The sequence below is a fragment of the Platichthys flesus genome, chromosome 7, assembly GCF_949316205.1.
Source record: "Platichthys flesus chromosome 7, fPlaFle2.1, whole genome shotgun sequence".
Classification (NCBI taxonomy): domain Eukaryota; kingdom Metazoa; phylum Chordata; class Actinopteri; order Pleuronectiformes; family Pleuronectidae; genus Platichthys; species Platichthys flesus.
The window spans coordinates 7,000,699-7,107,603 of NC_084951.1; the positions used below are offsets into that span (position 1 = coordinate 7,000,699).

Sequence of the window (106,905 nt, forward strand, 5' to 3'; positions counted from 1 at the left end):
GAGATCTATGTGTACTTATCCTCTTTTTAACATCTTCCACGTGACCACTCACTTGCAGTAAATCCTGCTGTGCTCTCACATTTCACCGGTGTATTTACGCAATCTCTCCTGTGACAGTTTATGCACGAGGAGTACGGAGCAGCCACATGAGCAGTCCACATGTGAAAGCACAAGACAGTGAATAGAGACAAGCCTCATTGTGGAGGTTTCCTCTGCAGCCTCTGAAGAAAAGTGATGTGTGATGAGTCAAACCGGCTCAGCGCAGGGGGGAGTTGCAGGACACAGAGCTCCATCAGTTATAAAAGAGGAAAGTCACTTGCTGTGAAAGAGTCAAATGCTCTTTGGCCTCTCCAGGCCCCCTCCCTGGTTTCTTAAACTATGGGTTGAGACCCCAAATATGTTGCAGGCCTTCTTCTAGCAGGTCCAAGCCACCTATATGTAATCCTGGTGTGCCACAGTAATACACTATATTCTCATTTAAAACTCTGGGAGGAAATATTCTCACAAGAAACCTTCAGTTTGAGGCAAGAGGTCAGCTGTGCAGACGTTTCCACTGATTCATGGTAATGCAGCCTGATGAGGCGGCTGGCTCTCTACAGGTTGTTTATCAGAGTCATTCCACACATCTGAGTCTCATTTTGGCCAAAGAAAACAAAAAGCTATGCATCAATGTCAAATGCATGGCAAACATATGGAGTGTGGGTGCACGTGCTAGTGTGAGAATATGTCTGTGTGTGTGTTACTGTGTGTTGAAAAGCATGCAAATGTGTTTGTCATTAAAATTACGGAATACAAGGGCGAGGTCCCTCTGGAGGGGTGGGTAGCTACATATCTGCAACCACACTACACACACAGACATACACAGACACAGATACACACACGCACACAATGTTTGTGCGTGCCCTCATCTACCTTTGGCAATGTGATTATTGGGAATCAAACCAGCGACTCCTCCAACTTCTCCAACCAAAGGCAGACATACAAATTCCTGTCCGAGCCACACATGCGCAAGCCATCATGTACCTTTTCTTTCATTCTATCTGACGACCGACTAAACTCGTTCACACCCTCCGTCTCTCACTCACACACAGGGGAGGGAAGATGCACTGTTGTGTGTGTGTTTCCACCTCCCCTCCTCTGTTTTGGTTACCAGCCTTGTCTGCTAAGCCTCAATAATCAGTCCTTCTGTCAGGAGAAGAAACACAAGATGGAGGCCTAGACGTTCATAATAATTCACAGACAATGTGCTGGCCTGTCAGTCTCAGAAGTCCCCACACACCACAGTCATCTTCACACACTAGACTTACACCCATTTAGATAATCCTTCCCCCGATTCATTTTCACAGTTGAGTTACTTTTCCTCTCTGTACAGAAGCAACGAGAGTCCAGAATGTGTAAATAAGACAGTAATAAATGAAGGTTTACACTTGGCAGGTGAAGATATTCATGAATAAGCTCCTACATAACAAGAAACAGTTGATCATTCATGTTGAGTTGCTCGGGGGCTCACACACACTGACGTGTTTAATAATTTGCAGGTGGAAATGAATTAAATCTAATTTGGCACACTGATGAAAAGTGGGATGGAATGACAAAGTCATCCGAGGTCAGGGCTTCATTTTGACACAAATCAATGACTTTATTAAACGAAAGCATGTGACGTCTCAAGTTCAAATTTCTTGTTTATTTCTGAAAAAAAAAAAGGTTGTAGTTTGACTAAGAAGCTAAAATAAAGAATCAATATAGATCGAATAAACATATGAAGCATAAAGTGTGTAAACTACTAGAGATGAACTCACTGATAGGGGATCTTTGGTGACCTGTACACAGCAAACAGCCTGTCTCATTGAAGAGATGCTGCCCAATTCATTTTTTTTGTTTTTTTAGCTTTAAACTAAATTATATAGCTGTTCTTTGATGAAACACATTAATGCTGTTTTCATATCACATATATTATCAAATTTACAAAATAATCTACATTTATGGGATATATATTAGATAAGTATGAAAAGGTGAACACCCACCAGCGACCGCTAGTGGGTGAGAATCTGGACTGCTGCACTCATTTGGTAGACATATTTTAGCCCTGCCTCTTAGCATTGCATTTCTAGAGGAGTTTTTTTTATTTCCAGGGACACTCCAGCCAAAACTTGAGTAAAAGATTCTAAAGCTCATCATAATCTACCGTTTTTGACAGCTGTAGCAACGTTTTCATTTCAGGCCTGAAAACATCAAAAAGAAGATCAAATGTTCCCAGACATTCTTTCAATGACTTAAAATAAGACTCATTGGTAAAGAGACAATCATTTACTATTGTTAAGTTTGACTCTTTTACCAACATCTCTGTCATCTGCCCTGTTTCCAGCTGCAGCTGTTTTCAGTAAAAAGTTAGCAGCCAGCCAGTGAGTGATGCAATTTGAAAGCTAATCTGCAGTTGGTGGGGCCCAAAACAGAGCTAAAAGAAGTGGTATTAGTGGTTTTACGACTACGGACAGTTTCTGGTTTACATCTTTGATTGTCTGTCTGTAGCTATGTGAGTGCATTTATCAGGTATGAGGACATGGTTGGTTGGTTCCCCGGTTGATGGTGATGATGAAGCAGGGGCACAGATGTGAGCAGTCCTCAGCCACTTAGGGTTTATGCCATTGTTATATAGGAGGGTGGACTGTCTTTTTTGTTGTCTGCCTTCTCCTGTTAGGTTAATATAGTTATGGAAGGTAAGCTATTGTTTTTTGGTTTTCTGTAAGATTAGCAGACAATTTCCAAACAGTTTTGTTGTCTTCGTTACGCTGGCCTGTGCAACCCTAAAGTCTGAGTGATTATTCATTTTGAGCTTATTCCTATTTAATCTGTTGTTGGCCATTTTTGATCAATCAGTGTTCCTGTGGCGGCTTGGGACTTGAGGAAAGGGGAATCTGTTTTTATGTGGTACCCTAACCCCTACATGGGGCATAACACACAACGCAATGCTGACATCTCCTTGATGCATGTCCAGGTGATTTTTTTCATGACATTGGGTTTTCCTCCTGTTCTACTACATCTGTTAATAGAGATGACAACTGCACCCATCTGTTGCCTGCTGCAGCTACATCTGGTCTTGAGACCTTAAACCAGTGACTCAGACCATTGATCAAATAAAGGGACAGGAGCTTTCATAACAAGCCACTGCATTGAATTGGGTTCTAATTGTATAAAACTATAACACAAGATTTTATGAACATCATTAGTGGTAATAAACTTCCACCAATGCAGTCCAACAGAGTCTAATAACAGATTTGAGTCATGAGCAAATCATTGTTTGTTTGCAAGTGTAGACAGGGAAGTCGCTGTTGTCATGGTAAAAGTTATGTTATTTTAAGGCAACTCTAAGTTTGGATAAGGTTCGGATCAAGCGGATACTGCGTTGACAGTAAGACCGGCAAAGAATGATGTAATTATGCGGTTGAACTGAAGCTGCATAAAAGCAAGTCTAACAGAAGAAATGCAAAGAAGAAGAGAGAAAAAGGAAATGAAAGAAAAAAGGAGCAGGAGGACAAAGAGGAGGAAGGAGAGGATAAGACGGGGTCCAGACCCCTGATCCCAGCAGCTGCTGTTGTTTGTGGGTTAGCATTACATCAGTAGGTTTATGGAAGAGGCTGGGAATCACTTCTCTGCCTGACCTACTTAAAGAATGTTTGTATTAGATGACACGCAAAACTCCCCGGCCTCCCAGGACTCACTCATTCACCTCCTACCCAGCACGACGCACCACACACTGTTTTGTCATCTTGTTTTATTAGCAGTTGCTGAAAGGCCGCACAATTTAGGAAGCAGGGCCGAATTTTTTTTTGGGAGAATCTGGATTCCTGCCCGAAAAACTTTGGCTTCATCAGTTTATGACTACATTTATTATACTAATATTTTTTTTTATGCAGTCCTGCAAAGCACTTCTGCACAGGTCAGTTTTTTCATTATTTGTAAAGAATGAAATGCAACAACACGATCATTCATAAAAATAGGATTTTATAAAAGGCTTATTTGACCTCTTAAAACCTAGCATGAAACCTCTTCTTATCAGAGAATGCAACAGAGCTGTAGAGAGAGACCTCTGGAGTCAGAGTGTGCAGCCCGTTAATATGGTGGTCGGTTCAACATGCCAGCTGTCCTTTGTGAATTATGGTTTTAACTTCACATAAAAACCCAAAGGAGTCAGAACAATTCTGTAGAAAAACTGAAACATGTTGCACAAGAATTTAAAGGTCTTTCTGAATTTATAGCCTCCATATGGTGGGGGGGCGGGGGGGGGGGGGGGGATTTCACAGTAAAGTGTGTGTGCATGTGTGTATGTGTTTATGTCCTATACTGGGAATGTAGAAAAATACATGACCTGTGTTGGAGGGCTGCCGCCTGAGAGGCCAGAACCATACGCCACTTAGCCTCTGCATTTTTACACACACACATACAAAGCTCTTTAGATCTTAATAAACACAACTCTTAATTAGGAGCTGCTGCATTAACAGTGACTGACAGGTGAGGTCTGGTGATCTGTAGCAACAAAGCTGCCACACACTCCTTCATACACTTCTCATGAGCTGCACCTAAGATTAATTTCATGATGACGGGGCTGAGATTCAGGAGAGATCGGTGATATCTTCAAATCTAGATTCACATGTGTCACACACCAGGACAGATAGTCTATACACTTGAAGCAAGATTTGCGGTTGTGTAACAGTGTGATGACCTCACAGCCCGCCATCTGAAACAGATATGCATCAGCCCCGTGACAGCAGCACGTCATTAGAAGTGCACAGATTGCATCAACAGTCATATTTCAGTGTGTTTAACAGCTTGTTGTTACAGTCTCACTCGAATGTAAATAAACCCTGGTGTCCTGTAAACATCATTGTGTACATGATGCTGCCAGTGATGTTTACAGCACAGACAATTCATCCTGTCCAGCAAATTATACACTGTTTATAACAGCCACAAAGTCAATGTCACACGTTACTGAATTAGAATTAAAAAAAATCTGTAACTCTTAGTATTCACTATATTTACGGGAACAGGAAGCTTGTTCATCACACATAGGGCATGAATAGCATCTGAGTAAACATGACCATGACAACCTATTTAGGACCTGTCAATGATCTCAACATGCATATACATATACCAAAGTGTCAAAAAGCCGGAAATTCCATTGATGACAAAAGTGTGTGTGTTTGTGTGTGTGTGTGTGTGTGTGTGCCTGCACGCGTGCGTGCATGTGTGTTTCTAGTTCTACATGATGATGTTTTCAATATGTAGAAATCTATTTGATACAGTATATTTAAATTACATTTAGAGCCTGGCATTCAGTGTATAGTAGTTTTTACCAACAGAGAACAATGGGGAGAACATCTTTATTATTATTGAATTATTACTATTTTTCCAAGGGGCATTTCATCCTGGTCACAAAGGTTTTTAAGTTAGAGGACAGATTAAAAGAATATGGTCAAAATTCAGATCTCCAAACGCAGAGACATCCTGACCTTTAGATCCGTGTCCACCTGGTGTTATCATGCAGTGTGTATCTGTCGTTAATGTCTGGGGGATGAAATCTGATCATTGTTCTCATCTGGTATTCATACACATTCTCCTTATGTCCCCAGTCTGATGGTATCAATAAGTGAATTAGGCGATTGTAAGCTGACTCTCAGGTAAATAGGGAAAAATAAAGTTCTTGTAAACTGCATTTAGACACACATGTACTTTATCAGGATGTTCTCTTAGGACATGACTGATATGAAATCTGTCCAAAACACAGCAGTTGAATATCTGATTTATATTTGGACATTATTCGCACACTGCCAACTCTCCTGATGACTTTCATATAGAGCCAGATGTGGCTGATGGATTTGTGATATCCCAATGCAGATCCCTGAGGATGTGGAGATGGATGGACGGAGGAAGGAGGTGAAGAGGGAACACAATGGGTCGGGGGAGAAAGGGAAGACGGACAATCTCTCAGGGGGGAAATTGTAGGGGAATTTTTCTTCCTCCTCTCCATCTCCCATCCTCTCATTCACATCCCAGCCAAACTCTTTCTGTTGCTCCTCTTCCATTCAGAATCTATCTTTTCCTATCTCTTACACACACACACACACACCAAACACATGCACACACACACACACACACACACACACACACACACACACACACACACACACACACACACACACACACACAGAAAGAGTGTGGTGGCTGGAAGAGACAGCAGTGTGAGTTACAACAACAGCTGCAGGGATTACAGACAAGGGAGGGAAAAGAATGTGTGTGTGTATGTGTTTGCGTGTGTGTATGTTTGCGTGTGTGGGCGGGTGTGTAAGTGCTGGGGTAGTTAAACGTAAATCGAAAGTGTATTTATGTTTCTGAAAAGAAAAGACAGAAAGACAAGTTGTAGGTGAGAGAGACAAACATGTCAAGTGATGGAGAGAAAACAAATAAACATGTCTGTTCATTCAAGTGTGTGTATGTGTGTGTAGATTGACACATGCGGACAAGGAGAACATTCAGCAGCAGTAACGCCAAACACCCCACAGCTCTGTGTTTATGTTGGTTTGTTGCCGTAGTGGGCCGTAGTGTGTGTGTGTGTGTGTGTGTGTGTGTGTTGTTGGAAACACCTGTAACCTCACTCAGTCGTCAGTATCACAGTGTTGAGATGTAATCAGCACTCGTCTGCAGCGGCTCACTCCTCAGGAGTTAATGTTTTCTTTGGTTTGTCAGCAGAATGTGAGAGACGCTGTGAGTGATCTGGACCGAGAGCAGCACGAACTTTCCAAAAGCCCTGATTAAACATCTGGACCTGGGATTTCTGCCATTGAATGATTATCTGATTTGAATCATGACTATGGAACGAATGGAGATGAAGACCGTATGTCAAATCTTATACAAAAGGACGATTGCATAGTAAATAGATCTGACGGTTCTGGACCCTGCGGCTGTACCTGCAACCCTGAGAACTGTTTGATACCCTACCATTTTGTTTGTTGTGGACTTTATTGTTGCCCTAAACAAACCGTAAAATACACTAGAAGGCCACTCAAGCACATATCTTCACCAAAACCCAACAGTCCCCTTTTGAAACCACACTTAAATTCACTTGACAGTTGGATCTGCACTAATTCGTACAAACTCATAAATATACGTCCCCTTGAGATTCGTGATTATTCTGACAAACACCAAAAATGTAAAAAAAAGTACTCGTAATGTCTCGTAATGTTACGGATATTGAAAAAAAAAACAATCAAGCCAACTGACAAACCACCTAGAAATACACTTGGAGTCTCCATACATCTGCTACGGCGCATTGGGCGGTGTGGCCAAGGGGGTAGAGCGTGCATTCTCCAACATTAGGTTGCCGGTTCAAACCCCACTCTTCCCCATCTGCATGCCGAAGTGTCCTTGGCAAGATACTGAACCCCTAAGTGGCCCCTCATAAATGTTGAGTGTACTAATAATGTAAGTCGCTTTGGACAAAAGTGTCAGCTAAATGACATGTAATGTAATTTCCTATCTCGCTATGTAATGGAGGTGAATAAAAAAATCCTGGCAACGCCCTTTGATCCAGATCTGCTCCAAAATGTAATGGTTCATTCTTTGTGCAATGCCCCACCAATACACACAATTTCATGGCACTTGGTTCAGCAGTTTTTGCGTACAGCTTGCTTTATCAAAACAACCCCGCCACTATCCAACCTGCGGCCATATTGTATTTCTACAAGTGGAAGTTAGTAACCCTACACGCACATTAACCAGGAAATAGGCTATCAGCGAGTCGTTGTGTGTTTGGTCAGGAGAGGCTGCTTCGGAAATCTGATGGGGACAGGAAGAGCTGGAGGGTCCGCTGCAGTGACGGAAAGCAACCCTGTGTCCCCTCATGGCTCCTGGCAGCACACTGTAGCGGGGCTTTCATGTTGGAGCCAGGAGGATGGTGGTATTACCTCATTCCTTCACCTAATGACTCACTGATGGACACGAGAAGTATAGCAAACAGCCATCGTTGGGGGTGGGGCAGAACCTAGAAGGATACTGGGAGTGTCATCTCTTGCTCCAGACTCTTTACTCTTCTCTGGCAGAAAAAGGAAAAATGCTGTAGCTGTTATTGTTTTTTGTAACTACGTGGCTCCGAGGTCAAGAATGAGCTTCATCGTGGCCGTCTGATCACTATTGTTGTTTTCATGTCTTCCTATCTTTCCATAGCAATAACAACTTGATCATTGGCCCTGATTCACATCTGTACTGAGAGATCCAAGTGCACAGCCTTAGGTCTTGGTCTTTACACCTGGTGTTACAAATGTGTCTCCTGTGACCACTTGTGTTCAGATTTCACTTCCTCGCTCTATATGCAGTGAAACATGTCCGCCATTTGTGTTTGCAAAGATCAAATTGTGTTGTTTTTAGCCACAATGTGTGTGAGTGTGCGTCTGTGTCTTTGTGTCTGAGAGAGAGAAAGAAAACGAGCAGGCAGATTCAGGAGTGACTGAATGAATGAATGAGCAAAGTTCTAAAGAAATATTGGACCAATTGGAGAAAAGTATCAATGATCATATCTATATTGATGTTGTTGCTTCAAACACATCAAAGTATGGAAACTGAGAAGTGCAAAAGATTCCATGTGAAACTCCAAGTTGTCAGAGGTGTCTACTATGTAACGTGGCAACATGGGTCACAGACCACCTCAGAATGTGGTTTGAGTGATCAGGTCTTTAAATGCTTCTGGGAGCATTCAGCCCTGAACTGAGATCGGACCACATTCAATCGATTCAGAGGTGTATTCATTCACTGCTTGGAGCTGCCATCCTCTCTACAGCAGGTAGAGCTTCTCAAACCTCCATGTCCTTCAAATAACCCACACAACTGTGAGGAGTTGTTTCATTTCATCTTCACAGTTACTTCACGCAGCCTTAGGAAGGAGTCTAACATAAAACTACAACATTTAGAAGAAGGAGGTGGCTAGATCAGAACCCATAAAATGTTGGTGTGGATCCAGATCTCGAGGCAGACACAATAACACATTTTTACTTTCTTTAACATAACATTTTTTGTCATTGATTTAATAATTAGTCATTGAGAATAATTAATGGGTCTTGTCTGATATTTGTGTGGGCAATGTGGTGCGGATCCAAATAAGAAGTCCACTGGAAGGAAGGATGGATGGATGGATGGATGGATGTGTAGGATGAAGCAATGTTGGTGTCACTAAAAGTCAGGATATCTCAGCCTCTGCTGCTGCAATTTTTTATCGTTCTTTAAAAAAAGCTGTTCCCAAACTTTATGTAAGAACAAACCAAATCACTGTTTTACATGCCGTCGATGGATGATGAGCATAATAAACAAAGATGTGAATTGATGTGGCAGGATGTGTCACTGTCAGTGGAGCATCTTTGTGACATTTCCTCTGCACATAAGCACGTTAGCTACAGCAATATGAGCTTATTGAAGTGCCAGGTGTGTATACGTGTATGTGTACGTGTATGTGTATGTGTGTGTGTGTGTGTGTGTGTGTGTGTGTGTGTGTGTGTGTGTGTGTGTGTGTGTGTGTGTTTGTGTGGTTGTGTGCATGTGTGTAAAATGGTCTAAGTTAAAATATTTTTCTGTGTACAGACCACAGCTCATATATTAGACCACAGTGTTTTGCCTGATATATTCTGTGCAGTTTATTTTGATAGCATCCATAGCGGCACATCTCTGATCACTGGCTTGGTGTTATTATATTGACTAAAGAGGCCCACTATGATGCCCACCATTAGTCTGACCTGTGGCCCAGTTGTGGGTCTTGAGCAGTGGTTTGAGTTGAAAATATGTTGTGGTTGAAATATAATGTTCCAAAATTTATTTTAAGAGTATCTTTAGTGGAAATAAGAGTCCAGTATCATAGTATCTGTATTGAGGTACAATTCCTAACACTCAGACACACACACACACGCAGGAATACACGCACACATACGAGAGCAAGCAGACAAGTATCCATGCAACACACACATTACAACAGGAACGTCCACCACTGCGCACACTAGCAAACAGAATGGTGGGGAAAATGTGCAATAACACATACATGACCAGCACAGCCATGCGTGAATGTACACAGTTTATTTAGACCCAAACACACACGCTTCCTCTGTGTGACGGACTGTCATTACGTGGTGCTGTGGGACTATTTAGCTGAGGGAACGGCTCGGTGAGGGAGTCGTCAAAACAGGAAGTGTGTTACGTAGCTGAAACATTCCATTTTTAACTCTGGCACAGGCCAGCGAAAATAAATAACATACTCAGCACCCGACATGAGAGGTGACGGGCCAGAGTGAATGTATTTACAGAACCTATACGCGTGTTTCTGCAATGTGTGCATGTGTGGGTCTGCTTGGGTCTATGTGTGCATTAGCATAAGGCAGCGTACGGTTTATATTCATCCATTCTTGCGTGCAATTTAATGTGTGTGTGTGAACTTATTTTGTAACCTCTTTAGGAACTTTTACAGTATAAACAATGACCTTGTCAAACCAGTGGACTATATGGGGACCATAACCTGGTTCTAATGAGGCAAGACATCATTTCTGAGGTGCTGGTTGGGATTCAATTTAAAGGTAAAATGCAGATTTCATTGATGTTGAGGTTAGAGTTAGACATGTATATGGTTTGTGTTCAGATGTCCAAAATGAAGTGAATGCAAAGTCCTATGAAATATAGCTGAGCAAAACTGTGTTTGTGTGTGTCTGTGTGTGTGTGTACCAGCCTTCCCTCTGGGCGCTGCAGAGGCCCCTGAGTCTCGTGAAGTCATTTCCTCTCTGATGGGGGACATCAGTCTGTGACTTCACATTACAGTCCTCTATAGACAAGAACTCACTGTGAGACCTGGGTCATTTTAGACTCATATAGACCAGTTGGTCCCAAAGTCACATTTGATTAATTTTGTGTCTTCACCCCTGTAACGATGCCGGTTACATCAACAATAAAGTGAGTGACAATCCTCTCCCGCTCTAACAAGAAAAACAGGTCAACCATACTATGTAAGATATCCTGCCTCAAAAAGAGAAACCACTAAATCTGTCCAGTTATTGTTCTGACCAGAACACTCGGTATCTGAGGTGACAAGGCTCTTCTAGAAACACATTCATCTTGGGACCAGGTCAGAGGGCAGAGACCTCGTCCTGACCTACAGAGGAGGAACTCCAAGAATGCACTCTGCTCTGTTGTGGGAACTAGGAGGTAAAAGTCAGCTACAGATGATCACAACAGCCACACAAATAGTTACCTTACCAAGGATGTTCTGTTTTCAACCCTGTCCATTTGTTTGTTTGTTGGTTTGTATGTTTGTTCGGAAGCAAGATTATGCAAAAACTACTGAACGTATTGTCACTGATCTCAGTGAAAGGAGGTGATATGAGTCAGGAAAGAATCCATTATATTTTGGTGTGAATACAGAATTTCTTTCCTCACCTTCTTTAATAGACATGAAATTACTTAATTACTACTTTGCCTCAAATTCATTTTGAGACAACGTAGTAGTTTGTGTGTGTGGACATTTGTGTGGGGGTCTATAAAACACTATGTGAGATAATCTCATTTGATTTCTAAGACTAGTGATTCAAGCATGAAGTTTTGTTTTTGATTAAAAGTCTAAATGAGTTGTAGTACGGACGTGTGGGTGTTACTAAACAGTTTTTTCTTATCGTTATACTATTCAAGCCATCCAACCATCATGACTTGAAAAGGTCTTAATCCCATGCGCACAGCAGAACTTCTCCACCGTAGACTCTTTGACATGTCATAGTAAGACAAACACAGGTGTCACATTAACATGAACAATGAGTCCCAGTCTGTCATGACAGTGGTGGTATATGGACAATATCAGGTTCCCTCACAATGAAGCCACCAGTAGGGTTGGGAACAAAAATCTGGAGCCAATCAGGCCCTGGTTCCTACACGGCTGGGACCTACCAGACCGAATCATTTTCACTTTGGTAGTAACACACTCAACACAGGGCGTCAGCAGCATCAAACGTTAGGCTACAGTTAGCTATAGCAGCTAGCTCAAACTCGAGTTGACACAACAAAGCACCTGAAGGCTACAGACCAAAGTGTGGCTGTATTTTACGAGAACATTTTCCATCACCAGAACGAGCAGCAAATATTTGAAAATGATCTAAAGGGAGGAACACAACAAACATATTGAAACCCCCTGGTGATGCACTGGCGATATATGAAAGCAAAGCACTGCCCAGTGTTTCCTTGTGTGACGAGTACATCAGCTGACAGTGTGTGTGTCCCTGGTCCCAGCGGAGGGGACACGTTTGGACACTATCCCTACTAGTCCATTCATGTGGAGGATGGGGTGCCATTGATGGAAGTCCTTGGTATGATCTCATACCTGCATGTAGGTTGACTGCAGGTTAAAATCGCAGGAGCATAAAAAACATATGCATCAAGTTAAAATGTAGAAAAACAATTACAAACCTATATTGGAACAGAGACACGAGAAATTACTTTAACGTCAGATTGAGAAAATACTGGAAATCACCTCAATTGGGAGGGAGAGTTTATTTTACCAAATAAATACATCACAACTTCTATCTCTTCATTTTAATGTACAATGATCATGCAGAGAGAAAGTCTCTGTTGACCCGCGAATCAGGTCCAGACATTTTTGGGAGTTGCTCTTTCACACATGATGTCAGGAGGCGGAGACTGTCCGAGGGAAAGAGGTTTCACCGGCTTCATGAACAGCACTTCAAGACTTTAATGCGTTCTGTTAGTTTTGTGTCTTTATCCTGAGTGTTTTGATTCTGTGGGTTCTGTGGGTTTCTGGTTCCAATCACCGCCACAGCCTTCACACAACCACTTTGTATAACAAACACAATCCAAACATTGTTTTGAATATGACTTTCTCCAGCTAACACTGTACAGCCTCCCCTCTAAGGAGTTACATACCAACATGAGCGAATCGACTATAAAATAGTACATGAGTTTATATGTATTTATGTACATGCATATGATTTGTATTAGTCAGTGACAGCAGCCTGCTGAGACCCGGACACACCCAGGTGACCGGCTGGTTGGTCAGTGCTGACGTGGACATAAAGCTGCTCACTGACAACTTACTGGACAGAAGTATAAGCAGGAGCAGTGATGATAGATTGCTGGGGTTTCAACAAAAAATGACCCACACTTCTCTCTTTGCTTTGCATCATAATAATATCTAGTTTACCGCAGACATCCCCTTTCTGTTTCCAGCTAAATTTCTCTTCACAGTGACGAATCCGCCAAGGCAGTTATGAGCAGAAACTCCAGGATGAGTAAATGTCCTCAAGTCCACGAGTCAACACATCTTCCCCTCCGAAGACTAAAAACACATTTCTTCCGACCACACCTAGGATAAAATAAAATGCAAAATTTTGCTGCAGTTGTATGGCACTTACATGTAGCACTTTGTTATTTGGATATTGTGAATCAAATTGTACTTACTGCAACCCAGCAGCAGGACAGGTATCTGCTCCTTTGTGCCATTGACTGTCCTTCACGTTCCCCTGACCTAAATCCACTTGAGGGCATCACTGGACAGTGATCCAGGTCTGGGAAGAGATCCCCCAGGACACCATCCACCAACTCATCAGGAGCAGGCCCAGATTGGCGGGAGTGCATACGGGCAGGCAGAGGCCATACCCAGTACTGACTCACATTATGAGTTGCCATTAGGAAAGTCATGCAAGTTCGATCAGCCAGTAATTTACATTTTTTGCTTTGATTTTCTGCGTGGTTTTGATTCCAAGCCTCTATGGTTTGATGATTTTGGTTCCCATTGACCGTTGTTAAATCTTTTTGCTCTCAACAAATTATACAATGCACCTCAGTCATGATTTAAGTTTTCCCTAAATTCTTTGGAGCAGTGGGTATGTATGTGTTTGTGTGTTTGTGTGTGTGTGTGTTAGTGTGTGTGTGTACAAGATGAGGATGTGATTTGAGGATTTTTATGTTGGAAATTGTTCAGTGTTTAGCTGCAGGATTTAACAGACACTAAAACTCTCCAGTGTGTTGACAGTTTCCTGACGAGGAGGCGAGTGTCCCTCCTTCTTGCCTGGTTGGACACCTCACATCACTGTCTTCAAATAAAGAATGAATTATCAAACCTTTTTGCAGGGAGGAACCTGCACCATGGAGGCCACATCAGCAGAGTGAGATATCATAAAGGCTTCGGTAGTAAAAATCTGGGGGAACTCAGCAAATTTATTCGCCCATCTTCTCCCTTGATGCAATGGGAGCAGGTCGCCCACCCCGCACATGAATGATTTCCATGACTGCAGCAGCAGCAGCAGCAGTAGTAGTAGATTACCAAAGCAGACAGCATGTTAAACACAGGTCAAACTGAGAAGTCAGAGCGGAGGAGGTTTTTTCCGATCCCAGGATTCCTCCCAACCCACACACACGTCCGACAATGACAGCCGTCGAGCTCAGCTGGAGGAAAAAATAAAAGGCAGAGGGAGAAAGTTCAGGAGGGTTATTGAGAGGGATGACAGAGATTGATTCTCTGCTTGATTTGCATACAGATGCAGAAGAAAAGTGGAGAAGAGACGTTTGTTTCACCCGTTGAAGTAATCATGCCTAAAGTTATTGTGTTGTTTTTTTTTGGTGCTAATTGATCTTGCAAATTATAGTGATATTATGGTGAACAACTGTTGTGGTGATTTTCTCTTGTGTCTGAAACACAACCCAAATAGTTGTTTTCACATGCTCTGCAGACTGGAAGGAGAGGAATAAAGCACCGACACATACACACAGACAAATAAACAAAGGAAAAATGAGTGATGATCTCTCTTTGCGAGAGCGGGACCCTCGGGAGGCGCTCACCAATCCTTAATTCCATATACCAAAAAAGACTTTCCTATTTTTACCCTGAGCCGAGATGATCCCCAGAGGGAAAGCACCCGCTCCGGGCTGTTTGGTTTTCCCGCAGATTTGTCGTCCCTCAAGAAAACCCAAAATAAACATGCGGAAAACCACAAGGATAAATTTGGCTGCTTGTGCGGAAAAGCTTGGAGTCGCCATGATTGTGCTCTCACATAGTTCTTAAAAACCAGAAGAGAGCTGCGAGAGAGGCATCGAGTCGGAAACGAGGGGAACAAACAGAGGAATCAGGGAAAGCTGGGAACAGATGGAATATGGGGACAAGAAAACTAAAATTGGGGCTGATGGGGGGAATGTGAGAACATTTAGAACATGTAAACAAACGGTAGTACACTGGAAAGTACATTTAGGACTGCAATATAAGTGATGGGGTCAATGGGAGGGCAGTCAATGTTAATACTAGAGCTGTGAAAAATAACGCGTTAACGCGTCATGATTAAATTACAGGATTAATTCGTTTTTTTTTTAAACGCATTTAACGCATGCGCAGAAGGACCTTCCAATATCCCCACAATTCCGCCCACTCTGCACTAGTCGCCGCTCTAATGCAGTCAGACGGCAGCTGCCATTCAAACAAACAAACAACATTGATAATTCTGATGAACCTGAGAACCTTCTGGATGGGAAGATTCTGTTCCAAAAAAACAAAGATCGAACATTCAACTAAACCAAGGTGATATGTACACCCTGTGGGAAGACGTTATCGTTTCACAGTACTAATACTCGCCTAAAGTACCACCGCGGTCGGTGAAGGGCGTTCAAGTGCAATGCGCCAAACCAGCTTCACTCGCAGGACACATTGGGCAAAAGAAGCGGTCAGCTTTACTGTCAGAGAATGAGAACAAGTTGGTTTGCCTCACCAACTGGCTAAAGAACGACTAGCTAAGAGGACCTTGAGAGGCATTAGATTGTGTCATGGTGTGGTTAATGGGTGTTTGACAAAAAATATAAAAAAATTCAACCATCCTATAAAAAGAATTGCTAAGAAGCTCAAATAATTTCTGTTTGATTTAAAAAGAAAAGAAAAAAGTTTTATTCAACCATACAATGGCTAAGAAGCCCGAATTCTGTTTAGGATGAAGATTATATTAATGTTCCATATGGAATAGCAAATAGATCTGCTAAAGAACTGCTGAGTTGCAGCACCATTGTTTTGTTTATTTATGATTATTAAAAGAAAACATATTAAATATATATATCCGTCTTTTGTCATAAATTGTTTGTTTTCACAAAAATATGAAGAGAAATCAGTAATGTGATTAATCATGATTAATCCATAGAAACCTGTGATTAATTTGTTTAAAAATTTGAATCATTTCACAGCCCTAGTTAATACTAAGACTTTTCTAAGGATGACAGTCAGTCTGAACATCACATTCAAAAACGCTTTAAATGTCTATAATGTTAAAAAATATGTAGAAATAAGTTATTGAAAGAGTTCAATTACCTATGTGTAGAAAACAGAAAGAATCACATTAAAGTAAAAATAGGCCGCACTGCTGTATATTTCTGGATTCCTGTTTATATGATCTGATCTGCTGTTTATCATATCTCTCCTGGCTGCAGATAAACCACGGGACTGAACCTGTGATACAAACTGAAGATGCAAGCACAGCGACAGAACATTTCTGGAAACTTAGGCGGTGTGAGAGGTCGAGGATGGAACTGCTCCGCGGAGGGAAAGAGAAATATCAAGTTCTGCATTTGGTTTAAAAAAAAAACTAAAAACTAAACAAAAAGAGGTTTACTGTATGGTATGAATCGCTCGCATCTGTCAGCTCCACCCAAAACTTGAACTTCTCTTCCGTGACAACAGAGCGTAGTGCAGCTCCGTGCCAGACGAGTCAAGCTGCACTCAAAGGAATGAAGCGAGGCAGCAGGGTGAAAAAAAAGTGAGGACGAATTGGCTCTGTGGTTTACAAAGCCTCTCAAGTGTTTAAAAATTCTGCAGCCCTTAAATATGGTCTGTAAATAAGCCAAAGTCAATAATATGTTGACTCTAACGAGGACGATTCTTTGTGCGTGTGGTGAGATTTGACTTCCGTCTGCAGACATACTGTAAAAATCAATGGGGTGAAAAGAACTAAATCACTTGTGCTCATTTTCAGGCAAAGATTATCTCTTATTGCTATTATTGAGCTGACGTGAACTTCTGGGAAACTGCTAAAGACCCCTCTGGTTCCCTGAGCTCATGTTTGGGACACGGAGACTGGAAACAAAGAGGGAAGATGACGATCCTCTCAGCTGCAGAGAGACGAGCTAATTTAACAAATGGGTTGGTTATCTGATGATCGACGGTGGAGACCGGGGAGGATCAGATAAACACTCAAGCTGCTTACTCCGGTCAGCACTGTGAAAACGGCCCTCGCTCTTCTCCTCTCTCACTTCTCCCATTTCGTTTTTTTCCCGACTGGACCAACACATCATTACACCATCTGGCATCCTCAGCACACTCACACCCACTGTGATTCACAGGACCCCAGGTACAGGAGCATCATGTGATTAGAATTAGGGAGGAAAAGATTAGAAGATAGAAGGTTTGTTTAAAAAATCCATAAGAATCGATAAGAAGCTTCTCAAATCAGCCCTAATGAAACCTATGTAACCTCATGTAGCTACACTGCTCAATGTTTATAGGTCAGTTATTTTCTTTTCGTAAAAAATAAATGGTAGCCTGAATAAAAACAAGACTAAGTGTAGACTCATATTAAGAACCTAGTTTCATTATAAAACAGCTAGATCATTAAAAAAAATGAATAATAGAAAAAAATATTTGCAGTGGTGACCTCAGAGAAAAAGACAATGGCTGCATTATTGAGAAAGAACCAGAACAGCACAACCCTGTTCCAGCCAATCAGCAACAGGGGGTGTGGGAGCAAGACAGAGGTGAATATCAGAGCTCAGCGAATCTTAACAGTTCGCCGATCCTCCGTCTTTGAGCAATTTTGAATAAACCATAGGAAATTGAAACATCACCTGTTACATCTCAAATGAGATAGAATGATCATTCGTCTGCCTTGATAGAACGGAATAGCCCCAAAAAGTCCCAACACGGTTATCTCACATGACGTTATATCCACAACCATTATCACAGTATCGCTAAAAAATGAAGCACCACAGACGACAGCTCACGAAAAGAAGAGAAGGAAATAATGAAACAGTGAAGACCTGCCTGAGCATCGACGTGGTGCATCAGCAGTGGAGAGGTTACCAGGAGCTGCCTCTCGACTGTGGTGACCACACAAGATATGTAGCGCCATCCTAGTGGGAAGCACCCAGTCACTGACACCAGTATGTCGGGGTAACATACATAGTGTGTGTAGGTTGTTTAACTACATAGTTTGTATTTTGTCTACAGTTAATGCTAATGTTTGTGGTGGCTAGTTCCCTTTTGTTGAGTGAGTGGTTCACCTTGGCAACTTGAAGGTAAAGGTGAAGGGGGGGGGGGGGGGGGTTGTTTTCAAACATCAACAGTCGTTCCCCAGAATCATTAACTCCATCTTTAACAGTATGGAGAGTTCAAAGCCTGATAAAACGGTGCTGCAGGGACGGTTGTTCTTTTGGCTTTGGGGTCTCAAAGTCATTGAGGCTGAAAACATTTAAATGATCACTCTGCATTTTTTCACTCATGCCCACGTTGAAAGGTTTGAAAGTGTTTTGTTTCACAACACACATTATCTCAAGGCACTCTACATAGTAAGATGGAGACCATACAATATAATAGAGCAATCCAACTGTTCCCACAACGAGCAAACACTGGGGACTGCGGTTAGCTGCCTGGAATAAGGTTGGTGGTAAAAACAAGCTCAAGATATTTTATCCGACAAAATAAAATACCTCAGTAAATACGCCTACGCCAGACATGATTGTTTAAGCGTATGTGTTTATAAAAATGGGGGTTGCTAAAAAAGTGGCATAAGTAGACTACAGTGGTTTTTAAGGACATTAAGAGATCAACAAAATAAAAAATGATCTGTTCTCTACTCCACATTAACAGCCTCACACTCTTGGTCTTGCAAACTAGTTCTATAGACTTTGCAGAACAGGTAATTGGCCTAAATTAAATTACAAGCTGGTATCATAATGAGCGTGACATTGAAATGTTGATTTGTTTAGAGCCTAACTTAAGCTTCTTGTCTCTGGGAATTTTAATGAGTTAAAGTGTCATAAAGCTTGTTGCAGAATTGATTTACTAAAATATTCCAAAAGCCAATTTCATTTAAATCCAATTAGCTTTTTGTCAAGGGAGCAGTTGACTTCTGCAGTGATCCACAAAAACACACAATTCCTGCAGCGCTCCGTGGAAACACATCAGTTCTGTGAAAGACGTTAAGTCACAGTCCTCCAAACCCACCTGGGATCAGAGGAGAGAACCTGGGAAACAAATGTTCATCACCTTTGAATTTGTCAGGAAAATTGTCATTAATTTGGAGTCATGCTACTGGGGACGTGGCTTATTTCAACAGCCACCTACTAACTCCACAAACATCTGTCCGTCTACTGTATAAGTAGAGTGCACGTCTGGTATGTGTATTCTTAATGACCCAGAGCAGGGCAGTGTAGAATTTGGTACCGTTTGGACATGTAATACATTCAACATTAATACAAATTGAATAAGCAGGGGACCTGCGCTCTGTAGCCGTCAGTCAAATGACTCTGGGTATAACGATCAGTGAGCAGATCGAGTTTTGGATAATCAACAGCAGTGGTCTGCAGCTGGGTCAAACTACAGGTCAAAAATCACAGATCATGTTGAGAACTAGTTTTTTCTGTATTTTTATATCTGACTGACAAACATTCACAGGTGCTGATCTCCGTCATGGCAGCAACATTCATAGAATCACACTATCTTTTGCAATTTGTTTGCAAAGTAAAAGCACCACAATGCTGCATTGCTTCACATATCGAGCTGAATAACTTTTATTTTGGAAAGTTGTTAACTTGGGTCAAACACACCTCTGAAATAATGGCTTGCAATCTATGAAAAAAAATTACAGCAGTTAAGTAAACCATTCGAATTCATATATAAGCCACACACATGAACTGAAATAAAGCAAATTCATTTTCTTTTAATGAAACTAATGATTGTAAAAATCTTCCCTGCAGATTAACCAGGGAGGATGAACCCACAGTTTATTAACTTCACTTTGCACCACAGTCAGTTTATAAAAAGCTCTGCACTCTAACAATAAAGGTAGAACTGTGTGAGAAGGACTAATGACAAGGTATCATTCTGAATTAGCTGAGGAGCATCAACACAGGACACAAGAGCAGACCATTACAAACAGAAACTGCAGTAGTTCAATTAGAGCATGAGTCTCCTGCAATGTTTCCCTGTGAGAGAATTTACCTGCTGTTCATCATTCTCCTTCCAGTGTCTCCACCTGCTGCTGCGTGTGTGTCTTACTGAGCTGCTCCACATTCCTGTGCTGCCCTGGTTATTTTAACTTTTTACCCCTGCCAGAGTTTGGTTCTGACTTTGTTTGTTTGGCCTATTCCTTAAGTGTCAGATTTATTTAAACCAACTGCAGAGCCTTTTTTCTTTCATTGTTATTTGAGGGGGAGGGCTGGGGGGGGCTATAAAGAGACGGAGAGAGAAGGATGACGAGGAGGAGCAGAGGGGGCGTGTCTGGGGTTTGGTCGTGGTCCCTTGTGGTAATATTTAATAACAAACATTAAAAATACCACAGAAATCCTTCACCACATTCCCACGCTCTGACTGGCCAGAACACACATGCTCACATGAGCATGCAACCGCACACACATACTGAACATACATACCCTGTTTACATATCCATGAGATCTCACGTGCAAACACACACTCACACACACAAGCCTTTAATCACACATGCAAATACTCGTAAGCATGCACTCATATAAACATACATTTGAACCTCACAAATGTGTGTGTGCATGCTTTGGAGAATTCACATTCAACATGAAACAGTCTCTTTGGTGTGTGTGACTGTGTGTGTTACATTTTACATTACATTTAATTTATTTGACGCTTTTATCCAAAGCAACTTCCAGTAAGTGCATCAACCAGGAGGGTACAAACCCAGAACAACAAGAGTCAAGGAAGTACATTAGATTCAAACAAACCAAACTACAAAGTGCTTCACGCAGGTGCAACAAACTTTGTTTGTTTCAATAGACCAGAGTTAACGATGGTTATTAGACCATCATCTTCTTAACCTGCAGCGGAAGATCTGTAGACTTTCTGCGTGTATGTTTTATTAAAATTAAAAGCTGCACAATATAAGTGCTCAGCAAAACTGTTAAACTACAGCCAAAACCAACCATCCAACAGAAAATATATGCACACACACAAACACATGCACACACACACAAGCTTTTCCTATTCAAAGAAGTTCAAAAAGTATTGTGTTGAATTCTTTTTCTGGGACATCCCTCTGACACCACTACTGTGTGTGTGTGTGCGTGTGTATGTGTGTGTGTATGTGTGTGTGTGTGTGTGTGTGTGTTTGTGTGTGAGAAATAGAGAGAGATAGGGAGAGAGGGGAGTGGGGGTATGGTTTATCCTCTCCTTGTGGTTTTCACAATCCTTACCCAATAGATGATTATCACCTATTAAACTACTATTATTACTATTATCATTACTACCCCGACTTCAGTGTGTTTGTGTGTGTGTGTGTGTGTGTGTGTATGTGTGTGTGTGTATGTGTGTGTGTGTGTGCGTCATGTCGCCAGTGGCTTTCTGACCTCGTCTCGAGGTTTGGTCATCCCTGCCAGAGATTCCTTTCCATCCCTCCCTCCCTCCCCTCCCGTGTTTCACATGTGCGTCAGCAGAGTTACCGCAACCTCTCTTGTCCTCTCACTCTCTCCCTGTAATCCCATGATCCTCCTTGCTCAATGCACCCCACCCTTCTCTCCCTCTCTCTTTTTCTCTCCCTTGATGATCCCTCTATCCTTTTATTCCATCCATTTTGTTCTGTTTCTCTTCCTCTCCTCCTTTTAGTGTGCAATCCCTTATTCTCCTCTCCAGTTCCAAATAAAGTCAGCTGGGTCTAGAAAGATGTCCACCCTCAAACTTTCAGTTTCAGATTTGGAACATGCAGCTGTGGCTTCTATTCAAAGTCAGTTCAGAAGTGGAGATATTCTCTAAAAGAAAGTAAAACAAGGAACAAATATAGAACACAAATATGCATGAATTGAATCAGTAAATGAAGTAAAATATCTGGGCATCATCCTGGATCAGAATTTAAAATTTGTTACGCAAATTAAGTATGTTGCAAAAAAGGCAAAACGAAATCTAAACTGTTTCCGTTTCATAAGAAGGGACTTGTCATGTCAAACGGCCAAATTATTTATGCACGCTATGATATTTTCTCATTTGTCATACTGTATCACATCATGGTCACAAGCTTCTTCTACTGCATTAAAACCTATCTTCTCAATATACAAACAGACAATAAAAGTCATGGATCGGAAACCCATGAGATGGCATCACTGCGGCATTCTAAAAAAACACAACCTTTTCACCTTTGATAACTTTATTAATTTTAGTCATCTTCAATTGTTTTTCAAGTGTGTAAATAACCATGTGTCACCACTGTTGTCTGAATTGGCCATCAGACGTCAGAGCTCTCGTCGGGCAAATACACGAGCCTCCATCAATGGTGATTGTCTTGTTCCCATGCACAGGACATCTTTCGGTCAGTCTGTCTTCTCTGCAAAGGGGGCAAAACTATGGAACCTCTTGCCCATTAGTCTAAAACTAGAGACTAACAGCAACACTTTTAACAGAGAACTAAAACAACGGCTCAAATCAAATCAACAGTGCTCACACAAATAATTTACAACTGGTTATTGTTTGATCATGCTGCCTTTGTTCTCTACGTAGCCTATATATATATATTCAACTCTTTATAATGCTGCTCTGTACTCTACTGTATACTGCATTTTTACTCTTTTTAATTATCACTATCAGTTTTTTATCAGTATTTGATCTTGTTTCTGTCTGTTCAGTTTCTTTTGTTGTTTTCAAAAAGCCTCCTGTGGACAGGTGTTGTAAACTAGCATTTATGCTAATACACTGTAAACAATGCATCTGGTTCGTCCAATGACATTGTCCATGTCCAAATAAAATAAAATCAAAAAAATGAAAACATATTTATACATTATATGTGTGGATAGAAGGAAAATAATAAGAGTTATACAAAGAGACAAAGGCAACAAAGCTACAATTCACAATAAATGCAATTGTACAAATGGGGGAAATAGAGTAGTTACACTATTCGTGTGATACAGTTAAATCATCACACGCATTTGCAGATCTGCCATGACAGAAGTGTCATAAAAATCCCAAATCACTGTGAGGCCCATCAGAGTTGTACACAGCACAGTGAGGGGCTGTTGGCTTTTAGTTGTTTTGACATTTATCTGATGGTGAAATCTATCTATAATCTAATTCTATACTATATTCATGAATTGAAAACATTGAATGCCGTGAATGGAGCTAAAGGGAGCACCTCTCACATCTTGTTGTTGGGACCTGGTTAGACCTGTGTGTGTGTGTGTGTGTGTGTGTGTGTGTGTGTGTGTGTGTGTGTGTGTGTGTGAAGATGGCAGGCCATTTGAGCATGTGGCTGATTAACTGTGAGAAACAGGAGAAATAAATATAAATGCTGCGCTGAACAACCAACTCCGTCTCCATTTGTCTGCCGCAGCAGCTGCGGATGTCGGACTCTTGGCCGGAGGAACCAGAGTCTGTTCTACTGAAACATTTCTCCTGAGGGGGAAGTGCTCAAGTGAAAATGAGACACTAAGAAATACTGCAAGTGATTCCCCTTTCAGGAGAGAACCAACCATGGGGCCAATATTGTCTTTCATCTTATTTATTCCTTTGCTTTTAAGTGGAATGTAACATAAATAAAGTGTATCTATTTTTCAGTTTATCAAAAAACACATCTATGATTCAATGTATATGAATGCTACATTAGCAGCCAGCTAAAAAGTAAAATGGTGTGAATTCAACTGATGATTATCTCTATCTTTCACATGTTAAACCACATCCACAAAGTATTGTCTATGTATCTCAACTCTTTTATTTACTATAATAGTGAATATTAAATATATTTTAATTAAGTTATATAAGTATATCATATCACTCTGTGCCACAGAGTTCAGATACATTGACCAAAACAAACTAATGAGCCACATCATCTTTTAGTTTTTTCACTCCCCAAACGTGTAACAATCCGCAACAGAAAACAGTCCCCGATAAATGCACTATTTACTCCTGCTGGTTGGAGGCTGGTCGTCATGGTTGTATAGAAAATTAGCCTGAGCCTACATTTGAGACTTTTGAGCATCAATGTCTTCATTTGGAATGAATGTTGGGCCGAGTGGGACAGACAGGGTTGGGAGGTTTAAAAATAATGAAGACTAACACGTTGTTGTGCTGTGCTGTCTGCGAGGATTTGTTGAATAGGAAAAGTAAAGATGAACTCATCCTTCATATAATATGTACAATCATATAACAACTGAAGGAATATTTTGCATTTAATGAGGTCAGGATGAGATGCTCAGAAAAAAAACGTGTTTTTGTCATAAAACTGTCAAATAAAGATTCCAGATAAGAAATCAGTGACTTTATTCTGTTGGTACCTTCCTCCAAAAAGCAGCCGGGGTCCCTCCCTCGTCCAGGAGCATTCGGGAGCTGAACCTGGGATTGATTCAAGGAGCTCATGATCCTTACTTTACATCTCCAATGGTGATCAGCATTTGTCGTGTTGCGACGTACGTACTGAGCACGTCAGCATGAGCAGGATGTGACTGCACTGGCTGTTGGGGATATTTATCATGTTTAATTCATGTTAGTGTGTCTGTGTGTGTCCGAGCTGTTTCCAAACATGGCTGCTCTGAATTATCCAGCGATGTGACTGTAGAAACACTTGAGACGCCTGGTGCTCGCTGCTCATCTCGAGCTGGAACGACCTTCATATGAGCCGTGAAAGCCACTGATAAAATAGTCAATCAACACAGTGCAGCATGAGCCATTAGTGTCTGGTTGACGGCCGGAGGCAAACCTAATGTGGGAGAAGCAGTTTTCATGAAAACCACAATGAGTGCAACGTAGTGGAAGCTCTATTTCAAGCCTGAGAGCTCAGGCGCCCGACCACAAGGAGATGAGTCATTAGCACAAAGGACGATACTCAGTCAAAAACCTGTTGCAAGGTTTGTCATGTGACTGATTTAGTCAGTAATCACTAAATAATCCACTTTCCAGAACTCTACTTAGCCACCCAGACTGTTCTGCTCTATCTCTCTTTCTTCCTCCCTCCATCCCCTGCCCTGTCTCCCCATTCTTCCTTGTTTGTCGCTCTATCCAGGAAGTCCTCGGACCTGCATGCAAGGCTTCTCCTGCGGGGGTCACATGGAGGAGATTGTCCTGATGACGTTTGGATGACTCCCATCACAGACAGGCCCGGCTCTCTGTCCTCCCGCCTGCCTCCCTCCCAGACCTGGGTCATGTCGGGGTCTGCAGATAACTCTCTGTGCGTTTGTTTCGTCCTGGCAGAGTTTCGGTTGGGTGGGGTTAGTCATCACACAGACAAGTCGGAGAATCTTCGGAGAAGGATTGATCCTCAATCAAAGAGAGGGTTAAAGTGATCATGAGACGCGTGTTGAATGAATGTCTGTTGGGCTCCATCTCTCTTTGCACTGCACATGGTGTCAAACACACTGTTCTCTCACCTTTCATCATGTCACATTGACACAGAGACAAATGTCACAGCCTTCACTAACAAAGAACCATTTTGTCTGTTGTTTCAAACAACAACTTGTATTGTCCCCCAATTTTGAAATCCTGTGAAAGAAGAGTTTTTATTTATTTAATGTTAATTCAATCAAACGATCTCACTGAGAATAGGAGAAATTCACAAACAGCCAAAACAAATCCAACACAACAAAGAGTTGATGAATCAAATCAACACAACAAGGACGTCATTATAACAAGAATCACGAAAATATGATACCTGAACCCAGTTCAGCCGACATTAGTACAAGTGTAGGGGATGTTTATGGGATGTCGTTACTGGATCATGTTCAGTAGTGATGAGTTTGAAGTGAGAGAAGATCAGTCGAACTTTATTAATGAATAACATGACCAGGCTGTTTCTTCTCAGCTGTGAGGACAGACGCAGATACACCCTGTGATACACATGACAATCCAGAATGTCTCTGTGCTCCAGGACAAACATGAAGGTGGACAGCACAATGATTTGACTGTTTGCAGAAGACAAACATCCTTTAAATCTGCTCAATTCAAACAACAGCACAAGTAGATCATCACAGACACAACTCGATGCCAAGAGAACAGTCAGTTTAAAAAGGGCAAGAAAGCTGTATTTGATTTGAACGAAATTGCTCAGTAACGTCTTAATTAACAATTTAAACCTGAAGTTATGGGATGTTCATGTGAAAAACAATGAAATCATAGTTTGAACTGTATAAACAAAACAAAAGCAGTGGAATGCTTCCCAGTTAGGGTCTGTAATGAAAACACAATGAGCCATTAAATGTTAGCTAACGGGATTCTTGTCAAAACGTTCAGTGTAGTTGTATCATTTAGTTACAGGAAGCTCAACCAATGAGATTTAAACTGATGGTTTTAAATCGCCAGATGTGGCTAAACATGTTCAGATATTGACAAGAAAATTAGCTAAAATGTAAAAAAGGTGTAAATAAATCAAATAATTATAATAATTATAACACTCATAATAATACAATAAACTTATTGTCTCAGGATCCATGGGTGGTCCCGATCCATACTTTAGATACGACTGCTGTAATATGCTCATACAGTATTTGATGGACTGTAAATGTAAAAATTCCTCTACATTTCATCATGTTCTGCTAAACACTGTTAATTCTGTTCTGAAGAATGACTGAACCATGTCCAGAAATCTGACATTTCATCAGCTTGTACTTTTTATGAAATTGAATCTGGACTTAACAATTCAAAATCGTGACTGAAGCCATGAAATAAGCAGTTAAACAGAAAAATATGGGTCGAGCTTTTACCATATGTACATTCATATAAAACACAGAGACCCTCGATCAGCGGTTCATGGCTACCTCGTGTATCATAGTGCCCTCTAGTGGCCACAGGCGTGTATGTGCCGCATGTTCAACCACTTCAAATTGCACATCTGAGTGTGAATGACCACGATCAGCTGTGTGGTAAGAAGCATGCGCCTCTGGGATGAAAACACACAGGTCTTCTACACACACGAGTTAGAAGCGGTTTGTTGAATCTGATGTGTTCACTAAATTCTGAGTGTCAGGGTTAAAACATATAGAAGTATTGAAAGTCATGTACCAGTTGAAACTGAAGGTTCGGGCAGAGGAGGCTCACGTTTCTCAGGTATTAGCTTTAGTGCAGGTCTTTGGCTCCATCAGAGGAAATTCATTCATATTATTTTCAATTTTGTCATGAAAATGTCTACAATTAATGAAATAAAAAATAGAATTGAATTTAAATACAGTATATACAATAAGATAAATAACACTTAATGAAATTGAATAAAAATGAATGGAAACAAAGAAAATAAGGGGGGGGGGGGGCATAGGAAGCCACAGGAGAAACGTGATCTCTTCTCCGTGTTCTCGTCATGTGAGTGTGAGTCTCATGTTGACACATACACCTTTATCGACAAGTAAAACCCTGCATAGGTTGCACTTATCCACTAATTGATAAAAGTATATTTTTCTATAGCCTGTTTGTTATTTAGTGTCCTTCACAGGGACCAGGAAGTCATTCCAATAGTCCTTGTTAACGTTCACATAAAACACTCCAAACACCCGCATTAAATCATAAAACCTCCTTTAATTACAAAGACCTCCATGTCTCCAGCTTAACATACATCAGTAACATGTCCGTCCCTCTCACACCACATGTATCCTCTCTCTCTCTCTCTCTGGCTCTGCTGTGTGTTCTCTACAGGTCGGTCGGCCAGTTGTTGTAGACGGACGGACACATGAACTGTTGGAGCAGGAGGTTCACTCTCTCCACGTCTCCTCCGCTGTGGACAGAAACAAATGTGTGAGAAATGTTTCCTGCATTCATAGATTCACAAATAAACAATTAGAAGTTAAGAAGTTGGACTAGTGGCTATGGAAATGAATAGCAAAGTGATCTTTGATTTATCTGTTATTTGCAACTTTACTACACAACTGTGCTTTGGTGCATTATATTTTCAGGCGAATACTGTCAAATGATAAATGACAAATATAATAACATGATAAGTTAACCATTTAATGTCTGCAGGTAGTCACTCCATCAATGCTCACAATGCTGCTTGTGAATTGCAGTTGCTGAAATCAGCCCAGATATTATATCTACATCTGTGTCAACATCTCCTCTGTGGATCGTCTGCAGCTCGACAAAATGAAAATATACTTTAGAGAGATAAGTAAGTCGAACCAAAACACTGAGAGTGAGCTGAGGACATAGGGCTGGATGGTCATCAATCAGTCAATATTGATGACTGTCGTAATAAATATCAAATTATTTAAAAGACCCATTTTAGCTCCAGAGTGAGGCTTCTGGTTTCAAAATGAATCTCAGCGTAAGTTCAGTAAGGAAGACTTAACCTGCACTGTGATCAGCTGATCGTGGGCGTTCCTAATATCAGTTGTGCCCAATGGAGGACCTAACCTGCACAGTGATCAGATGATTGTGGGTGTACCTAAACATCCAATCAGGTCGGGCGTGGTCTCTGTCAGCCAGTCATTCAGCAGCTGTCAAACTTTAAAAATCCCTTCTCCTCTCTTCCTCAGTCAGCCATCATTCAGCGACTCGCGCAACCCCTCCTCCACCCCATTCTCCTCCAGTCTGAGGATATTCATCACCTCATCCGGATCCCGAGCTCAACTGATCATGGATCATGTCAACGGATCGAGGATTATAGCGGAACCCGATCAAGGTGGCAGCTGATCGCAGACTTAAAATCGACAAGACTGCCTGACAATATACTTATTACTCGTGGCAACCAGTGCACTTCAATCCATCCTGGACGAGGGATCCCTCGCATTTTTCCCTGTCAAGATTTGTTTTTGTAGTGTTCCCTCACCCTTGTGAGGGTTGAGGGCAGAGGACGTCACACTCAGCGAGTCCAATAGGACAACGAGCCTAAGATGTGCCTTCAGAACAAACGTTTGACTGATGAACCACCACCAGTGTCTAGACCCCGGGGGGGTATTCCTGTTCGATGCTCTGCTCCACCCCCTTCTAATCCTTATGACTTGTCACAGGGGTCTAAAATGTCAAAGACTGTAAAACATACACAATCTTCTGTGCGTTGTAAAAATAAATATTGGTAAATTGGAAATCAAGTCTTTCCTGATTGAACTCTCTTCTGTGATAAACAGCAAAACATTTTACAAATGTGAGGTCAATCATTATAACCAATTATGTGTTAGACCCACTCACTGTGCTTGTACAATACATCCGCAATACATCGACATATATTGAACTTTTGTTACGTTGCTATTGATGGAAATTATATTGTGACAAATAAAGTTATGGTTTTATCGCACAGCCCTTTAGGGAGACATTTTTGTTTCTCAGGTGTCTGGAGTCTCACACCTCTTCTTCACGCGGCGCAGGAAGGAGCAGATGGAGATGTGTTTGGCTTTAGATCGCAGAAACTCTGCGTATCTGTTGGAGAACTCGATGTCTCCCAGCTGCCTCCTGCGGTCCAGACCTACAGACAGCAGATGCCTGAAACACAGTGAAGTTGACAATCACATCAACACGGATCAATGGCCATTAATTAAATGATATTTGACCATCTTTGCATGGCTGTCTCAAAACAACAGTCAGGTTTTCTTTACAGATTCACATTGTTTGTTCAGATTCTTGAAAGTGAAAAAAAAAAGAGAGAAAAGGATCTAGTCGCTGTTTTAATCTGCATGCAATGTGTGTCAGTGGAGCGAGGAAGCCATGAAGAAACATGGAGTCTGTCACAATGTTTCACTCAATGGAAACTTCATAGCTTTCAGCAGCATGATTCAGAGTGTGTTGTAGGTCCGACAGAAAAGTTGAGTTTTCCCAAAGTTGTAAATATACAGAATCGGTAAGTCTATTTGACATTTATTAATAATAATTTCGAAAGTTGGACTACATCATTTTAAGATTAAGATACATTTATTTTTCCCAAACACATGCACAGACATGCACAGGCACACTCATGCAGGTGGGGAAATGTAATCTCTGCTTTTAACCCATCTGGTGCAGGACACACAGAGCAATGAGCAACCATGTACGGCGCCCGGGGAGCAGATGTTTGGGGAGTAAGGTGCCTTGCTCAGGGGCACTAGACAGGGTAGGGAGAATCCTCTTGGATTTTTGGACAGATCAATCCAGGTTCTTCTTTTTGTTGTTTCTCCGTGGAGTCCAACCAGAGACGAACCAGAGACCTTCTCTGCCCATAGTCCAAGTTTCTGCCACTAGTCCACCGCCTCACTGTCTCACTTTTCGCTCTGTCTCCACCTTCTACGCAGGGGAACATGCGGCTGTGTTTAATTCATGATCCGCTGGCCTCTTAATGTGTCCGTCTGGTGTTTGCTACTGAGCAGTACATGTGTGTGTGTGTGTGTGTGTGTGTGTGTGTGTGTGTGTGTATAAATTTACGTGAGTCTAGCCTTGAGCAGAGTGTCTGCAGAATTCATCCCAGATAGAGACCACGGTGCGTTCAGGTGTCTGATCTCAGTCAGGAAACTCTCCACTTCATCTTCAACCCTGACGTCACACAACAAGAAGATGAACAGCAGGTTTATTTGTTTCGCACATTTCATCCACCGAAGCAAATCTAAAGCGATTTACATCAAGTTGCATCAATAACATGTTGCTATTTGATAAAAAAATGTGTGAGCAGAGTGTGTTTTGATATACTGAAGAATAATGAGCCGATTTCTTTGGCGGAAGTTTGCAGTTTTTCCAGATCTATATTTCTTCTATATTTTTGACTTCTAAGCAGTGTGTGTGAGATTGAGGATATGTTTTACCTGACAGGAAGTGACGCGGTGAAATGGAGCATGGCCGTCAGCAGGAACACCTGAGTCAAACTGACGGAAGACATCATGAAGGTGGTACAGATCTGAGGATTTCCTGAAGAGAAAGTGCATTTTTTAATGGAATCTGGATTTCTCCGTGTTTAATTAAATCCTCTTGAATTCACTAAAGGTAAATCGCAGAGCAACAGCACGAACAAGGTATTTTAGAAAACAGTGTTCTTCCAACTTTGTGTTGATTCGTGATCTAAAATAAATCCACCTGAAAAATTATATTAAAATGAAATAAAGACTGTGTCTCCATCATGCCTTTTTAACAAGCTGTCTGCCTGTCTTAGATCAATAAAGCACCAAATCAAAATCACACTTTTCTCAGATTAAACCAAGGTTCAAATGAAGAACCAGACTCCAGACTCACCTGGACAGATGTTGCTCAGAGATCAAACTGCAGACTCAGTGTCAGGTACCACGTCGCCTCCTTTTCTACTCCCTCAGGTATCGACCCTGCTTGTGATTTTACTGCTTTGAGTATTTACAGTGTCAACATGCCCAGTTTGGAATCAGACTTTCCAGCCGCTCCATCGGTTTGCTCACTTCCTGAAACCTTAATGAAGTTACTGCGTGTGACGTCCCTAATGAGCTCTAATCGCCTGTGAGGGCGTCGGGCTGTTTGTGCTTCAGGAATCAACCTCACATCAGTGCAGAGCATCGATCCTGATAATCACATTTATATTGTTTTGTTACTGTGATTCTGTTTGCTCCCTCATTGATCTCACATATTTATTACAAGCTTCCGTCTTGCGTTAATGAACAGGGGGGTGGTTCTGGACACCTGCACCAGATCTGTGTGGAGTGAATCAAGAATAAGTAGTTTTACTTTAAATGAAATAATAAATAAATCAAGTCAATACATGAAACAAACAGAAATGTCATATTTTCATCATGGTTTTAACATGTTTTGGGGGAACTCTCAAAATGTTCCAGAATGGTTTAAAGGCACAGACAACTCCAACCACTGTGTATCTAAATGACCAAACTCAAGCCTTTTCACAGAGGACGTTTGCGCTTTTAATTTCATATTCCTTGGCAGATCATTCTGACATTCATTTTTTCCTGGTTTGATATTTAGCTGTTTTGGATCAAATGTTTGAAAGAACAAAATAATTAAATGAGCTAAAAACCTCCTTTGCATTTTTATTTTTGCATTTTCACTGAATGAGACCATGAAGATTAAAGGTCAATTAAAGGGAAACACATTTCATAAGAAGGGCTTCAGTTGTAAAGCATCAGGAACCCGACACCTGGTGCTGGGGACAAACCAGTCACCCTGACCACTGAGACGTAATCAGTTATTCATTCAATTCCCTGATTCCCTGAAGGTGGACTTTGGATATTTTGTTCAAGTGGAGAAAAACATGTTTTGTGAGGCCACAGTGACCGTGACCATTGTCATCCAAAATCAAATCAGTTTAGTTTTTTTTTTTTAAATTCTACTGAATGTTTTTGCTACATGTAATGAAATTTGCTTTGGGTGTTTCTGAAATATCACAATGAACATGAGGTCACTGTGAACTTGACCTTTGCCCTACGACCACCGAAATCTTAACAGTTCAAATTTGAAGAGAATGTTCCTGAGATAATGTGTTCATAAAGCCCAACATGGGTTTGAGATTAGTCTGAAGGGAACTTATTACCAAATAAATAGTCCCCATGCTTTGTAGCATACCCAGTGGGTTACCACAGCTAAATTGTTTCATATCCACTCTGTTGACACGTGTACAACTGAGACGGGAAACTAGCTTCCATCATTGGGGTGAACCAGGCTACTAATCTTATACTTTGCAATCCAGGTGTCACAAAACAAGACGAAGCACAAACAAAGCAGGGAGGCCGGGGGCGTTTTGCATCATTATGTACAGCTGTTTTATTTGTGATTTCCCCAAAACATCATCAGTATTTTACTACATACAATGCATGTAATCAAAGTACAATGGATCAGCTTCAAAGAGAAGAGCAAAAAAAAGAAAAAAAGAGCAACACAAAGAACAGGCGGTGATTTTGAACCACAAAGAGAGATATCTGTTAAGGTACTGTATGTATAACACTATTTATTATGGTATGGGGCTATTGATGATGCCACCAACAGCGATGCCATGGCAACTGTATATGTTTAAAAGACAAGTTTCTGCTAGAAGCACTGAGGTCTGGTGGGTTTTACTGCAATGTGGTGTGCATGGGTGAGGGTAAAGGTATCTTATCTTGGGACTCTACTGAGATAAACTCGGATTTGAAGCATTTCTAATTTTGTTCTCCTAACGATGAGTAAGCCGTGCTGTGGGAGGACACAGTCTGCTGCTGGATGTTCTATAATTAATCAAAATCTTTCATTTTAAACTGTTGCATCAGCACGATGCAATCAAAACGAGTATATTTTTAGAAACCAGATGGGGTTTATATATTTCTGGGGAAAAAGAGGGAAACAATCAATGGGAATAAATAAAAGAACAACCAGCAGAGAATGACAACCCCTCCCACGAGCACGCTAATGCCGACTCCTACAACTGATACAACAATTTAAGAAATTAACAAATGTGTGGATATGAAGAGAGGAAAAAACAGCTACTAAAACTCAATGAAAATGTCACCAGTAATACGAGGGCGGATCGTCCTGTATTCTGCTTTAAAACCCCTGATATTGTCCCAAAATAAGGCTGTGGGTTCTAGGCACACCAAGGTACAACTGAGCTGAGCAATATGTGCATTTATGTTTTTTCTTTTTTTTCTTTTTTTAAGACATGAAACTTTCTGTATGTACTGAACTAATTAATGTTCAATTCATTTCTAACCACCTGGCTAGTCCAGGTCTTACTATAGAGATCAGAGTTAAAAAAAAGATGACGACAGATCATTATTTTTTGACATCACACGCTTTGCAGAGCATTTAGAGACAAATACACAAGTGCATCATTGGCAATAACTGCTGGTGAGGGAGAAAGAAGTGCACACAAGTGTGAGCCGTGTGTGGGTTGATCAGCGAGTGTTTGCTGTGTTCACTGTCCGACCTTTTCAGTCAGTCAGCAGAAGTGTGTGTTCATGTGTGAGTGCAGCTGTTTAAGTGCATGCGTGTGTGAGCAAGCGCATATTTAAAGAGGTAGCAGAGAAATGCAACCAGAGCGACAGATGACGGCGTATCCTCGACAGTATCTGCTCATCTGCTCTCGTCCGGTTCAACCAATCAGCAGGAGCCACAGCCCTTAAAGTGCCCACATTGTGTCATTTACAGATTCAGGTTAATCATTTGTATTTGGGGTCTCCTAGATCATCTATAAATGCTGTAGTATTCCAAATACACGTCAATAGTTCCAGACCCTCGGCTGCTGTAGCCCTGTCTGAAACAGCTCAGCGGACCAACTCTTTGGTGATTGGTCAACTGCTTAATGTTCCGTCTCTTACACAGATGCTTCCTAATCAGCTCTGTTGCTACAGCAACAGTGGCGATCGGGTGATACACTTGAACCACCATCGCAAACAAGTTGTACATGTCACATGGTGACGTAGTTGCAAAGTAACTACCAAGGGGTTGTCTTTAACTTTATAAAAAACAAAGAAAAGACATAACATGGGCACTTTAACTAAGGCCACTATCACTCCAAAATCTGTCAAACCATCTAAGAGTCAATTTTCTGTTATTCATTCGGTCTGTCATTTTTCTAGATACAGCTGATTTCATTATCAACATTAAACAACAAATAATCTTTCTTCTATATTGGCAGATTGGGTGTCACATCGTATTATTACATATTTTTTCACGACGTGCCATATCTTGACAATGACTACCTTGATTCCAAAAAAACATTTATCATTACATTTTGAAATATTTCTATGCACTGAATGAACTCTGTGATATTTGCATATCTGTCCGTCAACAGCAGCCGATCGTGTTAAATGAACCTTAGAGGAGCCGTGACGTCGTCATGCTGTGAGCTGAGAGGTGATCTCATCATTATAAAAAGAGTGATCGCTGAAGGCTCCGTGTGTCATTCACAGCATATGTGTTGAAGGCCTGGTGATGTGGAAGCCGAGTGAGAGGTTAAGAAGAAGGCAGAGTGCTGAGAAACGGGGGGGCGAGTGGGTGTGTGACTGTTATCTGGTTGCTGAGCTGAACAACACTACATTACACACTATTTGTATCAAGAACATCTAAAACAGGATCCCAATGTCACAAAGCCTTTCGGACCTTTAAAAGGAGAGAGCTACAGAGAAACGCACAGGAAGCCTGTGAGACGAGACTGACTGAAGGACATCAGGCTCGGTACTTTTTACTTTTCAGATGTTAGGACAGAGCAATTATCAAAGTTTAACTACCACTCCCTTTATTTAGTTTAAATCAGTACATATCGATGACTACATTTTCCATCAAGCTGAGCCTTCAGACTCTCCTGATGGAGGGTGTCGAACTGTGAGACATCGCTTTAGGTCTTAACAAAAACACCCAGAGATAAAAAAAAGGCGGCTCTGCGGAGTCCCATCAGACCAACAACAAACGAGTCCTCTGCCAATCAGGTGGCATTTGACTGCGACATAACATGTTAGTATAGTAGAAGTATTTTGAAGGCTCTGCTTGGCTGAGGCAGGACCGCCTGCCTCCCGTTTCCTCCACAGGTCTTTCAGTGCATCGTTGGTCTGGACACACGTTGTCACATTCACTGAGGTTTCATGCTGCGTTCACATAACAGCTTTCATCTCGGTCCCAGCGTGATCTTGATTTGGCAAAGACTTCCTCAACCCAACCCGTAATTAAATATTTAACCTTAGCTGCTCTTCTCTCTGACTTCTTCACGTCATTGTCTCACTACAAACTCAAGTGTATTAAACAAATTGATGGATTATACTATTACAGTATAGGAGTATATACTGATGACTAGTTAACTTCTCTATTGAAGGATGCATCACCTTGTTTTTATTGAGGTTGAATTGTGTCACATGAATTAAGAATCTGGGCCCTTTTAGCTGCTATGTGAACACAGCCATGCAGAGACTCTCAAATGTATTTATGCCACTCCAGTTGGATGGTGATGCCCAAGAGGCCTCTGATGAACTGACTTTAAGATTTGTAGGCTTGTAGTGAGATCCGAGGTAAAAATGATCCAGCATTTGAAAAGAGAAAATATGTATAAAAGGAATAAACTGTACATATACACAAATATAACTGTCTAAATTAGTGTTAAAATTCAAACGGATGCCTCAGAAGAATAAAAAAAAGAAAGTCACGCTTCGACAAAAAAATAAAACATATGCTTGTATGTATGTGCAGGAGGGAGAGGTAGTATGTTTGGTTATACGCAGAGCTTAGCGGCACGTCGCCCGTTTGTAGAGACGACAAAGACTGAAAGTACAGAATGAGGCAGAGACGAGGATCACGTGAGTAAAGCAGATAAACTGGAGAGTGATCGTTAACATTTAGAAACATTGGGATCCAACTTATGAACTGACTGGTCTACTGGCTATAGGATTCTGCTGGACAATCTTCTACATCATAAAACAACTGGCAACTTGTTTACTGTATGTGTGTTTGAGAGAGAGACGTCAACACCGCAAAGACTGAGGAGAGAGTTGTAGTGTGTCTGTGTTTGTGTGTGTGAGTTTATGTTTGGTTCCCTTAAAAGCTATGGTAAAAAGTCATTCTGTAAATCACTGAGGTATCTGTTCAATGTTTCCAGCTGAGTGAGGTTTCCGTTAGTAAGGCTACTGAGGTGGAGCTGCTGACCTGGGTTGAGGGGAGGACGGGTGAGAGAGGGTGTGGGGGAGGAGAGACGTCCACATTGCTTAGGTCCATTTTAACATCACCTCACATCGTCTACTGTCCTCGTGTTAACATTTAGTGTCAAACGCTAAAGCCAGACATGTCATGCAGGCGCAGCGTTCTCCATGAACAAGCTTAATATGACAGAAATGTAAGAAATGACCCACAGAGGAGAATCAGCAACATGTTCACAAGCAGCATAGCAAAGTTAGATCGTGAGGTTTCACTCTCGGAACCCTTGCAACAGAGCAGACTCTCCCCGCCATCACCCCCTCCTGCATTCCTTTTTCAAACAGATGATGTAGGTGTTGATGTTATATGTAAAAAGTCCACTTTTTTTTTATGTCATTCAACAACTATTTTGTAAAAATTTCAAGAGCTGCAATGCGAGAGAAACACACAAAGTAGTGAGAAAAGTAATGTCATACTTGGGGTTTTAGGAGGCGACGTCAGTCGCTGCGCCCTCTGCCTGTACACCGCGTCACTACGTCTGCATGTGGCGAAAATACTTTTAATACACAGTTCTTCTGGATGTCCACTCGCATTTTTTTTCTGGGAGGGACAGAAGCAGCCATTTCATGCATGTCTCCAAAAAACGTCAGATTCCCAAAGCAGCTTTCTCGACAAACTCCCATCAGCCCTTGGTGCGCCACGGTTTCCCAGAAAAAGCAGAGCCTGAATGGCTGTCAAGTTAAAGCTATGAAGAGTAATCCTGCTGTAATTGGCTATTGCAGAAGAAGAGGCGGTTAGATGGTTGGGTGATGAATGAAGAGGCACACCCATGCTGCTGCGATAATGTCCATTGGCTAGATCCTGTGTCAGTCAGTTGAGGCAGTGTTAGTTCACAATCACTCGATTGTGTTTGACACCGTGTTTCTGGAAAAGCAGATGTAGCTTTTTTCTTTACTCATTTTAAATACAGAGCTTGGGACCGCTTTTCCGCTAACAGAGACTCAGCTCGGCCGTGTTCCTTCCCCTCAGGTGACGGATCCAGGTGAACCATGGCCGCACTGACAAGTTATTCCAGTAGGAAAAAGGAAAGAGAACGTTTGCCAGTGTCCCTTCCCTGTCTGTGCATGAAGTTAAAGCCACGTCGTTACTTTGAAAATGGCTATTATGTTTTCACTCAGCTGAAATCAGGGGAACAAGGGGAGCTTGTTCATTTGCACTTGGAAAAGTCTCCAGGAGTCCACTTTGCTCAATCCTGCTTCATTTAAATGACGTCCCAGTGCAGCGAGCCAAGCACAAGCTAGAAAGCAAACTCTGAAACACATTGATCGACAATCTTGAACAGAAGAAAACAGAGGAAGGAAAAAAAAGAAGAGATTTTCACCAAAATAAAAACATTATGGATATACTGTATAATTGTCAAAAGCTTATCGATTGACTTTAGAAGAGAGAGAGAATAGAACATACATCCATAATCTTGGAACGGGCAGAGAGGGCACACTTCCTGTGGTGACGGACTGAGTTGTCAGGTTCCGGAGCGTTATGATTGAACACACTAATGTTGTGTGTGTTTGTGTGTGTGTGGAGCATGCATGAGACTCAGCCAGTTGGAATGGACAACACAACCACCGCTGGGAATGTTCGGTCACATGGGGCCTTTGCAGGTAGAACTCTTTAGGTTTCTGAGTCCGAGCATTGCACTAATGTTCATTTTAGCATCAAACCAAAGAGTTTGACTAAAATCTGCATCTTTTTGGAAAGGACATTGATCTTATTTGAATGTGTGACTTTGCTGTGAAAGGGTCAAACCTAATTCCTGTTTTCTTCAGTGCTCCTTGAAACAACTTAGCCACGTCACCAGGATTGCCACCTCTGCAGGTCCAATTAAATACAACCTAAGAGTCCTTCTCCTAATTGCATATAGTGCTGTATCTCCAGAGCATCTTTCCATCAAACAATTGAATTCTCTTAGTTTTTTGCCTACATTAATCTCTAACTATGTACAGACTTAGCAAGTGGTATTTACAAGGTTTGTCCACAAGGGGGCGATCCAGGCCTGCATGAGGGGAGAGCATGCACCGTGTCAACAGAAAAGGTGATATGATATGTAGTGATGTTGAAAAGTAACATCCTAAAACCCTTGCTTATGCGGCTGGTGTTGAAATGATAGGTTGTGACAAAACGGTATGAGGCTTGGTTTTTATAGTGAATACAAAAAGCATCTTTCTCATGTCTTTACATTTCTGTCCTGCTATTATGGCCATCTGAAGGATTTTCATTCAAAAACACTTGACTAAACATTGTTCTCCTACTCTATATTGCTACCATCTGTAGAATATTGAATTAGCCCTGAAGAAAGAAAAGAACCAAACTACACACGAGGTTCATATTAATCAAGCAATGTTTTAACACTGATGACTATTATTTAAATGTAGCCATTAAATGGATATGTACTTTTTAAGATCTATAATGCATTGTATGATAATGTAAATCATTTCATAAGGAGCTATAGTTTTTATGAACATAAGCTAGTGAATGAAAATCTTAGGGTAATCGTTTTAAAAAGTTTAACTTTTAGCTTACTTATGCTGTTTTTTAGTATGATTAGAAATCACAGTGAATCCTAGAGCTTCAAAAACAATCTCCGTCTCATGATTGTAAGCTTACGCCACACACACGCCTAAACACCACATACACAATATCATCAGACAAACTTTTCCCTGAGGCAACAGCCGATAGTTGTAACTATCTAGCTCTAACTGTCGTAGCAGCAATCTAACCAGCCGGACAAAGATTTATTTAGATTCTTATTTTTTGGGATAATCACTATCCATGAAACGTGACGTTGTGTCGGTCGACCAACTTCACAGGTCCAATAACGAGCAAAATCCAACAGAAAAGTGCTTCCCTGCACTGAACCCCCAGTCAGAGCCTGTACACACCCCCTCGTGGTCCATCAATATTCTCATACACTGTACACGCATCACAAAAATAGAAGGATTCCTCACACACTTCTCAGTGCTTTCTTGTGTGTGTGTGTAAATCTGTCTTTCCACAGAGAACACAGACACACAACTGAGGAGGGGCCTTCAAATCCTCTAATTATACAACAGTCAGAACAATTAGCTTCATGAAAGCAAACTTGTTTTGCTCTCATATATATATATATCTATATATATATTTATATAGATATATATATATAAGCTTATATGATCATTTATATTTATATAGCATTATACATACATTCTGTTTTTGATAATTTCCCTTTAGTCTGGTGAGCAGGAAATTTCAACTGTCGCATCACCATCCTCCATTTCTCCAATCTCCTTCACTCAATCCTCGAAATCTCACCCAAACCCTCCGACTTAAGACTTCCTTCCACCCCCTGAGATGTCTCCTACACACAGACACGGGGCCGGGCAGGAGAAGACACCTGCTGGACTTTCATCCTCACAAAGTTATTTTCAAACAGCGAACAAAGTATATCCATTACGCCAAGGGATGCACTGATATTGACCAACTAGATCGGGAATTGGTGACAATAGAGCCAATATATGGGAGTAATATATTCTGTTTAATTCGTTTTGCATCAGCAGCACGCCAGTAGAACATAGCATTGAGGGAGGCAAAATCAAAGGGTCAGTTTGGAGGTATTTAATGCTTCCTACACTAACAATTTCTTCAGCTAATAATTTGATTGATCACTTATTAATTTAACCCTGATATTTGATTGATACTCGTTATCAGCCACTAACCAAGGCCCGGGTATCAATATCTGTACCAGGAGTGGCAAAGTCAGATCAGTGCATCCCTAATTACATTATTTTAAGATCGCCCATCGCTCATCATGTTGATGTTGAATATATTTGGATGTATTGGCTGTCAACAAACTGTAGATCAATGATGGTTTATAACTAAGTAACACAAGTGTAGTCACTCTGCTAGAAATGTATCTGTCCCGCACAAGTGCCAGCGTGGGTAGCTGATGGAGCTGTTGATGTGAACCTGAAGTGATGTTATAAAGATGATGGTAAAATAAAAGGACGTGACAGTCACATCCATCAAGCTGTCTCCACTGTAAAAACGTGGCGGAGATCTAGAAGTGATGTCCGGAGAAAGGTGGTGATGAGAGAAGGCAAATCTGGAGTTTGTGGATGTTGAGAGGATCTGGATGTCAAATCTGTTCCAGATATCACAACAGCCACATGACGCGATGAAATGTGAGGCTGTACTGTGTTTTCAAAGCCTGTCTGGAGAGATCCACAGCCTCATCAGGTGTCATAAATCTAAAAATCCAGAGGTCCAGGCGTTTGAGTGTCGCTCCTAGAGGTCAGGAGGAAGAGGAGAAGAATGGGCCAAAGATGAAGAGGTGAATGTTACCATCTGTCTGATTATCCGTCTTTTCTCCCACATGTCCAGAGATGTATCAATGCCAGGTTTTCTTGGGGGAAATGGTGGAAAGGGTTGGTTAATCATCCTGTGTGTTATGAGGGAGTACAGGTGTAGGTGCGGGCCTCTTTCTCTGCTATGACACCTCACTGCCGAACACCTCCAGCACCAGCGGGGTTAGCTGCATGCTGTGCTCAGGCTGGAAGGAGAGCGAGCGGTACTGCTTGGAGTGCTCCTCGTTCAGGCTGCGCAGGTCGGCCAGTTTCTGGATCATCTTGGCGTAGAGGAGGCGTCCGCCCGAGTGGTTGATGCGGATGTAGGCCTGCAGCGCCTCCGACAGACGGTCTTGGAGCTGCTCGACGCGGGCATGGTCCTGGACACCTGGGCGATCTGCAATGGGAGAATGGAGAGGGTGGAAAATAGGAGAACGTACATCAGGAGAGAAGGTCAAAGAGAAGAGGGGGTTGAGGTTGGGGGTGGTGGTGGGGGGGGGGGGGTTGATGGATAGAGAGAGAACGAAAGTGTCGGTCACACACAAGTTAAGCTATTGAACTGAATAAATGACTTGTAATAAGGATTTATCTGTGGTTTTCAGACAGAGTGAAGGACGTTACATGAAGTCAACCTCTACAGACACTCTCCAAGGAGAAATCCATCACTCACAAAGCAGCACAAAGTTGCAAGAATGAATTTCGATGAATAGAACTCCAAGAAGTCCAATGAATGTTGGCAGCACATTCTTAAGTTGGAAGAAACCAAAATAAATGTGGTTGAATCAGATGGGATCCGTTCTGTTTAGTGTGGAGCTGGTTGGGTCTGTCATCAGCATAGGGTCGGTCTTAAAAGATGAAGGAAGTAGTGTGCTGATATGTAACTAGAAAACCCACAAATTACCTCAGAGGGATGCTATAATGACACTGCATGCAGTCTGAACTATTCAATATGTGCTACATTATTTAAATATTCAAATATTAGTGTTATTAATTATGGTATTAATAAAACTTGGTAATTAAAAAAGCAATGCAGGGCAGAAAAATAATGCAATGATAATGCCACTGTAAGATGAGAGGACCAGACCTAACCCACATTCATTGTGTGGGCATATGTGTGGTGTAGTTATTGTTAATGATGCTATAAAGAAACTTGGCCGAAAGCATCAATATGCAGCTTCTAACCCCTGTGTGCTCAACCGAGGGGAGCCGCTAATTCAACATAAATCAAATTAGTGAGCAGCAATGAGCTGGTTTCAGGCTAAATGTATTTCATCATGAATGCGCGAGTAGCATTCCAACGCAAAGTTCCATTATTTGTCCCCACTTGATCACGTGACGTAAACTCTGTGTCTATGTTCAGGAGACAGGACATGATGTCACCATTGAGTTCAATCAGAGCTTCTCAAAGGCATATGGATTTACCAAAGATGTGACAGGCCACGCCCACTTCCACCAATCAACATGGCACATCAGATTTGGGTTAATACTTGGCCCCGGAGCATATGCATCGCATTTGGTAAGGTTTAAGACTGGGTTTGTCATTCATGGTGTCCCCTGTGGACTAGGCTGTAAAAGCTTTGGTAGGTTGAAGAAATCCACCAAGCTATATAATGGTTGGATAAATCATTGGGAATAGTTATAGTAGTAGCCAGGATTTGCTGCCATGTTTTTGTTTGATCAGTAATAAAAGTAATGGTGAAATAATTTTACCTCCTGAAAATACACTTGTGAAACCTCTGACTATTTTACTAATTGCAATAGGTTAAGACCTTGATCCCTTACTGTGAACCTTGACTTCTTTGAAAACAAATCAATAGCCAAGGACCAGACCCTATCCCCTACCACATTACTAAATTTAATCAAAATTGGATTACAGCCTAGATGTTTGTGACGAGAGACAGAACATAAAATAACTTCTGCTCCAGAACCACAATATACAATTAACACACAAAACAATAGCACCACTATGTCGGAGTTGTTTATCATCTGTGTAGAACAGCAGAACATATGTTCTCTACACAGTTTTATTTCACACAAATTTGTTTGAGGATTCAAACTGTCTGAAAAGTATTTCAAAATATAAATGAATAGTCTGACTAATGAAGACTGTGCTGACAATTGTTGTGGTTGCTTCATATATATGGACCTTTCATCGTAGTGTCTGTTAATGTCTGTTGTAAAAGTTAATTGAGTTATTTCTTCTTTCCCTTTGGCTAAAGACGAATATAACAAATGTATTTGATAATTCAGTGATGTTGACCAGAATGAATTTGTATATACACTGACATAATGAAATTACTGTAAGAGCCTGCAAGCTGTGTATTCATCACTATCTATTTTATTAATTTAGAAAGGATTGGTGCTTGAGCCGCAGTGGAATAATGTTCGACAAGCCTTGAGGCAGAAGGACGCTCTCACTCAATGACTCACATTAGCGTTAGACGGTGAAAACAGTCGGTGAAATGTTTTCAGATAACTGCTGCTTGATGGCCTCATTAGGCAATTACGTTCATTCAATTGTCACTAAAGGTTAATCCAAATTTCATTTCTGATGCCATGTTATATATCTCTTTACTGTAAATCTTAACATGTTGTCTTTTCAGGAAAAGCTTTTCATGTGTAAATGGACACACACACACACAAACACACAAAAGCAGTACCTGGGGAGAGCAGGCAGATGGCCATGAGCAGCACGTGTTCCTCTTCGTGCATGTTGAGTTTCTTCAAGCCGACCTGGAACTTCACCAGCGGCTCTAAGAGCTCCAGAGTGTGGCCCGCTGGAGAGGACAACACGGAGAGAGTGCGTTACATCAGGGAAACATATTGTGCTTTCCTACTGACGTATGAATGAAAACACACTTAGAGCACAGGGGCTTCAGAGGAGAATCACTGTTCTCTCTTGCTCCGTTTATACATCCCTGACAGAGAACATAACTTCCTGTCCTGCATGTGTGAGTGAACAAGCACCGAGTGTTTGTTTTTGTGGCTGCTGTATTGCTTCTATGAAAATACCTGAAGTCGAAACCTCGCATTTATGTGCAAGTCAGTGTTAATTTTGGCAGCTATTTTTGATTTAGTCTTAGTCTTAGTCTTTTGACAAAAATGCATATTAGTTTTAGTCACATTTAGACATTTTTATCCTTCTTAGTTTTAGTCTAGTTTTAGTCTACGAAAACGAATTCCATTTTAGTCTAGTTTTAGTCAACGAAAAACGAATTCCATTGTAGTCTAGTTTTAGCCACATTTAATAGCCACATTAAACTCCTTTTCTATAAAAACATATTGCTGCAGCCTAATAGCTTAAAAATATATATTTAGTTTTAAATGTGAAAACAAAAAGTGAGGGCATGTCAGACTGGAGGCGAACACAGAAACTGCAGCTCGGTAGAAACCAACTGCAGCTTCTGCTCTGATCAAGAAGCTGAGGCGCTGATCTCTGATCAGCTGAGACCAGAGAAACTCTGTGTTTTCACTGTTTCCATAGTTAAGAAGCAGTCGGTCACTGAGAGGCTTCTTCACATGAACAAGCTGTGATCTTGTGTCTCTGAGCGAGTGAGCGGGCATGGGGGTGGAGCCTTGGGACCGGAGCGCTATCTGGGAGCGCACAGACACACACACACACACAGAGACACACAGACTCACTCGCCCGCTCCTGATACTTTATGACGGCCTGATACGATGATGTTAAAATAATTATTGTGACTTAGTCAACCACCAACATTTTCGTCTCGTCAACGAAAGTTAAAAATAAATAGTCATAGTTTTTATTTTCAAAGATCCGTTTTCGTTACGTCCTCGTCATGGAAAAAGGGTCGTTAACGAATATATTTCGTCATCGTTTTCGACAACTAAATTAACACTGGTGCAAGTGTGCATAGAAAAGCAGCGTGGGGGGATCCTTGCAAGAATCGGTTATATAGAGGGGGGAGGGGGGAAAAGAGATCACAGCTGTGTCATCAGCTGCAACAATGAACACTTTACATTTTATCAACGCTTGGTTGATGTTGCAGCCAACATGGACACTTGGAAAACAGTGTGTGTGTGTGTGTGTGTGAAGAGATGTGTGTTCAAAAGGAAGAGTCTCTGTCACATATCTATCAGTCAGAACATGATGTTCATTATATGTGATTTATGAAGTGCAGTTAGAACACATGAAACCAAGCAACTAGTCCCGTTTCACTACTATTACGTTGAGATGTAACCAACCCTTTGTGACATCATTGACGCAGTATTTGAAGTCGGGTCCTCCGCAGCTCCAGGACATGTCTTCCAGATTGAACGACTGGTTAGACCGCAGCATGATGATCTCAATGGCACTTGACTTCAACAGAGCGATCTGGTCCTCGGCTGTCAGATCTCTGGAATAAACACACAGACACAGTATGAGCAGAGGTGGCTAAATTACACACATTCTTTACTCAAGAAGAAGTACTAATACTTGTATTAAACCACAGTCAAGTAATACATCTGGTTTAACCTTTACCTTTTGTAAAACATAAGCTGTGAAATGTATTATATAAAAATAAAACGTTTCCCTCCCTCTACCGGCTGTATCTATGCGAAGTAAAGTGAGATTCAGTTCACATTAATATAATTTGACAACTATATAACTTAAACAACTCTGACTTCAAATAAAATATAAAAACAATAAAATAAATACAGGGGTTGATGCTAAAAGTATTTGTGAAAATGAAAAATTGTCCAGGATGAAATGTCCTAACTGTTTTGAAATAAGTATTCTTAAACTCTAAAAAAGGTCGCCTTCACTTGTACATGTGTGTGCAAGTAGAAGACTAACAATGACAGCATGCATTCAGAATTTATGAGATACTATAGTAACAGCGCTTCAACCCAAGGCTTTGGCAAACCCCTGCCTGAGGTCGTACATGTTTACTATATTTATGCGGTATGTGTCTCCACATGCTGACAGGTGCACATACAGCTTTAGGACCAAACACCATCACTACCTCCATGACCGGTAAAAGCAGAATTATTTTGTGGTGGTGTTAACTGTTAAATGTGCTTCATGCAGAGGTTGATACAGGGAACACCGTCACCTTGATTGATAGAAGTGTGCTTGAAAGAATTTCTGCTTCTTTTGTTGGATTTATTTGAAGCAGATGAACCTGAGTAGGCTGTACTTTGAATTACTGTAGTGTTGCTGTATGTGAAGCGTGGATAGATATAGGTGTCAAAATAATGTTCCAATACTAATGCCTATCAAATGCAAACAATTTGAGATTGATTAGAATTTTATATCCCTTAACGTTTATGAAATGAGAAAGGCTGAGGTCTAATCAGAGTTCATCGACTGCTCAAGGGTAAGAAAACAATCTTAAAACCCTTGGTTGGTTCCTAGCTGAAAACCGCTACTTGTCTTCATATATCTGGAGTACCCTCAAGGTACTTTATATTTCTACCCCTACCTACGGCCCAATAACACACACCTGATACTTGGCTTCAAATATATACCGTATACCAACGATGCACAGCAGCAATGTCAGCAGTTGAATAGTACATGGATATTCATACAAAGCCACGTGAACACCAACAATTATTGATCCATTTCCATTTCTTTCACTCGTGTATTCATCATGTGTACCCGTGTGGCAGACATGTTCTCCCCAATCTTTTGTTACATGGTCCTATGTACGTTCACATCTCTCCGTTCAGCATGTTTAGAAAGCTACAGCCTGTTCCAGCCGCTTTCTTGGAAGAGCTTGTTTGTTTGGGAGCGATAATAACATCTCGTCTTACCCTGGTAATAAGCTGCACACATGTGGGCAGTGAGTCAGTGTGCTCCGCGTGTGGGTGGGGGGGCTTGTTCAGGCTGCCAGCCTTTGTGTCTGTGCGTGCTACTGGTTAGATGCAGCAGGATTTTACCAGTCAACAAATTATTCAGAGTAGTGGTTCAAACAAGGTAGCAGCGGGGGTAGTACTGCTTAATCTTCTATTTGGCTACATTATGACCAAAGAAATATAAAATAGGCAGTGTATCAGTATCAGAGATTTCCCTTTCACTTGCCATTAAAACAATTAGTTGAATTAGGGTTACAGTTATTTTATTATTGATCAGCTAGGATTTTATTATATGAATCCCTTTGTCTATAAACAATAATATATTTATAGTCTGTTTTAATTGGTACCTGAAGCCTGGAATCATCTTGGCAAAACCAATGACCTTCTGGATGCTGTAGGAGACCAGGTCGGCCAGATGGGGGAGCATGGAGAGCTTAGTATCCTCCTCGCTGGAGTCTGGACTGCTGGCGCCATCCTGGTACATCATTAACAAGTTGCTGAAGTTCATCTTGGTGTCCACGGACTCTGTTTGAAGCAGGAGATAACGAGACAAGACAAAGGCAGAGGAAGGGGACGAGGAGAGGGGATAGGGAGAGTAAGGAAGTGATTAAAAGGAAACATTGTGAACACATTATAAATTCAGATTCCCTCACTTCCGACTGACTAATGGGGAGTCCCATGATGTCTGTGAGATGGCCACTGAGGCCAACGATGTTACTTGGTTAACAAGCCCTTTGAGTTCAAAACAATGCAAGGCCATGTGACCTTTTACCTTTTGACCACCAACAATTTAATCAGCTCATCTTCTAGTCAAATTGAATACCTCTTCAAAATTTGATGACATTCCCTCAAGCTGATCTAAAGATATCACTTTCAGGAAAAACATTTTTTGAGGCCGACATGACCTTGACCTTTGACCTCCAAAATTGAATGAAGTCATCCTTGAGTCCAAGTCAATATTGGTAAAAAATTTGAGAAAATATCCTTAAGGCAATCTAGTTATAGTTTGACCTACAGACAAACTGATTACTATATTAGTCCTGGAGGAATAAAAACTAAAAGGATATACGGCTATAGCCACAATAAGCAACATTAAATAGAAATAGAACATGATCAGATGATCTAGGCTGCTCCACCTCTGGCCTGAATAATGTGGAGGATTTGATGCTACTGTGAACGTGTGTGTCTGTGCAAAGAAACTCCTGTTGTGATGTACATGTGTGATAAGCAAACTACGGGTAAACCCCTAAGCCAATTATCCGGATTTTACCTGTAGGTCATGTCTGAAAAGTGCTTTAGAAATGCAGTGATTAATCTCCATTATGGCATTCTGGTGCAAGCAAATGCGAAAAGGTAGATAATAAAATCTTCCTGGGAAATTTTTAGGGACAAAAGGTCATTACTGTTAATTTATAAATGTGCATTCATCTTGTCATTGAATAGAGCTTGAAACACAGCGTAACCTTGCTGAGAAAATGAGTAGAGGTTGTTCCAACATATTTAGATGTTGAATGGCTTTTCAATGGCACAGTAAAACCCAGCATGAGACACAGAAAAACCGCCATGGTAGAGTTACTGCCATATTTGTGTTTTGAAAATCGACAGATCTCCTAGGGGACCTTGGTTAAGTTAACCCTGAATCAGCAAGGTAATCACACATAAGAGGAGAATGATGTGTCTTACCGGGGGAGTGGTTGAATGAGTCAGAGGAGGCATCGGACAGAGAGTGAAGGGACGCCGCTCTGCTGGCACTGCGTGTTACTGGGCCTTCACGCACTGGAGGCTGCAAACAGACACAGAGACACACAGATATTAATATCGTCACTGTAATACAGTCTCACACAACGGACTACTGGGCTCCTCATCCCTGCCACCAGGAGTCAGGAATCAAATTCGAATATTAACTCCATTATTCTAATTCAGGCTGTAGGAATCAGAACCTGTCTAAGTCTTTGGAAGGCCACCTTAAAACGAATGTTTGCCAGGTTTGTATAAAACCAGATGCTAAACTCAAAAATAATGTTTGACAGGTTTGTATAATGTTTGTCAGGTCTGTATAAAACCAGACGATAAACTCAAACACGCTGTTTGATATTGCTCTAAATTGAAGAAAGTAAGTTCTGTAATCAAAATGTGTGCTTTCTTTATGTTTACTCTTCAAAAAGCTACAAGTGTGTAAATAACAAGGTGTCTTGACCTTGACCAAGGACACTTTGGCATGCAGATGAGGAAGACCGGGATCCAACTGCCGACTTTCTGGTTAGACAAGAAAACCGACAACCGATCTATGCCCTCAGCCACAGCCTTTTGTATTAGAAATCTGATTAATATCATTGTAGTAGAGAGTGTGTTCCCATATACAAATAGTCATCTACCTTATCTTCCGTATCAGACCGACTTAAAATACACTGTTCTGTGGCAGCAGGCACTGATCCCTGCCATGGCAACAACCTTCAGAGAATCACAACTTCTTTTGCAACTTATCTACAAAGTAAAAGCACACGCTCGTTTTGTTGCAACGATGCTTCACACCGGGAGGATTACAGAACTTTTATTTTGAAACAATGTTATCTTGGGTCTGAAGATTGTGTGGATTGCTTAATTTATTATGCAATGTGTGAAACGGTAATAATGCTAACTTGTATATAACTCACACATGCTCTAGTTTATCATTGGTCTCTTTACAGTTTCAGAAAGCACCACAGGCCAAACAAACAGCCCAGTCCAAACAGCCAGGTTTAGAACAGACACTACACCAGTTTCACTGATCAATTTCAAACCACACTTTAGTTTTTATAGTCTTATCAGAGATTAATCTAGGTTTTAGTCTGGTATATTTGTAGGATTAGCTTCTTATAGAGGATCACCTGCAGTTCAAAGAGACGATCACAACGCAATATCTGAAGGGTCAGGTCAGTGTGGTTGTGGCTGTCTGCTGCAGTGTTTCACACAAACACACATAACACTAATAGATCACAGAAGTGTTCTGAGACTCTCTTTCTAGCCAATCTCATTTACTAGGGCAACCCAGTTGCTGTGGTCCACTGAGTGAATATCATCATATTGAGACGTGGAGACAGAGAATGCGATGCCAGTGTCAGGCGGTTAAAAGCCTTAGTGACATGTGTGACAGAATCTGAACCAGCAAGTGAAGCTGTAGATCAGTAAGAAAAACTTAGAGGTCATTAAAAACCAGTGGTTATTCACAATAGTCAGTGATTATACTTTTAGAATATCAATTGGTTCAGGAAGTCGGGGTAAAATCCAGTGTTCAGTTGTGTTTCAGTTTAGTTTCAGTCCGAGCTGCGTTCAACACATACAGCAATAAATCGCCCAACAGAATGATTCACTATGTCTGGCTGCAGATGGCGCTGTTGCTTAGTAAAAATTATATAGTCTAGCTTTAAAGCCGACTGATACAAAAAAATTCACACCGGAAAAACTTTTAAATGGTAAAAAATGCCCCGGTCTGAAGAGAGTAAACAAGGTCAGATTATAACCACAACCAATTCTTACCATTTAACCTTAAAAGTCTTCAAATGTATTCATGATGACAAGATGACAAAGCACTGAACTGTATGTAACTGCTTATAATTTTTTAACTGTAGTATTGTCTCAAGATGCCGTACTGCAGGAAACCCTATTTTTGTCGCATTACATTCTGACCTGCTCCCCCCACATTTAACGCTGGGGAACAAAGCATCTCGGGCTGTATCGATGATATTGTTAGTGCTGTTTTGGTAAAGTAAGAAACTTAGTTTTGGACACACCCTGAAGCGGGAGAAGTCAGAATAGGAGTCATCATAGGTCTTGTGGTGGGCTTCCACCAGAGAGGAAATCATCCGAGCTTGCTCCTCGTTCAGCCGCGGCCTCATCGCCTCCCGGGCCGCCTCATCCTCCTTCCTCTTCAATATCATTTCTTTCTTCCTCTGAACCTCCTCATCTGTCAGGATGACTGAAGATTGGGGAGAAGACATATTAAACATTTTTGTAATCAAGTAAAAATGTAATCAACAGAAACATAAACATGCAGCAAAAAAAGACAAAATGCAGCAAAAAAAGACAAAATGAAGGAAATAAACAAATGAAGTTCAACGTTCCACAGAATTAATCACATATTGCAATAACACTAAGCACTGAATTCCAAAAATCAATACAAACACTAAACATCTGCATTTTGAAATAACATTTTTGAATTCATCCCCCCCAAAAAAGTTACAAGCAAATGTATCTAAAATTAAGAGGAAACTCTTATCACATTGCAACCTATTGACTCGTATCGGTCCTACTTCAGCGAAAACAAATGGGTCTACATGGTGTTTAATGATACCACACTCTCCTTACACTGTTACAATGTTGTTAAGCATACAGACATGCTAAAGGTATAATTATAGACAAAGCATAGAATCCCACTGAAGGAGCTTTAACAGTGTAAATAGGTTGTTTGACCCACAAATAAATCAAAGATGGTGACAAGGTGTTTGTGCTTAAGTGACTAAAAATCTGGACATTATGAAACAATTCCTGTAGTTACATAATGTCTCAGGCTGATGTCATTTTCCAGTTCAGTTTGTGCTTGTTATCTGTAGAAAACTTTGCATGGAATCTCTAGGAGGTCACTTTACATCCTTTTTACCACAGCCAAGGAGTTTCCATCTGTATTTGTTTGTCTGACTGTCAGCAGGCTTACACAAAAACTGCAGAACCAATGTCAATGGAAGGCCTTACCCAAAAACAGAACGATTTGAACTTGTGGTGATTGTTGAATCGTTTAAATTGGCAGTTGCAGGATTTTTTCCCCGCACCTTTGTTAAATAGCGAGATAGGATATGGGCTCTCAAAGCACCTTGCTAGTTTTCATTAAAATGTGCAATTTTTTCCAATTGATCCAGGAACCTGAACATTTTGCCACCTTCTTGATTTGAGTTAACTTGAATTCTAGTCATAGAATTACCAGTTGTACGATGAATTTAAAGACAGAAAGAAAGGGGAATTTATCCACCACATTGAAAGGAAAGCAGTTCTCATAGTGTTCCTTAGCAACACTTTAGATGAAGTAAAGACATTACAGTATTATAATTGAGTGCTCCCTCACAGCATGTTATGGAAGATAAGTGCAACCATTGAGAAATAAAACTAAGTAAAATTTCTAAAATAGGTGAGGGAGATCTAATGGATACTGCAAATATTTCCATCTCAGGTTACATGGACCCTACATCTCTGCTAGCACGCAGAAAAGGTCTGTCATCTCCACTGCCTCTTTAATGCAGCTGCTGTTGTGGGTGTTGGACAATAAAGTGCTTCTTGCCTTATTCATGTTGCAGGAGTAAAGACCACAGGGGGAGTGGCACAGCAGTGCAGAACGGACACACTGTTCAAAGTCTGACAAGATAATCTGTTATTTCTATTTCTAGGTTTGCACGCCACTTTATCTTGTCTTCAAGCACAATATTATTTTGTAATATTACTTTCACAAGACTCATTTATTACAGACTGCAACACATTTACATCAGTTTCTGCACGATTTAAAATACAATTCAATTCAATTCAATTCACGCAGAATAAAAAAAAAGAGAGCTAGGCATTTACTTTATTTTGGAATAAGTGGGAGGAGGAAGCAGAGCTCTTTGGCCGTAATAAAACATATTTTGAGAAATGTCAGCGCCATCATAAAAATCATCTTTTTTGTCTTCGCTATGTTATAAATCTACTCACCGACAAACAATAAAAAATCCTGCTCCAGCTTTACACACTGAAATGTATTATGTATTAAAACATATTTCGGCAAATAAAATAACAAGGCAAAATGGAAAACAAAGACACCACTCAGCACATGTTTGTCAATTTTATTTGGAATAAGTATGGTGGAGTCTATGTAAGAGGTCTTTAAATCAACCTTAAACCATGCGGCTGCCCTCGCTCTGAGAAGCTTATTCCTGTAAATCATTTTGATAACACACGCGCGCACACCCGCACCGGTTCCTGCAGTGCAATATTTGTCTTCTTAAGACGACTACATCTGGATGTGTGCTGCAAAGTGGCCAGTGATGGTGTGAAACAGGAAACCTTGAATTACAAGCTGAGCCTGAAGATATTCTGCAAAATGAAAAACAGGTGGCTCGAACATTCAGTGTGTGAATGCGACATTTGTAATGAGGGGGTTTAAAAGAAATTCCTTCTGTGTTACATTTCTTGTTTGACTATAACTGCAAACAGAGCCTATCTATTCCTTGTATTGAAACACATTTTAACAGTATAGTTCTGTCACTGCTTTAATTGAGTTACGAGATCATATCATGTCATGTGCAGATGGGGCCTCAAGCAAATGCACCTCCAAACACTCGACTACTATCTATAAAAACCTCCATACTGTATTTTCCAGGTAAAGATCCACTGTGAGTTTGAGAACATGTCATTTCAGTTGAGCTTTGAAAGAGTGTTGCACAATCTGTGTTTTATGCTGATGATGACAATGAGAACAAGTTTCAAGGTTCCCAGAACACACAAGAAACTGAACCGAACATTCAGTGCTAAAACCACTCAAGGAGAAACTATTGGAGATATACTATTGGAGATATATATATATATATATCTATTATATTCATGCGATTAATTTCTCAATTCTGGATTATTGTTAGTCTCTTTTCATTTCTAAGAACAAGAATATACTGTTCCAACAAAGTCTACAGAAAGTACAGCTCGTCGAAGATGCAGCAGCCATAGTTCTCAATAAATCTGCTCAAAGAGAGCGCATTACTTCTCTTCATTGGATTCCAATAAAGGCCCATTCTGGAGTTGCACATAACCACATTTCAGATCTTTAGACACCATATGTGCACAGTCCTATCCTGAGGTCCTCAGTGAAGGCCCTGCTCTCCATTCAATAGTCCTGGCTAACTGCTCCAACTCTTTGGAAAAATCTCCCTGAGGAATTCCATCTCAGAACTCCTTAAATATCTCTTAAAGACAAATTCTTATAATTTAGCTTTCTCTTATTTTTCCCCTATTATTTTCTGTTGTTTTTACTCTTTTCCCATCTGTGAATGTTTTTATTTTGCATATATGCTCCATCGCTGTGTGATCTTTAAATTGCTTTTGACTGATTATTTTTGTATAGCACCTAATAAGTGTTTTGAAAGGTGATTATATATATATATATATATATATATATATTATAGTAGAAAAAAATGCTGTTAAATAACAGAACAGAAAATGTATTCCTTTTCTAAACCCTCCTACAGTTTTGCCATCCATCTGAGGCCTGGCTTTGTTGATAGTCGCTGCAGTCACTGGTGGAGTAATGCGCTGACCTCTGAATGCCTCTGCCTGTAATATCCCTTTGACTCTCTGCCACAGTGACCTACGATTATCCATGCAGAGCTCAACTGTACGGACAGACAGACAGATGGACTGCATTACTGCCAGACATGCCACGCCTGCCAAAGGGTCACCGGCACAGAGTCCTGAGGTCAAAATACACAGATACGACTGTGAGACTCACAATCTGGCAGCTACAAAGACTTTGTCTCGCCTATCATAATTGCAGGCATCTCATTCAGCACCATTACCTTAGGTAATTTGTTTAGGTTTACACTGACCTGCATAGCAACCTTATTCATGTAGGAATAAAGCTCCTTAAACCATTTTCATGACCTATTCTGAATAAAGTATACTCTATTGGCTGAACTGTTGTTTTGAATCTGTTAATGCAGCAATTTCTGTAATGTTTTTTTTAAATATTATTTTAGCCTTTACAATTTTAGGTGCATATTTGGCAAAAAGCAATAAATAAACCAACTGAATAAATGCTTCACAGTAACCGCAAATTTAAGAGATCTATGGGATGGCATGGATGACTCAAAATGTTATGGTTTTCAGATCACACTAGATGCTGGTTGTTTTCCTGGAAGCTGTAAACAACTATAGTTGAAGTGGATTTCCAGCGATTGCACCCTGGATTGCAACCACAGACACAGCATTACGTAAGCACATGATGTGCGTTGTGGCGATGCAAACAACAACAGTTTGGCAACACAGACTTAATAAAGGCAACTGAATGAGTCGGACTGCTTAACTAACCAAAGGGTTTACTTGGCTTTCATCTCTTTTAAACCACCATCATTAATTAGGCTTTGGCTCTGCTTCAGTGTCTGTCCGAGTCCAGGCCAGAACCACTCCTTGTGGTGAGGATATCCAAGCATGCAGCCTGAACATGAATAGGCACAGTTTGGTCGGAGTTTGGCACAGGTTGTCAAAGCAGCTATTCTAAGGCTGGAACATGATTGAACCAGCCGGGTTTTCAGCCAAGTTTGAGTCCTGGATGGCATCGTCAAGGCAGGAGTCCACAAAAAACAACTGACCATCAAAAGAACATTTGACCACCCCACAGTTCTTGGCAGACACACAGCACTTTACCAAAGAAAGTTTGCTGTTTGGGCAGGGACTGATTGGATGTGGTGATGCGGTGCCCTGAATGGCAGAGAGGAGCAAAGAAAGAAGGCTAGAGAGAAAAGGCAAACAGTGGGGCTGGTTAAGAAAAAAGAAAAGAGAAAAGTTTGGTAAACACAAGTAGTGCCACACTCACGGCGCGGGGAAAAGGGTTGAGGAGCGCCGTGGAGGCCTGAGGTTCACAGCGGGCTTACTCATTAACCAGCCAGTGGACCAGTTAAAGTACAATGGAGGCTGCAAACACTCAGATCTGGTGTGATATATGTCAGGCCGGATTTGGTGTGTGGCCAAGATTTTTCCACTACTGCTTTCGGCCTGTGACGCTGAAGGGGTAAATTCAGGTCAGTCAGGCATCAGTGCACTCACACATGCTGAGTATGACGCAAAATGGCTTATGGGTAGATAACAATGAAAGTGTGGATTGTAGGGCGGAGCGGGGCACAAAGACATTAGGGGACACTTGATTATGTCTACTTTGTAAGTTCTTGCATGATGATGCGATGTTACAACAGACATTACTGACGACTCATTCCCAACTGTGGTTTATTTATCTAATAATTCCAGAAATCTCTGTCTGTCAAATATCCTGAGAGCATTTAATCATATTGACTTCACATATGACCGAGTATTCTTAAGGCCCCAAACAATTTGGTGCAATTTGGACATGACGTTATACAATCGCTAATGATAAACTTTGAATAAAAAGGGGGACTAGCTCTCTGTAGCAGCTGGGGCCTTCTGTGACCTCGGACAATAGGACAACAGCAGGTCACTTTTATAATTTCATCAAGGAAGTTGTGACCAGCAATACCGAAGACCAAGAAAAAGGTCCATTCGGAAAGGGCATGGTGCTGCACTAGTGTCCTATACAGCATTTCTGCTATGTCCAACGCCCCTGCAAAATTATTCCCGCCGCTGCTTCGGGTTCAGGGTCGACACACATGATAGAAGGGGGATTCTTGTACTGTGCCATATCAGCCAATCACACATCCTCCCTCCACTGCTGATCTGCGCTCAATTTACACGCACCGAAAATGGAGAAGCTCTCACACCTCAATGTCTTGCCAAACTAGAATGTTCATCCGGGGGAGAAGTTTCCATCAGTGCCATAGGGGCCAAATAAAACCCGTATCTACTGCAGAATCATTTGAAACGGGAGTGAATGCGGATTAAATCAATTCAAAAGCCAAATGTAAAGTGTTTTATTTGATCAGTGGAAAAAGGGGCTCTGCGAATCAGAAATCCAAGGGGTTCAAAACATGTGTGTTTCAATCATCTTTGGAGTTCACATTACACAATGCTTCGTGACAGTTTATTAATAGTCTACGGGCTATAAAGTTTTGTTTGTTTGGATTTATTCATATGTATATTGAGATGTTTTTGTGTATCCGACTATAAATGGAGCATCTGGCACTTATCATAATGCAGATGTCAGTGACTTTGACCACCTGACAGAAAGGCTGTAGCAGGGACAGAATACAAAAAAGTCCGAGAGAGGATGAAGAATGTGAATGAGGGAGGACAGAAACCTCAGGAGAAGCTATGCTACTAAAAAACACTGACAACGTTTCAGAATCGCTGGTGTGATTCTAATCCTGTTACAAATACACACCCACGCAAACACACACAGCTGGCAAGAATGCGAATACATACACTCACACATTTGGGAATGTTTTTTCTTGGCATCTCTTTAACCTCTGTCAAACAACGACAGCGTAGGGGGGTTTACTAAATACACTTAGATGGCACAGCTCAAAGAGTGCACCACACAAAGTTCTAATCGGAATGCTGGTGACGCTTGGACCATACTGCCAATTTTAAGAAGGGATGGCGTAAAATCAGACAAACACATACAAACAGATCGTAACCGTACTTCAATGAAACCTCAGAAGATACATTCATGAATATAATGTAGAATCTTCCATTCAAAACGAAGGGTTACACTTTGGAAAACCTTATAACCTAGTCCTAACGTCAGTAGTATTTTAATTCAGCCTCATTAATTAGTTATTTAACAAAAGTTACCTTTACAAAGACCAATTTTTGTAGTTTATGAGATAGCAAAATTTTTAGTGCTGCAACATGTGTGTGAGGTACTGAACATATCCCCCGAGCTCATCATGTTCATCAGCGCTGTCACAAGATTCATGGTGAGACAAATTGATGAGACACAGCAGGAGTGGTCCCGCATATGAATAACATGAGACACTTACATCCCAGCCTCAGCCTTTAGCACAAATGCACACACGCACTCGTGCAAAGAACACAGACACAAAGTAGTCACAGGCTTTTTCCTGGCTCCAAATGAGGCAAAGATTCCCAACCATGACGTAATGATCCTGGATTTATTTATTCTAAATAGGAAAATAAACTGAGTGACTGTGGCTTAAACTTCCGGTCAGAAAATAACTGAGTTAACTACATCAACTGTTCCAAATCTGTTTTTTCCACTTTGTTGAGTTCATAAGGATGACCTCAATTGCAGCTAGAAATGCAAATGCATTAAGACATTGGGTATCATTTGGGTTTTTTACCTAATTTTGGTGCTAAATCAGTACTGGTGCCCAAACGGTACCAGAGCAGATATTGTTTTCTTAAAAAAAAAAAAAAAAAGATGGTCGATGTAACACAGCAGCCTTTAGGTTCTTAATGCAAAAATAAAATAACCTGAACTATACATGCACCGACCATATAGAGACAAGCTTAGAATTCATTCACTTTTAAGTCCCCAACGAAATATACAACCGAGCTCACATAAAAACACCCACACATACAGCCTGTTTGTGAATGAAATGTGGGAAAACCCATTGTGCATCCCTTTGAAGAAAAAGCCATTGTTGAGCAAGATTTGACCCCCCCCCCGGCTGCCCTTCCTTCATGTGCTCTCCTTTATTCTCCTCTTGCTGCGTTAGTATTCACACACACACTGACTTCCTCACTCGTTTACATTTAAATAAGCGAAACGCAGCGAGGACGCTGAAATGATTAGCGGCTGTAATGTGCTAATTTGTCAACATGCAGATTAATGATACGCTTCTATGTTGGTCATTATGAATGTGTTGAGACAAGGTGTCGTCTTGTGTTAACGTGGGGTGAACTGATGTCTCATTCTCCTTTCACAGCACGTTCTACTTGTGTTACACGCTGCTACTGTATGCATAACCAGCAGGGCAATGAGCGCAGCTGTGTCACACAGCCTTTTAAACATAAAAGGTAATTTATTCAAGATATATTACTGTGCTTTGATTAACACAATCGCGGCTGCAGTAATTATAGAAAGTCCATCTTGAAAGAAGCAGGATTAAATGTATTATTATTACTATACTCAGCTACTATCTGATCCTAGCCAGAATTTACCATATGGCACAGCACAGCCTTTGGCTTAGACAGTACATCTTGTAGCAAATCAGATCAGTTTACATTGACCGTGGATTCAATTGGTTGCTCTTCCTCCGGAATGTTTTTAGATATCAATTTAAGCCAGAGCAGCTAAACTTTTACTGACCATTAAATGGACTCTTCCATACACAGAGAGCACTAGAAATCAAAACACTATTAGTTACAGCTTTGATTACAATGATGATAGCATTTTAAATAGATAATGCACACTTAAATGTGTATTTTGAGCTGCAATTTAAATTATAGGACATTAATGAAGAACATTAATGCTGGTGTTAATACTACATGTATCATCAAATATATTTGAAATGCATGGTTTGTACATAACCCAGTATCTCAAACCATGTTGGAAATTGCAGGGCCCAAGCTCACTGAGAGTTTACCATTTACCATTTAGTTGGTATTAAATATTGATTTAAAAACTAAATTGATCTGAATCCAGTATTTTAGTGGAAGACCAAACCAACATGCCAACAATTGAGGAGGCAGATACAACACAATAATTAAATAGGCAACAGATAAATTAAAATACAAATCTCTGCCTCAACTGTAAGCTAGCATTATCTAACTGGCTTCATGTGTAACAAGTTGTGGAATGTGTTAAAATTTGGCAGTGGCTACAACACCATCTGGTAAACTGCAAAAAAATATATTTATAAAAAAAAATAATTATTAACTGTATTTCATGGTTGTGGTTCTCAAGCTATGCACTGATCCTGGTCAGTGCATCAGAGTCAGCTGCTCAACAGACGTCTACACCTCAGCTAGATAAATGAACATTACATTTGTTGAGCAGAGGTAACAATGCTTTAATATCAGATTCATACATATTCTTAATTACCCTATTCCTTTCATCTTACTTTTATTGCAACCCAGACTTTTTTAAGTTTATTAAATAGGACAGCTTTGGATTCTGATGCCTATGAGAGTAGGCATTTAGTTTAGTTTAAAAAAGGCGTAGAGGTAATGACGTCTGTTCTACTGAGCCAGCCACATGGCTCTCATAGCACTGCCATACCAGCCAGTAGCCAGGCAGATTACCTTTATCCTCCGAGTACCCTCAAGTTCAGCTTTTAATGATATTAAGATTAAAAGGCTGAACCATCTGATGGTACAAGGTACAACTGAAGATTATTATTATAATTTCCATGGTTGCACAACTCTTCCTTGCCTCTCTTCACATAGAGGAACTCTACAGGTCATATTTGTGTGACCATTTTTTAATACATAATACCTATTTGATCAATTTTATCATGAGGCTTAATTATACAACCGTTTAATGCTCGTATACCATAAAATTGGTTAATCATGTGTCATCAGTCAATGTTTTAGTTCATTTTGTGTTTAAAGCTAAAAGCACATTGCATCATTAAAATCAAGCTCTCTGTTTATGTTTAAAGTGAAATATTTGCAGCTTAAGGTGTAATTGCATCTCAATATTTGACTGAATCATATCAGCAGAACTGCTGGAATGCCAGCCATCGCAAAAAAAGGCAACTCACACTCTTTCATCATGCCGATGTCGACACAGCGCTTGAGTCGACAGGCCTGGCAGTGGCGCCGGTTGTCCTTGGTGATGGTGCAGCTTCCGTTGAATGGACAAGTGAAGGAGGCCTTGCGCTTCATGCTGCGCCTACCAGAGTTCAAAATGAAAACATTGTTCATTTGGACGCATTTATTCCCGGTGGTGGCTCAAAAATATTATGGATAGAATTTTCAAGGTTTAACGTTTCATGCAGCATTAAAACATGAAGAAATGGAAAAAATATATTTCTTCATACAACTTATTGAAAATAATAAAGCAATCAGGTTGTTACCCTACAAACCATAAAGAGATAAGTTGGACTGGACTTAACATTCATACATTTACATATGTTTTATATAAACAGTTGGTAGCAATTTCTATTTAAACTACCTTAACCAGCTTATTCCACTAAACTTTTAATTCCTATTTGAAGGGATGACGTCCTTCTTTTCTTCCTTCTGTTGCTGGGATGAAAATGTTAAAGTCAACATTTACATATACAGCTCCAGATAAAAGAGACCAGTCCAAATCTCCATCTCTCTTTGTATGGCAGACATTTCATTCCTGATAAATGTCAGATACATTGTGTCAGTACAAGTCTCAGTAATTATAAATAGAACAAAAACGATGATTTAAACTTAACACATACCGATAAATAGTAAAAAAAATATTGTAGTGGTCAGTAAATATTTCATGAAGAAAAAAAAACATCTGATTAATCAATGAATCCAACTCACAACAGAAAGAAATTAGAGATGCACTGCTTCAGTAACAGGCACGCATGATTAATCTCATTATTAATACATTAGATGCACACACACACACACACCCAACTTTTCATGCCATCATCTCCCTACAAATAAAACATTTTGTTAATAAACATACAGCATTAAGGGATGACACCAACCTGAAGAACCCCTTGCAGCCCTCGCAGGTCATGGCATTGAAGTGGAAGCCGGTGGCCTTGTCGCCGCACACGCCACAGATCCGCGGGGCGTTGCGGTCGAACTCGTCCGGCCCGACCATCGACGTTGTTACCGTCATGGGCTCCATCACTGAAGAGAAAGGGAGAGATGAAGTCAGCGCTTGTTTGGCACTGCAAACCTACAGTAGCTCCTTGTTGGAGGGAGACTCATGAACACAAAACGATAGTAGAGACCTAAATGTGTGTTCAATAAAATATTCTGTTCCTCCTGCTCCAATGTTGTGTGGGAGTGTTTGAGTGTGCGTGTGGGGAGGTGTGTGTGTTTCCTTCTTCTTATACAAACAGGTGTCGGGCTATTAGCATATTTAGTCAAAGTCATTGACAGCCACACTCTGCAACACACAGCCATTGGCTAAATGACTCAGCAGACACACACACACGCCACACACAGAAACATAGAAAATCAGAGGAATCATGAAATGACAATGTTAATGGTAAAGACAATTTAGGACAGAAAGACAGTGATTCACCAAGGGCTAAGAAATGATGGAAGTATATTATACTGCAAAGCTGAAATATTGTCTGCAGTGATCATATTTTTTAAACACATACACATACACACACACACACACACACGCACACGCACACGCACACACACACACACACACACACACACCATCTGGCCATCCCCTATGAAATAATCAGCAGTAGAGTAACAAACACCAACAGGGCTGCAAACTAATACATATCAATCTTTCCCTGAAAGCGACTCAGTCAAAGTCTAATGGAATCAACTATACGTAAAGTCAGAAAGAAGAAAAATAGCTTGAAATATGTTTTAGTTTGTTTTCGATTTGATTACTTAATGTTTTGTTTCACTCTATTAGCATCCTTGTAATCATAATTTATTATTTCTAAAAGAAATAAAGCTAATTCAACAATGGGGAAGCATGAAACAAAGGAGACAGAGGAATAGATTACAGCATGTGGCCTGCTACATTGTGTTACACAATGCAAAAAGGACAAACAACACAACATGCATTGGTCTGCATTTTTCAACAGTGTTCAGAGTACATTAGATTACATAGATTTAATATTAATTTAGTGGCTTTGTTATTTGCTAATATGATGTCAGATTTGGTGAAAGTAACATTTTGCAACGGACACAACAATGTGATAGTAGGAGTAAAGATATTTGTTTTGATGTTTCTAGACAAGTGAAACTGTTCAGTCTCCATTTTATTTAGAAACAATATTTTTGTTCAGATTTCCCTCCCTTTTAAAACCTGAAACTGTTCTGACTCAAACCACTGAGCAGCAAACCGCATGTTATAATAGAGCAGTTTATTCTCCTGCATTGGCTTCACGTAGGGCGGAACATTCAAATATCAATCAATAATTTGATAATTATATCAAGAAAATTGCAATATAATTTTCATAGAAATAGAAATAACAAAAGGGTTATATACGGTGCATATTTATATATGAAATGCTCATGTATTTTGTAAGCACTTTAAATAGATGCAACATATCTATCTATCTAGATTTCTAAAATGTTTTGCTGTTCATGTTCAACTGTTAGTTGCTCTTTGCCAAAAAGATGAGTTCAAAACAGAAAACTCACTGAGGAGCACAAATCTGACAAAAAGATATTTTAAAAGTTACAAAATAAAATAAATTAGTTTATTCTTAACGAAATAATTATCGATATTGACTGAAAAATATAACTAGATGTAATCTTTGGCCATATCAAGCAGCCTTTCTCTCATATCACACTAATGAATAGAAATGTTCATGGGTGAAAGAAAAACAAAAAGTCAAAAGAGAACGGATGTTGGGAATATATGTCAAGATATTTAAAAAAATATATGTTTTTCGTATAATTATGCTTAAATAGGCGATCTTGACCAGCAGAAAAATCCTATGTGTGGGGGAGGGAGAGGTCAGGTGAGGGGAAGATGACCAAATTAGGACCGTACAGTGACATGGCTGCAGAATATAGCCTGTGGGGAGCTGACGTGCATAGAAGTAGGACTCTGGTAATGTCACGCGAGGACAAAGAGATAGGAGTAATTGGTGCGGTGGAGCGATGGATAGCGGAACAGAAATAATGAAAGAGGGGAGCGTGTGTGTGGACAGCCAGGTGAGACCATAAGTGAAAGACAGAGACAAACATAGTCAGACTCCATTAGCTCTCATTACAACTTGCTGGAAGATTCATCATCGGTTCCCAGGAAAATACAAACACGAATACGCACATAGCAAGGAGCTTCTGGCTGTGAGGCCTCATTACTCAGAACACACCGCACCGGAATAGCAGGACAAGCGCAAACATACACAATGCTGATGGTGTACTACTTAATGTGTCTCAGAGGTTTGTGTGTACCTGTGGATGTTTGTGTGTCATTCAGATATACGCAAAGGCGGAGGTTCTCTCATTCACAAACATCTACTTACTAATTCCTCAAACATATTTCTGTAAGTCTCGCAAACCACCACTCCTTACGTCTTCACACTTGGCATGTGTATTCTTAATGGTCCAGGGAAGTACAGCTTCAAATGTGGTGCGTTTTGTACCCACAATAATAAACAGGAGACCAGCACTCTGTAATGGTTATTGGGGGCGGGACAAAGTGGTAACAGCCTGTGGACTGGTTTGATGTCTTTTTCTACATTCTGGCAAAAACATTTATAGAATCATTTCCTCTTTGGCAATGTGTTTTCGCAAAGTAGAAGGTCAATTTGTTGCCTACATTCTTTATATCAAGCTCAATTACAGAGCTTTTTATTTTATTTTTTAGATTGTATCACACCTGAACAGCAATAAAGAGTATTATTTAATGAAAAACTGAATTTATAATATTCATTGAAATCAAACCAGGTAGAATGAACACTAAGTTTTCTAATTGTGCTTGAGGAGCGAGGACTCACTAATGATGAGGAATTCGGAGGTAGCTCTGGAGCATTAACACAGGCCAAACAAACAGGCAGGTTTAGAACAGGCACTGTTATAGTATTGGTACTTCCAGGTTACGTGTGTGTTCAGGTGGGCGAGGGTACATTGACAGGACAGATGTGCACAAAAAACAAGACACACCATTAGTCATCATGTCACATAAACAGCTTTTTGTCCCCCTGATGCAGAAGCCACTGAATAATGAAATAGTTTGTGAGGTCAAACTGGAGAGACAGCAGTGTGTCAAACATCTCAGCACATTGACACAAACAACATATCAACCTGCAGTTTCATTAGCGGGGCTGATTAACAGCAATGCCAGTGGGCTCAATTTCCGTAATTAACAACTCTGCTGGTATTTCTCTTTTAATCACTTCTGTTATTCTTTCCTGCTCTTTTTCTATGTTTTTTTTTTTTTTTTGCTAACTTGTTTCTCATTTGTAATCCTGCTTAGTAAATATAATTTTTACTTATTCATGGTCAACATGCTAAATTGGTAGACAAGAGGGCACCCTTGTTAGCTGCCACACTGAGAGGTAGTTCCATCTCTCTCTTTAGGGTTTTTCCCCATGCATTCAGTTTTACTATGTATTTTTTCATCGACTTAAGTCATTATCATCTACTACTGTCCTTCTTTTTCTTTACCTCAATAGTTAACAGTCAGGTTTTCAGCAAATAATACGTTGTGAAAAATAAACAGATTAGTTTATCCCCGTTTTAAACTAATTCCAACTCACTAAACCAGTGTGGTTTTTTTTTGTATGAATTGAAACGTTTCCTTTTGTATGTGTGAAATTCGTGCCGACACAACAAAATAAATTGAGCTCGGGGAGACCAGAGCGAGAGGGACAGTGTCATTAGACATAAAAGGCCGTAGCTGTGGATGATGGATTTTTGCGGATACATTTTCCTGAAATAATGTGTGATGACACTGGTGAACTGAGTTATTAAGCGTGACACAGCTGAAGTCACATTTACATGAGGAGGAGGACATATGGTAGTGTTAACACATAAACATGTTTACAGAGCTGATATAGCTTGTTTCACGTGGCAAAAATCCAACCAAATTCAGTAAAAAGCTACTGTAATATATACATAATGAATGACTTATGGAAACTGTGCAAAGCTATTGAAAATCTATTATTTATGGTTATGTTATCATGCATGTTCTTTAACATCTCAGCCAACTTTTGAATCAACAAAAAGAAAAAATGAAGATGTCAGCTGGAATTGGCTCTAGCCCCCCATGATGTTCAATAATTCTAATATTATTTTAGTTGACAAAAATCACAACACTTGAAAATACACTCTCCCACCTTTCAAGTGCTTTGGTGTCTGTAGCACTGTAGCTGAGTTTAGGTGTGTACCACCTAAACTTGAGAAATATTGTGAATAAATAGTTTGGTAGTTGTTGGATCCTTAGATATATTGTTGATATCACTTTAAAGGCTGTTGTCACAGAAATGGTTCGGATTTCGGGCTAAAGGCTCCAAAGGGTTTTCCACTTACTTTAAGTCCGGGGTCCCATCGTCCTTTTACATGCTTAAAAAGACAATGGAATCCATTTAAAACCTACCATGTTTTTGATTATCTAACCTTCTTAGTCCTTCTGACTCTTTAGTTGTGAAATGTGAAGAGTTAGGAGAGTAAACACAAGGTTTGATCAACAGTACTTTTGATTTTGCAGACATTATTACCTGCTTGTGCTGAAAGGACAGGGTTGGTTTATGCTTCTCAAATGTTAAAGTGTGTCCTTTGATTACATCATCCTCGACTCTAAGAAGTTTTGATGTTGAAAAGCCCAAATAATCAAGAAAACCATCAGAAGATTAACTGCCAATGGAAATAATCATTAGCCACAGTCTTAGACTCTACATAATACAGAAGCATTAAGAGAGTTAACGCAGAGTCTGTCTTACACACATGCACAGCACAGCAGGATGTTCTCTGCACATGCGTGTTCAAAACAGCAACATGTCCTCCGCATAATTCAGGACAGAGGTGGAGCATCTGCGTGCAAAGGCGGAGGCAGGAAGTGTCATATTAACATATGCGTAGATCATGTGATTATTTTTACAGCACTCTGACGCCGTCGTCAGCTCTTACCACCACAAACTATTTAGACATCTTGTCGGTGTCTTCAACGTGTATGTCACAGGTTTTTCACCAGGAGATTTTGTGTTGTGTGTTTTCTTACAGACTTTACACTAGAAGGAGTAGTAACAGCCGAGCAGTGCTGTCTGAAGGTCACTGGGATTATTAGCGAGCCGCCTGCCCCAAGAGGGCCTATTTACACAGCCCACCCCTGTTCACCTCGTCTCCCCTGTTATACTTGTACCTTTCACTTACTGTGTCTAGAGCCCTTGCTCTTGCTGACATAATAACAAGATTCAATGCTATGTCAATAGTATTGCAAAATAACAAAACCTGATTTCTGCTTTCAGTTCTGCAAGCAATTCACAATATAAGTTACCACTTTGAAGTTGACACTAGAGGTAGATATTTGCGGACTATAAAAGTCTGCATGTTCATCAAACAACAGTCCTTGTCAGTTTGTTGTTGTTACTAGAACACCAGTCCAGACATTAACCACTTTACAGCAGGCAAAGCTCTGAAACACAGGTAATCAAATATCATAGCCTGCGAGAGAGTTGTTGCCTGTTGGCCTTTAATCCCACATCTCTCTTTTACATCCCCCCTTTCTCTCTCACCGTTTTGGGCTGTGCCTTCCTATTCATCTCTCCCTCCTTTTTCCCTAATGTCACTCTCCATCCTCAGCTGTAAACACATTTGTCCATGCTGCTTCAGAGAGCTATGCAGACTGACATATTATGTCAACAGCTGAAACATTTAGTGAGAGGGATAGACAGGCCGAACTAATGTTCTGTCTGATTTTACCGATGAGCCCGGCCATTAGGACCCCAACACCATGCAGTGTGTGCCAGAAACATGTATTACTGAATCACAATAGAGCACAGTTTGTGTTATTTTCACAGAAATTATCAAAGCATTAACTTCAGATATGCATGCATTTAATTCATAAATTGAAGCAGCTCAGCCACTCAAGCTCTCAAAAATAATGACAGTTATTTCAGGACCAGGCTTTGACCAGTGTGGTCTCTTTCTGTGGCTTTTCCACAGAGGCAATTAAAGGGGCGGGGGGGTAAACACGCTCACAATGGAGCGGCCATTACTTGGACCGACAGATGCTGTTTAACATTGCAAATATGCATAGTTTTCCATCAGTATTATTACCAATAACTGCCATATTGATGACCAATAAACACAACATAAACACAGCCCACCCAGGCCCCTTTCCAACATTGTGGAAATTGCTTTACCTCCTTCAAACACTGCATGTAGTCATCTTGTGACTTTCTGTCTGCTTCTATTCTCTCTTTTACCGCAGCCCCCTCTGTGCCCCTTGGAGGCCGGTCAAAGTACTGTGCTGTGTTTGTCTTAATGCTTCCCATCATAAATCTGATGTTCCAGTGTGCAAAACCTGCACAGCCTTGAGCTGCTAAAACAATAAGACCACCAGCCGGGAAGAGAAATGTGTCACATGTTCAATAATGATGATGAGTATGTACTGTCAGGGTGTGAGGCCATTAAATGGAGCATGAGGAGGGTTTGTCAATGTATTGATTAATCTGGGCCAGTGCCATCACATATCATCACCATGATTGAGGATTTTGTCACTACAATACCGAGACCAAAGGCTGGTGATTAATGAGGATCTGGTGGCGTTTGCCTGTTTTCAGCATCTCTGGAACTGCAGCTCGACACAGCTGATCACCATCCATTTTGTTGAGGAGAAAGGGGGTTGGAAGTCGCTGGATAACAAATTGGATCAAATCAGCAGGGTATGGGCCTCACTGCAGTGTATGAAGACCTTCTGACATTTTCCCCTTTGTTTCAGTAAAGGCTCCAATCGAGACATCTCTCAAAACTTGGCCATAATGTAGAAAGGGGGTTTAGGCACAGAACTATTATACCTTATGTCCCTTTCAAGAGATTCTACTGCTTATTTACTGTGATATATATTCCAGAGTGCTGAAAATAATATGTGAAACCAGTAGAGAAACCGCTGGCAAATATCATTAACAATCCAAAGGGGAGTTATTCCAGTCAATTGTGGCCGGTGTAGTGTTCAAGCACTCAAATATGATTTTAAATAAAACATGTGCTTGGTTAGGTTAGGTGTCACAGTTTCCTTTTTTAATTTAAAATCTATCAAAATGACAAAAAGTATCATTGATCAGTCATGGTCAGTCATGTCTGACATGACCAAGGGGCAAACGTTACCAGGTACATTCGACGATTTGAGATATAATGGTTACTGGCAGAGGCACAGATAACCAACAAACAAACAGTTGAGGGAATATAACCAATAATCAGTTGATCTAAGCATATTAATACGAGAGTCTAACAACAGCACGGCTGCCAGTGCTTCAATAGAAAATGGACTTAAAGAATTCTGACAACCCTAATGCATAGCATAGTGTAAAGAGTGCTCATGCGTCATGTATTCTAGTAGTAAGAAAAAGTTTGGCAGCCTTGTTTTGCAGGTGCCACATGTTTACAGAGTGGCCGAAGGCTATAGAAGTGGTTTGAACTTGGTAACAAAGAAGCATAAAGGTTAAAGTGATTGTCCCTAAACCGAGGACCCAAGTGTCCCTGATCTAATGCACCCATACCCCTCCAAGCCATGAGGCTGCTGCTCTGAGGCCGACCCCAACCTCTGACCTCCCAGCCAAGGTGGCAAGAGCAGAAACAATTTCCCCTCAGAGATCGATAGAGGATTAGAATTGTTTGAAAAGGGACATCTTTGAGTCAATTGGTGATCAGAAGAGAAGTGGTTGAATTTAGTCAATCCCTAACTGTCCATGGCAATTCAGATTTTGGAGTTTTGTTGATGCATAAGACATAGACGAGCTAAGCATGAATATATGTCAGGAGCAACTATACTTTTGTTGAAGATATGGTCCAAATGCAACCAACATAGCTGCAGTATGAATCATCAGGATCGTCCTGTTGATGAATCACCACCCACATCAATTGGGGACAGTTTGTTCTTATGCAAGTTCAAACTAGTAATAATAATGTAACTCAAAATGTATTCATTCATATCTTCAGACAAAATACAGCTCCACACTACAATACAGATATCTGTTAATTTTTTCAGACAATTTAGTCAACTACAATGTTCCATCACTTCGATTTTACAGATGTTTCTCATTTGTACTTAAATTTGTGATAAGTATGTTCCGTCTCTTGTCTAAATACGAATATCAGGTTGAGGAGCTGAATATACAGTTTTCAACCAATAATTCCTTCCAGTATCTCTCCCCTCACTCTCTCCTTTCACGTAGTTTCTCTTCAAAGCACAGCAGAAATCCAGTACTGGCCGGTCCTGTATAAGGCTCCGTATAGGACAAGTCCATAGGAAATGGAATCTCTTGCACTATAGGGTTCACTCTATAGGCGGCACAACAGGGAACATGGCCTACTTTTACCACCAGCTGCCTCACAGTGGGCCTCACCAACAGCTAACTGCCATAAACTCCAGTCCAGTACAATACAGCAAAGCGGGAGCTGAGCCAGAGCTTCACAAGCACATTTGCACACTTGAAATCTCACCACTCAAAAAAAACAAAACGGCCGCTCCACATGTTTACTGACGCGATGGCACACAGAGACTTATGCCTCTGTCGTCTTTAGATTTGACTAGATTTGTTTGCTGGGCTGGACGAAAAAGTCACGGGTGAAATTCTGTCTGAATAGGGTGGGCTTTCTCTTTAAGAGGGTGAGCCCCAGGTATCTGATTCCTATTTGGCTCCATAAATCCTCTACATCAAAAGGTAAGCTAAGAGGAGAGGCGGCACATGAACCCCCCAAAAACCCTTCTCTGGTTTAAAACCTCAATGTGGGACACAATGATCGAAGCAAGTTGATAAAACATGAGTTGGTGTACCATGGAGGGTCATAGTCTCCAGGTATGCTCCCCAACTCTCCCATTTCCCTTTAATAACAGTTTTTTTAATTAGTGTAAATTGTTTTGCGATTTTCAGCAAAAAGACACTGTGAACCAAATTTATCATAAGGCAAACACCAATGCCTTAAAATGAATAGAAGCTGAAATTGTGAAATAAGCAAACAGATACTTAATGCATAATGCAAAATCCATTATGTAATCCCGGAGACCTCAAAAAAGGACAGCAGTGTCAGTATCCATTGGTCAAACTGGACCCCAGTACAGTTACACACAATACAGCAGGATCGAAAAACATCAAGCATGAGGACAGAAGAAAGCGCGCAAATGTTATCCAACCAGATGCCTGCACAAAGAACAAATGAGCCTGAGGCCATTAAAAATAAGGAGGGGAAGCTCTGAGCATGCATGTGAATTTGTGTGAGTGTGTGCGTGTGTGTGTGTGTGTCAGGTCTGTTTGAAAGATACTGTCCCAATTGGCTGCAGAAGTAAGCTTCACAGAGGGACTGGTGCTATTGGCTGGTATGTGGCGCACCCCTCCATTCATGCCCAAATACAGTAAACACGCTCACAATGGAGCGGCTAGTACTTGGACCAGTTTGGATAAATCCAGACAAATGTCAATGAACCAAAGAGATATTTTTTTCTTTTCTATCAAAAAAACGAAGATGATCTCAGTATCAGTTATCCCGAAAATTAAGCATTGACTTGAAGATCTATGTTTGATTAAAGCATTCAGAACAGGCTAAATCTGAGAGCTTTAATCAAACATAGATCTTCAAGTAAAATAAAAGTAAAAATAAAAGGATGACAAATAGAAAAAATGGTTTGTCATCCTTTTATTTTTTTAACTCTTGTAGAAACTGTAGCCACAAGCTCACAACCTTAGCAGATCAAGCTTCTGTTGTCATATCAACACACTAACAGTGTTGGTTGTACAATTGTAGACATATCATTAAAAAAATGCTCCAATAATGTTAACCATTGCAGCACCACTGCCAGATGAACATATAGTTTTGAATCACATTTTGCAAATATTATTGAAAAGTCCCAATCTTAATCTTAATCAAAGAGTAAAACATGTAAATGCACCCTTATGTGCATGTTATACAATGTTACATGTTCATTAGCTATAAATACAGGCTCTACTGTAAAATGCTGAGCTTACATTTGCCCCCACAACATATCACATAACCACATGCACTGTTCACAGCAAAACCAGAGCAGAGTTACATGACCACTCACCAGCAGGAAAAGTGCTGAATATGCTGTTAATTGTGAGCAAGTTATTTGGAGGGGGTTATACAGACACTGTAATAACAGGGGCCGAAGGAAGCTCAGCTGCGATAAATACAGGTGAGTAGCTTGACACACACAAAAACGCACTCTCATGTGGACACGCACACACACCTGCTCCCCTTTGTCTCAAACGATCACACGCAGATTCCAACATGGGAACAGCTTTGAACAGTCAGCTGTGCAAATAAATAAGAGGTTAATGAAATTAAATCACACACACACACACGCAATCCTGCTGTAGATAACCACTGGCAGGAGGTGTTAACATAAATGACGACAAAATATATTTCCTTCATTCATCATCTGAAGAGCACTTACAAAAACCACACACACACACACACACACACACACACACACACACACACACACACACACACACACACACACACACACACACACACACACACACACACACACACACACACACACACACACACACACACACACACACACACACACACACTTTCTTAAGTGTGTCTGCACAAAGATGAGTATTGAGTTACTTTAAAGTAGTGATTCACATATGATTAAATGGACTAAAATCGAAAACATGAGACGATTTTCAAGTATTTTCTGACCCCGGCCTGGCCTCCTCCCGAGTTCCCTCTCCCGCCGCCGATCCGCAACAGCAGCTTTGAACTTTAGACCTTGTTTTCTAGGCAGAGGATGAAAACGTACAGGCTGTCGGACTGTTGGCAGACTGACAAGGAGACGGAGAGGGAGGAGCCTGAGAGGAGAGAGGGGGAGACAGAGAGGAGCTTGTAAAGAAAGGAATGAAGTAATGAAAAAAAATTACGGCGGGAACTGGGGGACTGAAAGGGGAGAGCAAAAGAGAGGGAGAGAAAAAAGGGGCTGCAGGGGTAACGGAGAAAAGAAAAGGAGGCAGAGAGCGAACAAGGCTGGTGAGAAAATATAATGAAGGAATACAGGTATCAGAAAATAAAAAGCAAAAGCATGTGAGGATGAAGGAAATATAATGATAAATTCATCCACTGCTTACCAGCCTAACGTTTCTTCTAGTGCCTACATTCGCGCAAAATGTCAGGTTTGGCACACAATTTATAGGTTTTGAAATTAGAAAAACGTCCTAACAGTTTACCCCCCTATGTGATGGATGTGAACGGCAAAAAAAGAGTCTCTCTGGGGGCGGAGGGTGTCACATGATCTGCCTAGCGCTGTTCCTGGCAGCTTAATTGAGATGGCTTAGTGAGAACAGAGGCTGTAATGTACTAAGTGCAAAGTATACACACTGAGAGGCAGTATATTTCTGGCAGTGAGTACTTTATCTTCTAAAAGTATCTTGTTTTGTTATTTTCCAGTGTTAAAAGAACATAGACAGATGTGTGGTGTACACATGCCGTGTAAGCTTACAATTTATTTGTACCTCATATCCTCAGAGCACTTTAAATTATGCTTAAGGTTGAATTTCAAACTGAAAAAGTCTATATCCTTGAAAAGGATTGTGCTTTATATAAAGAGACAGAGAGACAAACCTCTCCCACTAGAAGCATGCACAGATAAGCTGAAGCTCACTCATGGCTGATCAATACGTTCTTATCAATTACCGACCTAGAGTCTGTAAATAAGGGCAAAGGGACACCAGCTGATTGACTGTACATCATGTCATGCAGTATCAATGGAGAAATCCTGCAGCCACCTCGTGTGCAAGTGAGCTTCACACAAACAGCCTGACAATGATGCGAGGCAGGAATCCACAGCTAAATTAAAATATTAAGCTTTAAAAAGCATGCTTTTTGTGAAACTGTAGAGCTTACAGGAGCATTTTCACAGTTGATGAAAAGCATAACTGTGACTCGCATTATTTGAAAGACTAGAAATAACACGAATGACAAAACATCAAATTTTGTTATTCATTTCCAGCTGCCTTGTATTCTCTACCAAGGCTTAATTCATTCAGATCTGACCTTTTTGTCAAAATGCCCTGACTGACACCCCTACTACTAATGGCTGATTGAATTTCTCTGGCATAATACGTATGAACTTGCAGTTCATTCACAAACCTAATATTCTAGATGTTCACTGTTTTCTTCTTATAAACCACACAAAGAAGCCATTGTCCAGTGCTTAAGTGGGCCTGAATATCAAATCCCAACACAGACTTTATGCCATTCAAATAAATAATACGTTTTATTCCCTCACGCCTTGTATTATACCACTGTTTCTATGTCAAGGTTTTACAATAGAATCAATGAGCGCCTGATTTGGAATATGCCTCTGGCTTCTCTCAAAGGTGGTCCAAGTTAAACAGATAACAAATGAGCATAGGCCATAATTCAGACCAGATCTGTGGTGACGTAAACTGTGATCTGGTGACAGTGAGCATTGGACACGCAAAGGAGAAAAATTTAATAATAATAATAATGATCAAATATGATGCTGTCTTATGCAATGCACTAATTCCACTGAAATACATCACATACAATATAGCATAAAGAGGCTTTCACACAAAGACGTGGCTGCCTGATTCAGGTAAGAGAAGCAGTCTGAGCATGCATCCCATTAAGCTGTCAGTACATTTTGTCCATATGTGCACACTTGGCAAAAGCCGCTGGATCTATATTTCCAGCGGGGACAACCAATACTGCTGTTACTACAACTCTCTTACTCTAATTACATTAAATGAAAATTAAATGAGGAAAACAGGAAAGCTGGTTTTATATCATTTGTGAGCCAAACACTCTAAACAGCAGAGAATACGCTGAATTAGATAAGAGCCTGATGAAAACCTCACACATCATATTTTCCTCTTTCACATGTAGTGTTGCTGTACCTCAGCTGGCAGACACAGCAGACAGTGACAGAGTCCAAACCAATAATGATTTGGGAGAAGGTCAGTCTCCTACCCACCAGCTCTGCAGAAACCCCTGCTAACATGATGACTGGAGAAGGATGCAATACTTTAAATCTAACCAGAAAAGCTAATATAAAGAAAGCCATGGATCTCATTGGTTTTATCACACTGGGTTTTTTCTGTGTCAGGGTGAGTGGCGTAAATACTGCTTTTTACAAGATCTCATTCCCCAAACAAGGGGGCACTTCCGTCGGCTCAGTTTTAAATCATTCCACACAACGCAAACTACAGTATTATGCTCTTTTTACTGGACCCGTCCAACCCAACACCAAAGGTTGTTTTTTCATTTTGTGTTACCCGAACTGGACTCAAGTCTGATGCTGCACTGAGGTTTGTGTTACTCTGTCTCTCACATGAATGGTAATTTCATGTATTCAGTGATTACACACATGCGCAGTGTAAAATAATTAAGTTGATAGCCCAACAAATATGACAGAACCCGACCCAAAATGTTGTGGCTGTGAATATCAGGGAAACCTGCACCCAAGCGAAAACCAGTGTGAGTGCAACCAGCACCAGTGGAACACATTCCAAAACCACACCAGTGTCAATCCAGGCATTATTTAACCCTGCCACATCTTATTCAACAAGCAAGAGATGGAAAAATGGAACAACACCGGCCATGCTTCTCCTACAAGAATTTGAACATAAGTTATACAGTGATACCGAGAAAATAATAAATAAGGTGATATGATTTTTTGTTCATATTGTGCATATATACAGGTTTTTATTTAAATTAAGGCGATCGACTCCTTTACTATAGCAAGCAGTAGAGTTTTCCTTTGTGTTTTTGTTTGTTTGGTTATTTCCTATGAAACAAACGCACTAAAAACAAGATAAGTAAAGAGAGAAGTGAAAGCAACTCGTCTGTAGCCTCTTCAAACTCAACATTTGAGCGAAGCCGAAAACATTGGAATCTGTGACTGAGATGGCAGAAGTTACAAACAGACTTGTCATGGCATTGTGCTGGAGAAGGGACAAGAACTAGGGTACCCATCTGGGTGTGAGGTTTCCATTGGAGCAAGAGTGAATAAATACCTGTGACCTAAGTGAATGCCGATTGCACGCTTTTCTACTGAGACTCAACCTAGATATGAATGGTTGTAAGTGGTTATGTGGTCCAGTGTGAAATGGGCTATTCTTATAAAAAGATAAAAGTATATTGTTCTCAATATGTATTCTCTAACGACAGGTTTCCTAAGCACACAGCAAAAAGGTCTCCAATTTAAAAGGTAATTTCTTTATCAGTTCTTTCAATCAATGTATAGGCTGCTCCATGGCAAATACAAAAAACATTGCCACTTTTCCTCTGGGAGGGCTTCACATGTCTGCAATCAAAATCAATGCTACTGACAACAGGAGGTCCAAGGTACAAAAACACATGTTTTCTGTTGTTTCATAGATTCAATCCAGCCCTTTTTACTTTGATTATATCATCTGGTTTAGTTATGATGAATTCTCTTTTGTTTCTCCATATCCTGTGATGAGTCTTACATTACTCAAAAAGACAAAACAATAATACAAATCTGAAATATATATAATTTATGTATCATTGCCTCTCTATTTGGACTTGTATCTTTATTTATTTATTGCAGGTAAAATTCTAATGAATTACAAGAAAGAACACATTGTGGTATGCATGCAAGCAAATAATTAACATTAACAAACCATGATTTATAACACTGACGTGACGAAAGATAACACTTATTGAGTGGAGTCCCAGAGGGAAAAACTTACTGGCGTGAATGAATAAAAATCTAAATATATCTAATATAAAAGGAAACAATACAATGTCTAATCCAACCAAGTAGCACAGGCAGCTAACGACTTCCCACTTCAGACTTCTACTCTACCTTCCTTCCTCGGGTTTTACCTTTCAAGCTGCTTTTATGATTCAGATATTCATTGATACTCACTCTCACGCCTGGCCTCTTCCTTAATGCCTTGATCGTTTCCTCCCACTACCCCATCACAAAGTACTTCCTTTTATGCCTTTATAGAAATGTCAGTAATGAAAAAGGGTGAGGGCAAAGGGCCAGCAAGATGAAACCTGAAGGTTAAAAGTTAACCTGGTAATTGGGATCAGTGGGGCGAGGGAAAACTCCACAAATACAGCATGCCATGACTAACATGGAGAAAGATTTGAGGCAAAGGGAATGAAAGAAGTTGAAAGGGGGAATAAAAAAGAGCATGTAGAATAAAGATTCCAAAAAGTTCAAGAAAGACGAAAAGCAAAACAAAGGATTCCCTGCACTCAAAGGGAACCTCTGAGCAAACATCGACTGGAGAAATACTCAGTGAATATACAATAATACGAGATATCATAAATCAAGGGAGTGTGATAAAAGGTTATAGAAGTTCAATAAGGCTGTTTTATAACCCGGCATTCCATTAATATACCAGGATTGTAAAATTGTGTTTCACATTAAAACAATAGCTTGAGTAAAATTGCAAATTGAGGATTTTGATGGAATATTTATTGTAGCCAGACTGAATTCTTGAGAGAAATAATCTTGGTGCATCTTGGCAGTATCATATCCCTGTTATAAGCCAGGACCAAGAGCTAGTTTAGACTGAGATGGTAATAAAGTAGAAGACAAACAGTAGTTAATGAGACAGGTGCATAGAATAGAGAGAAAAGGATTTGTCCCTATAAAGCAAGGGCATACGTCATCATTTATGTATGACGATGCAGTGTTAATGTAACATGCTGATTAGAGAAGCTTTAGGGTATTTGAAATTGTTGTATTACAAAAATGGATATTTCTTGCTTTATCATCACTGGTATTAGTATATTATTCCAAAATCTCTAGATAAGGTAGAAGGGCTGTTGCGACGCATAGATGGAGTAGACGTCATTGATTATGTTAATAAATCGACTTGCAAAACGTTAGTCGACGCGTCGTAGGGAAGGTGGCTGAGCATAGTCAAAGCAAGGACTCACCTGAAGAGCCTCATGAAGCTGAAAAAATTGCGATCATCTAGCATAGGTCACCAATAGCTGGACCACAGTCTGGGCCAGACCCAGAAGTCGCTCTATGGACCTAGACCTGTTATTTTAAGCAGCCTAATGTAGATGATATATTCCTTTTGCTTGAATTGAACAACCTCTTGAACTAATTCTATTTTTGGATAGAAATGGAACTTTAAAAAAGGTAGATAAGCGGTTTAGTCTGGGCAATTTTTTGTTGTGTTTTTTTGTGATAAATTATTAAAATATGAAATCGAGAAATACAAAATAATCGAGAAATGAATCGATAGAAAGTATTGATAGATGCAGCCCTTTCAGTTAGATGAAATTGGCCTTATGAACTAATGATGCGAGCCACATGACACTGGAATGCTGTGTGATGGTGAACCTCTTGTACCAGTTTCCTAAGCCTCAAAGAACCTTAGGAAGTCCATACAAAGATAGGCCATTTTAAAAGAAGACATACTGTAAATATGAGGGCATATAGGGGACGACATAGCAGAGAGCTACAAATTTAGATATAAAGTACATATTGTGCCTCTGACAGCTACTGAAAGATGTGTGTGCATCTTTCTCTACCATTGAACAACATAGGAATTGAATAATTCCGTGACTTTGTCACAACTGACTGTGGTTTGGTCAAATTTGGGTATTTTAGTTAGTGAACAGTTTATTGTAATGTGTTGTTTCTGCATCATTGTATGCTATTGTGAAGTGACAAATGAGACATGACTTCCGTACATGGCTTCAAAATAGACATTATGAATGGGAGATTTTGTTTGTAATATTAGAGCAAGATCATTTTATTTTTTGCTCATCTGTCTGTGTGGTATTGTTATGATTTAGGATGGCATGATTCATAGATGATGCAGTGATACACTTAGATATTGGTCGATGATAAAATAAAAAATATGGAATTATGTTTCATTACAGTATGCCGGCTACTGGAATAGATATTGTAGAGTTTTTGAAGACAAGTTGTATAGTTAATCAAATTGGTTTTAAAGGAAATGCTGACACCTAAAACCTCATTGGTTAACCTTTTAACACTTTTAATTAAATTTATTTTAGTATGAAATTATATACATTTAATGGAACTGAGTCCTTTCTCAAACATTAAAGCCCCAACAAAGTTGTTAAAAAAAAGGGAAAGAGTGAGGCGTTCCCTGCCAAAACCGCCATGCATGTCAAAGTGGAAAAAAAAACTGAGGGCAACTGTCCAAAACAAACATATTAGCTCAGTGAAATGTAAGGTGCATAATGCGGCAACACACTGAGGGAGCTCTTTTCATTCACTTAATCTTTGTAGGATCCAAAACAAACTCATCCGAGTTTCCTTTCGCTAAATATCAAATTGTTATTGGAAAATTGTTCCATTAGCTGTACTTTCTTTTTATGTGGTCTCTATATGATGCAGATTAAAGTCTTAGAGAAGATGTAGTTTGCTGCTCCTCTGATACAAAGGCCTATCATCTGCATCAAATAGAGACCACCTCCTCCTATGAGCAAATTTTCACTTAAATGTCTACCTAGGAACAAACTGTGAAGGTTTTGCTAATTAGCCCTAAAGTAAACTAAAATTTTACTTAAATACTTAAATAATGTGGATGAATTGAAAGGTAAAGGCCCCTTTAAAGCCACGGTGGAGAAACAGTAACCCTGCTGAAAAAGAAAACCTTTCACACTCCCCTTGGAATCAAAACAATGAAATCGCTATTGTGCACTACTAGATTACATCTTGTGTTAGGAATTACAAGACTGATCCTTTAACTTTCTGTTTTCAATTTGGAATTTGGAGGGAAATCCAACCATGTTCATTCCTAACTTGAGGCTGTGTCTGCTGTGCTTTGTGTGTGGGGATACCATTTGTGTAGGAACTGATAGGAGACAAAAGTAGAGGATAAACCCGGCCGGTATGCAACTCTAGTCCATAGCTCCCTTCATCCTCTCTGAAGACAGACAGGTGTATCCATTTGCGTATTATTTCCATGTGTTAATGGTGGTGGGCCATATGTATATATATATATATATATTTGTTAACATATACATATAAATACAGGCCAATTTTAACCCTTCCGACTATTGTGGGGGCGTGCCAAATTCGAGGCCAGCTGGAGCAGATTATCTGCCCAAATAAAAAACAAAAAAGGGAACACAAACAAGTTCAGCAAGGTCATGATGTCAATCCTCCTCGATGTTTGTTTTTCTTCTGAAGTCAAATTTGATCACACAATTCTGGAATCACCATTGAGATTCATCGTTTTCCTACATACAGCAAGCGTCTGGTCTGTCGTTCTAACGATTATGATATTAAAAATCGGTTTAAACTGTTATTATGTCTGTGGTCTCCCCAATGTTTTTGCAATTGGTTAAGAGCTGAAAACCCTCCAGTGTGCACCAGACCTAATGCTCTGATTTAATGCCAAGAACTCCCTTTCACCACAACATGTGAAGACCACACTCTAGAGAACACGAAAATGCACATTAATTCACAAATGCGAGCATGTTAGCATGCTCCAAAAAGGTCTTCAGTGACGGCCTCTGTGCACAGCTGCCAGTATTGTTATTGAGCAGGTAATAATGGGTACAATGGCAACATTAGACCTTTAGCAACTTTATCTTCCACGGCGGTATTGTTTCAAGGGGCTCGTCCCAGCTCATGTAGACTGCAAAGTATGCAGGTGTAAATCAATAACATCCCCCTCCTCCTCCTCCACCAAGAGCACACACTCACTCACTCAGAGGTTTTACACAAACATTGAGTTCAACAGGAAAATAAACAAATAGATAACAAAGAACAGACTGAAACTTCTGAGATGTGAGAGTACCGCCACATTAAAAAACACGGTGATAGTGGACATGGTTCAGGGTCAGAGCAAGGGTTAGGATATAATAAACTGAAGTGATGGATCTTCGGTCTGTGCTTGAGAACAGACTCTTTCACATTCCCTGATGTGGCTTGGCAAGCTGTTAAAGGGAGAGGAGCTCTGAAGGAGAAGGGCCTGGCACTCAGTGAAGCACAAGGGCCTCTTACTGAAGGAGAAGGGTCTGACTTTTTCAAGATAAAAGGGTGTGTTAAAAATCCAGCCACTTCCTCATAATTTCAGTTCAAACTGCAGAAACAAACTAGATTCTTTACTGGCATCGATGATGTCATATGGTGGGTGTTGAGTCCCTGTAACAAAAATATGTGGGCTCCAGGGAATTTGTTGCAGGGTTAGAGAAAAAATGACCTCAAACTGTCAACTCTGAGTAGTTAAAATCACACAGTATAATAATGTGTTAGTCGGTCGATAAAATTACACATATTTTGAATAGTTTCAAAACTATTATTAGTTTCCTTCAACTTTACAGGGTATATGACGGCTAATGTTAAACTATATATGTCAACACACATTGAAGTGAGTAAAATACATAAATTAAGCTTAAAACTAAAATTGGACAAGGACGATAGATCCATGATTGACAACGATTGAATTTGGGATGTAAGACATAAGTGTTTATTTGGTAGAGGAATACTAGCGTAAAAACTGAACTAGTATTGCTTTTTCAGCCACATGTGGTTATTTGATAGTGTTCAGGCACAGTCTTGGATGAAGCCATGTCTGCGTATGGTAGCCGGCAGTGGTCAGAAACTGGGATAAGATGTACACATGCACCATTATACTGATTACTTACTGAGTGATCTAGCTAGTAAAATAAGATTTCTCAAAACCAGCGTAAGGGAATATACAGGAAACTGAAATCGGGATATGACGTTCATGCTTAAAAACAAAAACTTGATGATTCAAACCCCGATAACAGCCAGGACAGAGTAAAAATTATTAATTTACAATGTAAAAAATCGTAATAAAGATTTAAAAAATGTGATTATGACTCCTGTATACACAATATTATGTCACAAAATCAACTAAACAACACTGAGAGTCAAATAGTTTTGATGCTTATTCAATAATAACTTAATCTCCTGAGTACATGTTGCACTACTCTTAATAAGAAACACGCTCCAAAGTTGAAGTCGTCTCTTCTCGAAAGAAACAGATTTATGGACTGAATTAATCTAGAATCTACTAAGAATTACACCAGAGAAGCCAACAAAATATCTGAGACAAACTCCAAGAACATGTAGGCAGCACACTGATATCTATAACAAGTAAACTATAGAGTGCAGTGGTTGTGCAAGTAACAGCATTTTCAGCCAGCTAGTTCCACAACTGATGTTTGATGGTCCTAGATGTTCGCAGAACCAAGAAGTTACCTGATGTTATTTGATGAATTAGTGTCACTTCTAAACATCTTCTAATAAAACGAACAAGACCAGTATTTAAGCAGGTGTGAATATAGAGGCAGCAACAGTCACACAAGGGCAACAACTACTGTACTTGATTAGATTAGGGAGCACGGTTCTGTTCAACAGACATTGTTTGGAAACGCTAACCAGATTTATTGAGGATAGGTCGGTCTGTACTGCTGCACAGTGCCACAGACACTTTGTGAGAGACACCTGTAACTATGGTGACTGTACACAAAACCAGCAACTCCAAATGTATTGAAATACATTTTTTAAATGTTGTGAAGGAAATGAGAAGAGTCACAGACAAAAACAAAACTTAGAGTCTGTAGCATTTGTTGACATAAACTAATTCACAGTTCTATCAAAATCAAAAGCAGCTGCAACGATGAAAACTGCAGATGCAATACAGATGTTATGTAGTTCAGATAGAGGTACATTCCACATGGGCTATCACCATAGGATCATCTTATACAGTGAAATGCACTCCTTGTACAATATAATAAAAAAGAAAATGAAAGTTAAATTTGTTCATAGTGTCTTATTTCAGCGTTGCATTCAGGGTACGCTGGATCAAGTATCACTTTCCTAATTCCCACATCAACCTTAAGGAGTAATCACATAGGCCTTAATTTGTAATGACTAATCCAAGCAAGGTATCACAGTTTAGAACATGGACACCTGATCAGTGACACACACACACACAGAGACACACGTCCTGTGGGGACTGATTATCAACCAGCCGCACTTCTTCACCACAATCTCTGGTCCCTAGGTAAGTCGATGGAAAACAAGAGAAACAAGTTGTCTGGGTGTTCCTTACATGATGGTGTCCATCTATAACATTGAAAGAATGAGTGCTTTGATTGTTTTATCCCAGTGTTGGTAGTTTGTTTCTATTTGAAATAAAAAGTTTAACTTTACTAAGTTGTTATGTTTGTCTTTTTTACGATTTATAAAATATGGCTTCAGTTGGATTTGACAGAAAGTAATGTACAGAGTAAATGCAATATGAAACTAATTTGGAAAATGTTCTCTCTCTCAAATGTTTTGCTTAAGCTGTGAGCGTCCTCTCAGTGGGCATGAGGTTCTCCACAGGCAGGCGGACCACTGGCCCTCTCTGATTACACTACCTGTCATTTGTGACCTGCATGAGAGTATGCTGCATGTGACCCGTGAGTAACCCTGCCACCCGCCACCAGCTACTACTCTGTGGAAAATACTGTTATGGTAAACTTATCCCGAACAATAGAGTTTGAAGTAAAAAAAAAAAAATGCCTTTTTTTTCTTTTTCAAGAAGAGGAAAAGAAATTAGGTGATTGTAAACGTAAAAAACAAACAGAAGGAGCAGTGGTGTGGTGGATTGAGGTCACTTGTTTGCAAGTGTGTGTGTGCGTGCGTGCGGTTAGCTAATTTGCCAAGCATTGGCTCCAGAGATTTTACAGAGGTGCTAAAGTCACACAATAGCCTGTCGGGGAAATTTCAATCAAGTAATAAAGGCAACAAAGTTTGCAAAGAGTAATTTACAGACAGTTTGTCAATTATAATGACTGTCAGCCTGATCATAATCTCAGAGGAATCATTGGGGGAAAGAAGTGGGGATAGTGTTGCAGTCGGGAAGAGATTAGCCACCTTGATAGAAGAAGAAACTCTCAGAAGTAGCTTAGGAATGAAGGAGGCCCTTGAATGACATCCTTCAGACCAAGATATAGAAACAAGTTTCCAATCAAACTTCTATTGTCTAATTCAATCCCATATCTATCTATATTTAATTCATTGAATTCAATTTGGTTCATTAAAATCAATTATTCACTGCTTCCATGACATCATAAAGGTTCTGAACTCAGTTTTAAGTCATTACTCATATATTTCATGACATCATAACCACAGCTGATGATTTTACTGGCAACATTTTGTGAGGAGACATGTCGCACAATGTCATTACTAAAACTGGTAGCTACCAAATATCAATCTTGGCTCCATAGAAAATGTGCTAACCATTAGCATAATGTCTTTCAGCTCTTTGGTTTAATTGGTCACAACTCCACTCTCTCTTTCACTGTCCATTTACTTTGAAAAACCATGAAAAATGCAGCTTGGTGTGGTGGTATATTGGTTATATGCAGTAGATGCATAGATGAAACGATAGGAGGGGCAATTGAAAAATTGTGAATTATTTTGGTCATGACATTCATGCAGAGACAATCTGTTATTAGGACATCCTTAGTTCATGATGAAAGCTCTGGTGGTAACATTTTCTTTATAACCTACCGCACATGATCTGTCCAGAAATAAACGTCCATAGCTAAATAGAGTGACTGGCTGAGATGGTGGTGCATTTAGGTAGGGCTGCTTGATTAATTGAAATTTAATCGTGATTATACAATTATGGGGTCAAACGATCTCCAAACTTCTATAATCAAGTTGAAACGATTTTTAAAGAATGTTTCCGCCTGGCTGTTCAGACCGGATCCGCATTGCTCCGCGCCGGTCAGTGGGTCATAGAGTGTTAGGGTTGCCATCATTAAGGGTTTGAATAACCGGGCCCCGATATCCTGGTTTCACGGAGGAATAAGACAAGCAGCCTTCATCGGTGTTTACCGGAACCGGAAGTGATTAAAAAATAAAACAGTCTTCAGAAAAAGGGCATATATTAATAATCGTTTGAATAATCATGATTTTGATATTATCCAAAATAATCGTGATTATGATTTTTCCATAATTGAGCAGCCCTACATTTAGGAGCCAGGCATTTCCCTCATATGAACAAAAGCATAACTTAAAGGCAATGTTAATATAGCTCTGTACCTGCCGCATGCATAAGCAGACAACTCTTCAGCATCCATTGAGCCATCCGCTGTTAAGGATCTCAAGAGAATCGGGTCTGGACTTTCACCACAGCTTGCCTTTCACGCATGCAAATCACAGCAGGGGGTTCTCTGCTCAGACGCGTTCACAACAGCGACAAATCCTCCTCAGGATTCAGTTGTGGTGTGGTGCAGCAGGCAGAGCTTTGTTTAAAGCACTTTGACAATGGCATCAGCTATCACCACCACAAGCTCTCCTGACATCTCCTCCGGAGAAACTGTGGAGGTTCTCTGGAGTTCAGTAGATGTCTGAAAGCAGCTTTACAGAGACAGACAACTTTTCACACTCAAATTCACACCTATGGTCAATTTGGAGACTTCAATCAAACAGCCCTAATCTGCATCTGAAGCTAAAGTATTGGAGAAAACCCACACAGACAGGAGAACATGTCAATGTCACCATTTAAACTTTAAATAGTCAAAAATAGCTCAGTCCTGCATTGGAGCTGCCATCAAGAGGCTATTAAAAACATAAAAGAGACAGATGTGTAGGAACTCACAACATATTGAATCCTTTTAACAATTATGTATTTTAATCTTATGCCAAGTGATTTCACAAAAAATGTTGTTCTTTATAAAGAAGGAGATGAGGGTTACACAGGGACAAGTCCATGCAAATGTTTCAAGTTTAACCACAGTCTGTCCCCATTATAAAATTACACCAAATGTGAAAACAAAAAAGGGAGTCTTTTTCCACCCACTACCTGGCATTGATTTTTATAAGCGAAAATAACAGGGCTTAGTGGAAAACAACAGTCTGACAGAGAAAATGACTCATCTCTCGCTCCATCCCTCCATCTCTCGCTCTCCCTTCCTCTTTTCTAGTTACCAGCTCCAGTACATCCTGTACATAAAAACAACTGAACAGGACACAGACACCAATACACTGCCCTGTTCCAAGACTGGGGCAGACTGACAAAAAGTTAAATAAATAAATAGTGTCCAGCGAGACATAATAGACATGCATGTACAAGAGCTTTTACATTGTGCAGTCTGTACAGTGAACAGACAGGGAAAAGAGTATCAGAGAAATACCATGGAGGTGGGATGCACATAATGGCCACAAGATTTGCAGATGACATCCATGTGGAGCTAAGCTTGCTTCCACCATCAACTGATATATTCATCAACAATGGATGAAGGAGGAACTATAAGGACAGTTTGAAGAGAATAGAGATTTTCCCCTCTCTAATTGGAACCATGTAATAAGTATTCTTATACTCAGGGTGCTACCGAGGTTCAAATCATCAGAATGTGCAGAATTTGCAGAGAACATATACATTTCACAGCCTGTTGTAAGGAATTGCAACAAAGACAGGCTCTGGTTGAATAAAGCATGGAGCATCAATTCTAAGCTACAGTGAATTTTACACTGGAGATTTAGTCGATTTTGTTGTCCTGTTTTGCTGAGTCAGAGTGCGTAACAGTAAGAGGTTTGAATGAACAAATTTGTGAGAGAAAGCCGAGGGACTGGCAAAAGAGTGGAGTATTATGTTCCGCTGTGTTAATACGGACCCAGCAAAGTCATTCAACTGTTTATATATAATCAGGTAGAGGGTTAGAAGCACTATTATGGAGACTTACATCCACACTACCATGGGTTTGGTTGACAAGGCACCAACTCTGCTAAGGATCTCTTCAGAAGCCCTGTGCGTAAGCAACTGGACTTGTTTGTGTGTTAGTTTGAAATCCAAGGCTTAGTCTGAACCGGCAGAAAAGGAGATGTTTGGAAACTATGACGTAGACACTCAAAACCGCTTCTTGATTGGGTATTTTTGGTTGTAACGTATAGCCTTTGCAGATTCGTCAGGCTCCTATCACATGACCCCTTTCTGGAAGAAAACAACCAGCACAGGCCCTGGCTATCAGCTGAGAACATAACACGGATTATTAATAACAAGCTTTGCCGACCCTATTGGCTTTGCTAACAGCTGCATACTTTCTGCATTTTACAATGATACAACTGCTTACATGTGTAGGAGACGATTTGTTAGTAAACATTGCTGCTTCTCCTCTGAGGCCTCGCTCTTTCTGCAGCTAACAACCAAATGCTTCCTGTTAATTATGGGCGTGCATGCCCACTGTATGTGAGTGATTCAAACACTGTCAATGTAGCTTTTAATTGTTCCATCTGACTATCATCAACAAAAGAATATGCTGAGTAGCATAATTTATTTTAGATATGTACTTTATTAAGATGCCTGCTTAGAGTAGGTAAGATAAGAGCTCAGGCCGAACAGTTAAAAATGTGGTGCTCATCAGCGGGATTTGTATGAAACATTTGCACAATGCATACAAGCGTCACGGTGAAGTCAAGTGGGGAAAGAGTTCTGGAGAAAACATATGTTGCCTTTTATGTAAATGACGACGAGGACGCTAAGCCTGGACCTTGATATCATTCAGATTAATTGGATCAAACTTCCTGTTAAACTGCTAAACTTGTGGCTGATTTAAAGTTTCCCTTTGGGAAGATTCTACCACGCTCAGAAGATAAATAGGTTTTATCTACATAAATGTAAATAAAGGAAACCATTTGAAAACAAAACAGTGAGTTTTATATTACAATCAAAATAATAATTTAAATTCCTTTTCTCTCTACCCAAAATGTCACATCTCAGCACTATCAGAGAACAGATGAAACGTATATTTTCAAATCAAGATGTAGTATAATAGACAGAATGACACATATACATGTGTGAGTTTCTGTGTGTGTGTACACACACATATATATATGCATGTAAATAACACTTGTTTCTCTTGATACATCACTTAGGTCAGAGCAGCCACTGTAAAATGTGTGTTTGTTGTAAATCCATGCACAGTGTGTGTGCATGGCTCCTGCAGAGAAAGCTGCTCAGCAACATGACTCCAGCCTCAGCTGGCTTGATATCCCCTGCTTTGCTCTTGTCAGCACGTTTGCCTGTTGCCCAACTTACAGAAAGTTGTTTGGTCTGAAAACTAAAGACAGAATTGTCTTCATTGTGTGAAGAAATAAACCTGTTAAACAGCCAGGATGATGCACGTTACATGGAATTTTTAAAAAACAGTTCTTCGACCACGTCTAAAATCAAATAATAGGAGCCAGGCAGGACAAACAATAACACAAATGTATTGTATTAAATTGAGATATTGGTTTGCCTGATGAGTGCAAGTTGGACAGTGTGAAACAGGTCTTTTCACAGTTAGTTGTTTTGTTGATATAAAATCGCTGAGTTTTACAATAAAATTATACCTTCTTGGTCTGTATTCGATTTAAAAATCAATTGTGTCCGATTTGACTTTTAAATCCAAATATTTGATTCATAACACTTTAGACTGATTTTTGAACAAGGTTTGGTGGGACATTAAGGGTGCCAGCGAGATTCATGTATTACAGTACACAGGCAAAGTTATCCCTCTGAAGCTTAGAACTACAAAAAAAAAAACATATCAAGTTGCTGTTAGCTGTAATTCCACCACTTTTAACCAGGAGACAGCAGAAAACCTTTTCGACAGAGCAACTGCCTTCCTCTCACTCAGACTCGCCCTCAGTTATACCTATCAGACATTTTCTTTAGGTAAAGAAGGGAGGAGCATCAAAGCAACAGCGTTCAGTTTGCGGCTACTTCTAAGGAATGAAATCGCCCCTGAAGAGCACTGCTCAGTGACAGACAAAAGGAAAATACTTCTGCTCGACTTGAACTGTTGACTGATGGGTCTGCAACTGATGGTTTGAATCATTGACTTACTTCAGGCAATAAAATAAACCAGAGAGTACCATACACAGTACAATGATGGTTATATGAGTTTTAGTCCTGACTAGTTTTAAATCCAGGGAAAAACATTTCGCAGTTCGCAGCCAATCTCAAGAACACTTTATTAAAACGGTCTGTCCAGAAGAGATAATATTACATTAGCTCTCTCTTGCTCATATTGCACAGCCTGCTTCTCCCTTTCATCCCTCTGTCATGATATCGCTCTCTCTCCGTCCCTCACTCTTACCCATAACTTGACATCCCTTGGTTTTCAATGCAGTTTCATTTACATTTCCTCCCCCAGTCTCCTCTCCTCCCCCCAGCAGCTGTCCCTCGGACTCAAGCTACCACTTTCACCAGAGCTAAGGCTTTATAAGTCCTCTTTCTTTTTCATATCGTTTGTTGATCTGGACTTCCGGGTTTATGCTAACATACCGATTTAAAATTACATTTGTACGGTTATCATCGAGAATCTCCTCACACTCTTTAGTTGTCTTTAGTTGAGGCGCAGCTGTTCCTGTCTTTACCTACAGCTTGAAGATAATCATTCACTGATGAGACCAAATAACATCTCACATTTTTACTGGCTGATGCAGCAGGACCGATGCAACACATTCTATAGTTCACACAAATCTATTTGTAGTTGTAAATGTAAGCGAAACACTCACCTGTTGAGCTCTGTTTCATTCTTGCATTTCAGTTAATACATATAGTTATTATCTGCTCTCAGTAGATATACTTGATATTTGTTAAGTTGAGATAAAGTCAGCAAGAATAGAAACTGGAAAATATTTTTTTAGTCAGCATGGGTTGATGATGCTTCAAGAAGACAAGAAAGGGAGACAAATGTGATAAACAAACCTGCATCATTACACCAATCAACCCTAGTGTCCTACACCGCATTGTCTAAAGGGTGTCTCCATAAAAATGGCATTAAGGTTGTGAATATTAAACATTAAACATGGACGTCAACTCGACACGACCCAACAGTTCGAACATACAACGTTCAAAGATTTTGGATGTTAGGTGTCAATGCCATTTAACAGAATTTTGAACTTCTTTTTTTTTTCCAATATATGTTCTATTGAGGCGTTTGTGTCTTGTGATTCCAACGCTTGGTTTTACTTTAAAGACTGATCCGTTGACACATTGGACAGTGCCAAAGGGTGTCAAGAAAGGTACCGTGGAACAAAATTTATTGTTGTTCATTTAAATTGGTTCCCTCTAAATTTATTTTTAGCTGGTTTCATATCCAGACTTCCTCTGTATGAAAATAGAATGTCATAATTTTCTTGAAAAATACTAAGTTCTCTGCAAGACATGTCATTGAAGCTGTCATCTCTGCCGCTGCTTTTATGGATTATTTTCCTTGGCAAATCTGCTGTCCTTGAAATACGACCAAGGAGAGAAAAACAAAAAAATGAGAGAAGGAAAACTGAGGCATTAGAGACAATGGCACACCCTGACATGCAAGAACCCCACCAACCAAACTTTCACATTTCTATGATTAGAACACAAACGCATAATCACCAGAACAAGCAACTGTCAAAACAGGATTTGTGGATCAAGTCTTTGGTGAAGCCATAACATACACGTCTGTCAATGATGGCTGTCTTTTATTTTTTAAACAGGCGGTCTGAATCACCACATGTGAAAGTAGTAACTGATTCTGAGTGACAGATTCAACTCTGCGGTCACCAGCACAACTGTAAACAAATGGAACAAGGGAGGGATCACACAGAGCAAAGTGTGTGTGCAGACGTCAAGTGATGCTTTCATCTGTTTCCTTCTGCCAACGTGCTGGAATTAATGGATTTATGTGTGTAATCACTTGCATTTGTGTAGTGCATGTTCCGAAGAGGCTGAATGACTTGTATTTCCGAACCAGGCATGAGGTCTTCACCAGATCACTGCAATCACAGAGCTGCAGAAAACAGAAACCACAACCGAAGAGAAAGAGAATGCGGAGAAGGAGCACAAATCATCACCCCATGTATGACTTGTGGCTGTTGTTTGTTGCGTGGTTTTTCCTCTCTGGGTAAACTAGCATACATCCTTGGAAAACAAAACTACTCTCTCGGTTTCTGTGGCTGTGTACACATATACACTTTTACAGAGACATGTATGTGTGCACATATACACACCAGCACTGAGATTTACTGTACAGCTTAATTCCGTCAGTTGAGTCAGGCTACCACATTATTATTGTGATTACTACTACAGTGTTTCCCATCATCTAAACTTATAATGAACCAAAACCTGTTTACATTATCTTAATAGCATAAGAGATCTCTAACTTAACTGGGTCTTTCCCTGTGGAGTTATATGGAGTTGTGTGGAGTCATGTAAATGGTTGTTTCTCTCTGTATGTGGTGGGCGGCAAATCTGGTGGTGTATCCCCCCCCTCGCCCAATATCAACTGGGATTGGCTCCAGCCCCCTGGGACCAATAAAGGATAAGCAGTTTGATGGATGGATTAGATGAAAGGGTATTTTTGTTATCACACTGTGTGCAGCATTACCCAATCTACTTTACACAGCATAGTCAGCACAGTTGCTTCTGCTCATTCTGTTTGAGCACTTAACAACAATGCTAAAGCTCTATTCACAAGTCTTATAATGGCAGGGAAAACCATGAAAGAAGAATCAACAGGTCATCTTTAATGCCTGCACTGGCTCTTAAAGAATGAACAACAGTTCGATTCAAAGACAAATGGTGAAAGAAAAAAGTTTTTTTTGCAAGGCATCCGTGGAATGACAGCGTTATGTAAGTGATGCAGATTCTAGTCAAAGCTGCCAGAAGGGAGGCTGGGTAGAAAAGAAATGTGCGGCTGAGTGAGAACTGAGTTCTTCATACCTTTATTAAATAAATATCTTTTTTTTAAGACTCAGGGCAGATATTAAAGAAATAACTGATATCACCAACATCATGAACATACTTACAGTATGACACATGTTGACAATAAAACCCCCCCTACATTTTGGTTTCTTCAGACTGTTCATTTCATACCTAAACAACATTTACCAACAGAGTTAGCCTTCACACAGCCAGGCCTTTACATGCTTTCTGCCCATGTCAGCATATAACGTAACACATTGTTGATGAATATTGCACGTCTTCTTTTGTCTGAACTCAATGTTAACTTTAAGAGCCTCTCAGCCAAAGTACGACCTCAGGAAATGCTTTAATTTATAAACTCATTTTGTCATTTTATCAATGTCAGCACCGCGTGAAGAGCATAAATCCTACAGCGCTACAGCTGTTGCAAAGCAGCACCGCAGGGGAAAATATAACCAATTCATCTGCATAGAAATCAATGATTAATTATGAGAAAAACACAAACTGTTTTACATTTAACATCTCAGAAAACAAGACATTACTGACTGAAGTTTTACATAACTTATGGGCGGGGGGAGAGACTTACCTAACAACTCAAGAATCGACAACCCAAGAATCATGTCTGGCTACAGGCCAAACATGATATATGTTCACCAGTAATGTGAGACTTACCAGGTTTATAAACAGAATGCAAAGGTGCAACACTGATAATAAAATCATATCAGAAAGGATATTATGAGAATTGTTTACATTTAGATGTATTCCTTTGAGTCAAATGTTTTGTCAATATATATGGAAGTGGGGATTTTTCAAATTTTTTTTACTTCAAGCAATGGAAACACATCTGACATAACTTATGTTAAATATTAGACAATTTATTCTTATCATAAAATCTGTTACTTCAAATCTGTTTGCACAAGTTGTCGAGGCCCACAGCTTTTATGAGACAACGCAGACTGTTATCGTTATTCGCTCTGTCAGTCTAGTCACAAAAGTTGTTTCCACTGTTTGATTCAGTCTGGTGTAAACACTTTCCTTTCCTGGCTTAGGTGTATTAAAGCACCTCACCTCCCTGCTGCCACTGGCTCGAAGCCAGCTCAGGGGCCCCTCAGGCTGGATGACAGGGCTGAAAGGATCTATTTTACCACGACTGAGTATTGCTGGGTTTCCTTCTTAGGATCTTTGGACAATTAAATAAAGATAAAACAGCAGTGACATTGAATTTACATTTATTTTGTGACAGCTAAAATCTGTTTTGCTGATAAATAGTTTATCAAATAAGTACAGTACAGTGTGATGAGTCCGCTGAGAAGTGTGTAAATCCTTTCAGATAATGCTTAAGCCAGGCATCTGTTCTCCCTGCTTCCTTCAGTTGGATTTCTACTTTGTGAAAAATATTTTCACTTGGAAAGAAGTCCGACGACCTAACTTGACCAGTCCAAAATATTCTACTATTTGGCCACAATAGTAAAAAACACGCTCAGCGTTTGTTTTTGCAGTGTGTCGAATTTCATTGTCCTGCTCCACTGTGCACGATTCACCCAATATGGATGTAAACAGCCTCGGAAAGTGTTCAAGCTGAAACCTCTGAGGGACGTTCACACAGTGGGGTCCGGACTGTCTTCAGAGTTTGCTTTTCACACGTGAACAACGCAGCAGGAGATTCTCTGCTCACAACAACGCAGAAATATCTGGAGCAATAAAGCTGGCACAGGAGGAAGCAGAACAAAAAATATTGAATCCACTGAGGAGATCAAATTTTGGGTTTACAGCAGGTCAACACCTTATCACCAAAAGCTCTTTTGACATCTTCGTTTCCTTAACATGTATGGCTCCACTTTTCCTGCCTGAGATAATGGTACCCTTGTAGTTTTTTTTTTTATTTTTCAATCTGTGTATTCCAAATATGCATCAAATTGAAACAAACAGATTCATATTTCCATTTTCATATTGATAACATTATAAAGAGTGTCACTGTAGTACAAACATTTGACATTAACATTTGTGAGGAGAGACTGTTGGTATGACAATGATATGGAAGGAAACAAAGTAATCAAGGTCCATTCATTGTCACAATTACCAGTTCAACCCACCTAATTACAATGTTGCTTCAATTCTAAATGGTTAAAAATATGCGTCTGTTAATGGCACATTTTCTTTTGAAATGGTTTCTATCCTTGACAGTGTAATACCATGATGAGCTCCATATGCTTTTCTCCTGATCATTTCAGCCCTATCAAAACCAGACAATCTGTGAATAAAGTAACAAAGAAACTGTGCCACTATGCTTGATATTAATTGGGGTCACAGTCATGGGTTCTCTGTATATGTTCCTGATTTAACTGACACTAGGGGTCTGAAGGAGGTGATAGTTAATCGTGAGACTATATTGCACAATAAAATGAATTTGACACTGACCAGCATTTTAAAATGAGTGTGATTAAATTCTGTTTATCCAGGTTAGACAATGTTCACTTTATTTTTAAAGGACAAACGTTCCAGTGCTCTGAATGCATTTGGCAAAGATGAGCTTTATAGGCTTCAGGACGCCATAATGGCCATTAGTAAACACATCAAGAGACGCTATAAACACGTTGGTACAATGAATCTACACAGGTGGTCTAATGGAATGACACACAGTGCAAAAATCTGAGATGGACGGAGAGGGAGGGAAAAAACTGTGATAGAGGGAAGTGGCAAGAGTCGAATGGAGGAGAGCCAGAGAGTGAAACTGTAGATAGTGTTGAGAAACAGTGAAGTTACTGTGGAACAGCTGTGTCAGCTTTCAGCATACACACTGGATACCGACAAACACACACAGAGCATGGGCAAAAATAAAAACAAGTATATACACACATATATATACATATATCGATCTATATATATCTATATCTATATATAGATATAGATAGATATAGATATAGATATATACACATACACCATATAGTATGTCACTTCTATTGACAGATACACACATGTTTATGCCATGACAAGCATGGCAGATCCAAACATGCAATGACTCACACATTCCTAAACAGCGACCAACGTGGACACAATTCTCATCCACATGCCACGTGTCAGACGCAACTATATTTTGACAGGTCCAAAAGCATGTCTCACACACACTAGAAGAGGGAACATCGAGCAAAGGCCCTGCAAAATATATCCAAATATATCTAAAATGGAACTCAGTAGAGCACGTTCCACCGATATGGCCCAACAGTCAATTGCACACACTCATAAATATTGGTCCCCATAACATGTCCTGATATGTTTCATCATGATCCATGAATTATTTGCTGAGTAATCCATGAAAATATTGAAAAACACCCTATCCCACAATGTTAAAGAAAGTGAGAAAATAATTCTTGGATTTACACCAAAATTAAATGGCTTCATTCTTCGGTCATATCCCAGCCCTCCACAAGGTTCCATGAAAATCGGTGAGATATTTTTTGTGTAATCCTGCTAATAAAAAAGTACATAAAGCAAAATGTAACCTCCTTGAAGGTGCTAATAAATACTGGGAATGTGCCGTGTAAACAAAGGATAGATGGAGGATAAGTGAAAGTCAGAGTGCAGTGAGAGCCAGCCTGGTAAACAGACCACCTGCCGGAGAACCAGCTGCTGAGAGACGGGTGCACTTTATTAAATACAGACACAAAATGTAAACACACTGCTATATATATATCAAAACACCTATTCAAATCTTATTTTCCAAACAAAGTAATTGTAGGATCACTTCGAAGTGTGCTTTGGTTTAAGTTGTCCGCAGGTAGAAGATAAAAAATATATTGCAATCTTCTCTGGTTGAAAGTAGAAAGATTTTATGTTAAAGTATAAAAACAGTTTATTTCCTTTTGGTGTGGCTGCAGTCACTATGCTGCCAACTACACAGCCCATCAGGCTCATCTGCAAACAGCAAATGTCGTAGAGTGCTCAGTTTAAAGGTAATGGTCAGTGAGGGTTAGGGTTAGTTTATGAGATCAGCCTTGGTGGCCTTCGCTTTCTCTTCATGTTTTTAGCACTGGTGTCGACCGCTCCACACACTCACAAAAACGCTGTGTTCTCTCTCCAACCTTGTTTAACAGCCGAAACAGCTTAATAAATAAAGCTTTGCCTCTCTTGCTTCACATAGACCGTATTTATTTTATTAAACCATCCCGCTCTGGCTGCAACTTATATTATTTTTGATAAATCTGCAGATTAATAACTATAATATCCTTTTGTCATTCTGACAAATGATCAATTGATTTACTTAAATAAATTGATGATGAAATGAAAAATACCTGTTAAAATTCCCTGCAGCCCAAGGAGCCCAAACCCCAGTTTTCAGACCAAGAAAAGTTGAAGTAAATAGCTGGCATTCCTCCTTTCTTAATTTATCAAAAAGACTGCACTTACGCAATTAATACCAAGCTTAAAACACATGAGATCATGGTATAAGGAACCTTTTTATGTAAACTGTTTCATTACTTATTTTAAAAACAGGACCACACAATATATGTTATTAATCTTCTCACTCTGTAAGATTTAAATAACTTCAATCCCCTTTGGCTCACAGAGCCTTTCATCAAAATAAAATCCATTATACTGTTGCATGTGATTATTAAAATATAACTTCATTAGAGCTAAAGCCACTCTTCACTGATGAAGCAGAGCCGTCCAATCAGCCCATCGAACAATGTCAGAGCAGTTCAAAATAATTTAAACAGCAAAAAACAGTCATCGCAACAACAAACTCAAAAGAAATATTCATATCCACAGAAGAATGCAGAATATTATAGAAAGAGACTGTATGTGTCTGTGTCTAGGTTCAGCTCAACACTAAAGCAAATCTGTCCCAAGCAGACTACAGCTCCTGCCAAAAGCAAATAGTCTTAAATGCTACATAATACAGCACACAGCAGGAGAGAAAACAGGGAACGGAACAGAGGGAAAAAAAGAAGGAAACCCCATAACAAGGGAAAAAAAGAAGTATGCAAAAGTAAGGACACAGTGAGAGAGACAGTGGTTCAGAGAGAAGACAATAACAAGCGTAAAATGCTGGCGGTGCAGGGGAGGGAGGAGAGAAAACGACAACAGATAGAAATGAGGCAGAGACGGACTGTAAGAGGAACGAGTTTAGAGGCAAATTAAGACTTTACTGCTACCAGGAATTTGATTTAAGACCAATTTTGTAACCATAGCTAAAAAAGAGAAATCTGTGTTGCATTAATCCCATCCTGTTTTCATTTGACAGTGAACAAGTATGCAAATAAAACTTACTTTAACCACCTGAGGTGAAGCAATAAAGACAAACATTTCTGCATGTCTGCATATCTCTCTTTGTATTCTTTAAAATCTTAAAATGAATATCCACATATGAATGTGAATAATGAATAATTTACAATAAGCAGAAGTCCAGAAAACATTCCAACTAAAAAAAAAAAAAAAAATGTTTGCAAAATATGCCTTCGGAATAAATACAAATTTAAAGCAAATCCTTTATTTAAAATAAGAAAAGCTAGGGGTAAAACAAGGTGAGATTAAAAACTTAAAATGAACTAATGAAAAATACTTGTTAATATCTGCCAGATGGAATTCATAATTAAAGCTGCCGTAATAAATAACAAAATAGTTTTTTTAATGTAATGAAACTAGAACTTTGTGAATTTAGATAAATATATAGGAATATCTGATATGAAAAGCTTTATGGAACCTCATAAAAAAAACATGAAGGGGGTCATTGATACTCCTAAGGAGGACATGACATATTAAAAGAAAGACGTGCAGCATGCTACACAAAGCGTACAATAGCTGGATGAACAGAAGATAAAGGAGGTGATATAAAGAGAAGGGAAAGAGAACAAAAAGGATTGTTGATGTGCAAATGAATAAAGCAGTTTAAGAAGTTAAAAACAGATGTGAGACAAAGAAAGATCATGAAATTAATCCATTGGGTTTTTACCTCAATAATGTCATACCCATTTAAATTCCACAGAGATCACAACTATCTGACATTAATGCTAGTTTGGTATCTAGTTATAATATGCTCACACTGACTGGAAATTCCAATCCCTTTTTTATGGTTTCATTGTGACCCTGAATGTTCTTGGTGTTTTAGTGCCACTGATTAATTAATACAAACTTTGATGCATTGAGCATTATTTTATTTACAGGACACACATTTGTCTTTTCTGGAAAGCTCTGTTATAGCCTTTCATAAATGAGAAATAAAACATGACACACACGTTTAGATTGAGAGTCAGGATTTCTTTAAAGCAGATTTAAAAAGAGAGGACAAAACAAGATTTCATAAAGCCAATGTTTAGCGCTTATAAAACATTTCTACAGACACGGACTTTAAAACCAATGAGAAAAGTAAGAGCAGATGTCAAATCTTGTTTGTCAAAAATATGGGAAGTACTGTTTAATTTAAACATCTTTACCTAAAAGGGAAAGAATCGCAGTGGATTTGTGTGTGTGTGTGTGTGTGTGTGTGTGTGTGTGTAAACGTACACGTTTCAAAAAGATGCAAGCAAAACGATAGAGGCGTGAAATATGTATATAGTGACAACATATTGACTTGAACCGTGTGTCTGTGTGTCTGTGAGTCGGGGTGTGTGTGTGTGTAGCCTCTTGCCAAGTCATCCACAACACTCTCAGATTCAACATGTCCCACAAACAGGATGAGAGGGGAGGAGCCTTCTGTGGGGGGCCTGTTGAGCTACAACCAATCACCCTCGGGGGTGGTCTCTCCCTTTCTGTGCTACAGTGACATCAGGAAAGACAAAATGAGGAAGGGAGGGGGGGGGGGAAGGTTGAGAATGAGGGTTAGCAGCTCGCTGAAAGCCCCTTACACTGGGGCCTCAACAGACAGACACAGAAAGAGCGAGCAACAAGGAGACAAATGTTTCCTCGTCACTCCGTGGCAATTCCCTCAAAAACATCCAGAAATGTCAGGGCCCCATTTTGGAAGAATGATACTAAAAGATGACGTCACGGGAAGATTTGATTACCATATGTTATGTGTGAGAGCAGCTGCTGGCTCCTCCAATAGTCTGAAAAAAAAGCTCCCAAATTAAAAAGATGTATCATGTTCATTCCATGGAATAACCCCCCATTAGACGTGTTTGTAGAAATGAAACGGTATGATATTTTGTATCACCATTATAGTGACAAAAATGATCAGGATTATCAGTATTGTTGCGGTATGTTAAATTGTACTTCCTCTAGGATTTTCATAGGAGCCAGAGCAGCCATCCAAAAAAATATAACAAATGTATTAACTAATAATACATGATAAAATCAATAGTGTCATTATATATATCTATCAAGGCTTGTGTGGTGAAATGTGTGGATTGTAGGCCTAGCGCTGCGTACTGTGGTGAATGCTGGATAGCTTTTACCAGCTTTAAAACCTCGGTAAATGATCAATTTGACACGGTTATACTTACTTTCAGGAATTTTATCAAACCAGTAACCGTTTCATCCCGGGGTAGTGGAATTAAGGCACAACATAGCCATCTTGAACAGACCATTTCAAAAGGGCCTTGTCACTCTCCACTCCAAGTCTCAGGAAACTTCATACGTGTCCAAACACACACTTCCAGGTTTAATGAGTGACTGCACTAATGAGCAAGCTGTGCTTTTAGTGTGGCAGTAAAACACATGCAACCCGAGTCGCACATCAGTCTAATTAAAAGCCTCCATTTAAATCAATGGAAACAGAGTCCATTTATCCACACAGAAGGCAGTGATGGTTATAAGGGAAATATCTTTAGCCTGGAGTTTGCCAGTCTGATTCAAATTAAGCTAAATAAAAATGCAGGGAGACTTAGATTGCTACTTGTTCATAGACCTGCTCTTTATGTGACCTGAGAAAATGCAAGCATCTGTCCATATTTTTCCAACAGTAAAATTGAAGGCTTTCCCATCATGTCATCCAAGTTGCATGACTAAACTCTGACCAACCTGTGACCAAATTTCTCACTACATTAACCTCGCTGGGAGACAAAGGTGAAAAACTAACTTTTCCTGACATTTACTGAACCCCTACTATAAAACTATATGTCAATAAGTCTGACCTTTGTTGGGCCACATCAATTTATGAATTTCAGACTTGAGGTTCAATAAGTAGCTGTCACTTTAACGCCAACTCAGATTTGTTATCTGATTCACCTCTGCAGAGTCAGACTGATGGTGATTTTAGTCTCTTGTTAATCATTTAAGCTGCACGTTAAGCCCCACAAGACCCTGCTAAAGGAAAACTGGGCCTATGCTTTATCTTTAGTCAGTCTAACAAGTACTTGCAGCCAATTTGATAGAATTCAGGAGTAGGAAAATAAGAAATCCATGTATTCCAAAGTTTCACTATCTCTAGGCACATCTATGCAATCCTTGAATTGATGTATTGTTCAATGCCAAGTTGCACAGCACTACCCAGAGGTGTATCCCATATTCAACCCATCCTACCCTTGAAAACTGCATGAAATAAAAAATGGCTCTTTGAGAAACACTCCACAATCAGGCTATGAATTTCAACAAGAATCAAACTGCTTGAAACGCCATCTCTCTGTCTAAATAGCCTTTCATTTCCAATAGGGAATACATTTTTGTTCCATGGGAACTGAACCCTGTCAGTGTTCATGTTGCGTTTAGTTACCATAAACCACAACCTGCTGCACAAACCCTGTGATCGCTATGTTCTATGTCTAGGTTTACCACCACCATGATTTTCAGTTGTTAAGGCCTGGGAACTTCCAAGTCCATGAGCACAACTCCTATGGTGTCTTGTGACCTTAAACAGTGAGGTGAGCAGCTATTGACGTTTAATCTCGCCAAGCCCCTTAGGGACTTCAAACAAGACCTAATCACCCCAGCCACAACACCAGAGCCTTTGCATCTACACAAGTACCTCCCATAAGGAATCCATTAGCCCCCGTTTAGCACATTCACATTAAAGAGGGAGGAGGCGAGAAGGAGACTGTGGCTGCAGGAATAACCAAAAAGGAATAATGTGTTACATGTGAATGTCATAAAGAACAAAAAAACAAACGTCTGTTTTATCTCCTCTCTACTGCAGAGTTATTCCAAAGTAATGATTCAACCTTTGACCAGTTCAGGAAAGCTTTTACATTTAGCTATTGCAGGCAACTGGTGTCTGGTAGGTCTTTCCTGGGGGAAAAAAAGACTTTACCATGCAGGGGGTGGGTGACGAGTCCCCATTTGGCAGAGGAGAAACTGGTCAGTGTGAACACCATGGTTGAACAGACAAAGGGGAAAATTCAAGAGAAAAGACAACACCATACAGAGCTAGTTGAATGACAACAATCTGTATGTGTAATTATATGGGTCATAACCTCTGTTGTGAGGGCAAAAAGTCAAAAAAGTATGGCCCCATCATTTCCCCGATTGAACTTTATTTACAATTTTACCCAACAAATAAACATGCAGAAAACATACAAATAATAAAGAGACACAGAGGAGTTCTACGGCTTGTAGCAAGTAGAAATGTGAAAAATAAGGTATGTCAGATTTAGTAGCCACAGCTGTTATGTCAAGATAACTCTACAGTTGATTAATCTTGAATAGAGGTATTGGATCGGACTCAGAATTGGATATGCCCAATGATAAATACTTTAGATGGGGATTTAGGACAAACTGAAAAAAACTTGGTTAGAACATCCCTATACATCACCAGTTGCTTTAAAACATCCCAAGCTGAGCCCGAGCTTCCATCTGTGACAATGTATTGCTACAGGGGATTATCTAAATCTGAGATGATCAGTGCAGATTAAACTGGAATCAGTATACAAATATTTGCCTGAACTTTGAAGACCCATAACCACAGCGTTGACTCTGGACAAGACCAAGACAAACAAACATCACAGCTTTCCAAAGATAAATAAAATCACTGAGAGCCACATAACCCCAAGCATCACAAACTGATTAAACACAGTTGTCAAAAAACAGTATCTGCATGAATCCATCATGTGACCACCAATACTTATGGGCAGAACAGTCTTTTATAATTCATGGAAAGGTTTATCACACAAGTGACAGATTGAACAGTAGTTATAGCAAACAATGAAAAACAGCATATTTTGTGTTGGGGTGGCAAATGTTACAATAATGTGAGACAATACATATTATATTATATTCTGCCACACAATGTTAAATCACTGTAGCTCTCATAAATAAGAAATACTGCTTTGAGGGTATTTTGGATTGTTATAAGATATTTGCATGAATGTTAATAAGAATTTTCTAATAAAGAAAAAGAGTTGTATCTCATCTTCCATCTATATTTGTTTCTCTGGTTTAATTGACATTGTTGCTTAATTTTATCTTTTGTAACTTCAAGTTATTTTTACAGACAGTGTATCGCATTAATTATTCCATCAAAAGGCAAGGGTTAGAAACGGGCAGCTCACCCCAGTGCAATTTGTCCGCTACAGTTTCTTAATGCACCGTGAAGATGTTTCCACTTCTCATAAAAAGGTGTCTAGTTTAGCTTCATTGTAGAGCTTTGTAAGACAGATGCCTTTGCTTCGTCCTTTGTTGTCCTGCTGTCTCTCTTTCACAACTGCATTGATAACAAATCTGTCTCTTATAGCTGGACCAATCATAGTGAGTGCTGGGAGAAATCCCGCCACATCATTGGCCCACTTGTCCGCCAATGGACGCTTTTTTATTGGCAGACAGAACTCAACATTACACCAAGAGATTCTGCTATAGCTGTAAATGTTCCTGTGACGGGCATGCAGTTCTCAACAGGCAGACAGAGCTCATCATAACCTCGCCCCGCAGCTGCTTCACTTAGATTTAAACAGTGTGAAACGCTGTCATATCAGGATAGAACTCACCTTTCGTATGTCAACACGACTTATTTTAAATGTTTGTTTCTATGATCCCTTTCATCAAACAGAATAAACAGTCTTAACTGTCAAACAACTGTTCTATTTGCATTGTATTTACAAATCACTTAAAAAAAAAAGACTTTAAAAGCAACTAAGGAGCAGCACCGTCTTTAAACCCATGAACCAAACAAAAACACTGGAAACTTTTAACTCACGGCAACAAAGTGTGTAGGTGTGCAGACCTGTTGGTGCAAATGTGTGAATGTGTGTGTGTGTGTTCAATAACGACTGCACTCAAGAATTCCATATTGTCGGGAATTCGCTTATGTTTTAAAAAAAGTGTGCTGCACCTTGAGGCCCTGTGCATCTGAGGCCCATATGCATCTGTGATCATTTTACAACCCGCCTGTAACTAAGCAGAATACAAACCTCCCGGGCATTATTTGCTCCAATGAGCACTTCATTACAGAAAAAGGCCCTTTACACTGGAGGGAAGCTTAATATGAAAGAATCAACACAGTGAAAGATATTATTACACCATTATTACAGCCTTATTACACAAGATTTAGCATGTATATGTGGGTTTTTTAAACAGGGAAAACCTGCTAAAACATGATTGCCTACTTTAAGTACATAAGCTTGACTTTCTTTTTTGTTGCGTCACATTCAATCACAAATGTGCCAGAAAACTTTTTCTTACTCCTTTATCTTTTACCTTAGCTTCAAAACACTCAACACCAACTGAATGATATGGTAGCTTTGCTTGAATGGAGACAGATGGAACGTGTACCAGAGACAAAGAAGTTACCAACGGTGGTGACTGAAAAGGCAAAGAGTTTTGTGTCCACCTGGGTTCCATGCTTTAAAGCCGATAAAAACCTGTGGCTACAAAGGAGTAATTTGACATGGAAATGAATGCCGGTTAAATTCACTTTACCACTGAAGAAAAAATAAAGACTTTGGTGAGGTCTTCCTCTCCTGTGTGACAGTGTGATTGTCCCTTTCCAGCTATTTCCAGACTGATAGAACTGTGATCAACATGTTGACTCCAAAGATCCAGTGCATGTTGTACTGTATGTTCTTTGACTGGCAACATGAAACCATCCAGTCTTTGAAATAGAAACTTTTGGCCGGGAGCAGTAGGAGGTAAGTGGTCAGTGAATCATGTTATTGCAGGTTGAAGTGTTTTTGTGTGTTTACTCAATGTAGGAGTTCAGCTACCATGTAAAATCACAAAGTGCTAAACCAAGCAAACATACAAATAGTGTAACAAGACCACAATGAGAAAAAAAGAACATGTCTCTCAAAGAACAAAACAAAAAGGTTATAATCTCCTGCTTGTGTCAAATCGAACAAAGGTGCATTGTCTTTCATCAAAGTAAGTGGCGTTAACACTACAAAAAAGAAGGCTGGAACCGTCCCTTTAAGTCACCATGAACAAAGCAGTGTTTTCACATACTATGCTGAAAAGGGGGAAAACCCCTTTTCACATAATCCCCATTATTATTTTTAAGACAGATATATCCCTGCAAACGGATTTAACTAAATAGTACTTATCATTCAAAGCAAGACTGATGGTTTTGTTTAAATTCAAGCCTCAACGTGAAACAAAATTTCACTGTGAAAATAATTTTATCATGGGCATTAGCCACTGATATCTTGATTTGGGATCATAGAATATCCACCTAAACTCTACAAACTGTAACATAAAGAGTATGAACAAACAAAAAGAAAAAATACTCCTGACAGATAGTTGCTTTTATCTGTACACGTGTAGGATACGAGTCATACGATGCAGAATAGAATAAAATAAGTTGAACTTGTCAACACACAGTCCTGTCCACTCCTGTCCATGGTTCCTAAGATTCATACAAACTTTGCCCGTATATTGTTGAGGTCTCAAGGAGGAGCAAAAAAGAATGAGGTTTTTTAGCCAAGCAATTCATGAGTTTTATTTTTAAAAAGGACAGTTAGTGCAGAGGCAATGCAATCCACAAAACTGATTGATTTTGCAAAAACAGCACGTTGCAACGATGGCTGCCCCCGACCAAAGCAAGATGCAGCTACAAACCCTTGCACTGGATCCTCTGTTGTTTGGGAGTATTTCAGACAAAAACCTATAATCTGCAACTCGGAAATCGCTCCACTGTGGCACAACATCTATGCAAAGTCAATTGAAGCTTAGGAGCTTCCCAAAGCGCTTCAAGACGCAGCCACAGTTTTGTTTACATGTCCTACCCAACGAAGCATTATATATTAGAATTATTATCGTCAGTTATTTCTCCACGACTGCTGTTATGGTAAATGTAGCATGGCACCATGACTCATCCAAAGCTTCCATTCAGCCATTATACATTTTCTGTTTCCATTTGAAAGTTAGTAAAATAAAATAAATTGATGATACAACATTTTCCTTCTGCATACTCAGTGAGGAAATCCCCCCATGTCATACCAATCTTAAATTTTAAGTCAAGTTCTTCAGTGTAAACAGAGAGAATCCAGTTAATGGACAGGACAATGCTGTGACAAACAGTGAATAAATGTATCTACACTCATTAGCTAATTTAGTGGGCACACCTTAATTAAAATAATGCAGCAGGATACAACAGCCCTGCCACAAATCCTCCTGTGTGTTGGCTAATGTTTTCTGATCAAATACGACAGACGATTATCATTTTCTATCACAACTCCGCAGTATTTGATGGTGATGATTTGATACATCATTGGACTATTGAGTAACTAAGTAGCAAGTGACTGGAGTCAAAACCCGTGTCCATTCTGCTCCTCTCAGCTCCATGCTAATCGCTCCCTTTGTCCTCCCCGCCTAAAGAGGAGCAGCCTCCCTCCTCATCAGCTGCGGACCACCTCCAGGGAGAATGACAGGCAGCACCGCCGTACTCCCCAAATGAACCCATCAGAAACATCCATCTGTATACACACAGCTTCGTGGAAACCACGATAACACCGTCGATTTCGATAGGAGCTTTCGGGTTGGCAGGGATTTGCGCACTGGCCCTGCAGCAGGCAGACATACACGTGTGGAATGTGGAGGGAAGCACCCGCCTATAACAATAACACCACTCACACAAAACACAGCCGGGCCGCAGTGGAAGTTTGCTGATATGCGAGATGAATACGCAACGCGAAATGCCATGAGGCCTCCACGCACGTAAACACGAGTGCAGCGTGGAAACAAAGAGGAAAGACGCACGTTTGTGGCTGATGTGCGGCGGCTAGCTCGGGACTTGCTAACCGGTTGCTTTTTCTGTCACAATAACATCACCTGCGGAGGGTCTTACCTGATGTGGCATATCAACCGTCACTTTGTGCAGCAGCAGAGGGGAGGCGGGCCCGAGTGTTGTCGCAGCCAGGGTCGCCGAACGTGTGCCCCTCGAGCCGGTGGAGTTGAAGTCGGGTTTTTAAAAACAATCTCTCCCCACGCTGGAAAAACTTTTCCCCTTCGAAACAAAACTGTCAAGAGAGGAGAATGAGAAGAGAGGGGAGTGGGTGATTAGGCAGCGCCATGGCACGGTCAGACCGGGAGCTGGGTGACGACAGGAGCCCCGGCGACGTCCCGTTATCCCTCGCAGCTGCCCGGACGAACACTTTCACGCCAAACTCCATTCAAGAAACCGGGATTTTCAGAAGTGGCCTCGCTCGGGCTCAGATAAACACCTCCGGGAGTCGGACTTTAGACCCGCCACCGACCACTCCGGGTCTTGCGAGGCATTCGGCACGCGAGTTACACATGATGCAACACTTGACACACAAGGCAACCTTAAAGTTGAAATGTTCGGACAATGTGCGGAGCAGAAGTGCAGCGGTAAAAGTTCGCGTGGGCTCGCGTGTGGGCGTAATTTATGAAACAAAGGCAGCTGAATGTCCACGATACGTCTCGAGTCCTGTCACTTTACTTTGCTCGTGTGCCAACACAACACGGCCATATTCAATTGCCACAATTTTTGAGCGGAGTTCCGCCGTCCCACAGATTGTGTTCCCCTGTGCACATGAGAGGACGCAACGTAGACGGAAAAAGGGAGGAAAAAAAAACGCCACGAAAACGTCCTTTAATATTCACACACGGTGAATTGCTATAATTATTGTGTGGCAGGAGCTGCAGTGAAATGGCCTCTGCACAGTGACACTAGGGCCGGGCTGACTGGCCACATTGTTCCAGTCATGTCAAAATAACTGCAGCACCACGAGACAAATAGCTAGCGCTACGTTACAGCGGCTCACTTCGCTGGCCTAAAACAGCGTGTGTATGTCTGTGTGTGTGTGTGGGGGGGTGTGTGTGTGTGTGTGTGTCGGCCTGGAAATGCACTTCTCAGCAGGACCCACACGAGAAAGAGCCCACGAAGACATAAAGTGACCCCCCCCGCCGGAGCCAGCAAAGTGCAAATTCACTCACATTAATCCACGCGAGCAGCGACGAACACGACTCCCTGTTAGTCCCGTTTTTTTCTCCGATCTGAATCAACACAGCAGCAGGACCGCACTTCTCCCTAATCCCCGCCCCCCCCCGCTTTAGCACTCAGTCATTTCTATACATACATATAATCCAGCCCCGCCGTCCAATCGCAGCGCCCGAGCGCCGGGCTCCAGTCCGCGCCCATTGGCCGAGCAGCTGATCAGTCTCCAGCTGCCTGCCTGCCATATAGGGGTGTGTCGTGACGTAGCAGGCGGCCCGGGTAGGTAGTAAACAATTTGATTTGAGTCGTCACAGTAATAAATGTCATCGAAAAAGCAATAATAAAATGTGGACAAAGAAAAACCATGTGCGATATAAGGGGCTGCGTGCGTTGTGCGGGGGATTTGTTTGTCTGCATTTATATAGAGTGGGAGATGTTGGGAAATGTCACTATTATTACGTTTTTACAATATTGAGTTTGGATGTTAAAAAGTTATTTCTCCTCTTTTATTGTCCAAAATGTAATTGTACATGATGTTTAAAATTACAAATTCTGCAACACTTTTGCATTTATAAAGAGACAGTGAAAAGTTGAGAAATGTCATTAATATCGCTTTACAACATTATTTTGTACACATTCGTG

General features: G+C 40.3%; 1 protein-coding gene across 3 annotated transcripts; it reads right to left on the minus strand.

Moving 5' to 3' along the window:
- Positions 1–32,853: 32,853 nt before the first annotated feature.
- Positions 32,854–106,346, minus strand: LOC133956223 (vitamin D3 receptor A). 3 transcript variants are annotated; one of them, XM_062391112.1, is made up of 10 exons: positions 106,263–106,346; positions 105,151–105,322; positions 61,170–61,317; positions 60,240–60,370; positions 50,661–50,845; positions 48,574–48,673; positions 47,238–47,415; positions 45,298–45,449; positions 43,752–43,868; positions 32,854–41,488 (listed from the first exon to the last, which is right to left on the minus strand). In XM_062391112.1, the coding sequence occupies exons 3-10, from the start codon at positions 61,313–61,315 to the stop codon at positions 41,235–41,237; spliced, it is 1,263 nt and encodes a 420-aa protein (XP_062247096.1). In that variant the 5' UTR covers positions 61,316–61,317; positions 105,151–105,322; positions 106,263–106,346; the 3' UTR covers positions 32,854–41,234. The 3 variants fall into 3 exon arrangements, with proteins under 3 accessions (XP_062247096.1, XP_062247095.1, XP_062247097.1); XM_062391111.1 differs by lacking the exon at positions 106,263–106,346 and having other exon boundaries at positions 105,151–106,221; XM_062391113.1 differs by lacking the exons at positions 105,151–105,322; positions 106,263–106,346 and adding an exon at positions 72,013–72,144.
- Positions 106,347–106,905: the final 559 nt, after the last annotated feature.

Excerpts from the sequence above, each read along its gene's own strand:
- LOC133956223 (XM_062391112.1), bottom strand. The coding sequence starts at position 61,315 with ATGGAGCCCATGACGGTAACAACGTCGATGGTCGGGCCGGACGAGTTC. Across the intron at positions 60,371-61,169 it reads GGCTGCAAGGGGTTCTTCAG|GCGCAGCATGAAGCGCAAGG; the intron begins GTTGGTGTCATC and ends GAACTCTGGTAG. Across the intron at positions 41,489-43,751 it reads CATCTGCCTGCTCTCCCCAG|ATCGCCCAGGTGTCCAGGAC; the intron begins GTACTGCTTTTG and ends CTCCCATTGCAG.